Raw genomic sequence first — 144,179 nt, 5'->3', positions numbered from 1 at the left:
GCTGTCAATCCAATCCGTTTCACCTTTCCTAACTGTCTAGCTACCTGGTAGATCAAAGCCTATTCTAGAAGAATGGTAATAAATGATAGAAGCTCATCTCCTACTGAAAATAACCTGCACATTGTGTGCGGCCAGCATGGTAGAAAAATTGCAGAAAAAAGAAAGACTGACAACAGAGCATTTCAGGACACCGGAATGCAAAGAAAGAACCCTAGTGGCCTAATCTCAAAGACTAGTTGATAAAATGTTCATAACAATTATGTGAAATGTGCTAAATGAATGTTTCATAATGATGCCATTAGGCAGAGGAGGCACAAGATGACAAACAGACAATAGAGCTGCAGGTAGGCAGGAACAGACTGGCAGAGACAGGGGGTCTCTGGTAAGTATGTTGAGTCTCGTTTGTCAACATGATGGGTTCTCTTCTTTAGACTTGTAAAATAGGGACATAATTGGACAATTCCATGGATACCCCCACTCTACTTAGACTGGTGACTGAACCAACATTTGTTTGAGGCAATGGTTTTGTTGTTGTGATTGTGTAGTATTTGGTACTGGTAGTTAGAAGGATGGCAAACACCTTATGTCTTTTCTAGGAGACAGACTGTGAGTCAGTGAGGGTGGTGAAAGGGAAAGAGCCAGGGAGAGACTTCAGATGACAGTGTCACAGCCATGGCAGGACCGGGGGTCAACCTTTTTGCCAGCAGGAAACAGTGGCACAGTACTGTCTAGTCACCTCAGTGGTGGCACAGAACCATATCAGCCACACCCACAAAGTGTTGACACTTCAAGAGAAATGGTTTTGCAATTTTCCCCGACTTTATGATGGTTCAATTGAGATTATTATTTTGATTTTATTGAGACTGCACCATGCCCATTGTAATTATGATCAGTGACCTATGCTCTTTTGTAAAGCTCTCTCTTGGAAGTCGCTTTGGATAAAAGTGTCTGCTAAATGCATAAATGTAAATGTAATTACATAAAACTGCAACCATACAGTGTACAGTACATACTGGCCTTTCTTGGTATTGCTGGTTGTAAATACTGTACACCTGCATTCATACTTGACTGATAAGAAACACTACTCTAACTACATTTGAACAAGTTGAGACAACCCTTCAGTTACTAACTATAAATTATTCAGGAGTATTAATATGGTTCCTCAATATACATTTAACATATTACAATGTAGGCTGTATTACAGCAATCATTTAGAAATTGCTCTTGAGAAAATGTCATATAATTGTCCCCCCCAAGTTGATAGCAGATTTTCGCCACTCCTACGACCAACACTAAATTAACTATCTGTTGATCCAAAAATTAAGCATGAAGAGTGAAAATTGTTGCAATGCTGGCAAACTATAAATACTTTTTGAAACAGATTTCGAAACTATAAGCGTTTCAGTCAGCACTCTAGGCTCTCCACATACACACCCATGTAAATCTCAGAAAAAATTTGAAAAACTCATGGAACATAATCAGTGATATTGAAAAAAGTTGATTAACAAACGCGTTCGCAATTAAATTAAACTAAGCGCTCAACGCACCAACGTTGGTAGTAAAGAAAATAGGGAAATTATGTTTTGTTTTCTTGAAGCAAATTCACTTTTACAACCGATATGGCCAGTTTAGTGCTGACTGCTGGCATAACATTGAATCTCTGGTTTCAAAGGGGTTTCTTTATGGACTAGATGTTGTCTAGGTAACAGAAATACAATATAAAGTGGATATACTTAAAGTATAGATCAGTGAATTTTGTTACATAAATTAATGTGTTTACACATTAAACAGCAGACAAATGAAGGCTACATAATCATTTGCATGAATGTAGACTACCACAGCATTGTCAATTTGACTACAACAGATGATGTGGAGGTTGAACAAGTACTTCGGAGATGAGAGATTTTAGATGATGTGGAGGTTGAACAAGTACTTCAGAGATGACAGAGTTTTTAATTTGTTATCTGATAAATATAGGTACCAAAACCACTGACAAGAACTGTAATCACCAGCTGCATTACGGGCACTGCACCATCAATTTATAATTTCAGAAATCTGTGTGTGTCACCAACATCATCGCGGGCACTGTGCCCTATCTATAATTCCAGGAATCTGTGTGTGTGCTCCACCAATGGAATCTGTATAATGTGTATAGTTCAAGTAATCTGTGTGTGTTTCACTGACATTGTACTGGCACTGTGCATAGTTGTAACAAAGCACAAACCAAAAACAGGATTCCTCTGGCTGGTAGGAATTAGAGGTGGAATCATGCAAAACACTCTGTATTTGGCCTGACATGGCACCTGTACACACAAAGACCTTAAAGCACTGAATTATGACAAACCTGCAGTCGTGAACAATCCAGAATTCAGCAAAAATCTGTGGAGCTGTTTGATGCTGTGTGCTCTGTGTGAAGACAGAAAGGGGGGCTGATCAAGCTCTTTTGGTCCTGGAGCTGACATGGATGGGTGATGGTGAGTGGCAGTGGGAGGAGAGGGACTGGACTGCAGGCCCTCAGTAAGGACTCACTTGGTAATGCACGTCACATCGATGATCCTGAGCTGAAGGAAAAGTTGGGAACAGGGTCAAACTCCTAGCTAGCTCCTCATCCTGTCAGGGTTGCATGTCACCCTGCTAATAGGCGAAGCCTGCCTAGGGCTTGCGTCCAGGAATAGGCCAACTGAGATTACTCTCTTAAGTTTGTCTCTCTCTAACTGTCTCTTGCTCCCTTTCTCTCCCTTATGCACTCCTACAAAAATTCTCTCTCTTCCTTACTCTCTGTCTGTTTGTCAGTGTCTTTCTATTTATATCACATTAACACTTTTATCAGTTGGTTATCAGTTATGTCTCCTCCTAGTGCACACTTGTTCATATTCTCTGTATGGAATCCATTGATGAATGCAATGCCTGCAACCAGAAAGATAAGGCATCTGTTGTACCTATGGAACTTACAAACATTCACAATTCCAACAAATGCCATGAATGGAATGGAAATGACAGAGATGCCACAATGTCTTTCTTGGCAATCCCAAAAGTCAATTTGCAAAAGAGAGAAGGGACTCACCGCTACACAGGCCCACGGTTGGAAAACAGGAGCTTCACTGTGCCGTAATTATATACATGGGCACAAGACGAGACAGCAATTGAATAGAACAAGGGCACAAAAGCAGTGACTTGGTGTGGCCTTGGTGCTCCATCATCAGCGGGACATCAATAGCATCCCAAACAGGTCCACAAATTAGAGGGCCCCTGCATGGGAGAGGACATCTGGGGGCTCGTATAGCCACCAGAGGATTAGCAGCAGTTCAAAATCTGCCACAGAGGGGATATGTGTCAGGGGCAGAATAAAGAGCAAGAGGGGAATTAAAGAGTTTCCCGACACTCCACCGACACTTATGAAGGGCTTAACCAAGCTATGGATATCATTAATGAATGTATGGGCTCACTAGGGGTTGTCTTTTTTCCTTCTTGATAATCATGTATTCCGCAAACACACATTAAAACGCAATGGGCAACATCTGCATTCCTGTTTAAACATATCAACGGTAAACATGTTATGTTAAAATCAGTCTTTCTCTCTTAATCCAAGAGATGATGAATTATTCATATCTGGTTGTGTGGTAAAAATTCCAAGGATCTATTGGATATATTTTGTTCAGTGAACATGTAATTCATCCCACAGTGTGAGTGGATCACACCCTGCATTCAGATGGGCATGCTCCGTTGTTGGACGTCCTGCTGTCTGCCTGTCTGTCTGCTTTCTGGAAAGGAAGGATATGCATTCTCTCGGATAAACACTGCTTTCAGAGGGGAACCAAAGACCCACCAGAGAATGTAAATAACCAAGCAGTTCCAAAAGCAGAACAGCTCATAATCCAAGAAAAAGGTATCATTATAAGAATGCCTGGAAGCTAAGGGATTTCCTGGAAACTACGCCTGCCTCTGATAAAGACTTTTGTTTGTTTAGGAACATGGAGATATCATTCTCAGCACCAAAGAGCTTGAAGTACTGATGTGGACATTATCATTTAATAAAAGTGGTCTTCACTGTTGTTTGGTTTGAGCTGATAAAGTGTAAACTTCTAAATGTATTTCCGGGCTTACAGTTGTTGTTGATAGATAAAAGTACATGTTCAATGTTAAATGGGGAAATAAATGTGTTCCATTTATTTGAGGAGTCCACTAACAATTTTAATGTTGACCTACGTAATATGTTGCTTAGAAAATCTTTTTTAATTCAAATGTTCTTTAAAATGTTTATATCTTTTGGACACCTTATGGGGACTGCACCATCACCATCATTTGATCCCTCAACTTTGCTTGTCCAATAGTCATAATGTATTGGGTTGACTATAGTTTTATTTTATTTATTATTACCCCATGATGTTGGCTGAATCTTAGGCTGAAAACAGGGGCTTTGAAGATGTTTGTGTGTGTGTGTGTGTGTGTGTGTGTGTGTATTTCACTCCTGTGTCCAGCCCTGCTGTGTCTTTCTAGGCTGACTCCCTCTATTGTCTCTGTGCTCCCAAGGGACCAAGAGGAAGAAGGGAAAAGATGAGGGGGCTTATTTCTTGCAGACCGCTTATGAATAAGATATTGGGAAACTCCCATGTTGCAAGTGTTTCCTTGAGACAAAAACTCTGAAAAGATATTACCCCCAAAACTCAAGTTACATATTACTCATCAAAAGAGACAGACAAATCACATAAACCAAATATTGTGTTTCTGTTACAAGTCATGCTTTCATTCATTTACATATACACTCCACATCTACATTCCAATTTCTTTGAGCATATTGAGATTTGAATCAGACTACTGCACAAGGGTTTCTGTTTGCTGTGGGGTGGGGTGAGTAGGGGAAGATACATTGGTGTAATTAGTCTCATAATTAAAGGCAATAAACAGTAGCACAAGGGAGATACATTTTCCATAAGCAGTTGTAATCACGCATCTTTGATAAGTGTGTCCATTTTCCCAGAGCTCTAGTGTGTACTGCACCATATTGGGCATTGAGAAGCTACTTCATATGTGTTGTATGAAGGTATGAAACATTACAAATATTAAAATCATGACCAAAAACAAAAGCAACAAAAAATATATACAATAAATAAAAATTGTTGTTTGAGTTCTTAGTTCTCTACCTTATCATTCAAATATTAAGATAAAAATAAGATGGACCTTCATTATATATATATTTGTGCTGCACTGGAGTGCAACTACTTGATTTGGTTATTCAAATTATTCAAACATTGATGTGCAACGGCTCAGAAAATGCAGGCCACAGTGTGAAGTATATCAGATGAGTTTGTATTAGTTAGCTCTTTTGTTATCTTCGGGTTATTCTGACCCATCAGTCATTGTGACCCACCGTCGTATTGCTACCACTTTACTGCATTCAAAAACAAAGTGAAGCATTTTATTTTAACCGTTGGGCTGTGTCAGACCCCCCACATCACGAAGGTTAAAAGAAAATGCTTTTTATTTGTTTTTGTATTGGGTAAAGTTGTCGCAACACAACGATGGTTCATGTGACACGAAGGCAGCACAAGGGTTAGGTCATTATCACTGTCCGGCATCTTACCCCCAGGGCCTCTCAAATGCCCAAAATTTCCATAGCTTTGATAGGCCCAGCAAGAGTTCTTGTGGCTGCTGTATATACCTGTCTCTGCAATGGAGGCCCAGAATAGATTATTTAATTTAAAAAGTTCACAAACAAGCTCTTCTCATTCCCCTTTGGAAGGATTTTACAGTTGTGACTGAAGGAACCTGATTTTGTTAAAAGAGGATGTAAAGCCAAGGAGATCCTTGTTAATTGACTTTACATGTCACTATGCTGCTGAACCAGATGGCTGTTGTCTGCCTCCCACTCATTACTGGTGTGTGTGTCTTATCTTCCCTCTGGGCTGTGACTCAGACCTCCTGTTTACCCAGTGGTAAAACATCCACAAGGTAGCAATCACCAATGCCATGGCACTATTTTTTACATAATTCCCAATACTCTTCTGTTTGGCATCAGCCTTGGTTTGTCAGAACACTGTTTGCCCCCAAGCCAACCGCCAACAGGCCATGTTTGGGTCACATTAGTCATAAAAGGAGACTTTTCTCTTCAATGCCAAATCTAGAGACAGACTATTGGGAATCATTGAAAACAGGCTCTAAAATTGACATTCCAATGACCCTTGCAGTGGAATCATGGAGTAAGACAGAAGGAAATAAAAAAGGGCTCGAAAAATTGATTCACGACTGTGTGAGATCTTGATGTTTGTTTTAATGACAGATATATATAGTTTTTGAAGGGCTTATCTGCAATGGAATGAGAAGAAATAAAGGGAGAGAAAGGGGGAGAGACAAAGAGACATTATGCAATTGCCAGGCTACAATATCTCCTCTCATGTAACATTTACTAGAAAAGAGAACCTACTTTTGCTAAATTGAAATAGTTGCACCTGCTCTTTTTTACAGTCAGTATTAAATCACACCCATAATTAGTCAAATACACTGGCCAGAAGAACCAAAGATGAGTCAGTCAAAGGAATCCATTGGTAGCTATTGAATCCATGAGCCAGAAATAATTTGAGTGACAAACAGAGCTGTTAAATTTGCTACAACATTCATGGTCACATCAGAGTTCACGTTGAAAATCACACAACACCACAAATTTCACAGTGCCTTTCCCAGGGTCTATATCCATCTTTCACTTTGATAGCTTGGCTGTGTCCCTCCTGCTCTCTTCCCTTCCCTCTCGCTGTTTGTCTTTCTTTCAATGTCATAATCCTATCTCCAAGAGTCTGAGAAAGTCCAGTTGGGGGAAGAATATTCAGAGTAGTTTCATTACATCCTTTTTATGTATGTGTGACCCAGACCAACCCTGGACATCGGGACTCAGTAGTTCAAACAAGTTATGTGACTCCATGGGGCTTGAGAAAGGAGGGGTACCTGACCAGACTATTGTGTGACTAAGAAAACAAGACCATGCTGAGACAAGCAAGGATTGGACTGGAAAGACGTTCGAAAATACAGAGCACAGGCAACAGAGCTGTGTCCAAATCAAACCTTCACCATTAAATTCCACTTGTTGTCTATTCTTTTCTGACCAGTAGCCAACTACAATACATGACATGAACATGCTTAAATTACTGTAAGTTTCTTAGATGACTGTGTAACGAAATATAATTTCCCATGTTAAATGAGCCAAGATGTTTATAGATTCATGGTGAAGGAACACAACCCTCTAAGGCAGGGGTGTCGAACTCCGGTCCTCGAGGGCCGCTGTCCTGCATGTTTTAGATTTTTCCCTGCTCCAACACACCTGATTCAATTAAATGGTTTGTTATAACGACCCTTCATTCAAATCAGGTGAGCTGGATCAGGGAAACATCTAAAACATGCAGGACAGCGGCCCTCGAGGACCGGACTTCGACACCCCTGCTCTAAGGTGATTAGAGGCATGGCCTTATTTCAAAGGGTATGGGGTATAATGTATTGCAGAGAATGTTGTCAAATTAGGATTTAAATTATATTTAAACTTTCAGATAGCAACACTAATCAAAAGCTGGGCTAATCAGCAGTCCCATCTATCTGAACATCTCTTATCTTATGAACACAGTCAGTTCTCCCAGCGTTCATGAAAAAAATGTAATTGCTCGGTTAATCTATTGGTTGATCTTCACTTCCCAATGGGAAAATGTGTCCAAAACTTTTGACTGGTACTATAGGAATATATTGGAAAAAACATATCATGTTTTAAATGAGGATGGAATTTAGTCACAGAATGGTTTTAGGATAATATTAAGCAACCCATCAACCATAACCTAGCGCTTTGAGTGCAAGAAAGGTAGATTACAAATAAAAAGTATTATCTTTGTTAACCCCTTAAAATATTGCAATCCTACACACAAGAGTGATTTCCAGTATAGAAATGCCTGCATGACACAATACTGGAGCTAAACATTTTTTGTTGAACCACCTAAGATGTTAGCCAAAATGTTTTCCAATGTTTCTGGATTGAGGTCAGAGATGTATCCATCAGTGCATGGGTATACATCTAGAGGGGGAGGGACTGCAGCATTCTCCATTGTAAATGTGGTATGGAATGAGACATAAAAAAACGTCAATAACGTTCCAATCTAAGGTTTCCCCTAAAGGCAGAAGGAGTCCCGCTATTGTCATCGCTACTGAAATGTAAAGATAAAGACTGAGGCCCTGTTTCAGTAGTTTCATAATAGCATAAGTAATTATTTGACAATTGGGAGATATACAACGTCATTAATTTGTTTGCCATCCATGAAAGATTACCTACTATGCTTAAAGCTTGAATTAATTGGCTACTGGTTCAATAGATCACTAACAAAAAACTAGTTTCAAAGTTATTTGGATGTTAGTCAGGAATTGCATACTCTTATTCAAACATACATTCTTTCTCTGAAAAGGAACAGATAAAAAGTTGGCAGCTGATCACCTCAATCCCCATTTTGAGGTGGAAGTTCAACCCCTCAAACCACATTCAATTGAATGGAAAAATGTGTCCAAAGTTTTGATAAATCAAACTCCCCTTTACAGTATGTGTGTTTGCGCAACACTCGTCACTTTGACCCTAGCTCCAAAATTCAAGAGGCGAAAACATAATGGCAGAGCCGCTTAGGACATCGTTTGAGGGATGGAAGTATGCACATTACTTAGTTTTAGTTGCGCAATAGGGCAAAAACTTAACTGTACAATGTACATTGTGCCCAGGCCAAAACACCTCTCTACTAACTTTTAATCTTTTAAAACATCTTCAACGGCAAAATGCCAACTCCAGATTGGCTAAAAATCAACGGAGTGACACTGATGCCGATGAAAGTTTTCCATTGCCAACACCAGCCAAGCAGCCACGACTGGACCTCCAACAGCAAGTTACCAATCTGAGTTAAAAAGGCTTGTAGGAGCTTAAATAGTTGAGTGTTATGAGTTATGATGTTGTATTGTAAAGAAATGTATTTTGATGATGCTAGTTGAATTGCTAATGCAGGAAATACATGGATGTTACCAGGATTTTATTTTCAGCTCAGTGGTTCCAGGATTTTACATTATATCATATAACAATCACAAGCCTCTTTAGGGAATTCATTTGATCAGAGTAAATAATACTGTTATTATTAGGTTCTTAATATTCCAAAAGGTTGACACTGAAATCAGCTCTTTTTTAAATTCATGACCAGATCTGTCAAATATCTGCCTCAAACACATCATTCTGTATGCTTTTGGTGTATAGTACTGTAGCCTTGTTATGCTTGACAACTTGATGTTCAAAACTGTCAGCATTGTTGTATTAAAAAGCATAAAAGAGATTGTGTGTATGTCCTCATTATAATAACAATTTGAGTTGATTTGGGCATATAACTTCGCAAGTAACTTATAGTGCATCTCAGGTGATGTTGGAGTAATCCAAAAGCAATGTAACTAGTAGTGTAACTAGTTACTTTCAACAGTGAGTAATCTAGTCAAGTAAAGCATTACTTTAAAAAAAGGTAACTAGCAATGTGTAATATATTACTTTTTGAGTAACTACCCCAACTAATATATATATATATATATATATATATAAAAACGTAATTCAAAAAATAAATCTTAAAAATCCATTAATCAATTAATTAATTAAAGTTCCAGTCATGGCTATGAAAACTGTATCAACATTGCCCTCAGGAAAGATAGCTTTATCCCTCCAATAATTTTTTACTTTAACTATTGAAAGAAATATTGTCTGATATCAATGTACAATAAGGTCTCCTTAATCAAACTCTTCATTAGTGTTCTATTACCCCTGAGTTCCAAATTTGTATTTTCACCTCTTATTAAGATTGGACACTGTTGAGACTTTTGCCAGACGTCGGAATAGCCTACAAGCAAGACATTTCTTTGGCTACTTCCAATTTTTTTTTAATGATTTTGGTTTAATCATCAGGTCAGTTCTACAGTCTCATGGTTTAGTAAAACCTTCAATTAACGCCGTGGTGATTCTTGATTTCATCCTTCGTATTAAGGTGGTTGGCCAGCTCCAAAATCACCGCATCTTTGCCTATCTGGTCGTTTCTTCTCTTCTCCATAATCAAGTCCTCCAAGCTCTGAAATTCCAGGACATGGATATTTTTTTCTGAAATTTGTAATTTCAACCTGTAAGGCTGCTTTCCTATACGAATCTCTCCACCGATTTTGAACTCGCGCTTGCCATACCTGCACCAGGCGGCAAAGCACTCAGAGTTTCTCCAGCACAGCTCTCTGTCTCGCACCCCAACATGCTCCATTGCGTGCTGCACCACCACCTCAGGAGGCAACGCACGGAATTTATAAAGGCCATTTACTATTCTGCCTCTTTTCCCTTGACTTGCGTCTGTCAGAAAGTTATTCTTTATTTCAGCCCGGTGCAAGTGGACTACTTGATAGCCCCCGACGTACACGGCCCAATGAGGATACTGGCCAGTGGCCAAAAACTCTACCAAGTCGCCAGGTTTGCATTTAATCAATAGGTTTTCCGGCGAATATGTGGTCATATCTGAGAGCTTCAGATTTTTCTCGTACACGCACTCCTCTCTGTAGTATACCAAGCATTCGGGTTCATTCCGGTTGTCATATTGCCTCTCTTCCTGGTTTAGTTGATCACTGTTGGGTCCATCAATATTGTCCTCCTGTTCGTCATCGTCGTTAGAGAATATGTAGGACACTCCGATCCGAGGACAGTCATCTTTGAGCTCGAACCCGTTTGGGTCAGCGGTCGGAACTTCAGCATAACTTAAGTGTGTCAACTTTTCAACCTGGTTCCCCATACCACTAACAGGTGGACGGTAAGAAACAACTATCCACCTGTTCCAGGCGGAAGTGTAGTAGGTACGTGCGCTCACGCTGTAAACCTTGGCCTGCCCGTATGTAGCCTACATTAGTAATTTCACCTGGAAATAACTCACAGGCGAGGAAGGATTTTAATCCATAACCACATTTAAACGTCGGAAATGTGTCAGGAGATCAAAGTGTTAACCTGTGAAGAGAAAAACATTTTAGAAGAGTTTGACAGAATTCGCCTCAAAATTGTGTTTCTCTAACAGGTGTAGGCTGTAGGATACACCTGTGCTTTTTGAGCTCAGCTAAGTGCATTAGTAATAGTCAGACTCACCCGCAGTTCTTGCCTGTAGGCTAACTCTAAATAATATTCCCGACAACGTTATTCCAATTGCAAATAAAGAGCTGTTACGTTTTGCGATGTGGTGTCAAGTGGACTCACAAACTGTATATGGACTACAGCCCTTATTGCAACGAGACTCACTTCCACGGATGTGGTCGTTTAAAGTGACGGTGTCCAATTTATTTCCACCAACAAGTTGAACCAGTGAGACCAATGTTGTCTTGTCGTTATGGTATCCTGTTTAAGACAACCCATGATAAGCCTAACGCAATTTAATTCAGATCAACACCTTTATAAAAAAAATCACTTTATTGTTCTGCTCTTATAGTTCTGCTGCTACTCGAAGTGGGGATTTATATAAGTGTTTAAAACGTCCAATGTTTGATGGTAACAACAATGTGTATGGTGCCTGTGTATAGCCTATGTCTTATTTATCTGTCTTTCATATAGGCTAAAGAAGGTTGTTACCCGATATCACATCACACCAACAGCTCATTAATGTTTTCATGTAGCCTGGCTGCCAGCCCAATTTAGCCCCGCCCACAAAAAAAATTGGTCGGGAAATTGGGTCTGGGGTTGCTAGTTTTGGGAAAAAGTATGTCCCAACAGGAGCTGTTCGGACCAATCAAATTGTCAGGGTGGGCTTTATATGATGATGGACAGATGATCAACAGTAACATAATCAACCACGCCACCAAAGAGCGCTTGGGTTGAATTTGTTTTCAACAAACAACATTTTACGTTGCTCTGATTGGTTGTAGGTCTATCCAATTTAGCCAAAAGAGGCATTTTTTTCCGGGTTCGGTTGAAACACGCCCCATACTCACAGCCCAACGAGCGATTTCAGTCTCATATTCTGACTAGAATTATGAGTATGACAACGTTAGGCTGGTTTTCATGTCAGTTTGACAGGGAAATGTATACTAAATGTCTAATATTCAGGGGCGTTTCTTGCCAATCTGGCACCCTAGGCGAGATAGCAAAAAAATATGAATGCCAGCTTCAGGGGAAATTCCACTTTGTATTTTGCTATTATTTACAACCATCTCTTGATTTGTAAACAAAAATCATCTCACCCATAACAAATAAACAAGAAATTACTTAATGTTTTATTAGTTTTACTTTTTACAATAATTAAAACAACATACAACATTTTATTTTTTAATGCTTATATATAGTATATATACTTTTATATACGCCCAATCAGGGCTTTTATTTTATTTTACGCCCAATCGGCGCTCAACTGCAGCTTGGTGCCATGGACGACCGCCTAGTTGCTTATACCTAAAAACGCCCTTGCTGTATGCCTGTACATTTAGAATGCTTGCACATTTACAATACAAGAACAGTATTTGTTCTGTGATAACTGACATTATAACTGACAATGCTTAGCGTTAAGAGCTTCTTAATGAATCTGGGAAACACGGCCAATGTCAGTTATCTGAGTCAACAGCTGATCTAATCTCACATTCAACAGGTCCTCAAGTAGACAGTGATTGCAATATTATTAAGTCTTTCTGAATTTTAACTGCCATTTCCACTGCATTCCGACACCTGACATTTCATCGTATGGCCCAGAACTCTGCTTAACTGCCAGCCAGCCATGGTAAAGCAGAAGAAAGTTAGTGCTGCTCTTCAAAGAACTAACTACAGGTTTCATCTCCAGAAAGCCACTGTAGGGACGAGTCCCCAGGTCTACCAGGCAGCTTTCTCCAGGATAGATGACAAATTAAAAACATTGGCTGCTGCAGGTGGAAATGCATTCTGCATTGCTGACCTACCAGGGCACTGTATCAGAGACATCAAGAGAGACCTGGCAGTCTGCCATTTCCACTGCATTCCGACACCTGACATTTCACCCGGAGGAAGGGCAGAGGGTCGGGGCAGGTCCGGGGGACGGCCTAGGGGCCGAAGCTCGGGCACGGGGGCGCTTGCGAGCGCGGGCGAGGGGGCGCCTGCGAGCGCGGGCGAGGGGGCGCCTGCGAGCGCGGGCGAGGGGGGCCTGGGAGCGCTGCGGCCAGGGGCCAGTTGAATAAAATTTGACCTACTCTTAGACTTAAATGCAACTTTAAGTCCGACTTGCCATAGACACTTCAATTTACCTGTTGCATAAAGCTTTAAGATCAGTGACTAACGTAAGACTGACTTAGATAGCCTGTTGCGCGTTGCGTTATGGGTAAAATAAGACACTTCGCGAATAAAGAAAAGATGGTGGACAAAACAGCGACACTTAACAGTGAAAGATCGATACATTTAAACCTGATGAAAACCTATATCTGTTGGAGGAATACAATATTGAAAAAGTTGTCTTATTAACAAATAGTTTATGCGTTTTTAAGCTTCTTAATTTAACCCCAACGCTACTTCCATTTATCAACAACTCTAACGCAGGTGGCTGGCGCTAGTGTCGATACAGTGAAATGTTGTCATCTACTCTCGTTTAATAAAATGACATTTAGCAAAAAGCAGAAGCCAGTCAACCTTTCCTGCAGTTACAACTAACGAACGTATTTAATTTTGTAATAAATTATGCTAAGATAATGGCGTAGCCTACTAACAGATCGTTGGTATTGCAACTCAGACCTTACCGCAAGGTTTAGCCAGGGGGGAGAGGTGGCTACCTCAAATTAAGTCAGTCTTACTATTTATGCAACAGACAGGCTTAATTAGACTAGTTTACCTGACAATTTAAGACAGTCTAAGGCTAAGACTAGTCTTAAACTAAGTTTATGCAACTGGCCCCAGGAGTCCTCGGGCAGAGGAGGCTGCGGCCAGGAGTCCTCCGGCGGAGGAGGTGGTGGCCAGAAGTGCTCTGGCGGAGGAAGCGGTGGCCTGGGCACAGGGCATGACCAAAGCTGGGGCACAGGGCAGGACCGAGGCTGGGGCACAGGGCAGGACCGCGGCTGGGGTACAGGGCAGGACCGCGGCTGGGGTACAGGGCACGACCGCGGCACAGGGTATGAATGAGGCTGGGGCACAGGGCAGGAACGAGGCTGGGGTACAGGGCAAGAACGAGGCTGGGGTACAGGGCAAGAACGAGGCTGGGGTACAGGGCACGACCGCGGCTGGGGCATGAATGAGGCTGGGGCACAGGGCAGGAACGAGGCTGGGGTACAGGGCAAGAACGAGGCTGGGGTACAGGGCAAGAACGAGGCTGGGGTACAGGGCAAGAACAAGGCTGGAGCTGGGGTGGGAGCCAGTGTAATGGTGATAGACCCTGAAATTTATGTTAGGATATGAGTTTGGTAATCAATTGCTTTGACCTTTCGCTAAAAAGAAATAAGATGCAAATATGTTAAAGGAAGATAATTTGTGTTCAAAAAGCAAAAGGTAATTTACCTATAATATTTGATGCATTTGAAATTACATTTTTGCAATCTTTCTTAATTTCCTAAGGTTTCCATTTGTTTTCTTTTTCGTATCTGTTTGATTGCTAATGCGTCGTTCAACCTGTAGGATAGTAGCGTGTAGCTTACAGTACGTTAGTCCATTGCAACATTGAACTTGACCAAGCTACATCGTGTCCGTTTTCTATAATTTCCCTTTGCAGGTATGAACGGAGGTTGAGATGTGTTTGACTTGTATGTTTGCAAAGATATTAAGGCGGGAACCATGGGCATCTTAATGCCCATATTTGAATGGTCCGGCAGGAAAGGGTTGAAAGGAAAGGCCCACTATGAATATTAAAATACGCCGAAACATGTGGCCTGTATCATAGCTACATGTATGACCTTTGCAGCAAAAAACAAAAGTGTGAAAATCAGTTCGGTATTCAGTGCGGTATGATTAATTAAATGCACTGACAGCTCATTGCCCCAACCAAACAGATTACACTGAGTGGAGCGATCGGACCTTTCCAAGATGGCGGCCCCATGTCTAGTCAGCGCCAGTAGGCAGTGTCAAGTTCTTTCTCAGTAATGCTGGTCCACTTGGCAAGACCCATAGACACGCGAGGCACAACTTGGCTTTAGTGCTTTTTATTGTAAGTTTACACCAGCACGATAACAGGTTGAAAACCTCAAAGAAAGAAACAGATTCTCAGTGCTCACAATAACAATTAGACCACAATCGGTCAACAACAGAAATACAAGTATGCAACTAACACATGGTTCAAAGCTACTTACCAGTGGCGTCTCAGTGGTTTTCCGCTGCATTGTTTGAGCATGGGCGCTTGCACCTGTTTATAATGCCCAATCATGCCCAATCAATGCAGAGGAAGTCACAATCTACCTAATGCGCCCTCTGGTGTACAGGCTGTTCAAAATAGAAAATACTACTAGAAACTGATAAACAAGAGAAGGGAGGCAAGAGGGTAGGGTTGCCTCTTTAGCGTTCGATGCGGCATCTATTCTTTATTATCTGTCTATGGGCTACTGCCTTCAATGCCACAGCTGAGCTATAGCTAAACCTTATTATGTCAAAAGAAACTTTCCAATTTCCGGCGCTTTCAAACAATCAGTGAAGTGTGGCTAGCAACAGCAGCTAGCTTGCCTCTACCAAACTTCTTTTGAATTAACCATGTCCCCCTAAATTAATGTCAAACTTATTTAAGTTTTGGGGGCCATATTTTCAGTTAGCAGACGGTACTGTTTGAATTGCATTTCCATCTGAAATACTGCCAGTGACAACGTTGTTACAGTCAGGGCCGGATTAAGACAATGGGCTTTAGGGGCTGCAGCCCCGGGCCTTGCCACCAGGGGGGCCTCAGGTTGCCCGATGTCGAGTGAGTCAACGGCACCGCGCATAACATTAGAAAAATTCAGAGTGAAAACAAAAATAATGTGCGAAAATGTCCGGTCAAGGAAAGCAGAGAGTGTGGCCAAAATCCGCGATGGGACTAAACTCGAATAGCTTCGGCAACTTTTCATAGTAAAAAATCGTTGTCAATCAAAAGGAGATGCAGTCTTTTGACACACCCTCCAATCATCAAGCAGAAGCCCAGCGTCCAGGTCAGCCCACTCCTCCATTCACTCCCAGAGACGCTGAGCGTCCAAAGAAGAATAAAATGGAAGGGAAAAAGATGCCAGGAGGAACTGAAAAAGCCAGGGAAAAAAAGAAAGATCTGTCAATTCATAAATCTAGGTTCCTGCAAGGATGGGAACAATATGTTTTCTCAAAAGCCCTGAATCTTTCATGTAAACATTTGGGTTGTAATTTCCGGAAAATATAGCTAAGAATATGACTCCAACGTAATGTTCATATTAGGCTACATAAAGCAAAAAAAAACAATTTTGCACTGAAATTAATCAAAAATTAAACTGAAATTAAACATTAAACAATTAAACATAAACATTTCCATGTTCCATTTTCCATGTTTGTGCCATGCGCGCTCGCATTTATGTGAAGTTCCAATTTAACCTCACATCAAAACCTTGACTTGTTAGGCTATTAGGTTCGGGATAAGCACCAAATGTAAATCAGTTTTTTGATATTTTAGGGGAAGCTGAGCTTCCATGGCAGTCTTAAAGAAATCGCCACTGCACCCAATTTTTTTTCTGCTTTTGAGTTCCATTTTCACTTTCTCTCAGCCTACTACCTTGAACGAACCACCTAGCTACGTAAACACATTCCCGAATTCAACGGCGGCGTCATTATTTCGATCAGCGTAACGGCGTAGTGCAAGCGTAGGGTTTGGGTTCGGTGGGAAAAAAATGTAAGGTTCAACCGAAACCGAATCCCGCCCAAAAGCCCAATATTTGACCGAATCCGAATCCTGGATTCGGTGCATCCCTACTCAATAGAGCATGACATACTGCACCAACTTCTTTCTTTTCTTTTAACTTGTTCTCTTCTTTGAAGAGCTCATTGATGAGTTTGCATTGAGAAAGAGCAGAAACTCTCTTGTCAAATGTTTAAACTGATCATATTTATAGAGTGGCTCTGTGGACTTTAAAGCACTGATGTGTCAGTGCACCTGGCGTGGGTTGGTGTGCGTGTCATAATGTGCGTTGAGGCGATATAGGGGCCTTATCCTGGTAATTAGCCCCAGGCCTCAAAATGTCTTAATCCGGCCCTGGTTACAGTACATTTATTCATTTAGCAGACGCTTTTATCCAAAGCAACTTCCAGTAGCTTGTTTCAAAGAGGGTTCGCTTGTTACAAAGGGGGTTTGCTTGTTTCAAAGGGGTTTTCCTAATCAATTATGCAATACGAGTAGGCTTAATGCTTGAAAATATCACTAGAAGGGAAAACGGACCCACCTGCAACTTACGCAAGCAAGCACACCCTACAATTTCCCCCGAAATTGTACACTCTCTAGTTGTTGCTTTTTTTTCTACAGGCACACTTGCACTTATAGCGGTTCATGTTGTTTAATTGTAACTTGTTTAACTACCTGCTCTTATGGTTCTTCCCTTTGGCAGTTATTTTGGTTGTTCACAATGTACACATGTGCTTCATGTTTTGGCTACTCGCAATGTGTTAGGGCTATCTTGATGTTATTATCAGTGACCTATGCACTTTTCCAAGCTCTCTCTTGTAAGTCGCTTTGGATAAAAGCGTCTGTTAAATGAATAAATGTAAATGTAAAAACAGGGGGGCACGGCTGTGGCCGTGACACTGTTCTTTACCAGAGGTTATTGGGAGACCTCTCTCTCTCTCCCCCTCTCTGTCTTTCTGTATAAAAGCACCCAATAAACTATAACAGAATTCTGGAGGCCCCAGGTAAACAACATTTATGTTACCACCACAAAGCGTTGTTTTGTTTCTGAGTGGCATGCGCCTTACTCACATAATAAGAATTTTAAGCAGCTAAACGTAAGCTCTTTATAACCCCCCAACCACAGGTTTCACTGTGGACGTTGCTCTCCATCAAAGGTGGATCAATGTTCTCAGTGTACATGTACTGTACCATGACATGTTTCTAATGTGTTTCCGCTGGATGAGAGAATACCACTTGTTAGACCAAAGAGGTTTGAGGTTAGTGATCTAAGGTTTCCCACTGGTGTTGTGATGGATTTTATGTGTTTTAAAAGAGGGATCATATGTATATGCAGATTTATGCAGATATTGATCTCATAAAGCATAAACTAAATTGTGTGAGAACCCTGTTTACCCTAACAACTAAACAGCTGTAATCGTGTGTAATCAGAACCAACGCTTAATCCATAAATTGTTTGTGGCTGTTACTATTTCTAGCTTAAGAATTTAGAATAACTGAACTTGATAACCTCACAACTATTACTGACCACAAGCTGTAGATTGGTACTCTTTGACTGCCATCTAGTGGCCATTTCACAATTGAAACCTGTAGGTTGTTGAAAACATTTGAATGTAGAGTGAGCTTTTGAATTCATTTAGAGAATGTGTCAAAATAAAGACATAAGTTTAATAAATCTTCAATTCCAAAAGAAAAAAACAATCCTACCTTCTGCCCCTAAAATGTACTAAAAGGAAAGTTCTTGAAGCACAAACATGGTAGAATCCAAGGTTTCTTGGAAGATTTGTTGTTGCCAGAAGACAAAAGTAGGTAATCGTAGAAAAATATTGTTCCCAGCATTCCTGATGGTTCAGTGAAGTGCATGATTCATTCTAAAATATACAGTAAAGTCTAAATAGAAGTGATAAACTTGTAAACTTGTTTTTGAATCAAACCTGAATGTATATATGGTCTGTTCACACGGACAAGGTGGTCAAAGCGGCCCGTAAGCGCCTCTTCTTCCTGGGGAGACTGAAGAAGTTTGGTATGGACTCAGTCATCCTCACTAACTTTTACAGATTCACTATAGAGAGCATTCTGACTGGTTGCATTACAGTGTGGTATGGGAGCTGCACAGACCGGGACCGCAAGGCCCTATGAAGTGTGGTCCGTTCTGCTGAGTTCATCATCGGCAGGAAGCTCCCAGCCCTACATGACACCTACCACACACGTTGCCTAAGGAAAGCCGGCAGGATTCTAAGAGACTGTTCCCACCCATCGTTCAGTCTCTTTACCCTGTTGCCTTCTGGCAGGCGTTACCTGGGTGCATCAGGTCGCGCACACGCAGACTGGACAACAGTTTCTACCCAAGGGCCATCAGCCTTCTGAATGGACACTGATATGGACATTGTTTTTTGCACACTACATTTACACTTACATTTATGCATTTAGCAGACGCTTTTATCCAAAGCGACTTCCAAGAGAGAGCTTTACAAAAGAGCATAGGTCACTGATCATAACAACGAGGTAGTCCCAAACATTGCAAGCAGCCAAAACATGAAGCATGCATTGTGAAAAAACTAAACAAGTGCCAAAAGGGAAGACCCATAAGAGCATGCAGTTATACAAGTTTACAAATTAAAACAACATGAACCACAAAAAGTGCAGGTACACTAGTCACTTATACACTGTCACTTTCAGCTACTGGTTGCTCTATCAGTAACTTGCACTACTGTACCTCACTGTACCTCGCCAACAGGCTCCTGTATGGTCATTGACATAGTCACTGATCTGCAAATTTGCACTATTGTACTGTACTCCACTTAGGTTAGAATAGGTTATAGGGTTGAAACAGGTTTTTTGTGCATTTAGGGTTAGTATAGTGTACTATCTAGTTATCTGTAATTTAGGAAGTTTTAGTATTAGAGTTAGTATAGTCGATATTTATTGGTAGAGATTGAGTTGGTTGTATTTTTATATATGTTCCGTTACACGGTTAAGCTTGGTGAAATGATCATTACCTGTGGTTTCAAACCAGTGTAGCTCAGTGCAACGCTGACAACGCAAAACACACTAGAAAGAAAAACAACTCCACAGCTGTTTAGGAAGCCAAACGGCAACAGAACATGTTCGGCATTCCCTTACTTAAATCAAACGTCTTTCAATAGGTGAAACAGACTACTAATCTAAACTTCATTGCCACAGACTAAAGGTTTTCAATTTCAGCCTAAACCGTACAACGTAACGTTATATCTAATTCAAGCAATGCAATCACTATCAAGACAAACACAGTAGTAGTCTAGTTAGTTAGTTACACTTTACCGGGGGTCAGCTTCTCCACGCAGGGCTGTAAACTGAGACCACATCGCATTTTGTGTTGTTACTGACAATGATTAGCCTGGTCCTAACCAGACTCTCGTACATTTCATTTGTACATAGGCTGTGTCTACTACCGCGCACTTTACAAAGTACACTGCAATACAGTGCACTGCAAAACAGTGCACTTACATATTCAGTGCACTCCGTCGCTGATAAGTGCTGTCTCAAATGGAACACTTAGGGTGCGTTCACTACGGTGGCCCTGAAGTGCAAACCACACCCCCTAATATGAGTACATCCCCCAAATGAAAATACTCCCCCCCAATACGAGTCAACTCCCCCCAAAACGGATGACTTGTTCACCTCCCCCCAATACAAAAACCTGCTCCCCCCCCCAATACGAGTCAACTCCCCCCAAAACGGATGACTTGTTCACCTCCCCCCAATACAAAAACCCCCAATGGAGTTGTAATCCTAAACGGAGAACTTGTTCGTATATGCATTGCCCTTTATTGTTTCGCTCAAAAAGGTTGACCGTGTGAACAAGTACTCTCCCTACCCTTAAATTAATTTTACAACACCGGCAAAAATCGTTTGTATTCATTCTTCAAGCATACTTCAAGTCTGCTTGTAGTTTAGTTCTGTTGACAACAACTATGCGGTGCTTAACATACGTCACATACTCTGTTGCTCTGATTGGTTGTAGATCTATCCAACTGAGCAAAGAGGCATTTGTTTTCCAGGCTCGTTTGAAACACGCCCTGTAGTCAAAGCCCAACGGAGAGTTCTCAGACTCATATTCTGACTAGAATTATGAGTATGACAACGTCAGGCTATATGCTACATGCTTCGATACCCAAAAAAATGTTCTGGTGCACGTAACTCTGTCAGGCTATTGCATTTTGTACTTCTGTCAATCAATTTATTATTTCTTGTCAGTTAGCCTACTGCATCCAATCAGCGCTAAAGTGTAGTACCTACCCTTTCCGTTCAGAGTTAATGTAATGTGTTTTTGAGTTAATGTAATGTCGTTTTCCATTTGGGGGAGCGCGTTTTTGTATTGGGGGGAGGTGAACAAGTCATCCGATTTGGGGGGAGTTGACTCGTATTGGGGGGGAGTATTTTCATTTGGGGGATGTACTCATATTAGGGGGTGTCATTTGCACTTCAGGGCCACCGTAGTTCACACTGCAGACTTTTTTACCGCTCAGCACCGCCGGCCTTCCCACAGTGCAACACGCTCGGGGGCGTGTCAGACAAATTCATTCAGAGCTGTATGTCTCTTAAATCACTGTTGTAGTTCGTATAATGTCATGGCAAATGTGCGGACAAAATACAACTTTTACACACATTAAGCAAAAATCCGACACGCATTCTAGATCTGATATGATCTTATCTACAGCACACAATAGGTTATCTTTTTCCACACTTTTTTTAGGCCGAGTGAAAGATTAAATGCCACCTGCACTCTATGGAACGGGTCTTGTTTCGGCTGGAAAAAAAGATGCATTAGACATAAACGTTGACATGTGTAACCTTTTATTATATTACTCAAAATCTCTGCAAATCAATCGCTAGATTATGACTTGCCACTACACATTCACTGTATGGATAGCGAGTGGCTGCCAGCCAGCATTTCAGCGTGGAATGTCAATCGTGTGCCGGGTGAGTTAGCTAGACTATGCAGTGTTGGAGCCTCGAAAGTGGTTCTTAGTGAAGCAAGAATTAACAGGCTTGGAGTCAGGAGATTGATTGCAAAGGCTTCGTCTTTATTTTGCCAGGTAGTTTGGAATCATACGCAGAGCTTCTCTAGCCAGAGAAGTCTGACATGTATTCAATAGACAAGAACTTTTATACAGTCTTACTACGTATAAACGTATAATATACGTACATCTGTTGGCAATTAGACACACACACAGTTTGTTCCAGATAAACAGATATCCTCCCTCACTTGGCCTATTCTTACACAACCCATGATTGTTCTTGCCCAACTCGTGGCTGTTATTTGCACAACCCGTGGTTGTTTTCTTACGACCCTACCAGGTCATTCTGATCTGATTTCCTCTCTGGAAAGAACATTCTAAGGGAGGGGGAAAGTGACTCTCCCAGCTCACTCTTTCCCCATTGAGTGTGGGGATAACCAATCTTCCTCTCCTCATCTGCCCTCGTCCTAGCTGACTCCTCTCTTGAGGTCACAAGGTCACAAAACCCCAACAGGAAATCCCCAACATACCCCCCTTTGTGGACATCCCTGTCCACACTACTTCCCCCAATATCTATCTTTTTGTGTAGCCCGTAAAACATTTAAACATTGAAAAAAACAAACCCTCTCAGAACCAATTTCCTTAAATTTATACTAGTAGGTGAGTATATAGTAGGAAAGTAAGCTAGTGTTTGTCTGTAATGAAGCTGTCCAGATTCATGTTGTGTAAACAAGGTCCCCAGTCTGAAGGAAACCTTGGCTCAGTCTACTCATATGGTTGTAAGCCTGCAATATGTGTGAGTATATAACCTTCCTTTGGCCAGATATGTACCCCCTGAACCTCAAACACAGTTTCACAAAAACACGATGGTATATGATCAAACATCAAGTCCACACATAAAGTTTACAACAACATATGCGGTTCTCAAATATCTGTTCAGAATTGCCTTTGTTCCTCTGTGTCATCAGATCCTGGAGTAAAACTCCCCCTGGCTTGTTAGGCCACGTTCTTTAAAAGGGGGGAGAAACCATGGATGATTTAACAGAAATGGGTTTGTGAGGGCAGTCCTCCACAAACCTACACTGATTAATGCACAAATCACTGAGTCACATATACATCACTCAATTATACCTAATAAAACAAAAATTAAACTCATAAAACAAACAAAATTATGTGCTTGGTATACTCATTGGGCGATGTTCCACGGCCTCGAAGCGGCTTGGTTGATTTGTCATCGCCCGGTGTGGCCTGGTTAGGAACATCACTCAGCCACTTTGACCCTCCTCTTCCTGCCCTCCCTTGCTCCCCGCCGGGGCAGGGTACAAGGCCGGGGCAGAAAGCCTGTTCTTAAACAGAGAAAAACCATTTGAGTCGTCCGACTCCTGCACCTTAACTACAACGGGGCAGGCATAGTGGGTTTTGACACGAGACCGGAAGATGGGTATGCAACAGCAGAGAATCAATACAATGGCCAATAAGGTCAGCAGCACTGCTATCCCTATTCTTACCCAGCTAAATCCCCAATCCCCCAAGCTCTCTCTCATCATCTCAAACCATTCAGTTTTGTGTCCAGCATTATCCTTCACCTCCTGCCTCAGTGCCTTTAAGTCAGTCATAGCTTGTGCAAATCTTCCTGTAGGGGCAGTGTTGTTCGGTATGAATGTGCAACATACCTGACCAATCAGAGTACAAACCCCCCCACGCTCCGCCAGCAGCCAGTCCAATACCTGTCGATTCTGCCAGGTCATTGCTGATGTTGCCGACAGCTGCTGGCCCAGGGCGGTGAGAGCCTCGTCTGTATAGTTAATGAAGCGCTACTGGTTATAGTACAGGTAATTAATCCATTCAGTGTTCTTATTTACCGTTATCCAGGGTAAGATGGACTCAAACCCCGACGCCACCTCATTCCTTGCTTTAAAATCATTGGGCACCCCCCTTGGCTGACCTATGGCATCGATCGTTACATCAGACTTGAAAGCCCGCCTCTTGCGGGGAGCCTCCTCGAGGTTTTCTGTGGTTTGGTTTAGTTTGAAATGGATAACCTGGGTGACAGCATGTACCCTCGCACACCTTCCTGCCCACCCAACTGGCAAAGTTGATCTTAAACCCTTAGCATAGTCACACAGCCAGAAAACATCTGCTACCACCTGGTTCTGATAATGGTAGGGGCATGCAGGGGCCCCGGACGCCTCTCTCTTACTCCCTTTATCTGTCTGGCCTTTCCATCAATTAACTTAGTACAGACTCCACCTACGTCCCATATGTAACTACAGTCCTCCTCAGGTACCCTACCCACCTCCTCACTGCCCTGCTTCTCGTAGCACTCAAATGACTTCTGTAACACCAGTGAGACTCCTGTTGGTACCGCTATTTCTTCCTTCAACAAAGGCAGCATGCCGTCAAGGTATTGACAATTGATTCGAATGTCCTCTCTAACCATCACTGATGTGTACTCACGAGACCCCAAGTAGGCCAGGCACGCGGCTTCACAGGCAGGGATGTTGTCCCCCACCATGTTCTTAGGCACACTCAACCACCTGTTGGTTTTCTCCTCGCACTCCTCCCAACCTAAATGTGTGGACGTAACATACAGCTCCTCTGGTCTAGGTTTGGAGCACACATAACAATCGGTTAACCCATTAGCCTGTGCTGTGAATTCTGTCCATAAATACCAGTGGTTGTGCAGCGCCTCTTTCAACAGCCCCCTGGTGTGTGGTCTCGTCCCTGGCCCTGCTCCCGTTCCCCAATCCAGAGGACCTAGCGCCGGGACCGGGGCTGCCTGCCTGATCTGTTGCGGGATCAGCACCTGTATCTCATACTCAACTCCCTGGTCCCGCGTCCACTGCGGTTCAAACCGAACTGCCACCTCCCAACCATTTACTGTCCTGGTGATGGTGATCCTGCATTCTGACTCACCCCACACCCGCAGGGTGTCCCTTGTTCCTGTTCTGGACAACCCACAGATGCTATCCTCTCCTGCCTTTACTGTCAACGGGTATGTGAATCGCGCCTCCCCTGGGGTGAGAAAAGGTACTTTAGTTGACAGCAGTAACCGTTGGACTGGTGGTGGTGGTGGTGGTGCGTTGGGATTCACCTGTCGCTTGCCTCTCCCGGCTGCCTCTCTGTGCGGTGGTAGCTCCAGATCACACCCATCATTCCTATCTACCTTCCCCACCCCCTCCTGGAGGGGGACAGGCCAGTAAAACCGGGCTAGACCTTCGGTCATCCATGGCATGTAGTCTCGATCAACCATACATTCGTGCTCAAAACATCCTATCCTTAAAGTCATATGTACGTGCCCGGTCCCGGGTAGCAGTACGCAAAACTGGGATTGCACCTCCGCTGCCCACCTCCATAACCCTGAAACCGTTTGTATTGATAGAAATGTTGTCCCTCTAGTCTGGGTAAAGGACCCTCTGACCTCACAGACCTCGTTCTCTCTTTGGTAGGGTAACAGCAATACCAACACGGCAGTGATACAATTCTCCATATTAAAACGGACAGTCTGTTCTGTCAATGGAAGTTGTACTGGGGCCGGGCTACCCCCAAACAGTCTATCTATTTCATACCTATTAGCTGGTCTCTCCTTCAGTTCTGTGGTCTTGTAGATTTTTGAGCCTTCCAGATTAGTGCGTCCATGGGGGAGCGCATTCCTATCGATCCACGCTCCTCCTTGGCGCACCGGGGCACACCTGCTCTGGACACATGCTACAGACATGTGGAGACGGAAACTGATGAAATTGCGAAGATGGCATGTCCCTGAATTGGATATTGCTGCTAGACGGTATGCTGGATGGTCAACAAAATATATCTCCCACCAGGTGTCATCCTCCTCTACCTTGACCGTGATCATCAACCGCCAGTGCATTATCACCGGCACATACCGAGGGGCCGCATTCATCCAAATCTGTAAAGCACAATCCCCCATGGCCCTTTGTGCCCAGTTAGTCATTGTCTCCTCTGTGGGGGCCTTAAACTCCCTTAGCCGGTACCTCTGGGTTCTACTTTCCTCCTCTGGCTCAACAACCCCCCCCCCCTGTTTTCATACGGCACGTAGGCGTGGTTACCACTCCTTGACTCAGTTCAAGTGACTCTGCCCACTCGGGATTCTGTCTTCCCTCAATGAGCAGCCCTGCTGGTTGGCTCAGCTGAGCGTGGCACCTGGTGTTCCAACAGCTAACCCTTCTGACAATCCTTTGGCTGGACCCTGTTATCAAACATCTTTCATCAGTTACATTCCGCATCTGCAGCCTCCACTCTCTGTTCTCCGCCACAATTTCAAGTTGTTTCATAGCTGGCAACCAAATCATTGTTAACGGACACAACTGTGTCCCTTCCTGGTTAGGCAAAGCTGTGCTCAACGCATTCACTGCACACAATATCAGGTTGTAAGTATCCTCCTGGCCCTCTGGTATTGGCCGGTGCCTTTTGTGGGGATAGTCACTTTCCATGGTCAGCTGGTCGAGGGGTCTAAGATCCCTCCCTATTATCTCAAACATGTTCTCTGGAGGTGTTCTCTTTGCTTCTCCTGTTCCTAGTTGCCACGGGGATCCCCACACTGAGCATGCACCCTCCCCACAATCTACCTGCCCTTTGACAGGTCTATCTTCCTCATTCATCCCACACTTCTTCCTTGTGGTAACCGCCCAGTCATCTTTTATACTAATGTATATGTGAGTTGGGACACCCCTGATGTTGATCTCAAAGCTCTCTAGTACCTTGATTGCTGGCATTGCCTGGGCGAGTACCTGGGCCATACATACTGCATCGAACTCTGCTTTGCCCTCCCCCGCTCCTAAAACATCTCGCGCCAACCCACTTACCTCTCCCTCACTGAGCGGCTTGCTCGGGTAGGGGGTTGTTGGATCTATGGGGTTTGGCAGGTTTGCCCCCTCCTCGCTCAGCTGCCCGCCTCTTGGCGGCTGCCCGAGTGGTGGCTCCGACTGGTTCACTGGCGGGGCCGCCAATGGTTTGCTTGCCTCCGTCAGCGCCCCCTCCTGGTGTTCCCCCTCTGGCACCCCCCTTGGATCTGGTTTGTGGTCCGGCCCGACTGTCTCCCCCTCTTGGGGAACCTCCGGCCGGGGGCTCCCCAACACCACAATTTGTCCTATGCTTAGGATCACACACAACAGAAGACTTTTTGTTATTATTTGGAACATTTTTACTTTGGCTTGACTGTGTTGACTGGTCATTCAATGCCGTGGTTGGCCCGGGCTGGGGTTCTTTCACGCAGTGATTCAAATGAAACCACGTGGTTGATCCCTCAACCTGCACTGCCGTTGCCGTTGCTTGGGTTACTGTATATGGGCCGTTCCGCCGAGGTGTGTTCCACTTCCTGCGGTAGGTTTTAATGAAGACCCGGTCACCAGGTTGGACTTTGATGACGTCCGGGGCCCGCTCCTGCCGCAACAGCCCCTCTCTTGTCTCCTCCTGCTGGTGTATGGCCTGGTGGATCTTAGAGACCTGTTTCACAAAGGCATGAACATCTGAGCTCAACACGTCAGGCTTTGTTCTGGACTCGTTCTGATGCCTGTACTCCGGTACTGGCATGTCGCGGCCCATCAGTATCTGATGGGGGGTAAGTTTAGTTATCCTATGCTCCTGACTACGGTACTTCATTAGTGCTATGGGAAGGGCCTCGACCCAGTTAAGTTTTGTTGCAGCGCAAATCTTGGCCAGCTTGGCTTTGAGGGTACCGTTTGCCCTTTCCACTATCCCCTGCGACTGTGGGTGATACACGCACCCCAGTCTCTGCTGAATCCCCAGCCTGTGGTAAAATCCTTTTACCGTTTTTTCCACAAATGCCTTGCCGTTATCAGAGCTGATTATTGAGGGAATCCCAAACCTAGGAATGATTTCCTTGGTCAGGAACTTTATCACTGTCTCAGCGCTCTGGTGTTTAGCTGGTGTGGCTTCTATCCATCTACTAAATTGATCAGTTAATACCAACATGTACCGTTTACCATGAACCGGAGTGATCTTATCAACAAAATCGACGCAGATGTGTTCAAAAGGTCCACTTGCCATTGGCGTGAACCCAGTGGCTGTCTCCACCCCCCTTTTTGAGTTATTTTTCAAACAGATGTCACATTTGTTTAAAACCGAAACTACTTGCGCTTTTAGATTCGGGGACCACAATCCCATTTTTCGGATTCGGTTGATGGTCTCGCCCCGCTCACAGTGGTCTACCGCATGTGCCTCTGAAATGACAGAAGGTAACAAGTCATATGTCACCATGATCAATCCCTCATGATTTCTCCACACTCTGTCTGGCCCTTTGACTCCACCTCTTTGTATCCACAATTCCTGTTCAGTCTGGCTGGCAGCAGCCTGGAGCTCTGCCATGTCTTTGTCAAACAGTTCTGGTGTTATCTGCACTACTGTCAACACCCCTCCCCTGCCTCCTGTTTTTTGTGCCGCCTGCTTGGCTGCCTCGTCTGCCTTCGTGTTCCCCATGGTTATTGCAGAACGGTCATTTTGATGTGCTTTACACTTTATTATCGCGATTCTTTTTGGCAACATCATGGCGGTAATTAAAGACACTACCTGGCCGTGATGTTGTATAGGGGATCCATCTGTTTTTCTGAACCCCCTAGCTTTCCAAATTGAACCAAAAAGATGACATACCCAATGCGCATACGACGAATCTGTGTAAATGTTTACCGTTTTGTCCTTGGCCAACCGGCAGGCCTCGGTCAGGGCCACTAGTTCAGCTTTTTGGGCCGAGCATGGTTGTTGACATACCTCAGCCTTTTGTGTAGCGAACCCCTCTTTTCCTGTCATTGCCACCACTGCATACCTGGCCTTTAACCCATCTGGTTCTCTGAAACAAGATCCATCCACAAATAAGGTTAAATCAGGCATTTCCAAGGGCCCAGAGGCTAAATCAGCCCTCAGCTTCACATACTCTGATGTTTCAGTCTCACAATCATGTGGAGTGCCCTCCTCAGGCAGAGGAATGGTGTTAGCCGGATTTACAGTGGTGCAGGTCTTAATGCTAACATCTGGGTATTGCAACATCGTAACGTAGCTTCTAATTCGTGACTCCGTCAGTAGAAATTTACCTCGTTCAACAAGATTTGCAATTTTGTGATGTGTGTAGATTGTAATTGGATAGCCCATGGTAAGTGTGGATGCTTTCTCATACATGTGGTGTATTGCAGCTAAACCTTGGTAGCAAGGTGGCAAAGCTGCCTCAACCGGTGTCAGTCCACAGGAGTAGTAAGCGATCGGTTGCTTATGCCCCTCTTCCGTGGCCTGTGTCAACATAGCTGTGGCGTGGTGTGTGCGGTTGGATACATACAGGAAGAAAGGTTTCTCGTGGTCTGGGAGGGCCAGCGCTGGTGCCTGTTGTAAACTCAGCTTGATTTGGGTGAATGCTCTCTCCCCCTCTTCCGTCCATTTTTCCTTGGCCTGTAGCGAGGTGACTCCTGCTTCCTTCATCATGGCTCGTAGCGGAGCCACTACTGCTGTGTACTCGTTCACCCATTCGGCACTGTACCCAGTCAGGCCAAGGAACGTCATCACATCCCCCACTGACTGCGGCTTTGGGGCTTGTGATATTCCCAACAGATGGCATGGTGAGATCCCCTTGGTACCTGCTCCCAGCGTCCGAGACAGGTACTGTACTTTTGGCTGACAGTACTGTAGCTTTTCCTGTGAGGCCTTGTGCCCCTTCTTCGCCAGTGCTGTTAGCAGTGTCATTGAGTCCAGATGGCATTCTTCCAATGAGTTCGAGCACAATGCCAGGTCATCTACATACATAAGCAGCGTGGATGTTATTTGCTCACCGATATCTGCCAGATCCCTTTTTAGGGCCTGGTTGAACCAATGCGGGGAGTGAATGTAGCCCTGGGGGACTCTGGTGTAAGTCAATTTTTGTCCTTTGTAAGTGAAGGCAAACAGGTCCCTCGATTCTTCTGCCAGAGGGACTGAAAAGAATGCCGATGTCAGAACGACTACTGTGTAGTACTTTGATGTTGCTGGCACATTGGTCAACAGGGTGTGTGGGTTTGGAACCACCGCCTCCAATTCTTGCACAACGTCATTCAGAGCTCGTAGGTCATGCACCAGTCTGTACTTTGATCTATCTGCTTTCCGCACTGGGCAAATAGGAGTGTTGGCAGGGGACCGACTGTGTATCAGCACACCGGCCAACAGCAGTCCTTTGATGATGGGCTCAATGCCCGCCTCTGTCTCTTTTTTCAAAGGGTACTGGCGTACCCTTGGAGGTCTGCACCCCGGCTTTAGAGTGACCTGAACGGGCTGTGCTGATTTGATCAACCCCACATCTGTTTCGTGGGCTGACCATAGCTCAGCAGGCACCCTTGAGAGCATTTGGGTCCATCTTTCCTCTGCAGTCATCTCTTTGGGTCTGGTCTCTGGCAGCCTGACGACCTGGGGGACAGAGAGGCCTTCAGTTCTTGCTCTGATTTTGTAATATTTCTTCCCCTGTGACTGCCAGACTTGAGGTTTGTCTGTCGGCTGCCATTTCAGTTTAGTAGCCTCTGCTACCATTGGACCCAAATCTCGGGCCTTGTGCCCTGGATTTATCAGCAAGGTAACATGCGGCAGAGAGTCTTTGATTGCGTGTTGTTTTTTCACATAGGGGGTCCCCTCTACCGCCACTGCTGCACCCTGGGGACCGATGAAGATGTCCCTCAGTGTTATTGGCACCGTCCTTGGCTGTTCCTTTAGCCATTTGTCATTCCTCTCACGGTCGACTGTGGGGAAATATTGCAAAGTGCAATGATAGTCCAAGGTTGGGGGATGGGCATACGGTATCAGGGACTCCAGTTCCTGAGTCCAGCCAGATGTCATGGACTCAAGAGTAGTTCTGATGTCCCCCAGCCAAAACACCGTTGCTTCATTGCTTGGTTGTTGCCGCTCCGGTGTCGATCATCATCTCTATAGGTCTTCCCCCAATTAAGACCTGTAAAAGGGGTTCAGCTTCAGTCATTTTTGATGTGACTGGTAGCTGATGTTCCCCCGTTGGATTCTCTAGGTCCCTTCAGTATTGCTTTATCGCCAGTCGGGGGCGCCCGTCGCCCCCTTCTTTCTGCCGGGGATTGGGGCAGTCCATTTTGTAATGTCCTTGTTGGCCACACCCCCAGCACAGTCGTCCTTTCATCCTATCGAATCCCCGCCTCCCATTGGCGCTCGTTCCCCTGTTTGGGGGCTTGGTTCTGGGGAGCTGATTCCAGAGCCAGCAGTTCTGGCTTCTTTCCCCACTGACTGCCTCTATAGTTGCCGCCAGGGGGCGCCATTAGTACTGCTTGCAGGCCACTCTTGAGTTGGAGCTTGTTCAATTTCCTCATATCCTCTCGATCACTCTGCAGTCTTTTTTCGTCGTATTTTCTTTCTCTCTCCACAGCGTGTGTGAGTTGCTCGCAGAACTGGGCAAAGGGCATGGAATAGAGACCCACTACCTCTGCCAACCGCTCCTGAACAGTCTCTGTCAGGCCTCGGACGACCCCTTGTCGAAACATGGCTTGTTGCAGAGTCTCATCTTCTGGGTTTTTTCCTAGTTCCGCTCTCCATTTCCCCAAAGTTTTGTGAATGAATGCCATTGGTGGCTCTGAAGGCCCTATTTTTTCTCCTGTGAGCATCTCCAGTTTCACCCGATCCGGAAAGAGGATTCTCAGGCTCTCCCAGACTTCTGTGCGGATTACATTGAAAAGGTCTCCGTCTCCCGCATGAGTTTCTAGGATGTCGGCCAGATGTTGAGAATGCATGACGTCACTCAAGCCTCCAGCACCGAGGGTGCGCCCCAGGATCATTTTGATGTCTCCGATGGCTATGTTGTGGCCTAGTGTCTCTTGCTCGAACGCCTTAATCCACCTACTCGCTCCCTCATATGGATTGGGGAGCCGAGTAATTAAACCAGTCATGTCCATTGTTGTCCAGGGCACATAATACATCTGAGTTCCCCTCACCAGGATGGGCGCTTGATAGTATAACGGAGGATTTCTACTCCGGACTGGCCTTCCCTGCTTCATTACAGGGTTTGGGATGGGGCCAACCGGTTTTTGGGCCATGATCTCTGCAGTTTCAGCTTGGGGCTGGAGGCTGAGAGAGGCCAAGTCTGGGGTTTGGCAACATGCAGCTTGTTCCTCATTGGCTCGATCCGGGACTGCGACTCCACTGACGACCGCCTCAGACAGAGACCTTGGTCGACCAGCCACGTCCTGTCTTGCTTCTTTCCTGGCCTCAGACACGATTGCTTTAAAAGCCTTCTTTCCGATTAGGTAGAGGTCCGTCTGGTCCTCTCCTATTGGCAGCTGAGTCCGTAGTTCATGAAGGAGTTGTTCAGTGGACTGAGCACAGCTTACTAGGGAGGTTATTGGAATTACCCCCCTCGCGAGTTGCTCTGAAACCAGGGGTTTTGGCTCCCCCTGGCGGTTGTCCATTTCCCTCTCTTTCTGGTGGCTGGAGCAGCCCTTTTTTTCAGATTCTCTCAACAGTTCTTTAATGTGCTGATACGCCCCCGTCAGTTCGATTTCCTCTGAAGCGGCCCCCTCCTTTCCGTCTAGCATCTTTTTAACGTGGCTATACGCCCCCTTGACTGGGACATATTCAGCTCCCATTGCTTTCTCGAGCGGGGCTATGATGGAGGATGAATATCTTGGGTTCTCTGCCTCACCCGTATACACAGTCTTTCTGGGTGGGGCAGAGCCGCTCTTCTCTTTAGCGTATGGGGGAGGGGAAGCCCTCCCCAAAGTTTCATGATCGGTTTTGGCCGCGAGCAAGCAAGCCTTAGCCGTATCACGATAGTTCTGTCCTTGTTCCTCGTACAGCTTCAGAACCTCAGTTTCCTCAGCGCGTTTTTTGAGTTTTTCCCCGACCGACCCAGAATGGCGATGGTTAACGATCAAGACTCTCATGTCGTCGCAGAGGCTTAGGTCAAATGTCCCGTGCTCTGGCCAGATTGTTGTCATCTTGGCCGTGCGCTTGGCCCACTTCCTGTTCATCCCGAGGAGGCGTTCTCGGAGAAGAGGGAATTTGAGGCTGAGCACTTCCTGTGCGGTCACGCGCAGAGGAGCAGCTGGGATGGTCTGGTCAGACGGTAGGATGGCTCCCGCTCCCCCTTCTTTCGGGCTCATTTGGTCTCTCATGATGTTTTTTGGACTGGGACAGGCAGATCTAGACTTAAAGATATGGGTGTTACTGGCCAGTTTTTATACATATGCCATTTGCCTACATTCTTTCTAGTATAGTCATTAACCCTTTACTGCCTAATACAAAATTCCGAACATTCCATATGCTGTTGAAATATGATATGCATATTAATATTCATATTTTATGGATTTTCATATAAAATCATACACCTTAACTGTTTATACCATCTTGAAGAGGAGAACTAGGGGATTTTTATCATGTAAATGAATATATGATTACTTAAGGCAAATCATATTTTATCAAAGTGGTTTCAGGTAGATATTTTTAACAAAAACTTCTCCATCCACCATACCTCATCAGACAACTGAATTTGTCACCACTTTAATTACAAGATAGAGAAAAACTTTGAGTAGGTGGAATATCCACAAGTCTGTGGGCAATGTAGAACAGAAGACAGATTATAAATACCTTATTTTGATTAAAAGTTATGACCATTCTTGTGACTAGTGGAGACATGGGGGAAACCGGAATTATCCTGTCCCAAAAGCAGCTAAAAGCAGCTAGCGCTATGGCTAGATACTCCTCTCGATAAGTAAAAAACGTTCGAGTTTCTTCCACAATCGACCGAATTGGCCAAACAAGGCATGTACATTTAGCTTAGAGTATACATAATCTACCTAGTTAATGTTGTTTTTCGAAGTTTTTTAGAAATCTGCTCAAATCGAAGCTAAACAGTGCTACTACCGTCATTGCTGCCTGTCACAAACGGCCAAGCCGGACACGTCATTCTTTCCTGAAAACACTCGCGTCACTCCCACAAACAAATTCTTCGTAAGTAAAAAGTTGAGACTTTTAATAGACAATATTGACAACACATATTAAGGAACTTGTCTTAACTCATAATATCGTCTCCGATTTCAATTCGAAGCTGTATATCTAACACTGTAGGCAATCTCCCATGGTCTCCGCTCTGGCTCCGCCTCAGAAAACAATGGCTGCCGTTGCAGACGATAGATTTATTTCCCCCTCCCACTAACCCCTTAACCAATGATATGTGCTTTGAGCTTAAGTTGTCATGAGTATCTGGCAGTTTTCAGAAATAAAATCGGTGATTGGATGGCAAAGTTATTAAGGCGGGTTCTATGGGTCTTTTTCGACCCATATTTGAATGGTCCGGCAGGAAAGGGTTTTAAACTATGTAAATGTAGATGTACATGTAAATGTAAATGAGTTGTTTGTTGAACGAGGCAAACATTCAGCCGACAGTAATGGAGACACACTCATTTTTTCTCTTGCTTTTATTTGTCATACATGGCACCAGTTTTTATTTTTTTTCTACTCCTCCCTGAGGAGTTTTTTCATACAACCGGGGTCCAAAATGCCCGGATCAGCGTCTGTAATGTTCAGAGAACAGCATGTAAGACACTTTCACCACATTTGATCTTGCCTGTTGTATTTTTCATTAACTTAATTTTATCGTTCTTTACCATTCCTTGTGCGTGATCAGCCATGTTCTTAGTCTAGGCTTGTCTGTTAATCTTATACCGGTAATTAGGCCGTTTTTTCTTAATCAGACTGAAAATCAGTGAGCCCACATATTCTCAGCCGCACACGCACATTAATAGTCCACAATTCTACCAGGTCCAGTACTTTAGTTATCTCCAAATAACTTAAGTCAGTTTACTGGCTTCCTTACATCATTATTCATCTCAACAGTTCTTATTTCTCCTTCTATTGCTGATTTACGATATTCACACATTGCTCAGGGCAACGCCCTTGTTTTTAACAAACCTGCTCACCCCCTCCCTTACAACTCGCCTTCTTGAAGCGAGTCTGAAACGATTGCGCAACAGCCGTAATCTCTCACTTTTTCAGACTCGTCTCACTGATTTTTGAGGGTTTTACATGTCAATATCAAAAACAGTCAATAGATTTATCACTTCGTTTTTTCCTGACTCCATTTTCCATATGTTTTTTAGCATTTTAACGGAGATTTTAGTCTTTTTTGGTTCCTCTCGCTCCCTCAACAGCCTTATTGACCACAGCTGTTTTGGGAACTTTCAGAACTCCTCAAGACTGCCATCTCACGGAATGTCATAAAAACATACATCTTTTCATACATTATACACATTATCTACGGATATCCGTCTAACCCAAGTTTTTTCAGCACGTCTTAAGATGAATCTTTTTTGACTGGCCTAGTCCTGACTCACTTTCGACTGAAGTAATAGGTGCACCTATACTTTGCTGTCACTTGTTGTTAATAGTGCAACTTTTTAGCCAGAACGGATATTTACAATAATAATTTGTTTGAGGTCTGTTGAAAACGCTAGTCACGCAGATGCCATCCCCGAATTGTTAACACCTTTGGCTAACCTGATCTTTTTCAACAGCCTTGTTTTGAAGCGCAACCATCTTACTATGATTACACACGCTTTAACCATTTGTTGGTTAATTTACGATTTCTCCAGACTTTTTGAATTTTACTGGTGCTTGATTCAAAAAAGCCCTAAAAAAAAAAAAAAGCCCCTTATGTCCTCTTGTTACCCAGATTTTGTTTTAACTGAGGTCCATAGCAAGTTTGTACCTAAACTTAACAGGTTATGAATAGGGGCCGCCGGAGACCCCCTTGCCTGAGCTTAATAGTACGACAGTAGAAAAGCTTTTAGCAAGAAACATTTATACATTCAATCTTTTTCTTACATTCAGGGAGACATACATCCTGGCAATTAAAACATTTGCAACCACTCCCCTTCTCCAAAGCCTTTTCACTTTCTCTTAGTTCAAGATTCGTATCTATGCATTCATTAGGTTCTTTACAAGTTTTTTTCATTGCCTACCTTATCAAATGTAGATGTAGCGAATCACGTTGGGGTCACCAATTGTTGGAGTCTCGAAAGTGGTTCTTAGTGAAGCAAGAATTAACAGGCTTGGAGTCAGGAGATTGATTGCAAAGGCTTCGTCTTTATTTTGCCAGGTAGTTTGGAATCATACGCAGAGCTTCTCTAGCCAGAGAAGTCTGACATGTATTCAATAGACAAGAACTTTTATACAGTCTTACTACGTCACACACATCTGTTGGCAATTAGACACACACACAGTTTGTTCCAGATAAACAGATATCCTCCCTCACTTGGCCTATTCTTACACAACCCATGATTGTTCTTGCCCAACTCGTGGCTGTTATTTGCACAACCCGTGGTTGTTTTCTTACGACCCTACCAGGTCATTCTGATCTGATTTCCTCTCTGGAAAGAACATTCTAAGGGAGGGGGAAAGTGACTCTCCCAGCTCACTCTTTCCCCATTGAGTGTGGGGATAACCAATCTTCCTCTCCTCATCTGCCCTCGTCCTAGCTGACTCCTCTCTTGAGGTCACAAGGTCACAAAACCCCAACAGGAAATCCCCAACAGCAGCTAGCACAGAAGAAAGTTACGTTATGTGAAGAAACTGAATTAAAGTACAAAATACAACACACCAGGGACGCCGACAACCTCAGCAACCCTGCGCCAGGCATCATTTTTTTTGTTTATGTCTCTGTAATCGAACATAGACGTATCATACAATACTGGGTGGGTATGAAGACACACATACGATGAGTTGCTCTTCCATCTTGAAATTGTCAAACCTAGAAATGTTTACCATGAGCAACAGTTGCTACGTTACAAGAAACAAGAAACCAACCCGATTGGCCATCGCTGGCGTTTTCACGCTCGTCATTTACATCAAGTTCAGAAAAATCCAACTTTCGCCGCCCCGCTCACCTTCCCACAATACCCTATGCGAGCGTCGACGCCCCGCTCGCCTTCCCACAATGCCCTACGCGGGCGTCAACGCCTGGTTACATTGAAAATGAATTGGAAGCCGACGCCCCGCTCTGCCCGCCCCGCTGCAGTGTGAACGCACCGTTACGTTAAACATTTGGTGGAAGTGACGGACGCAAATCTGCTCGCGACACCCGCCAAAATGAACGCGCTTCTCCACTCAAGTGGAAAAAGCTGCCGAAAGGGCTCCTTCTTTTCCGCTACGTAGCCAAGATGGCGCCCGTTTAGGGCGAGTAGTGTCCATCGTTGTACACTGTTTTTTTGGACCGTTTCCAGTGCGCCATCCGGGTACTTTCAGTGCACTGAATTCTGCAGGTTTTGTGAGTGAAGCGCCCTAAGCACTGAAAGTCAGTGCTCGAAGTGCTCGAAGTGCACAAGTGCGCGGTAGTAGACACAGCTATAGAGTCTGGCCTCGCTTCATTGACAAACGTTGACTTCCTTGTAGGCGGGTACTCTGTTGAAGTTTAAAACTATTGGATCTGCCTCGAGCCAGTGCTCGAAGTGGGCCGGTACTCACCGGTAGGCAGTTTACTCTTAAGCGTACCGGCACCTTTTCTTGCGTACCGGCACTTTTTATTGCGTGCCGGTGCGCTAGATTCGAAAACGTTATCTAGACAGCATCAACTGATGCCTCAGTAAAACAGATTTTTCACTGCTGCTTTCAAACCTAGGAACTAGACGACTTTCGCTTGTAAGTAATTATGTTAGCCTGGCTTCAGAAAGGCACTTAAAGAACGCATACAGCCAGACACGTCAACAGAGGTCCATGGCCCAACCAGAAACATCGGGTAAGCTACGAATCATGAGCTTCAAACTTGTTAAAAAAAATACATACATTTATGCGGGAACTAGAGGTGCTGAGGGTGCTCAGCACCCCCTGACATCACGAGAATTTAAAATATGACTTTAAATTCCGCCACCGCGGAATAGCCCTGCAGTAGTGGACTGGCCATCGGAAACACCGGGAGAAGAATAACGATGGAAAAAAACGAGGATAAGAAACGTAAGGGTGGGGCTGAAAAATAAAGAGAAAAAAAGACATAACTTTCACTAGACAAGGTTTTACCAGTTAAAAAAAGCCATTTAGATTTTACACAAGGCTCAAAAAACTATTTTGCGCTCAAATAAAGGCCAAAAAAGTTGGCCTTCAAGTATCAAACTCCCGAACTAGCATCACATCAAACACAGACTATGCATGCATTAGCAGGCAGCTGTGGTGGCGTAGCTTTATGGGGGCCGATTCTGGTAGGCTGGTCCCAGTCCGTCTCTGCCACCCCGCAACATTAAGCCTGATAAAATGTTCCAGAGGCTATGCATTTATGTTGTTAATAAATAGGCTAACAATAAATTGCTGTTGTACCAGCAATCCAAGTTTTGTTTTTCAATGTAGAAATGTCATAATGATTTGCCAATGCAAGAGAGTACCGGCACCTTTTTTTCTCCACTTCAAGCACTGCCTAGAGCCACTGTGATCTGCCATAACCAATCGCTAGCATTCGCCTTAGCCAATTCGTTCACCACTACTGTAACAGAGTTAGCTGCCGTAGCTGGAAAATAAAACTGTTCCCGAACCTCGGGGCGGGGGGGGGGGGGGGGGGCGGGGTGCACAACATCATGACCATCAACAAAACTCAGCAAAACTTGTTCTTGCTCAGGCTTTAGCATATGGATATTCCGCAGCGTTGCCGCAACAGACCGAATGTGGCTTCGCTCGCATCTTACTCCACCGCCATTACGGACCTACAACACAAACCAGCGCACCATCAACGTCATCGTCAGCTACTCCGTCTGTTCGCTGATTGGCCGGTTGAAAATCAACCTGAAAAATCGGACTTACGTACCGAATGGCCAGACATAGTACAGAAGCAAAATCAAAATTGAGCGGAAGTACGTAGGAAGACAGAGCCAGGCTAGACAATGATTGCTACCAGTGAACTTTTTTTTGAATGAGCAATTTCCCCCGAAATAAATGTCAAGCTTAATGACGTTTTTGGGGGCATATTTTCAGTTAGCAGATGGTACTGTTGCAATTCCATCTGACATACTGCCGGTGACAATGTTGTTAGAATAACCTTCAAAGGGGTTCTTAATGAATTATGCAATACGAGTAGGCTAAGCTTGAAAATATCACTACAAGGGAAAAACTTAAGGGGACGGACCCACCTGCAACTGACGCAAGCATTCACACCCTACAATTTCCCCAGAAATTGTACCCTCTCTAGTTTTGCTGATTCAATCCTACATTACTCCTTATTACAAACTTTTCCTAGCGTGTCATAGAATGGCTATAATGACTCTCTTACCTTTAACGACACAGGGGAAGTGTCTGATTCAACATTGTGGGAGTCACTTAAGGCAGTATTAAGGGGACGGGACACATTCTCATATGAATACATCTTGAAAAAACAATAGAGAGAATGCCTGCCGGTAGTAATTGAAGCTTGAAGTCTTACTTAACTACAACATTTACACGCAAACGCTGATGTGCTTAAAGATATTACAGTATTAAAACTAGAATATAACTCAATTCTCTCTAACCAAGTTAATAATATACTATTGACAATAAAACAAAAGCAATTTGGGCTAGGGGACAAATCGGACAGACTTCTCGCATGGCAGCTGAAGCATTCAAGTGAATAGAGCTGGCTATTCATTATCCTTAACGACAACATCCCTGAGACAATTAATGTTTCAAGGAATTCTATTAAGTTTTGTCTGAATACAAGACTTCCACTGCTCCTACAGCCCTTTCCCACTTTTTCCAATCACTATATTTCCCCAAATTAGATGATGCAGATTAAGATTCTCTTAACACAGACATTACATTGGTTGAAATACTCGAAGCCATCACATCTTTCCCTAGCGGTAAGGCCCCCGGACCTGGGGGCTTCGGAATAGAATTTTACAATAAATATTCTTGGAAACCTGCTCCCCTGTTGCTGGGATTATTCAACCATTCTATTGGCAACCAAGAATTGCCAAAATCGATGTACTATGACAACTTCTCTTCTTTAAAAAAAGGCTAATGGAAACAGATCCAGCATTGTACCGCCCCATAGCCCTTCTGAACTCAGATCTTAAATTTTGTTAACTTTTTGGGGGGGGTCGAAAAAGTGTTTAACCAAATTGAATGGGATTATATCAGTGCTCCAGGAGTTTGGCATAGGTGAATCCTTATCTCTACGATTTAAAATATGAAAATACGTAATGCTAAACCCAGGTTCTCTGTGCTCACTAGCTTTGACAAATCAGCACAATTTATACTGCATAGATAAACTAGACAAGGGTGTTCACTTTCACCCCTGCTCTTTGCCATCACTATCGAACCCCTCATGGCTGCTATTAGAAATAACCCACTTATTTTATCTCACAAGATAGGCCAATTAGACCCACCGCACATCTCTCTACGCCGACGACATTACTCTCTACCTTGTTGACCTAAAACGGTCCATCCTACCCCTATTAGATTTGCTGGATACTTTTGGGAAGTTCGCTGGTTACGCTGTAACTAACAATTTTGATTCAGGCTTCATACAAAACATACCTTTTAGAAATGCAGCGATAGTTTGAATAGAGTTTATTAAGGTCATAAATACATGTTCTATTAACTCAAGGCTCCAACTAATTCAATATAAGTAGTACATAGACTTCATTACTCCAGGACTAAGCTTAATAAATTCTACCCCTCCTTGCCCAAGACTGGTCATAACGAACATGATGTGTCTTGTTGTTGTGACCTGACAGCCTCACTACCCGTTTCAGTCATCTGCAGAAATCTGTTTACCATGCTGCCATGGTAACACAAGCCAGGTCCTTTTCTGAGCGGTTCATGGACAGAACCTCCACTAACATAGCTGTGGTGTCATCCCAGGCTCTGACTGTCTGTAAACACTTTGATGCATGGGACAGAAGAAGGAGGGAGGATGAAGGGGGGTGGGGGGGCGTTCTGAGAAAGATGTGGTTACTTGAGAGAGGGGGAAAAGGTGAATAGGAAGAGAGAGCAAACAAAAGAGAGAGAGAGACTCACGTGTGAGTATTGCTAAAGAGTGCTCCTATTTATAGGGAAGGAATGTACACAGAGGCCTCTTGGAAAGAGACCATAACAACAACACCCTGTAACATGTCTACAAACACACAGTCCTAAATTCATCGACATAAAGTACCGATACCAAAGAGTGAAGGGTGAAGTAAAATTTAAAAAGATTATTGTTGAATTATGCTGATTGCTGTGCCAAGAGACACTTTTGAAGCCATTGATAGCAGAAAGAAAAGGTAAGGAATACCATGCACTTCTGTATATACATACAGTATTTCTAATGATTTCTTTGGTCTAATTGTTTCTTTCAAAAGCAAAATACAATGTACATAATGTTCCTGAAGACGAAGCTAGAAATGATCAATATTTGAAGCAGAGACAACTTTTGATCTCATGAGTTAAAGAGACAACTGATGTTTTTTCGCTGTCATTGATGAAAAAGAAGACTCCTACATTCATCCAAACAAATTGGCACACACAGACACACATGCAGGGAGTGGCAACATGGAGCTGTACCTAATTCAGTTATTGTTACCACAATATCCTACTGTGTGACTTTTTAAAATTAAATTTTGTTAATGTAGCAGATGCTTTTATCCAGAGTGATGTACAAACAGTCAGTTATCTCAGACATGAACACTATTATTGGTTTGCCAACCAATCCATCTGACAACCATGATTTGATGTGTGCATCATACCAGTGCATTGTCCAGTATGTGCTTTGTAAAATAAAGTCGTTTTATATTGTCTGTCACTTGAAGCAGGCTGCATTGGTTCCACTGGGTGTTGAACACTAGGCTATACCCTACTAGCTTAGTTTATGCTTCTGCGGGTCTGCATTCTTAATGTCATGTGCGGAGCTCAGCATTTTTGAAACTTGAAACTTGGCACTTTGTAGTTGTGCACCCTTGTTGTGTAGATAGCCGGAATATGTTTTGCACTAGGTGGTACTGTTGAGCAAAATGGTGGTTTGCTTTGCCCAATTATTTTTGTTTTGCCAGAAATCTCTACTCTATGTAACCCCTCCCTCCGCCATCCAACCAATCATTGTCTGTGCGGCTCTGCGGTTGACATACGTGTACCTACGTGCCTTTAGATTTTTTGCTGGTGCACGTAGCCTATCCTGTATGGCTACCTGCAGTGACGCGTTTGACATTGTAGTATAAATTAATCTTAGGAAGTACGTAATGTGATGGTACATGAATAGCAGGTCACGTGTGCCTACTCAGTAATGATCCATTAAATATGCAGTTGTCTCCACGGTGACTGTATGATTATACAGACAAAAGCCGGGGTTGATAGTAACACAGTTGGATGGTGGCGTGAAACATCTGCTACTGTCAAGGTGGAAATTACTATCCCTGCGCTTAACTGAAACTGGACAGGGATGTGTCCATTCAGATAAGCTACAATATACAGCTTCATCAGGAACACCACCGAAAATACGTTTGATACATCTTATAATGTGTTCTTCTGTTTATAGAATCATGGAGTGCCCAGTTCAGGAGGTCTTCCATTATAAGGACCAGGACCATTTCCCTCAGCTGCTCCTGCAGCTCAACAGTTTGAGACAGGAGAGGGTCTTCATTGACTTGCTCCTTTGTTCTGACAACCAGGAGATCCCCTGCCACCGCAACATACTAGTCTCAAGCAGTCCCTACTTCAAGGCCATGTTCTGCAACAACTTCAGAGAGACCCAACAGAATAAAATCAACTTGAAGGGGGTCTCTGCCAACATCCTAAGCTCCATGGTGGACTATGTCTACACGGGCCAAATCACTATCACCATGGAGAACGTGCTGCCGTTGATGCAGTCAGCATCCATGCTGCAGTACGGCCACCTGTTTGAGGCCTGCTCCGTGTTCCTCCAGGGCCAGCTGAGCCCAGACAATTGCCTGAGCATGGTGTGTCTGTCTAAGATCCTCGATTGCACCAGCCTGAGGGAGAAGGCCAGGGAGATGGCCATGAGGAGCTTCTCTGATGTGGTGGAGTCGGAGGACCTGCGCGAGCTCTCGCTACCGGAGCTGATGGGCTACCTGGAGGACGACCGCCTCTGTGCCGAGGAGGAGCAGGTGTTCGAGACGCTCCTGGCTTGGATCCACCACGACCCCTTCTCACGGCACGGAGCCATACATGACCTCTTCAAGAAGGTGATGTATTGTTTCTCATGTGTGTTGCAACCAGTACCCGCAAATTGTTTGACAACTGAGGCGTTGTTAATTACCAACACGACTGATCTGATCATGATATACAGGTTCGTCTTCGCTACATCCACCCCACTTACCTGTTCCAGTTCATCGCCAGTGACCCTCTCATTCAGTCCTCCAGCTTATGCACTGAGGTCATCGAGTCCGTCCGCCGCCTTCTGTTCTCCGTCAGCTCCCTGGTTGCTGGCGACCTTAATGCCCTGTGGGGAGCTCCACGTCGTTACGCCTGCCGTGAGACGCTGGTCCTGGTGGGAGGAAGGAAGAACAACGAGCAGACCTCCAGGGAAGCCATCCTCTATGATGAGCATACTCAGCGATGGCAGTGGCTGGCTAAGCTGCCTGTCCGCCTCTACAAGGCCTCCTATGTCAGCATCCATAGCATTTTATATGTGCTGGGAGGCCTGCCCATAAACACGCAACCCAGCCAGGTCTGCACAACCGTATACACGCTCTCTCTTAAGACCAACCACTGGAGAGAGGCTGAGCCCTTGCTGGAGCCACGTTTCGCCCATCAGAGTGTTTCCTACCTACACTTCATCTTCGTTCTGGGGGGCATCGGTCCAGACAGGAGGGTGTGTGACTCAGTGCAGAGGTACAACAGCATGTTTAACCAATGGGAGGCCGTGGCGCCCATGCCTGAGGCTGTGCTCAACCCGGCTGTGGCTGCCCACAATCAGAGGATCTACATGTTTGGAGGAGAAGATGCCATGCAAAACCCTGTCAGGATGATACAGGTACTTCTAAGAATACTTGTAATGTTTTACAAAACTCTCGCCTGATATGGTCGATTTACTCTAGAATCTACTCCATAAACGATAATTAATCAGTGAGTCAACCAATCGAGGCAGGGAAATTGCAGAGCAAATACAGTTTTTAATTTAAAATGCAATTAATGACGTGCCATGTAAAACGTGTTTTTGTTTTCTCCAGGTGTACCATATTGCCAGAAATCTATGGTCTAATATCGAAACCAGAACAGTGAAGAATGTTTGTGCCCCTGCCACTGTTCTAAATGACAAAATCTACATTATTGGAGGTAGGTGGGATTAGGTGTACATTAGATTACATGTTTTTGAATGTATGTGTTGGTGGTAAATGAGATTCTACTGAGCCAAAGAATGACAACAAGGCATTGATCCTTAGACTGTGGCTCCACTACTAAACCAAATAAACTTAACAAGACAATAAATCTTTCCTCATAACGTTGTCCTGTTGCAGGTTACACCAGGAGAATGATGGCCTATGACACCAAAGCCAACCGGTTCATCAAGTGTGCCAACCTGAAGGAGCGAAGGATGCACCACTCTGCCGCTGCCCTCAACAACAAGCTCTACGTGACAGGGGGACGCTACATTAACGGACAGGATGTTATCGAGGACTCTGACAGTTTCGAGAGCTATGACCCAAAGACAGACACATGGACCTCAAAAGGGACACTCCCCTACAAACTATTTGACCATGGCTCCCTGTCCATGATATCTATCTCTGACAAATCAAACCCTTCTTGAAAGCTTCCTGTGTACTATACGTCACAATCCTGCTCCCATACATTCAACAGCCATATAGAAGTATTTGCATAGTATTGTGTATTTTCAGTATTTGCATAGTATTGTGTCTGGTGCAATGTGATTCAAGGCAATGTATAATGTCCAGCTGTTAAGCAACAAGCCTGAACAAGCCTGAGATCAATGCTAGTCTGAACATGTGAAAGAGCTAGATCTATCTTTAGAGCATGTGGCATAAATCATTGCCTGTTATTTGAGAATGCCCGTTATTATTTAAACATTCCTTATGTTGATGACATTGCTGATCTTACAGTTAGCATTTATAGCTTACTTGATCATTAATTTAAAAATGAAATCCACAAAACGGAAATAGCACAGGGATAGCATGAGCAGAAAATTTAATTGGTTATTACTGCATTGTTTGCTACCTTAGCAAACCTCTTTGTGTTGCCTCATAGATTTGGGGTGTTGTATTGATTCATTTATGTGATTTCGTATTTTTGTATGTATTTTCTTATTAATAAAAGCTAGTTTCACCCCTAAGACTGTGATGGTAAGATACTGTAAGCCTTTCAACTCTAGCTCTCACTGTGTTTTCTGACAGGCTCTTTGCAGTCAAGTGACACCAGAGGAAACTTGAGAGGCACATAGATCTCACATGTGAAGGCGAACCACTTGTGCTATTCATGCCCAGATGGGTTTAAGTGATATTGCAAAAAATCGAAATATCTATACTCAATAAGTATATGTGGAAAATGTAATACTATAACAAGTAGCAGATTATGTATTCATACAATAAACATGATACATGAATGGTCCAGCCCTTTTTATGATCAGGGACCAAGGATTTACAAGATACTCCCAATACTATTATGAATGTATACTTTACTTTTTTCAATACTTTATACAGTTTTAATTATTTTGCTGATTACTTTAGCTTAACTGAATTGAGTAGCTCCATGTTGACCAGATAACATTACACAACCCTGTAAACATGGCTTTCATATCAAATGGAATTTGTCTAAGGGAAATGACAATGTGTCAGATCACTAGTTATAAGTGAGAAGAGTTGACTTCTAGTTCTTTGGAACACAGAACATACTCTACCAAAGTTTGCCCTTCTGAAATACTGTAGAAGGCGAGTGACGATGTTGTGTGTGTATTAGGGGGTCACTGGAAACTATAGGTGATCCAATGTTATTTTGGGAAACAAACAAGGTATGAACATAACACCACATGAATCAAGTGTCCCCACCAGTTGCTGCGCTGGCTGTCAGATGCACGAAGCGGTGAGCCCCATAACCTGAGCCTTGTTTCACAAGACAACCTGTGATAATTATGAAATTGGCCTAGGGACTGACAGCAACAGGTGTGTGTGTGTAAGTGGCTGTGCTATATGTGTGTGTGTGTTTCTGTGTGTTTGTGTGTGTGTGTCTGTGTGTATGTGCACGCACATGAGTGGGGACTACAGCTGCCTTATGACAATCATAACAAAAACTCTAATATTATGACATCTGACCATTATGCTTCAGTTTGAAACTGAAATCTTTCCCACATTGTTACTGATTGCTTGTTGGGACTTTCCTAAAAGTACCTCCTGGAAATAATTTAAAATAGGCCCTAGGAGGTGCTGGACAAAGTACTCTCACATAACTCTCTTGCTATTTCACAGTATTGGTGCTCTAGTCCAATCTCATATGTGTTTACGTTTATCTTGACTGTGTAAGGCTGAATCCCAATACTCCCCCTTACCCCTTCCCCTTACCCCTTCCCCTTAACTTACCCCTACCCCTTGGCCCTCGAAAGTAAGGGGTAAGGGCTACATAGCCCTAGGAAATGGGACGCCACTTGGTTACGGGTACATCATCTAGCACGTATCGATATCTCCAAAGCAAGTAGCGTTATGCACTGATATTAAACGAAATTCGCTGCTAATGGAGTTTACTGTAGACATGCTAGTCAAAGAAATGCGGGACTGTTGTGCAATTCAGAACTGTAACATTAACGTACCAAACTAGCGATTTTTAGAAACGTTTCAATTAGGAAAATGGTTGCAAATATATATGTTCATGACTGTATATAACACAAAACAAGACTGTCATAATTTTTTTAGCAATTAATTAAGCCGATAATATTACATTTATCGGACTCTCTGGATGATTTGGTCGCCATTGTTGCCGGTCGCGCAGTTTTCACATAGCCCTAGGTTTCAAGTAAGCTCCCGATCTTACTTGGTTTTAAGGGGTGTATACCCCTTAGTCTTAGCCCTTTCCCTAGCTCCAAAAGAGTATTGGAACACCACTAGCTCTCACGGGAACGCGCAAAACTAAGGGGAAGGGGTATGGGGAAGGGGTAAGGGGGAGTATTGGGATTCGGCCTAAGTATGTGTGCATGTGACCTTTGACCTTTAATTTTGAACCAGAATAATCCATTGGCTGTCCATATACAAGGCGGTTAGTAAGGCACCTGCTCTGGGACTCCAGTTATGTAGCATCTGGCTGATGAGGCACTGACACTGCTCATCTGCTCCGCAGTCAGATACCAGTGGAGCCACTTAGAAGCACAACTTATAATACTTTCAATTAGGCTACGATGTCATAAACATCAGCAGTGAGACAACAACAACAAACCAACAGCACTACCTCAAAACTGTCTATATTTGACACTGTTTCGCCTGCTTTGTGTTAAAACTTGAATACGGTTGATCGACACTTGAAGACTGCACTGAGACACTCAGTGTAGAGTCAATTTGGTGTTTATTAGATAGGCTACATGATATTCTAGGATGATTTACATGAATTCAAAACATTTTGTATTATTATTTATCAGCTCAAAATCATATATCCAATAACACAATGTGACTGTGGCAGGTCATTCAGATATTATAGTGTAGGAGATACCTTAATGAAGGATTCTGACGTTCCACTCTCTTTTCCACATCCAGTGAGTAAACAGATACTAGTAAATGTCTTCATAACAAATGTGATACAACTTTGACATATGTGGTAGGCCCACAGTCCAGACAGGCTTTCTTATCAAGTATACAGTACTACCATAGTTAAAGTTTCCACTGTGAAACTCTGCTCTCTTGCTAAATCCTGAGAAGAGTTTGGACTTTATTTTAAACCTCAATGATGCAATGATTCAGGGGATTCTCAGAAACGAAGCCTTGACTGATATATTTTTGACTTTAGATGAGTTAGAAATAGATAGGAAATGCTTTACTTGGAGAACTGATCAAAAGACAGAATGAGCACTTTTAACTGGGTTAATGAATACGACAGAGAATGTTTGCCCTCAAACGGCATAGGGTGATAATATTCCTTCACTGGGCAGTTTTGCAATACTGAAAACGATAAACAAAGCCACGTGTTGAGGGATAGTTTCCAAAGAGGGCGGACCCAATGTATTTCCGGATTCTTCGCTGTAGGATATAAGAACAGCTGCGTATGCTGAGCATCAGACGAAACGTTCAAGACAACAGAGCAAAGGGATACATTTGAACAAAAAGCGGTCTGCGCTACTGTCATACCTGTAGAATTTTCTCAAGACTTTCAGCTTAAACATGCCTTTTCTTGGACAGGATTGGAGGTCGCCTGGACAGAGCTGGGTTAAAACAGGAGGAGGATGGAAAAAAACATCAAATGAAGAAAAAAACAACAACGTTTCAGACGAGAGGTCAGTAAAGAGAATACAATTTTGTGTTTCACGTACGCGTGCGTCATCACATTATTAAGGAGCAACTCGACATCGAAAGTTTCATATAACCACAACCATCCAAGATGCTTTTATCATACTTAAGGAAATCGTTCTGCCATTTCTGCCAAGACTGCTATGGTGTATTTATTTTAAAACCAAAAGTTACCAAGGGTTTCCACAACCCTGTGTGTGTGTGGAATCATCTGCATGGGAATCATTGTACTATTCATAACAATACAACAGTGATGCTAGTATTAACAGAATTGCAGCCATATTTAACATACCCGTACAAATAACAATCGATGTATACTTTTTCCCCCAATCAAGTTGAACATATTTCAATGTAATGTTAAACAAAAAATATTTACAAAAGCTTTATAGATGTTGAAAATGTAAACTTCCTCTCCAGCTACTGCAAAGTAGAGAAGGAGTGCTTCAAGGAGAATCTGCTGTTGACCATTAATTACGACATGGCAGCCAAGAAAAGAAAAAAGGATTTAATCAACAACAATTCCAAGGTTCCCTGTAAGTGTAGATGCATAACAATCCCACAACACAATTCAGCAGGGACCCTAATTAACATAATATAAATATGGAAATTATAATACAATAATTTTATAATGCATACAAATAATAAACTTTTATATGGAATATTCAATATGTTTTCAATGCCTCACTTTAGATTTCCACAGAGAAAAATGGATCTATGTTCACAAAGGAAGCACCAAAGAGGTAAGACGATTTTCCTATAAGATCTTTCTCAATATTTTATCTCTCTGGCCTGTACCCTGGACTACGGGCAATGATGAACTAACTCTCAATTATCACCTAGCGTCATGGATATTGTACGCTGGGAGAAGCCTTCAACCGCTTGGATTTCTGCAGCGCCATCAAAGACACCAGGCGATTTAATTACATTGTTCGGGTAAGTTCCCTCTTTTACCCCGTGTCAGGTGGCACATCCTCTGTGGGAGGGTTTAGTTAGCTTTATCAGTAAAACTGGGTGAGCAGAGGCAGCAGGAACAAGTTAAAGTGGAGCCTCAGGGTGGGTTGGCTTTTTGCAATGCCCTTATCACCTCACTACAGACTAGAGGAGATGTTCTGTCTCTGGTATTGGCTGAGTGTGTGTGTTTGTTTGTGTGTGATGCTGTGTTTGGTGGTTTGTTGATCTAAAGTTTCTAGAAACAATGTATCGGCTATCCAAAGGTTTGTTCATTTAAGCAAAGTTGTTCACCTCTCCTTATGTAAGATTGTAGCATCCCTTGTCAATACATTTCTGTTATCTTTAAAGGGGTGATTGACTTTTTTGGGAGTATTTCACACTGTTCCTTAAGGTCTCCAAATTGGGTATGTAACATTGGTTGGGCTGAAAATGGCTTGGGTGCTGTTCTATGCCCCCTGATACATCCAATGAAATTTTCCTGGGAAAAATCGCTAGTGTTTTTTCCTTTTATGGTATACTCATGAATATATAGATGAGCAGCGCACTGATTGGTTGGTTTTAAACAAGTAAAGCTGCAGAGCAAAGATGCAACATGGCCTACAGCACTCACTTAAACAACGAAGGTGGAGACTTTTTAAATAAAAACGTACAAATAAATCTATTGTGTCTACACAACACTGTTTTCAACAGATTGACTAGATATCATTTGAAATGATTACATTAGTTGTTTCCACTTCTGTTGTCGAAGCAAACGGGAGCGCCTTAGGTGGGTAACGTTAGCACTACAGCTTTGCAAACAAACTATCGTGATTCAACTCGGCTTCAGTTAGCTCTAACTATCTTGCTGAAAAATAGATCTGGCCAAACATGCATCTTGAATTGTAGATTTACATGACAACACAGGTTATTTATTTGAATGAAACAGTCAGGAACATGAAATAACGTTATCCCCATTGCCAATAAACTAAGCAAATCATCACACATTCTACCAATGCTATTGCGTAAGCAAGCTAAACTAGTTTACGTACCTACAGTCTAGGTGTTTTCGCTATCTAGCTGTTCTTGCATTCCTTGCAAATCAGCGTTAATAAAAAGCAGATGAGCTAGAGTCAAGCTATTGCCTCAACGGGCATGGCTGATGTTTTCCTATACCGTAGCGTAGAAGATCCCTGTGCGGTTCGACCCCCAACACATTTGCGCGAACCATTTCACCAAGGACGGTTTTGAAAACTTTGGACAATGTAAAGCAGAATTTGCTACAAAACTGTTGCTGAAAAGAGGTGCGTTCCAACCTTATGTTCAACAGAACCGCAACCTGTAGTATGATTTTTGTCGGTAACAGTTATTAGCAATGCTAACGTATCCTGTATCTAGCACCTGCCTTTCTCCAGTTCTTTCAAATAGATAATTTAGACAGGGGTTAGCAATAGGCTAGATTCGTTTCCTGGCAATTTTTTCGGAACCTTCAGTTCTAATGCCGACTACAGCTAGTCTAGCTAGTCATTTTCTAAGTAAGGTATGTTGATGTGTTTAGAAACTAATTTAGCGTTCTACCTAAGCTAGATACAGGAGATGTTAGCATTGCTAATAGGCTAACTGTTAGCGACAAAATCATACTTACAGCTTGCGTTTGTGATGAGCATACGTTTGGAACAACACCTCTTCAGCAACAGCGGCTTAGCAAATCCTTCTTTAAATTGTCCCAAGGTTTTCATTCCAAACCTGTCTTTGGTGAAATGGTTCGATCAAATTAATAAATGAGTGTCGAACTTCACAAGGATCTTCTCATAGAAAAACATCAGCCATGCTCGTCGAGTGGTTCCTTGGGAAGATTATGAAGTGTCAGCATTCCCAGTACAGCTTGGAACACTGCATTTACGATGGTCCAATTTCAATATACTTTAAAAACTTTCAAACTTTCTCCTTTGTTGTTAGTGTGGAAGTACACAGAGCAGCGCGCAGCTAAACTAGTGTCTAAGATCCTGGACCAGAACACCAGAGGGCTGGTCTGTATGTAAATGTTGGGGCGTGACAAAGGTGATGCGGAATTTGTGACATCACAAATTCCACTTTCTCGAAACCGATGGTTTTACAGCTGCAGTTTCAAGGCCCAGCCCTAATGAAACTAGACTTGAGTTTACTCAGTTTCTCTAAACACCTCTACCCATTAGGCTCCCTACACCCCCCCCCCCTTACTGGATGTGCAATGTTTGTAGCTGGGTCTCTGTGCCTGTGGAAGACTGAGACAGTGTTGTATCTCCATGCCTACATTGGGGCTGTTTCATTTGAAGAACAGCAAGGTGGGGATGTCAATTTTTAGGACTGTTAGGATTGTCCCTGTGTCCAAACAAAGCACTTTGGAATACATCAGCTCACTCGATATCCTTTACCAACCTTTAGCAACTTTGAATATTTCTGCACCAAATAATTTCTGCACAAAGTACCCCATAGAATGGTCATGGTTGAAGACTGGCTTTTTGTGTAGGAACAGAGCTGCAAATGCAGGGTGTCAGAGGTACAATGGCGACTGTAACATTAGACCTGGGTCTGGATGCATTGAACCCAAATTATTTATCCCTGTCCTGATTGCGTAGTTGAGGTTCTTCTCAGTTACACTGATTAGGTTTTCACTATTAGTCAGGGCAGAACATATACACCGTTACTGTGAGGACACGTTATAAAACTTGGTGTGGCGTCATACTGCGTCTACAGAGTTGGCCTTTGCAGTGTACTATTGGAAAGTGCATTACATTAGCCAAGTGGAAGTATAGTGCTTGCTCGATGGCTAAAAGTAGACACATGTCCTAGCCTGCTACTCCAGCTCAACAAAGGCACAGGCTCGCAGACTATGCCACTTGATGGGATGAGAGGGGCTTAAAAGAGGGGGAGGGCGAGAGGGTGGTGAAGGAGTGGAAAGGGGGCAGAGATGGGTGGGCCGGGGGTTTTCCAAAGGGTGCTGACAATATTTTGTCACATGATTGGGGTGGGGGCAGTGTTTCTCCATGACAACTTTGTTGTTACATGCCATGCATGCTTGCTAGGGCCCTGGGGGCTCATAGTTCACACACCCATGCACACTAGAAAGGCCCCCCCAAGCACCTCATGTTATCTACTTCAGGTGTTATACAGTATGTATAGTACGAAAACTAACCTGAGACCTACCGGGATCCTACATATATTTATATTGGTTTCTTTGTGAATAACAAGCAAATAAATGCATCTCTAGGCTGATGGTCTGATCAGGAATATTGTGCTTCCCACCCAGTGCATCTCCAGAGAGTTTTATCCAAATGGAGAGGTTCATGGGCGTATCTAGCCCTATTTTGGGGGGGCTGGCTCACAGGAAAAATAATAGTTTTATCTAGGGGCTTAGCCCCCCCAAAAGTGGGAACCAAGATTCGCCCCTGGAGAGGTTCCAACCAGCTACATGGCCATCGTTAAAGGCAGCTATTTGTTTAGAATGGAGCCTAGAAGAGAGAAGCATAACAAGTGGTAACAAATGGTGGAATGGAAAGTCTCAGGGTCTGACTGCTTGATATTTATGTCTCTGTTTCTCTCTCCTAGCTGCTGGAGCTCATAGCCAAATCCCAGCTCCCTTCCCTGAGTGGAGTAGCTCAGAAAAACTACATGAACATCCTGGAAAGAGTAGTGCAGAAAGGTATGCTTTCTCCATCTCTTTAAATTTCACTTGTCTCTCCTAGAGAAAGACTTAGCATCATACCGGCCATGTTTTCTCCAACTTTAAAGAGATGGTTTTATGTTAGATCCAGAATAGCTGCAATAGTTGCTGCAATGACAGAGAGATTATTACTTTTGTAACAGTCCTTTTTTAAATTGAGAAAAACAAACACATTTTATTTTTTATTACATTTTTCAAATAAAAGAAAAGTCAACTGGCCCCTGTCCCACACTGTGTATAATCTGACTAACGGTGCGTGTCCACTACAACGGAGCGGAGCGGCGCGGAGCGTCGGCTTCCAATCCATTTTCAGTGAAACCGGGCGTTGACGCTCGCATACGCTCCCACAATGCCCTACACCAGTGTCAACGCCCAGTTTCATTGAAAATTGATTGGAAGACGATGCTCCGCGCCGCTCCGCTGTAGTGGACACGCACGGTAAGGCTCGGACTTCAACAAGTGTTCCATCTCTCCTCCTTCCAGTACTAGATGACCAACAGAACGTGCGTCCCATCAAGGAGCTGCTCCAGAGCCTGTACATGTCGCTTTGCAGCCTGGTCCAAGACATGGGGAAGTCTGTTCTGGTGGGAAACATCAACATCTGGGTCCACCGCATGGAAAACATCCTGCAGTGGCAGCAACAACTGGACAACATCCAAATCAATAGGGTGAGGACACTGAGAGTAGCTGGATCCATATTTAGCTCTGAAAAGACCACTGCACCCTTTTCTTTAATTAAAAAGAAAGTTGTGAAGGACAATTTTGAGTGTAGAATAGAAGGGTAAAATTGGCAGCGGCCTCTTAAATTTTACCCATCAATTCTTCACTCAGAATTGTTCTTCTCAACTTTGAATTGGTGCAGTGGTCTCTCAATGTTTTTCCAGAGCTGTATGTCATCAGTGGAGAGGTATTCTAATGAATCCATATGAAATCCATGATTAATGTTAAACTATGTTGCTTCAGCTGGACAACATTCAGATGAATAAGAGGACACAGATGTACCTTAACATGTTGAAGGTTGCAGATGTGCAGATTGACTGCAAGATCAAAGGCTGATTTGCAAAAAATCTGAAAGGGTCCCTGTGTGACAAAAATTCATAGATCTAAAAAATCTATTTAATGGAATATAAGAAACACCCTACACCCATTAAAGCAGCTTTGTAGTTTTTTGTGACCCAGCACATTTGTGTGTTGGACCAGCCTGTGTCCTGTGGGATGAACTTGACTGACCTGCCCGCCAGCCTGCAGCTGAACATCATGCAGTGTCTGTCGGACGGACGGGACCTGGTGAGCCTGGGGCAGGTGTGTTCAGACCTGGGGACCCTCACTGAAGACCGGCTTCTCTGGAAGAGTCTCTGCCAGTACCACTTCACAGACAGACAGGTATGCTGATAGTGAGAGACTTTGATGACATCATCTTAGGGCCGGGCGATCAATTGATAAAAAATATTATCGAAGTAGACTGAACACTAATTCTTTTTCAATGATGTTGCTAATGTCAATAGAGAATAATTAGGAACAGCAATCCATTTAATTTCTGTGATGCAGCAGGAAGTTGCGGGGAAATGGTATACGTCCACTAAAATACACTGAGCACCTTGAGTGGAGTAGCTTATTTTAATCGCGGAGAATGAGTCTTGTTGCCGAAAACAGTGGCAGCGATAGCCATGGCGAGTGAGCAACTTCCAATGACTAAATGATTGATTAAAAGGTTAGTCTTCTTCAGTTATTTGGAAGTGGTTCGGCTTTTGAAATCCAACAAAGAGCAGAGCAATGTTCGGTGCAAATTGTGTCGTAAACAGGTGGCTACCAAGTCTGGTAATGGCCTACGACCAGTGACGTTCGGTGGTGTCAGTAAAAGGGTAGGCACTGAGTTATGAAAGCCAGATTACCTAATTCAGTGGTTCTCAACCCTGTCCTCAGGGACCCCCTGTCCTGCATGTTATTGTTTAGGCTAATAGGCTACGTCAAAACAGTACGCACAAGCACACATTTCCAATTTCCAATCAGGATGACATATCTAGTAGTACTATTCTGAAGGCCAATATATATATATATATATCACTCCTATTTCCAAAAAACGGACACATGGGAATGCCCTACGAGCTCTCGTCGAGTCCCGGAGAGCTTGACTTGCCCTACCTGAATATCCTAACTATCCGTCGTCATTTCGGATAGTTACGGATACCCCCTTGGCTGTGATTGGTATTAAGAAATGCTTGCGTCAGGGGCGGGGTTGCCGTGATCAACAAGACGAACGAGTCGGCATTAATTCAACCACATTTATCAATTCAAAATTAACCCCCATATAGTTTCTGACTCACCAATTGGTAGATTATTTGTACATAAAATCCATCCGCCGCTCTTTCTTCGTGAAGACGTCGATCACAGCGTTGTAAAATTTGTCTGTACGGGCCTTCAGTTTGCAGTCTCTGGCTCTCAATTGACAGAATGGCGAGGGCTGAAAGACGTGCTTGCCCGGTCCGGTTTAGACTGTGTTTTGATCCATTTCAGGGTGGAAAATGTGCGCTCCACCGAAGCTGTAGTAGCTGGTATTGTCAAGACCAGTTGCAGCAACTTTGTTCCTTCAGGAACTGTTGCTTCCAAGTCGTATTCTTTTAAAAAGTCAAAAAGCTGTGTCGGTGATTTGCCCCTTAGTTCTTTTGAGCCATACACCCCACAAGATCACTCTTCAACCTGACAAAGTTAAAGTACCTTGCATACTTTGACAGCTTCTCCAGTTTGCTGTCATCAAACTGTCGCAACATCTCTTCAAACCTTTTGCAATCTACCAGTCCAATGAAATCCAGATCGGAAAAGTTATCCACAAACCTGGTCTTCATCTGAACATTGACATTGTCCAGAATGCAGTAGCAGATGCGAGCGCGTTCTGTTTTGTTTGACAGCCCGTCTCGCGGTGAACAAGTTTCATCACATCTTTTCTCAAAATGTGCATGAAACCGGTCAAAATCATGTCGCTTGCTGTCCAACACTTTCATTGTGTCCTTGATGCTATTACAGCAGAATCCGATATCCATGGTTTTGGACTGAAGGATGCTAAAGAGAGCATCGTGAAATTGAAGATTCCTTCAAAAGCCATCATCAGGAAACGGGTTGACCGTTTTGAAAGCCACAACTCAAACCCAGCAGCCATTGCCAATGTTTCACCTCCCAGTTGTCGGGATTGTCGCCGATTACTTTGAACATGACACGTAGATCTGGAAGGTGAAATAAAATCCTTTGGACCAGCCTTGAGTTGGAGCTCCACCTGGTTGCTGCTGCTCTGGGGATGTGGTGTTTGACAGTCTCATCCAGGAGATGGGTGCGCTTGGATGATTTGCTTAAAAAAAGCAGAAAGTCCCTCAGCTGTCTTGAAAAAGGTTCTGCACTCGGGGATGCATTTCGCAGATTGGGCTAGAACCAAATTCAACTTGTGTTTGTAGCAATGCGTAGTTTCGGGCACCTTCTCTTTAACCTTTGCCTGCACCCCATTTAGCTCTGAGGCCATGACAGAGGCTCCATCGTATGTCTGTGCAACCAGTTCATCGTAGCAGTTGTATTTCTCAAATGTGCCCAATACGCGCTGCGAAATAGCTGCTGCTCTCCGGATGTTGCCAACATCATCAAAGCCAAGAAAGGCTTCTTTTACTTCACCTACACATACCTAAAGTACAACAACAGATATTTGGGCTTTCTTTGTCAATCAGTCGACTCGTCCACCTCCACAGCAACAAAGGGGGCTGCATTTATGTCACTCCTAATGTCAGCGAGGAGCACGTTTGCCACTGAGTCGATCAGATCATTTTGTATTCTGTTAGATGTTCCAGAAAATACAGTATATGTACATAGATGTCTAGCCAACCTCTCGTCTTTCTCAGCTAGCACATCCAGCAACTCGATGTAATTGCCCATATTGCTAGAGTAAGCGCTTTCATCATTGCCACTAAAAGCAAGCTCTTGCATTGCAAGGAAGCAGGTCGCATTGGTCAGATCCTTCAATACCTCTCGGTTTTCCTTAACCTTTTCATTGTGGGAGGTTATATTCAGCCTCCTTTGCTCAAGTGCAAGGTCGATCCGTGATTTACCAAAGGTTTTCAGCGAAATTTGACATTGGATGTGAGCTGATGACTTTGCATGCTTGGTTAAAACTGCGGGCAGGTTGTTCAAATCAGTATCCTGTTGAAGTCCAAACAGTCTGACTTGTTGAAAAAAGCAGGCAGGGATAGCAGTAAAGCCGTTGAGTTTTAGCACAGCCACGTAGACTATCTTTCTTTTCATATCAGTCCGTTTGAAATGATCTGACCATTTTTGGTCCCTTTTGCTGCAGCAGTGCATCTAAGGTTGGCGTATGCCTCACTCTTGTTAGTAACTCATTTTTTGCATTAAAATCGAGCTTTGAGAAATTTCTCAGTTCTATGATATCGGCAGATCTGTCATTTTTTGTCAGATGCTGTCATTTTGACTTTGAATTTCGCGGGGATTACGCTTAGCTGGTGTAATGATGTTAGCTGCGCAAATGTCCAGTAAAATCTCGATTTAAATTGGTCCATGTTTGATACGTAACGTAGATGACTACTGGCATAACATATTTTCGTGCAAAGGCGCAGAGTTGTGCCTTTCGACGTACAAGCAATTTTTTTTTGCTTGCCGTCCGCAATGAATGGACAGTAAAAGCAACGCTTATTCTACATTTATTATTATTATTTTTTTTATTATGCGTAACTGCTACATTTGTCATCGTAACGTATAAAAATTGGAATTACATACATATTACATATATATATATCACAAGAATGATCAGTACAAATACACGTTTTTATTAAATAAAATGATTTAATAAACATTTTTACGTTTTGAATTTTGGCAGGGTAGGCATTCCCTACCTTGCCTACCCTGACTGCACGTCACTGCCTACGACAAACCTTTTTTTACCACCTGAAGCAAAACCACTTGTTGGAACATGCAGAAAGTGTGTGTTTGCGCCAAGGTTTTGACAAAAAGCAAGGTTTTAAAAAGCGTAAGTTACTTGACCCCAGGTACGTGCTCCTTCGCCGCACATTTCTCTCACCCCGCGCTGCCTAAACTTTATGCAGAGTGTAGGGAAATTTGAGGAAGAGACTTGGATTACTACGGATCTGTGTTCTGTTGTTTTAATTATTGTTATCGAATGGAAATATAAATATCTATTGTGATAATCTTTTACCCATATTGCCCAGCCCCACACCATCTCTTTCACACACACACTCACACTCACACACCAAGTTGCTGGTATTTCTACTAGTCCTCAGCAGGGGCGGTTTTAGCTACTTGGAGACCCTGGGCAAAGAACAATTTTGAGGCCCCCCATAAGCCGCAAACCCCCAGAAAGAACCCTGTGTATATGTGAAGTGAAGTATATACTGCACTTTTAAGCTATGAGCATTACGTTGCGCCTGCCCAGACACACTTACGTGGCGGACAGCTTGGATACCGATCTAACTAGACAACATTTGCAATCTAGGTGAACACTCAAATTATTTAACCTATAGACCATAGCATTACACATATCAAAACAGAACAAACACAACAATAGAACTTCAAACAATTCTTATTTAACTAAACTAATGCCCTTAACTTAGTAGCTTTTCAGCTTGCATTAGGGCATTCTGGGTACCAACAGCAATGCATGAGTATAGGCAATCTTACAGCATTGTGTAACACACTTCGGTTGTGGATGGTATGTCCAGAAATAAAGCCAAGTCACAAATTTAGTGGCAGAATCCATTGTTATGTCTACAAAATTATTTTAGATACAGTTTAAGTTTAGCTAGCTTACAAATCCTGAGGATAGCCTACTGTAGCAGACCTTTCTATGTGACAACGGACAAGGGTGTTTTGTCCCTCCGGAGTTGCCGTAGGCTCGATGCAGAAATTATTACGTGAATTCAGTGAGGGCTGTTCGAAGGTGATGTCAAGAAAAGCAGTGGTAAAATACAAGTTATGAAAAGAGACCGCGTCCGTGTCTTATTGTCCACACGATCATATGTATCTAAAACAAACTTACAAAGAGCTCGGTTACACTACCAATGTTGAATTAGTAATGTTGTTAGCGATGCTAGCGTTATTTTGCTAACTAGCCTATAACATTTCACTGGGTTTTGCAGCTGTTTGATTAACTGAAATTATTATGAAATGTTATCTTCTACTAGCCATTTGCCTACTTTAGCAAGTCACTGTATTTCCAAGCCCTGATAATTTAACTAAGAGGACACAGTAAATAATTCCTCTTTCAAGTAATAAGCACCCGTTCAATCATAGACACTCCACCACATGACAAATTCTCCTGATAGAAACTTCATGACCTGAATCATATGTTCCATGCAGGATTTAAGATAAAGTTTAGCTATAAAGAATAGAATTGCGTTTTCATGCTTGATTTGAATTCTCATTCGTTTGCAATGACTAGTGTTTTATTTAATTAATAAAAATACTATGTGCCGAGGCCCCCCTGGTGGCCGAGGCCCCGGGCAACTACCCGACTTGCCCAATAGAGGGTTTTCACGGACGTCACATTCTGGGCAGTAACCCGGATGCGCGGCCATCTTGGAGGCACTCGATGTAAACAACTCAACGGAGTACAACGAAAATAACGTAAATTCTACACTCTTTGGTACAACTTTAGCCATGTCTAAACGACTGAAAAGGTCACCAAAACGTGTCCAAGATAATAACATGTAGGCTTATCTTATCTTATGAAACTAACTTAAATAGTGTACAGTGTACATAGCAAACTGGGGGTCTTTGAAATGAAAAGAAAAACACTATTGAGTGTCACTTGGCTACACCTTGAGTATTGCAATGATATCATACAGTTATGGTTAGGTTGATTTAAGACGCTATTGCATTACTTACTTTGGCCTTCCCAACACAACGGTCGTTGAGAACTTGATACTGCATCTCCCTCAACCATCTACAGACCATCTGATTGTAGGCCTCCAAACCTTTGTAAGCTTTAAGGTCTTCCGCTGTATATGGGCTCGGCGAGAAAACCAGGTAGTTCACAATATCTTGATATCCGACTGAAGGCAGAATCACAGGGTCGTCACAGATCCAAGAAGAGGGAGCTAACTGGTAGGGATCTGCACCGCCAATAAATCCAATTTTCTCAACATATCAACGGTTTTCTTCCGGTCCAAGGCCTTCCCTGTATGCCTTTGGATCTTGGACACATTTTGGTGACCTTGTCGGCCGTTTAGACATGGCTACAGTTGTATCAAAGAGTGTAGAATTTACGTTATTTTCGTTGTACTCCGTTGAGTTGTTTACATCGAGTGCCTCCAATATGGCCGCGCATCCGGGTTACTGCCCAGAATGTGACGTCCGTGAAAACCCTCTATGGGATGCACCGCCTACGGTGGCCCTGAAGTGCAAATGACACCCCCTAATATGAGTACATCCCCCAAATGAAAATACTCCCCCCCAATACGAGTCAACTCCCCCCAAATCGGATGACTTGTTCATCTCCCCCCAATACAAAAACGCGCTCCCCCCCAATACGAGTCAACTCCCCCCAAATCGGATGACTTTTTCACCTCCCCCCAATACAAAAACGCGCTCCCCCAAATGGAAAACGACATTACATTAACTCAAAAACACATTACATTAACTCTGAACGGAAAGGGTAGGTACTACACTTTAGTGCTGATTGGATGCAGTAGGCTAACTGACAAGAAATAAGACATTGATTGACAGAAGTACAAAATGCAATAGCCTGATAGAGTTACGTGCACCAGGACATTTATTTGGGTATCGAAGCATGTAGCATAGGCTACGTATGCAAAAGCATAAATTGCAGTGTTAAAGTAAACATCGATAGCCAAACAACTAGTCCACGTAACTCTGTCATTAGCATGAAATTAATCGTTTTGATTGGAAGGAAAGAGGAAACATTAATGTTGACAATTCAGAGTCATTACACTAGCCTACTCTTTATTTTAATCAGGGTCATTCCTATGAAATAATCCTAGATCTGCTGTTAACGTTTCACAATATAAGTAGCCTATGCACACGCTAAAAACGCAGTTGAAGGAAGCAGGACTTTTCAGAAGAGACTAGTCCACTACAGAAGAATGAAATGCCACAATGACAGAGTAACGTGGACCAGGATAGTTGTTTGGCTATCGATTTATACATTTAACACGAAATACTTTTGCCTAAGTAGCCTACTATTTGCTACATTCTTCGATAGCCAAACAAATGTTCTTAGGCTAATGGCTTAGGCTAATAGGCAAATGTACTTAGGCTACTCTGGTGCACTTAACCCTGCCAGGCTATTGCATTGTGTACTTCTGTCGATCAATTCTTCTTGTTAGTTAGCCTACTGCATCCAATCAGCGCTAAAGTGTAGTACCTACCCTTTCCGTTCAGAGTTAATGTAATGTGTTTTTGAGTTAATGTAATGTCGTTTTCCATTTTCAGATTGTGATATACTTGTTTCACAGGAGTCCATGTAAACCGGAGGGTCTGGCTCATCCTTTACCACTCCTCTGTCAACCTTTACAGATCCGCAAGCGCCTGATCATGTCAGACAAGGGCGGTCTTGAGTGGAAAAATATGTACTTCAAGCTGTGTAGGTGCTACCCACACAGAGAGCAGTACAGTGACACCTTGCACGTCTGCACACACTGCCACATCCTCTTCTGGAAGGTACAGACCCCAATCAGTTTTTTGATTTGTTTCATCACCATCTCCCTGGGTTAAAGGTATATTAAAAGGGCCCTACAATATGCGAGCCTTAACCACTGTTCCTCTCTGCCTGTCTCTCTTTTTCCTTCCATACCTGTTTCCAGGATACAAATCATCCCTGCACAGCCAACAACCCAGAGAGTTGCACCATCTCTATCTCTCCCCAAGAGTTCATCAACCTGTTCAAGTTCTGAGACATGAACAGCGGAACCTGACTGATGGATTGTACATACTGTACATACTATATTATTGTTGATTTCTCAAAGGATTCCTGGACTGACCGACTGTGGGGAGTGGGACAGGGGATGTAGTTAAGTACCTGCTCAAAGAGCGGAGCATTCTGGGAGCTTTTCAGCAAGAAATGAAATTAATATCGTAGAGAGTGTGAAAATAGAGATACAACATGGTAGCAAAAGAAAACAAAGGTACTGAAGTTGATAGTAGGTTAAAGAGTGGTTCATGACTGTTTGATTTGTATTTAATTAGAAATGTTTTTGGGATACATTTTTTAATTTCTTGGTGGAACATTAACTTGAAATTAAGCCAAAGGTATTTGATCAGTATTTCAAGAGTTGAGAATGTAATTATCGGGTGCTCTGAGAAACAGGATTGTGTAGATATTGAATAGATTAAATAGGTGATAGGAGTTACCATTTTGATACTCATTCATAGGATGACCTATCTGTTCTTAATGTCTTTTTTTGCTTTTTCACTTTTATACGTTTTGATATCTAAAAGATAGTTTATGAATGTGTTTACGTTTTCATAGCTGTAAGGAGTTACAACAGTATCACCAAAGATGGAATAGAAATACAAAATAATAATGCTGTGCCTTTTATATTATGACCGATGACAGTTAACTAATATAGGCAGTTTCACAGGTCACGATATTCGGTCACATTGTTTGATAATAACTTAATTGACAACCTAAGATGTTACTGTCTCTAATTCAAGTTCTGAGACAAGATGAAACTTTAATAGCTTGAATAATTTTAAGATGTTTATTTAGGGCCACCTGCATGACGGTAACTTTTTCACCCAAATTTTGTTCTGTGTTCTCATGTTCATGAGTATGACAGCGAGGAACTAGATCTTAAATGGTGTAATATTGACTCAAACCCTCCCTCTGCTTTCACGTTGAGAAGGCAAAGGACATGCTGTGCAATTGTTGTGTCATATCTGATAAATAAAACCTTTTAGAAAATACTATTAATGAGGAAATTGCTCCCAAAATCGCCAGTCCTTTACGGTCATATAAATTCATATTTTAGGTAAACTAAAATATGAAAAATAGTTAAATAGCAGAATAGCTATTTTATTAGGTACAGTACACCACCAAAAATGATCTCATCCAAGTATGAGAAATACTCCAAGACAAACACAATTTAAAAGACAAAAATCAATTTCATTATGAAAAAATAAATTATATTTCAAGTTCATATCTTAGAAATATTTGAAAGAAAACCAGCAGATGATATGGTTTAGAAAAAGTTAATGCCCTTCCCTCCTCCCACTGTCATGGCCAAGACACTTTAAAGTTGTGTGATTTACCTGACGTTTGCTTGCTCCTCAGTGTTAAAAACCCTCCACAAAAATATAAGCAGGATTGCTATTTTTTTTTTTACAAAATGTACTCAATTATTTCACAGTACAAAAGATGTTGTACATCACCTTAGATGCCATAATGTGGTAAATGTTGACTGATCATTCCATCAGTTACTCCTAATAAACCAAGATAAGTAAAACTCTAAACTTTACATACTTTTTCATGTCAGGACCAGGATAGCTCTCAGGTAGTTATCAGACCAAGAACATGCAGCCAACCAACCAACCACAGTCATGCTTAGTTGTGTCTGATGGCTCAATATTGGTGCCATGAAATGGTTTATCAAATAAACAATTGCAAAATAATTCCACATACTGACTAGGAGTCATAACTAAATAGATACAAAGTGATTTTCTATAGTAACTGTTTCCACATAATACTGGTAAATCAATTGAGGCAGCACATGGATTTCAAACTGCAGTATCTCATACTGTACCACCTTTATCGTCAGGGTTGGGGTCCTTCTCTGTGGTGAAACTCTGACACACATGTATGACCTTCAAAACCATTTTGATATCTGTGGCGTTCCTTACTACAAAGCTGCAGGGTTACATAGCGGCTTTTTCCCTTTAAATTAGTCTTTGAAAGTGTTTTCCTATCTACTTATTTTACTATCTACACTCAAATGAACACAGCCTGTTATGTAGACCTGTCTGGTAACTCAAGCTCAGATTCTGTTTCATTTAAAAGGGAAACAACATGAATGCAGGGGTCAGATGGCTGAGTGGTTAGGGAATCGTGCATTTAATCAGAAGGTTTCTGGTTCGATTCCGGGCAGTGCAAAATTACATTGTGTCCTTGGGGAAGGCAATTCACCCTCGGGGGGAATGCCCCTTTACTTACTGTAAGTCGCTCTGGATAAGAGCGTCTGCCAAGTGACTAAATGTAAATGTACTTGACCAGGATACATCTAAGGTTATACATTCATATATACCCTCAAGTTATTTACATGCAAACACGTATCTGGTGTGGAATGTTTCAATTAAAGCCTCTCTCTTGGTTCAATAAAAGGACAGAGCCATTTCTCATGATCAGGGAATGTCATGCTTCCAATAAGTGACCATGCTTCCAATAAGTGACCATACTTCAGAGACGCACAGTACCAAATGAGTAACGAAGAATAAAGATCTGTAATGGCTGTTGGTCTCTATGATACTGTTTAATCTTTTCAAAACACTGACTGTTTGTTTACCCATATTAACCGTTGCATGAAATCTGCAGTTTGGTGACTTGGTTGCAGATATTGTTTTGTGTATGATAACGCACAAAGAGTCCAGTACACATGTGGAGATAGAGACCCAGTTGTGCTGTACTCCAAGGTGGAGTTCAGAGCACATGGTCAAACTGAGTCCCAGCAAGTGGTTTGGTACAGTTGTCATCCATGATGTCTTGAGACCCTCTGAACAGGTGAGTGAAGATACCAAGTTGCTAGAAAGAGCTGTGGGTCTCTGATGGTGTTGTTGTCCTCATGGCAGCCTGATGTTTTAACAGATAAAACATGTGATTACATGTGACACAAACATACACTGAAGCCCCCACACACCTAATCCAGTGCACAGACACACACAGCAGCAAGGATGAAACTATCTGCTGAAATGAAGGATAACAGAAAGTGCAAGATAAGGCAGCAAAAATAGACTGAGGTAGTTACCAGAGTCAGTAGAGGTCACACATAGGTACGTTCTCCCTCTCAGAGTTGTTAATGATCCACTCAATAGCATCCCAACCCTACATTCACAATGCCAAAAAGAAGAGGAGGACCGGAGAAATAGCAGCTACTGTGTCATACATACACTATTAAGGTACAATTTTCCAAACACATCTCTTAAGTGGTGCAACCTATCTTCACGTAAGATGATCTCCCATATTCAAAAATAAGATCAGGATAAATTAATTTGTGGTCCACTATATTGTTGCATGTTCTAAAGAGAACATACTGAGAGAACATGCTCTCTGTGCAATATAAGGAAATGGTGTTCACTTTTCTTGCGTTGGCTGACATCCTCATGGCCATCATACCCTCCAGATAGCTGCTTAGACTGACACCCTTCACTGTAATAATGGCCTCCTGGGTCAATATGGTTCTGCAGACAGAAAGACATGCACAGTATTTAGTATGTGCAAGTGACGGAGATTGCTTAGTTATATGTAGTTTGTAAATATCTTATTTACACTTTCTGTTTTATTTTTGTAACAAAGCCATACTTACACTTCAGGATTGTCTGGGTGAGGTCTGTAAACTAGTCTCTCATCAACAGAAACCAGATTTGTCAGAGTTATCTGAAAAAAAGGATTCCTTAGTTGAATAGTAACTTAAAATAATAATGCATGAAAATTCCAATGTATAAGTTTGTGTCACTAACTCACATTAGTTGAGCAAAGCTCCATCTTTTTTTCCTCTGGGTCAACTATAGAATGTTCTTTCACATACGTGAGAGTCTGGCTGGTCCCCAGTATCTGTAGAGGAAATAAAGATGATGACTTACAGTGCGTTCACACTGCAGCGACGCGAATCGCTTGCTATCGTTTGCCTTCCCACAGTTCACCACGCTCGGGGGCGTTTCAAACAGATAAATGTAGAATGTAGTTCTCTAAAGTCACTGTTGTAGTTGTCATGGCCAAGTGTGCAGACTTGGGTTTACGTAGTTGCAACATCGATCAAAATACAACTTGACATGTGTAAAAAACGTTTTACTATATTCCTCAGTCTCTGCTAATCTGTCGATACGATAGGGAGTTCCAGCCGGGCTAGCTAGCTAGTTAGCCACAGAACGAAGTTACGTAATGTGACTAAACTGACAAGTACAAGCAAGCACCCACAACTTCGGCAAACCTTGCGCCATGCATTGTTTTTTTTTTATTAACATCTCTGTACAAATACAGTTATGTATCGTACAGGACTAGCTAAGCAGCCACACAAACGATTAGTTTCTCCTCCACCTTGAAACCTAGAAAGCTAGAAATGTTTGCCATGGTTGCTACGTTACGAGAAACAAGAAAACACTCCGATTGGCCATCGCTAGCGAAAATCCCACAATGCACCCACAATGCACCACGCAAGCGATTCGCCTGGCTTCATAGAAAATGAATGGAAAACATGTTGTCGCTCGCATCGTGTCGCTGCAGTGTGAACGCACTGTTAGCCTTCGGCAGCACAACCTATTGTAATCTCAAATACAATAGCGTAGGTTTGGTTTGAACATTGGTGGGGACAAAGTTTTACCAAATCCTTAACAAATCCCTTTACAAGTTTGCAGGTACTAGCTAGCTTCGACCGCAACTACGGCATAGTCTCCATTCAAGACAAATAAATGTCCGATAGCTAGCAGGCAGACAATTCCGTAGTTGTGTTCCAGAGCTAGCAAAGGCTTGTTAACTTTAGAAATACTATAGAGCTACATTTTCAACAATATTATACAGGAGTGTAATATAATTTGATTTTATCGTTTATTATTCACTCAATGTTAGGGTGGGTATCAAGAACCGGTTCCAAGTGAACCAATTCCTTCGGAATCGTCAGCCAAATTCTTTGACGATTCTGCTAACGGTTGTCTGTGACGTTGATAAACATCTGTGCCTTTTATAGTTTATTCAGTTCAATTATCACGGCAAACAATTACGCTGCACTGAACTGTAAGTGGAGTACAAAAAAGAAATTAAAATAACATAACCTGTAATTATTACTTGTGAACGAATATCATACACGTCTTACTAAACGTAGTCACGCGAAAGTGAACAAGGTAAACAAATCAATTTCTGTTTCCTCTTGCAAGTCACGTGAAAAACGATCCAAAGACTTGTACCCGGCAGATGAACGAATCGTTCACCTCCCGACCGTGTCTTCGGATCAATGTTTCGTTTAATGATGGGAAGTTTGGATAATTTTACTGATTCAGTTCTTTGAATCTCGTTCAGTAAAATGAACGAATTTTACGAGTCATTCGTTCATTTCAACGGGGGGGGCTATCCGTCCATTGTAAACACGTATCATATTCTCATATAGTTTAGTGCATGACGTGCACCAGCAGATACCATTTTAAAAGAAATTCCTGCATTAAAATAATGTATCATGGCAGTTTGTATGATTTGGTCTTTTATTATCACACTAGAATGTAATTATCGCAGCAAACAATTACACAGCACTAAACTGTACGTGTGAAAATAACAAAACCAGTCTGATGACTTGAGCGAATATCATTTACGTCTTACTAAAACAGCGGCCACGCGAAAGGGAATGAGGACAGTTTCCTATACTAAAAAATACAATGTGGGTCACGTGAAAAGAGGATCCAAAGACTCGTAGAAAGACCGAGTCGGGAAATGAACGAATCATTCACGAACGACACATCACTAATTCAGACTGCAGCAAACATGGCAACTAGGTAGAAGCGTTCTAAAGTTTGGTTGTAGCCTATTTCACATGACAAAATTACAACAACGCCACTTGGAACGCGTGTAGTGACATGGAGCAGAAAGGGGAAAAGGTAAGATGCTCTGCAGCGCTGAATCATGTGATGTAGGCCTACGGACAGGTAAGGAGGGCTGAAATGTTCTACAAAGCAGAAATTGGGTGAGTGATAGCTGTCAATCATCCCTATGTGCTCCTTTGTTCAGGGAAACAATATAACTTTTGCTTTGCATAGTATACCACTCACCTGTACACCTCATCATAAATAATCAAATTATTAGTAATTCACAAATCTGCTGCTGAAGCCATCTACAGCAACAATGTTTTGGGACTATGGTGATTTTGGCGAAAAATGTCCGCTGTCGCATTGCGGTGGGGGAAACCAAACTTGAAGTGAATTGATATGCCTTGATTTTCTGTTTTCCCTCTCCCCTGTGGTTTTGAAACAGAAAAAACTCTACAGAACTAGTGATTTCTGTTGTTCTTTTTCCCTGTTTTTCCGTTCTGGTTTGGTTTTTCCGATTTGGTTTTGAAACGGAAAAATGAAAGAACGAAGGGTACACGGATTCTCCTCAAAAGTGATCACAACCACTTGTCACTGTGTGAAGCAATTTGCCTTTATTGTGTGTAGTCGATCAAGTCATCTTCTGTCCAGTCGTTTGAAGTAGGCCTATACATTTTTGCTCCGACATTCGTCTCCCATTATTGATCACTCCACGTAAATTATTGGAGGGCGTACGCGGGCGCAGAATTCCGACGAAAACCCGCGGATTTTCAAGTAGAACGCATTGGTCTGAGGAAAAATGTAAATACACTTTTAAACTCATATTACGTCTCTATTATTAAAACTTTGATATTAAAACCATTATACACCAGAAACGTCAGGGAGGACTGCCTTATGTAGATACGAGCCTGATGAAGATAGCCAGCTTCTCGGATATCTTTAACCGAGCCCGTTTCGTCATTTGCCCAAGAAAACGACCTCCGTTGGCAAGGCTAGTTTTGCCCAATCACTTGGTCAGGCTATTAAAGGGTATCCGGGGTCAAGTGACTTTTGTGCATAGACAAGTGAAACGTAAATGTATTTGTCCAAAGGCCAAGGGCCTCAAAAAGTTAATATCAAGCCCTGCAATCCAGTGGCCAGAGATATATTATGACATGATCGACACTCCAAGTGTAGTAGACCGGGGAGAAGTTCGTATTTTGCAACCGACATGCGCAGTTGAGCCTGCTTGACACTTGTGACGTAGGGTGATAATTGGTCTGTACTTTTTGAGAGATTGCCTATCGTTTTTTTTGTGAGTGTGTCATTTACATCATAAATTTGTTGAAACCACATTATATGACATTAAAGATGATAAAAAAAGTATGAGAAAAAAACATAGGCTTGTAATAGGCAATAAAACATCTAACGTGGTCACTAGCCTACTATACATTTAATTTGGTCAGCTACTTTTTGCCAGCCGTCGTTCTTGGATTTTGCAGACTTTAAGTTGTTCCCTGGCGTTCTGATTAAATCTTCAAATTCGTAGTAACATTCCAGCAAGCTGTTGCTCTTATGCGGTAAAAACGGGGTGCTCCTTTTGGCCACGGTGAGCAGCCATAGACTTTTGTGAGCAGCCATTAGCAGCGTTGCTGATCAAGGTTTCTACATACCCCCTTTTAGACCAACGCATAACTCAATCCAGCTATACTAATTATAAACAACGTGGGTGTTCGAAGAACCGAATTAGCCAGATCATGATTAGCGAGATGATGTCATCTTGGATGTGTCATTTGATCTCGGATGTAATAAGCAACGTACGGAGAACGGGCCCCAGGCAAGCCCCCACCCCTCGCCCCTCGGCTTGAAGCAACAGCCCCGGCGGATATAGGTGGTATTGCATGTACGGTTAGGTTTCCGACTCTTCCGGTCGTTTTTATTCTATTAACTCCAGTCAACATTTACAAAACTATCTCCCCCAATAATTTTAGTTTGATTCTCGAACCTGGCTCATACTACTAGCTTTTTCATAGAATTTTTTTTCTCGATTTTTGCTAAGTTTGAGACCAATCCGAAATGGGTAAACTAGCACCCCATGTATTTGCTTACGTCAATAAAAGTTGCCTGCAAATGTGTTCGCGGATACTAACAGGGCACAAGCACAGAAGTTCACATTGGCCGATAGCCGATTTACATTGAGCTGAATGAGCCATAGACTTTAATTGAATGAGCACAGGGAGAAATGTCTTGAGTTGCCTGCCTTGTTGTAGCAAGTTTAGCAAATCGTTGTCACACATACATGACACACAATGTTGTTAATATAGTTTATTCCCGTTGATTTAAAACGGATTAGATTTTTCGTAAAAACGTTCATGACATGATGGCAAATATAAAATGTTAAGCACGAGCATAGATTGTTGACATGTCTATCTGGAGCAAAGACGAAGATTAATACTTTAACTGTTAACCACAATAGGAAATGATATATATTTAAATAATATTAGCCTTGCCTTCAGAAGCTTTTGTTAAACACACCCATTATTCCTTTTTTGATCGTGCCAGACTGCTTTTGTGGGACAATGAAGGTCCTCAGTGACTATGTTTCACCCCCACTTACATCTGATGGTAACGTCTTGTAGCCTATATGGTTCTATGAATATGCCCCTTTCAAAGGCAAATGTTCAAACAAGTATATTTTAGACACACCTCTCAAGCTTTTATTTATTACATTATTAACACGTCTTGTTATATCACGTTATATCCATTAATAGACGTTTGTTTTTCTAGGTTGAACATATAAATCACAGGTCGCATTTCGACACTGATGTGAAATTTAAGGCAGTGTGAATTTCGTGGCATTTCGTTTGAATATAAAGTTGACAGTAAGCTATGTGTAAGTCTGCATTATGGAAGAGAAGTTACCAAAATAACTAAGCTTTCTTTGCCTGGCGAGAACAACGACGGAGCTGTTCATGTTAACAGTTTATTTCATCCGATACAATACGTTGGAAATCATACTCATATCACAAAGAAAAAAAGCAACATATGTTATGAGTTCCATCTAGAATAGCCCTATATTTAGCCCTATAGCCTGTTTCTAAAAAACAAGTAGAAGGAATACTATACAGTGACAGAATACATTTCCGTTAAGTTTGCATCATGTCTCTGATTTTTATCGGACATTCTGCCCATAGATTCTGCCTTAGCTCACACGCTCGTAACCATTTAAATCTATGCTCGCGACTAGTTGTCGCAAAGTATGACGTGTACAGCTAGTTGCAAGCGTGCACAAGGTCTCGGAGCTAGGGAAAAAAAGAGCCACTGTTTAAAGCTAGACCGGAAGACACGGAAGTGGAAACATGGCCGCGCCCGGTCTCGCGCTCTCGCTTGCCTCACTGCGCCACTGAGCACTTTTCATAGAAATGAATGGGGGCGCCATCTTGGAAGACAAAAGTAGCTTACTCTAGTTATATTAACTCTATGGCCCCAGGGTGTGAATATGAACACCCATTTGTGTACGCCCTTCGACTGGTTAGATCCTGCGATTCCCACACAGCAGACCTCTAGTAGAGCTAGCTAGCTCTACAATTTACCGGGGCTAGGTCTGAATCTAGGAGCAAAATGGATGTATGATGCGCTTATCGATCAGTTCTCCTACACCACTCCACGATACTTGCTGAACAACAGCGCAAACTCAGGGATACAGTACCTCAGTGGTTTGCAACCTTTTTTTTCGGCGACCCACATTTTCAAAATGACAAACCATCGCGACCCAAATGATATGAAAAAGGGTGTTTGCAAATATACAATTTCCCTATTGTAAAGTTTTAACAGAATAATTTGTTCTAATTGTCATCAGTAATAATATACGCCACCATGGCTGTCCTGTTTGATGTGATGCTAGTTCGGGAGTTTGATACATAGCGCACGTCAACCTTTAGGGCCTTTATTTGAGCGCAAAATGATTTTTTGAGCTTCATGTAAACTAATTGGTAATATTGGTAAAACCTTGTCTAGTGAAGGTTATGTCTTTTTGTCTCTGAATTTTTCAGCCCTACCCTTACGTTTCTTAGCCTGGTTTTCTACCTTTTCTTCTCCCCCATGCTCCCGATGGCCAGTCCGTTACTGCGGGGCTGTGCCGCCTTGGTGGATTTTTAAGTCATATAATTTCAAATTCTCGTGCTGTCGGGGGGTGCTGCTAGCCTGGCTCTGCCCTCCTACGTACTACGTCAATTTTGATTTTGCTTCTGTACTAGGTCTGGGAGTTTGACTTTGAAGTCGGTTTTCAGAAACAAATTTTTTGTAGGTCCAATCAGCGAACAGAGGGAGTGGCTGAGAACGATGACGTTAATGTAGTGCACTAGTTTGAGTAGTTCAGTAATGGCGGCGGAGAAAGATGCGAGCGAAGCTATTCTGCGGTTGTGGCAACGCTGCCGAATATGTTAAAGCCGGAGCAAGAACATTCCTTGCTGAGTTTTGTTGGTGGCCATGATGTTATGGCCCTCCCCCCCAGTAGTGGAGCCAGGGGTGTCCAGTGCCACCCTGGACACCCCTGACATCTGATTGGCCACCCCGGGAAATATGAAGATGATTGACATCTCATTTGACCTCTTGTTGAAAGAAACATTTATTTTGCTGCGTTGCGGTGCATTTTTCAAATCGAAAAGACATGTTTGTTAGGAGATACAGAAGAATAAGAACAGACAGCAGAATAGAGAATATTTCCACTGCTCCACAAGTTCTCTTCACGATTGAAAAAGGCACAATATTTGAAGTAAGTATAAGGTTTGCATTGGGTTTAGGTTTCCTGATTTTTTTTTACGTAGGCTATGTTAATTAGCCTACAGTAGTTGTGTAAGTTAATGTTAAAACTTCGACTCCAATAATAGACAAGCTGAGACAGTCAGTAATTGTACTCCGATTTTACAGTTTTCTTGTGCGGTTTATATTTCGAAGCAGTTTATAATCCGGTTTTAGAACAAAAAAGTGGCTTTTTCTCAAGATCAGACCTTGCAGCTAATTTAATGCTCAACACTTGAACGGGGGCTTATTACTTGAAAGAGGAATTATTTAGGCTACTGTGTTGTCTCAGTTACTCTATCAGGGCTTGGAAATACAGTGACTTGCTAAGGTAGGCAAATGGCTTGTAGAACATAACATTTCATAATAATCTCAGTTAATCGAACAGCTGCAAGACCCAGTGAAATGTTATAGGCTAGCTATCTTTAGCAAAATAACGCTACGATCGCTAACAACATTACTAATTCAACTTTGGTAGTGTAACCAAGCTATTTGTAAGTTCGTTTTAGATCTAATTGTATATGATCCTGTGGACAAAAAGACACGGACGCGGTCTCTTTTCATAATTTGTATTTTACCACTGCTCTTCTTGACATCGCTATTCAAACAGCCCTCACTGATTTCACAAATGCGTTCTGGATCAAGCCTACGGCAACTCCCGAGGGACAAAACACCGTTTTCTGTTGTCACATAGAAAGGTCTGCTATAGTAGGTTATCTTCAGGAATTGCAAGTTAGCTAGACTTATAGTATATCTAAAATAATTTTGTAGACAACAATGGATTCTGCCACTAATGAGTGACTTGGCTTTATTGGCTTGGTTGGGCACCAAGTTATTTATATTTTTCAAGTCCATTTCTGCTTGATTTCTGCTACCTTTTGTTTTGGTGTGTAAATTCACTTTGTTTTGTAAATAAACTATGCACTTTGTTATATCTGTAACACAGAAATGCTATTATAAGTCCCTGGTGCTTGAGCTTTTTTTCCCAAAAATATTAAGGATGTTTCAGCACTTATAGACCCAGATTATACTGTAGATATTAATGAAAACAGTGACCCAAGACTCCGGACTATGGACCCCCTGAAGTAGCCTTGGTCACCCCTTGGCCACCCCATGTATAAAACTCTAGTTCCACCACTGTGAACAGGACTGGGTGTGCAGGCACGCATGATTAGTTTCTCCTCCGTCTTGAACCTGATACCTAAATTCTGTTTAGAAATGTTGCCAGTCTGCTGCCAATGACCAACGGTTGCTACGTTTTTCCAGCAAGTTCAAGTCATTCCAGTGTTGTCCTTTAACCTTCAAATTCGTTCACCCAGACTTCAGCAACTGATTTTCTGCTAAATTTTCACATTTTCCTGCAGCTCATCTTTCTGAAATGTTCCCCTTTTTGTTTTGCATTTTTCTTCTTCTTTCCTTCTGTTTTCTGCCTTCTTCTTTCTCCAGGGGTCTCATTTATAAAACTGTGCGTAGGATTCTTACTAAAAGTGTACGTACGCCCAAAAGCCTAAGATGTCGTACCCACACAAAAATTCAGATTTAGAAAACCGTGCGTACGCACACCTGTACGCAATGTTCTCTTTATAAATCACAGATTACCCACAAGTGTGCGTACGTGAATCAGCATTGTACCCTGCCCTAAACACGCCCATTTTTAACCATAAATAGTCCATGCAAAGCACCTCATGAATGCTAATCTCGTATCTCACCATGACCCTGGCATGCGATTGTTCTTTACGGTGAATCATAGCGCATGAAAACTTCTCAGACACTGTTAGCCTATTGGTGGAGCCCGAAAACTCCGAAAATTTGGTGGCCTGTAGATCACCAATAAAAACAAAACTGTACAGTGACGTCAACTGTGCCAGTGATACCGCGAGTCGAGATACAATTTGAAAACAAAAGCGCTTTGTTATGAACGGTAGATTAAAGTCTGGATGATAACGAGGACGTAGAGTGTAGCGATTCACGGGAGCTTAACGACTGTATTTCCAGTTTATGACACATGAGGATATATTTGTACAGTATTAAATAAATATATTTAGTTATACACTGTATTCTGCAGTTATTTAAAGGTAGGATATGTGATGTTATCTGCATTCCATGCAGTCGGGCATTTCTCCCTCCTGCACTCCGGTAGTGGACAATATGATGGTGAGACAGTGCTGAATTTTTATTTAAAGGTCGAGTTGATAGTAAGGTGCTTATGGAACAATTATCACTCAGTACAACCTAAAATAATACTGCTGGATTAAATCTTCATGATAATGATGAAATCGAGTGAAAAAAACGTGTGTGAGGAAAACAAAATATACAAATAAGTAATCGTTGTTCCCAAATGTACTTTCTGCAGTCTGACTACAGTACGGTCATCTGCGTCGCCAATTCCAACTGTTTCCAAAATGTGCGTAGGCCTAGGGGAGGGTCAGAGTTTGCGTGGAGGACCACACATTCTCCCGTCATGTTTGTTTTTTATAAATCACAACCTTTGCGTGGAAAGTGTTATACGCACATTTTCAGCACCGTTTTGTGCGTACGCGCGTGCGTTCCAACTGCCAGTACTTCAGCATTTTTTTCCTCTTTTTTGTACCTTTCTGCCTTCATCTTGCTGCAGGTCCTTTCTACCATACATTTCAGACCTTTTAAAACTCCAGCAAAAAAAATTCTGCTAAATTTTCAAATTTTTATGCATTGTTTCTCTTCTCTCTGATTTTTTTCACTTTTTGTTTCGCATTTTTCTTTTTTCTGTAGTTTCATGCCTTCGTCCAGCTCCAGCCCCTACTTAAAATACTTTTTGGGCGCTTTGAAGCTTCAGTTTATAACTAGGGAGTCAGATGGCTCAGCGGTGAGGGAGTCGGACTAGTAATCAGAAGGTTGCCGGATCGATTCTCCGCCGTGCCTAATGACGTTGTGTCCTTGGGCAAGGCACTTCACCCTACTTGCCTCGGGGGGAATGTCCCTGTACTTACTGTAAGTCGCTCTGGATAAGAGCGTCTGCTAAATGACTAAATGTAAATAAAAAAAAAAAAAAGCTTTTTAGCATGGTCAACTATCCCCATTCATGTTTTCAGCATTCTCACTGCTGTTTCGCAGGCACAGCCTTTTCCAGTTATATCAACTTCTTCCGCTGTTTTTTGGCCTTTTCTGGGAACCTTTTTTAAATGTGCCTAAAAACGCCTAAACAGCATGCCCAAAGTAAATTGAAAGCTGTTCTTGAACAATTTGGAGTACATGCATGCATTTCTCTTTTGAAAGCTGACACTCTGAAGTTATTTCCCCTGTTGTCAGGACCCCTGTCAGTCCTACTGATGTTCAGTAATAGAAGCTTGAACACAAGGAAAGTGAAAGTTTCTATTTCCGCCTAGATTTTGTTATGAAAACAGAGGCCTGAAGTGGCCTAGAGATGGAAGGTATTAGCTGGAAGACTTGGACGAAGAATTGGACTACAGGTTGAAGCCTTACCTAATTCAAATCAAAAGTCAAACATAATACCACAATATATTCATATTTGTCACATGTTTTTATAAGAAGACATCCAGGCGTTTTCTAAAAGGGCCTTTTGGATACTCCAGAATGACCCTAACCAAGGTAAAGTTCTTAGGATAAAAAGGTATAATTGATATCTCTAATGAAAGGTGGTACTTAGAACTATCATATATAATAGCTAAATCCCACATTAATATTACTGAAACACAAAAACTGAAGCATGAACACATTGGAGTGCTTTATATGATTCCCAGGATTGGCGCACAAAGATCACTGATTCTGTCAACCATATTGCGCAAGCGACTTTTATTTTGAAGGCTCCACAACACCTTGCAAATGGGGTATTGCCATTTACAGCTAGTGCTAAGCTACAAGGATAACTAGCTCATTTCAGAGCCAGTCGAAGCCAGTTAGAAAAAATCATGTAGAGGGGGCGGGGGGGCGGGACGCACAGACCTGGTTGGTTTTAGAGGGCTGTCACTGGGGCATGGAAGCCCCTATTGGGTGAAACAAGATGTCAATCGAAAGGGCAGAGTATAGCGGCCATTTTATGACTATACCCGCGTTTGTACTCGACCCACATCTCCTCCTATGAGCGATAGTGCGTAAGAGACTGAAATAAAAATAATTGGCGAAGGAAGAATGAAGCAACAAGATTGTGGCTATGTGTGGATATAATTCATTGTTTGGACAACTTCTCAACATGGTTAGATACTTTGGACCTTTGGGAATACGCAGATGAGGTTTTGATAGGTTTTGTGCATACCTGGAAGATTCTGAAGTAATCGTAGGTAAGTAGTAACTTTTTTCTCTGACTTTGCTGAAGGAACGGTCACCGGACAAAGACGTTGACGGTACTTGCTGTTGCGAGTTGATCTTGAATTGGTTTATTTCAATGGAAGCACAAGAATCGTAGCTTTCCAATTATGTATAATATGTGTAGCAGTCCAAAAAAAATATTTGTTGATACTTAGTGCGTAGTAACCCTTACAAAAAATAAGTATATTAAGTATACTAAAATATGGATAGTACACTTTTAGTTCACTTTTGATATACTTTTAAGAAGTATGCTTAGAAAATAGTTCACTGTTAATATACTTTTAAGAAGTATACTTAGAAAATAGGTTCACTTTTGATGTACTTTAAGAAGTATGCTTAGAAACAGAAAATGGTATACATTTCTTCTGGAGTAAGATGTACATTTTCTATTATTATACAGCAAAAGCAGTCAAAATAATTTAAAAGTACATTACAGGTTAAAGTTTTTAGATCCATCTCATTCTAATTATTCATGTCTATGAAAATCTATTATGCATTGCACATTGAATCTTTTTTTGTTACTGAAGCTGTAACCTTAATTACTGCCAAAACATTCTGAAGCCCTATACTCTTATACTAATGATTATCAATTGGAGTATTAATGGAAAAAAAACGAAAAAGCTACTTGAGAATTTGAAGGTTATACTGTCAAACTGACTGAAGAACTAAATAACGACGTGAAATAATGAAGATAGTGTAGCTCATTGGCTAGTCAATTCCCATGATGCAAGGCGGTAAATAGTGTAAAAAATTGCTGACAAGTTTGCAGTTTGTTCGAAATACAAATGTAAATTCATGAGTTTCGTTTTTTAAATGTGTCTGCTTAGAATGTAGTGTTTTGTTGCTAGTAATTATCATTGTTGTTCTGGGTTACCATTGTAACCATGAGTTAAATGACTGTTACGTTTCAAGAGAAGAGCTGGATTCGTATACAGTTGATTGACTATGCAGTAGGTAGCTTCTTTCAGAAGTGACTTTGTGAAGGCCCCCGTTCTCGCCATGTGATGCAAGATCTAAGGCGTCTGAGGGGCCCCTAAACATTTTTATGTATTAGTAAGTCTTAGTCAAATTACATTTATTAAGTTTACTTCTTGAGGTACTTACACCAACTGAAAGTGCACTTGAAAGTATTGCAAAGTGTACTATGAGGCTCTTTAGGAAGTATACTTCATGAACTGAAAGTGCACTACACAGCTTACTTTAGAGTATTCCAAAGTATACTTTGAAGTACTTTAGGAAGTATACTTGATGAACTGAAAGTGCACTACACAGGTTACTTTACAGTATTCAAAAGTAAACCTTAAAATACACTATAAGTGTACTTTAAAGCGTACTAAATGACCTAAAAAGTGGGCCAATTCAGTTTACTTACAAAAATAGTATATAAATAAGTACACTGCTAGTATACTTTAAGCAACATGATAATAGTATACTTTTTATACTAAGTATACTTACAAAATAAACGAAGTATTATTGATGTATACTTCTTTTTTGTAAGGGAACTGGGGGAGAAGGGGCAGTGTTTCGGGCCCGCGGGCGGCCCGGACGAAAAAGACTAGTCCTGCATACTTTCACAGATTCCTACAATTTTTGTATCAAAACGTTCAGCTCCTTCAGGGGATGTTGGCTATGACTTTTGGAATTTCTCACTTTTATACTTTTTAAGACATTAAAGTGGAACTGAACTGATTCACAAAGTACGGCTCATATAATTATTAAAATAAGATCACAAAACTTCATCTCACAACTAAAATAGCAAAATGTTCCATTTGTTAATAAAAACGTTTTAAACTTTACTATTTAACTACTGGGCGCAGCCATCTTTGAATCGTCATGTCTGTGACGTCACGAGAATAGTTGGGATCTGTGACTGACAGCTAGCAGTCATCAAGATTGACAGTGACAGATTGACAACAGAGGTAGAAATGGATTCAAACGAACCAGCAAAAAAAAGGTGCAAAGGGGGTTCTTATTGTATAGCCCCAGGTTGTACAAACAAATATTACAAGACAGAAGGCATTCATTATCATGTCCTACCCCTCAAGCGGTACTACGAAAATGGCTTATAGCTATGAAGCGCCAAAGCCCACCAGTTGCCCCCGGATTCAGAGTGTGCAGTGATCACTTCACAGAAGTAGGTTATTTTTATAAAACTGTTTTTAATGACAAAAGTCAAGACCAATTGTTTGATGACAGACGCTGTACCTTCAGTGTTCAATTTGTCAGGATACAGCGTCGGAAACACCGACAGACCCGCAACCAAGACAGGTCTCAGTTCTGAGGGAAGAGAGAGCGCGAAGACGCGCCAGCCGGCCAGTAGTGCCGGAGAAAGAGGTAGGCTATGGCCTGTAGATGCTAGGCAGTGTAGATGACGTGTCTACATATTGTTAGAATAACCACAATTTGTATGATTAGATCACATACTTATGTTATTGTTCAATAAATCCATATGTTTTCTACATCGCGATTCACAACTGCCTGATCTGACTGTATGAGGCTAGTGTAGTCACTTACCCACCTTGCTTGGAGCTATTGTGATCGTTGCGAGTGTGACCACTTTGCCCCCGAAGTTACTTGGAATAACCATCTTTCTGTGACTATCTTAGCACATGATATTGATTTGTTAAGGCTATTAAAAGGCTGTTACATATTCTGTTAAAAATAAAGACAGTTTTTAACTTTCCAATTAAGCTTTGTGACTTGATATTGTAATAGATTCCACCTTTGAGCTTTATTTTGGGGCTCATTTGCATAGTGTTATTTAAACCAATCACTTATTTTGTTTGAGTAATATATTTTGGGGAAAAGTGTTGGCATACTTGTTTCCTATATCCTACAATTTTAGGTATTAACATCATTATTTTGGACCAATATATAGGTATTTATTACATGGGGTGAGTGTAGTTACCTCTGGTAAAAAAAATTAAAACTATGGTAAAAAGCCTCTGTAGGCTGAATTCCAATCAACTACATTATATTAGCAAATAAAGAAATAACAACAACAAGCCATATTTGTTCTTATAGGTTACCCAAACAGGCAGGACAGAGAGACATGACCAAAGAGCATCAAAACAAGCCTTTAGCTTTGACATGCAGCTACATGAGGAAGAGCAGGGAGCATCAGAGCAGACAAACACAAATAGTAGTATGGTGTCTGTTGGCAGTCAGACTGACCCAATAGAACAGTGCCAATGTCTAGAGAATTTTGCTAAACATGACACAAAATCCACATTGATACATGATATTGCTAAGCATCTCAGTCGCTTCCACAAGTAAATGGCTACAGTTTGGTCTCTCGATCAATTATACTTCATTATTTTATTTTTTAAATAATTACTTACAGCCTATTTTAACAACAACAACAATCACAAAAAAAAAGCATATTCAAAGCCGTTGTAAGTCTCAGAGGGAAACTTGGACCGGATTGCTTGGACCACACAAGCTGGTATAGGCACTCTATTCCTTTTTCCAAAGTGCCCCCTGGCCCACAAGGTGAATTGCCAATAGGCAGTCAACCTGTAAAGACTAAAAAAGAATATTGATTAGTGTGGAACACTTGTTCATTTGTGATATGTTCAGTTGTGAAATTAGTCTTGACATGAACTAACAATAGAGAAACTAAAATTTGAATAAACTGAGATCCAGCCTTGATTCTAATACATGTCGTGGTATACTACCTACAGTTAGCCTATTTAACAGCACAATTACTCAAATCAAATGTAAAATAAATATTAACACACACACAGCAGCTAACGTTTCCAACTTTTCCAAAAACCTTGGCTTGAGATTTGGTACATTTTTATTCATTCATTTAGGCGACGCTTGGTAGCCCCCCCGGGCGAGCTTTTGCGAGCTTCACTCCCCCCAAAGGCGAGTTTACACGGCTGCATAGCTGCGGGAACATAATTTATCAGGGGGGTGCTGGCTTATCCCTTAACAGGGATAGGTGTGATAAGTCGGTCTTCTTCCATTTTCAATGCAGTTTGGCGGGTTGAAATTGAGCGCAACCATACTCGTGACGTTAGCTGCATACGTCATTTAAAGATGGCGGCGCCCAGTTATTTTTAAGTACATAATTTACACACTAGATATGTCGATTATTTATATAATATGGCATTACATTTCATGTTATATATGTTTTTGTGTGATTAAATGTATATACTATTATAATATCACTTTGTCTAATCGCAGTTCAGTTCCACTTTAAGGTTTTTGTGCAAATTATTCTCCCATTAAAAGTAATGGTAAATCCTTTCAAATCATAACGCTTCCTCCTCTTTCAACTACTTCAGCATACTTTCAGCTAGAGACACCATTCAACCTTTAAAATGTTCACAAGACATTCAGCTATTCCCAAATGATTAAGCTTTTTTCAAATATTAAGCCAATTTGGAATCATGACAGTTTTAAATGAAATATTTAGCTCCTTCTTGACTTTATGATTGACTTTATGATGACTTTTTCTGATATTCAACTAAATTGTCAAACAAATTCCTCTGACGTTCATATAGTTTAACTTACAGAATCCAGTTATACCTTAATGTATAAATGTAGGAAAACTTGTCTTCTTTACAGATTTTCAGCTATAAAACTCGTCAGAGAAGGCCGAAAGGAAGACGATTTTAAAACTGCCGGTAGAGTCGTATTTTTGACCGCACAGACATATAAAGGACATCTCTGGTTTCGGCAGTCTTGGAAAATATCCTAATTTTTTGGATTGGACGTATAGTTTTGCGTCTAGATTAACTTGTTTGAGGTGTGGATTCCAGCTAAATTTGTTATTCTCTCTGCCCAGCTCGTTAGCGATCACAGCTGTGCCATCACCGTGGCAACCAAACAGACACGCACCATGAAAGCAGAATAGGGCAACGTTTTAGAAACTGCCAAAAGAGTTGTATTTCTGACCGCACAGACACATAAAGGATATCGATGGTTTTGGTAGAGTCTTGGGTCTCGGAAAATATCCTTATTTTTGGGATTGGACGTACAGTTTTGCGTCTAGGTTAACTTGTTTGAGGTGTGGATGCTAGGTAAATGTTTGTTATTGTTTTATAATCTATGGAGTATTATAGGGGCCAAAACGAAATAAATAAATATTATAACACAAAGCTTAAATAAATGACATTATATAATGTAATGCCTAATTGACAGACAAAATATATCAATTACAAATTAAATGAGACACTAAATATTTAAATGTTACATGTATTTGTGTGTATATATATATATATATATATTTACTTTTTAATGTGTTCACATTTATTTATACTTACATTTATTTATTTATACTTACATTTATCCACGGTGTAACTTTATGCAGCAAAATAAATCCGTCGTCCCCCGTCACCAAGTCAAGGGGCGGGTTAAAGCCTCTGATTGGTGAATGAACAGTATTACACACCAGGCAGACTCCACCAGTCGATCAAGCTCTCTTCAATCTAGAGGGATCCTCTATCGCCTCACTCTAGAGCTGCTAGGGGTGTGTGACACTGCACAATGTGGTATAGATCCGATACCAAGGAGTAAATACAGGGCCAGTATTGCCAATACCGATACTTTTGGCTTAGAAAAGCAGTTTATCTACTTTCATGTCGGGGAAAGCAATGCCTCATAATTGTGAATGCGAATAAGTGAATGCATCATCAATATGAATATTTGAATGAACATTTAAAATGTTTCCTTTAATTAATTGTTCATGATTAGGATCATAATAAAACACAGGACAACAAGTTTTGTCAAAAAATACTGTTAATGTGTGCCGCTGAGTTGTGTTACTGCACGTACACGCCGGCAACAACTCAGCCTAGCAGGGGAGGGGCAAAGTGAGTTTGAGCGAAGTTAGACGGTGTTTGCACAACCACTATGATGTAAAGGGAGTTGTGTACTCAATGTGGAATGAAACTTAAGTATCGATCTTATCATGCTATCAATCAGGCTATAGACCAATTATTTGTTTGTAAACATTCGGGATGCGCGCGCAATGTGGCTGCAGAAAACCGGGAAAGGATAGCATTTTTAATGGCAAAAGGACCACACGGATAATACAAATAGTTAGATTTAAAAAGACCAAAAAGGTCGAAGAGGACAGCCTTTAAAGAGAAAGCGATTACCCATTAATCTGTCGCATCAGAATTTTGTTTTGGGTCACGAAGGTCTTGAAATTTGAGTGAGAATGTCGCCCGGTACATAGTCGAGCGGCAACCATGTCTTCATGTCATGTCACAAAGTTCATAATTTTACAGTTTTACAGTCAATTTTACATTTTAAAAAGTCGAGCAGGGCAGCTTTCAAGATATATGGGAATTCTGCTTTTAGCCAGCTGGTCCGATTGTTTTTCTGATTTGTTTAAACTGGCAATCTGAGTGAGACTGCATCCCGTTACACTGTTTTGACGTTAGCCTCAGGCCACGTTTACACATAGCTGGGTATTTACAGAAACAAATATTTCTGCCTCTCCGTTTTCAAAAATAACGTTGTACACACAAGTACGTTTTCAAAAATGTTTCTGTTTACATGAACTCGCATATACGCCCCCGAGCGCCATCATAACTACATAACCTGTAGGCGGCAGTGTAATGTGAAGGATAAAGCCATGCAAACCAATCAGAATTTTCCAAAATCAACAAACACAACCGACTTCCTTTACCTTTTAGGCGTGAGGTTCATTTGTTTGAATGTGATGCGATGCACACATGTATTTTGTGATTCATAAATGTAACGCAATTCAAAAATAAATGACCCCATTATCCTAGTTGTGTTCGACTTCATGCACCACCGGCAGTGCCGACAGCCGGCTGCGTTGAAGCTGAGAAAGCCATTGGCCGCTTCAAGTCAGCCGGGCTGCTGGCGACGCCGGCACTGCATGAAGTCGAATGCACCTGTTACTATAAACAGGACGCTCACAGGACGTGATGCTTTTTTAGTCCCATACTGTGAGGTTTGAGAACCTAAAACTCTGTTTAAGCTAGTGCACACGCAAACACAAAAACAGAGTTTTCAGAAATCTCCACTTTGAGTTTTTAGAAATGATCGTTTTCCGTGATAAAACCTCAGTTTTCGTGTAAATGAAAGGCCAAACCGCATGAAAATATATGCGTTTTTCTTCCGCGTAAACGGGGCCTCAGTCAGACTCGCTCACTGGCAGTGTGCACAATGTTGGATTTCTTTAACCGAGCCTGTTTAATTCGTCATTTGCCTGAGAAAGCGACCTCCGTTAGCCAGGCTAGTTTTGTCCGATCACTTGGTCAGGCTATTTAAGGGTATCGGGGTCAAGTGACTTTTGTGCATAGACAAGTGAAACGTAAATGTATTTGTCCAGAGGCCAAGAGCCTCAAAAAGTTAATATCAAGCCCTGCAATCCAGTAGCCAGAGATATATGATGACCTGATCGACACTCCAAGTGTAATAGACCGGGGAGAAGTTCGTCTTTTGCAACCGACATGCGCACTTGAGACTGCTTGACAATTGTGTGACGTAGGGTGATAATTGGTCTATTGATACCAACGTTAGTATCGATAGTTGCCGGGTTTCCTAACCCGGTCACTGTCGGTCTTGAGATCTATTTGCCCACCCCTATGCTGTATCATCTCTCTGAGGATTGTGAACACATTTTCATTGATGTCTGTGTCAGTTAGGGCCAATATCATTCCTATAATTTCAGCGAAGCTCTCAATATGATGTAAAAAAGAAGTGAATTGGCAGGTGCCTCCATCTCTTCAGCTACCGCCAACATTTCGACCACTGTAGCATTCAATACTTCATTCATTGAATCCGCACAAGGTGCTGCCATCTTGGATTAGTCAAAAGCAGTCGATTCAAGTTGAACCACCAATCAGAGGCTTTAACCCGCCCCCTTACTTGGTGACGTGGGACGACGGATTTATTTTGCTGAAGCAAGTTACACGTAAGTAAGGATAAATAAATAAATGTAAGGAAAAATAAATACATGTAAGGATAAGTATATAAATGTAAGGATAAATAAATAAATGTGAACACATTAAAATGTAAATATATATATATGTACATACAAATACATGTAAGATTTATATATTTAGTGTCTCATTTAATTAGTAATTTAAATATTTTGTATATCAATTAGGCATTACATTATATAATTAGTCATTTATTTAAGCTTTGTGTTATAGTATTTATTTATTTAGTTTTGGCCCCTATAATCCTCCATAATAATCGAGCTAGCGAGATGGCTCTCCATGACTAAAAACGATTAGACTTTTTCTTCCACTATCGACCAAATTGGCCAAACAAGGTATGTACATTGAGCTTAAAGTTTACATAATCTAGCTAGATCGTCTTTATTTTAGCAAGTTTTACAGAAATCTGCAAAAATCGAGGCTCGACTGTCATAGCTGACCGTCATGAACAGCCAAACCAGGGCTGGGGTAAGTGTTTGCTGCAGCTGGCGTTAATCCTACGAACAAACGCTTCGTAACTGGAATTTTTTTTTCTTTTAATTGACGATATTGAACACGGATGTAAAGTAACTTGTCTTTACTTTAAATATCGTCTCCGTTTTCAATTTTAAGTGGTAGATCTACTTATGTAGGAAATATTCCATTGCATCCTCTCTAGCTTCACGCCTTCGGTTATTATTCAAACCTACGGTGTTAATACATACCACTTTGACACACTTGCAAGAAATGATCCGCTGGTTAGATGTAGCATGATCTTATTTTTTACGTATAAAAAAACTCACCTGGGACAACGACAACATCGACAACCCTGCTCTATGAATTATTATTTTGATGTCATCTTAAATTAAGTGTCTGAACAGGACTGAGTGTGCAGGCACGCATGATTAGTTTCTCCTCCGTCTTGAACGTGAAACCAAGATTGTAGGTTAGAAATGTTGCCAATGACCAACGGTTACTACGTTTTTCCAGTAAGTTAAAGTCATTCCAGTGTTGTCGTTTTACCTTCAAATTCGTTCAACCCAGACTTCAGCAACTGGTTTTCTGCAAACTTTTCACATTTTCCTGCAGCTCATCTTTCTGAAATGTTCCACTTTTTGTTTTGAATTTTTCTTCCTATTTTCTTCTGTTTTCTGCCTTCATCTTGCTCCTGGTCCTTTCAAAAATACCTTTCACAGCAGTATTTCCAACTGCCAGTACTTTAGCATTTTGTTTCTCTTTTCAATAATTTTCTGCCTTCATCTTGCTGAAGGTCCTTTCTAACATATATTTCAGGCCTTTTAAAACTCCAGCTAATAATTTTCTGCCAAATGCATTGTTTCTCTTCTTTCAGATTTTTTTTAATCATTTTTCTTATCTATTCTGTATTTTTATGCCTTCGTCCAGCTCCAGCCCCTATTTAAAATACCTTTCGGGTGTTTTGAAGCTTCAGCTTATATTTTCAGCTTTTTTAGCATGGTCAGCTATCCCCATTCAGGTTTTCAGCATTCTCACTGCTGTTTCGCAGGAACAGCCTTTCTAGTTATTATTCTTTTCCCACACCTAAAAAACGGGACTATTTGCACTACATTGATAACACTGGTGTCAAAATGTTCATCTTAGTCCCGATTGAGTTACTTGTATTTTTATTTACGTTTTGTTGCATAGATTAGGAGGTTACATCGTTTTTGTGGCAAAAAAGTGTCTTTTGTCAACGAAGGGTACTCTGCCACACGTTAGCAACGACGCATGGATACAATGTGATAGAGACGTTCTAGCACGCAAATTAGAGCTTGGATTATGAGTGAAAAATACCACTCACAAAAATTCTCAACCATTGGACTTTGTTGAGAAAGCGATTTCGATTGGAACTGCAATGTCGGATTTTTGAGTTAGGTCGTCTTTGTAATTTGAGCGAGTGCGGGTTGCCCGTTAGACCGCCTAGTCTTTTAGGCAGCAGCCATAGTAGAAAGCGTCATAGTAGTATAGAGGGTTTTCACCAACGTCACGTTCTGGGCGCTAACCCGGATGTGCGGCCATTGTGGAGGCACTCGATGTAAACAACTGAAAGGAGTGCAATGGAGTATTGTGCGCTTTGGATACCTTTAGTGAATGTATCAATGGCTAAACAACCAAAAAGCTCATCAAAACGCTTCCAAGATGCAAAGGCATATAGGGAAGGACTTGGACCACAGGAAAAGGTGCGATATTTCAAGAAATTACGATTTATTGGCGGTGCAGATCCATACGAGTTAGCTCCCTCTTCTTGGATCCGTGACGACCTGGTGATTCTTCCTTCAGTTGCAGATCCCGATATAGTCAACTACCTGGTTGATTTGAATTGGGTAAGGCTTCAACCTGTGGTCCAATTCTGTCTTCCAGCTAAAACCTACCACCTCTAGGCCTCTTCAGGCCTCTGTTTTCAAAACAAAATCTAGGCGGAAATAGACTTTCCTTGTGTTCAAGCTTCTATTACTCAACACCAGTAGGACTGACCGGGGTCCTGACAACAAGAAACATGACTTCAGAGTGTCAGCTTTCAAAAGAGCCATTTACATGCATGTACTCCAAATGGTTCATGAACAGCAGTCAATTTACTTTGGGTTTGCTGTTCAGGCGTTTTTAGGCACATTTAACAGGTTTCACAAGAGGTTAAATTAATATTAAACTTATTTACGTTTTGGGCGGGCATTTTTTCAGTTAGCAGACGGTACTATTTGAATTGCATTTTCATCTGAAATACTACCAGTGACGCTGTAACTTTGTTACAGTAGCTTGTTTCAAAGGGGGTTCGCTTGTTTGAAAGGGTGTTCGCTTGTTTGAAAGGGTGTTCTTAATGATTTATGCAATATGAGTAGGCTAAATGCTTGAAAATATCACTAGAAGGGAAAACAGACCCACCTGAAACCAGTGGCGACTTCTTTTCTTGTTCAGAATCAGCTACATATATTAGCAGGTGGACTGACTGATTTCCGTCTCATACTTTCCCGTAGCGCCACAGTGCATTTCCTTGTGGAAGTTCAGCTTCCATGGACTTCAATGGGCCTGCTGTGAACAGTTGTTTTCAGTGCTTCAAAACTATACGGTCATGGATAAATGCTGCGATTATGTCCTGCCCTGGACGCTCAGCGTCTCTGGGGGTGCTTGGCGAAATTGCTAGCCAATTTTCATCATACATTTCATACAATTATACATCACATTCCTTGTTTCAGTTTAACCTAATTCCCACATTTTCTTCAGGCTTAATATTTTTTCTTTAGTTCGTTCATTCATTCATACAGTAGGCTAGGCTAGTGTCTTAGGGGTGAATCAGAGCCATAGAAAAAGAGAGTTGCGACACTTCGACTCCCATTGTTATCGAGGAATGCGGAAGTAAGCGTGTCTCACGCGACCTATAGTTCCAAACATTGTATTTCCCACCGTTGAACCCCATTCATTTTCAGTGTCTCCGAAGTAAGTTAGCTGGTAAATTAATAAAAATCATGCATTTTTTCATATTTCAACCACCACATATCAATTTTTATGAGTAGTATTTCATATGGCCAACTTAAGATAAACATTTTCGTAAGATCATAGCTTGTTAGATTCTAAATGCAGTTAGAGGTAGACTGTAAGTCTAGTATCTTACGTACAGCTAAGCAACACTTTTACTGTAGCTAGCTAAAGAGCATTTGTATCAGAACCAGAAGTTCGTTGGTTTATAGTCTGTCAAATTAATTCTAGTTATTGGTGTTCGTTGGCATACAAAGTTTGTCTTCTCTTATTTGCCTAATTAGTAGAGCTAGCAACAATGAATGGCAGATTATGGGGTCCGAAGCAAGTGAGCTGGTAAATTGATGAAAATCCTGCATTTTGTCATATTTCAACCACCACATATCAATTGTTATTAGTAGTATTTCATATAGCCAACTGTAGAGAAAATGTATCGTAAGATTATAGCTTGTTAGATTCTAAATGCAGTTTGCGCTAGACTATGGGTCTAGTATCTAGAGCTAAGCAACACTTTTACTGTAGCTAGCTAGAGAGCATGTGTATCATAACCAGAAGTTCGTTGGTTTATAGTCTGTCAAATTAGTTCTAGTTATTGGTGTTCTTTGGTATCCAGTTTACAGAATCTGCTCCTATTAGCCTATAGTACATTTGATTAGAGCTAGCAACAATGAATTGCAGATTAAAGCCTTGGGTCCCCTATCGTCCAGCAACGCTCGGCAGGAATTTCACTCAATAGCTAGCTAGTTAGCTCAACTAGATGCATCTACTACTGCGGTCTAAGGTTTAAAGCTGACAGCAGACATTTAGATCACCTGCTCACTACAAACAAAAGGAGTGGAAGAATACTGGACATATTGTACAATAAAATGTTTTATTGAATTGCAGTTGGTTGCCTTGTATATTCTGTTCAATTTTTTTGCTGGTGATCATGGTTAGGTTCAACTTGCATCAAGTACTACAAACGTAAGTGTTGTTAATGTGGTAAATTGTAAATGGGCTGATGAAGAAAAAAAAAGTTGAACAAATCCCATTTACTTACAACAGTCAAAAGTTAAATGTTAAGTGGAACAATATAGGCTACTGCTAGCATAGCCATTTCTACCTCTGCTTCACAAAATTGCGTTATGTATTATAAGTTAATGTTATACATACATATTAATAAAGTAGCATACATACATGATACAACACACCAGTAACCAATTGACATTGTGTTAATATACCGAAAATATCCGTGAATCGAGATGGTGCTGCTGTCTGTCCCGCCGAAAACCATTCAAACAGGTTGACAGCACTGGGGTTTTTTTTTAACAACAGCGAGCTACCGGAACCACATGACAAAAAAGCTCTAGCTTTTTTCCTGCGTTTCACTGCCAGTGAGTGTTCATGTTGTAGTTCACTCCATTTTACACCAAAAACGTCAGGGAGGACTGCCTTATGTAGATACGAGTCAGCTGAAGATAGCCAGAATATCGGATTTCTTCAACCGAGCCTGTTTAATTTGTCATTTGCCTGAGAAAGCGAATCGGTTGGCCAGCTCCATTGAAAACCATAAAAAAAAGTTGACAGCAGTGGGGTTTTTTGGAACTACAGTGAGCTACATGAACCACGTGATCACGTCGGCGTGATCAAAGCGTGTCACAACTCTCTTTTTCTATGGCTCTGGGGTGAACTAGCCAGTGAACTCAAAATGTATATGATGTAAGCCGAAAATGAGCTTCCCCTATTTGAAAGACCAGCAGCCGCCACTGCCTGAAACCGACGCAAGCAAGCACACCCCTACAATTTCCCCAGAAATTGAACCCTCTCTAGTTCTTTGTGTTTTTTGGCTATCCTGAGCACAGCCAGTTAAGTCTCCAGGTCAGTGAGTGCCCAACAGTTTTAATCACTGCCATGGATTTAAAACATGAAGTAAATAAGGTAAATTAAAGACAGACAGTGACACGGAAAGCATATATTTAATTAAAATCTCACTGAGCTATCATTGTGGTGCCGACACTTGTAGGCTTACTAGGCTAGCTACTTGACGCATGGTCACCTGGGTTGTTTTTACTATCAGCTGATCCTGTTACGAACCATTCGATTAGCTAAAAAGATGATACACAAGTTCTGGTTGGTTGAAGACTTAGGTAGTTGAGACGATTGCCTGATAAAGTTGCTAACTTTGAACTAAGCCACAGAAAAAAATTGCAATAATTGGACGTGCCAACAAACTAAAATGTTTTAACAAAAAAAAAGACGATGGTGATATCATAAATCCAGCTCCTCCATCGACGGGGACAGGTCATTTAAAAAACTAAAGCAGATACACGGGCTCGGCCCACCACCTAGTAGAGTTTCTGAGTTTGTAAGTCGTTATGTTAGACTGGCTTCAGAAAGGTAGCTACTAAAAGAACGCGTGTGCCAGAGCCAGACATGTCAACAGAGGTCCAGGTCCAAACAGAAACATCGGGTACGAATCATGAGCTTTAAATTTGTTTAAATAAATACATACATTTGCATGGCTGCGGGAACTAGGGGTGCTGCAGCACCCTAGCCTGGTCTTAACCAGACCCTCGTACATTTCATTTGTACAGAGGGTCTGGGATCGCTCCATTGACGAGCGTTAACTTCCTTTAAGGCTGTTGAACTTCTCTGTTGAAGTTTAAAACTATTGGATCTGCCCAGAGCCACTCTGATCTGCCATAACCAATCGGAAGCGTTCGCCTTAGCCAACTCCTTCACTACTACTGTAACGGAGCTAGCTGCCGTAGCTGGGAAATCAAACTTTTCCCGAACCCCGTTGGGAGGAGGCAGTGGCGGAACTAGAGTTTTATACATGGGGTAGCCAAGGGGTGACCAAGGCTACTTCAGGGGGTCCATAGTCCGGAGTCTTGGGTCACTGTTTTCATTGATATCTACAGTATAATCTGGGTCTATAAGTGCTGGAACATCCTAAATATTTTTTTGAAAAAAAGCTCAAGCACCAGGGACTTATAAAAGCATTTCTGTGTTACAGAAATAACAGAGTATTTACAAAACAAAGTGAATGTACCCACCCAAACAAAAGGTAACAGAAATCAAGCAGAAATGGACTTGAAAAATATAAATAACTTGGTGCCCAACCAAGCCAATAAAGCCAAGTCACTCATTTAGTGGCAGAATCCATTGTTATTTCTACAAAATTATTTTATGTGACAACGGTGTTTTGTCCCTCGGGAGTTGCCGTAGGCTTGATGCTGAACGCATTTGTAAAATCAGTGAGGGCTGTTCAAATAGCGATGTCAAGAAGAGCATTGGTAAAATACAAGTTGTGAAAAGAGACCGCGTCCGTGTCTTTTTGTCCACAGGATCATATACAATTAGATCTAAAACAAACTTACAAAGAGCTTGGTTACACTACCAAAGTTGAATTAGTAATGTTGTTAGCGATCCTAGCGTTATTTTGCTTAAGATAGCTAGCCTATAACATTTCACTGGGTCTTGCAGCTGTTCGATTAACTGAGATTATTATGAAATGTTATGTTCTACTAGCCATTTGCCTACTTTAGCAAGTCACTGTATTTCCAAGCCCTGATAGAGTAACTGAGACAACACAGTAGCCTAAATAATTCCTCTTTCAAGTAATAAGCCCCCGTTCAAGTGTCGAGCATTAAATTAGCTGCACGGTCTGATCTTGAGACAAAGCCACTGCGCTTCGCGTCGGGGTGTTGTTTGCCCTGTCGGGGCTTATTTTACCGATAATGATCGGCGTTCTATACATTATCCCTTACGTATCTCGCAACAAACGTGTCTCTTCGATTTGAAAAACGCACCGCAACGCAGCAAAATAAATGCTTCTTTCCACAAGAGGTCAAATGAGATGTCAATCATCATCATATTTCCGGTAGCAAATTCCATTTTGGGGTGGCAGCCGGGGTGGCCAATCAGATGTCAGGGGTGTCCAGTGCCACCCCGGACACCCCTCTGGCTCCGCTACTGCCTGTTCAGAGACTTAATTTAAGATGACATCAAAATAATAATTCATAGTGCAGGGTTGCCGATGTTGTCGTTGTCCCTGGTGAGTTTTTTTTTGTTAATAACAAGATCATGCTACATCTAACCAGCGGATCATTTCTTGCAAGTGTGTCAAAGTGGTATGTATTAACACCGTAGGCTTGAATAACAACCGAAGGCGTGAAGCTAGAGAGAGGATGCAATGGAAGATATCCTACAGAAGCTGGATCTACTACTTCTAATTGAAAACGGAGAAGATATTTAGAGTAAAGACAAGTTACTTTACGTCTGTGTTCAATATCGTCAATTAAAAGTAAAAACTTTCCAGTTACGAAGCGTTTGTTCGTAGGATTAACGCCAGCTGCAGCAAACACTTACCCCAGCCCTGGTTTGGCTGTTCGTGACGGTCAGCTATGACAGTCGAGCCTTGATTTTTGCAGATTTCTGTAAAACTTGCTAAAATTAAAACAATCTAGCTAGATTATGTACACTTTAAGCTCAATGTACATACCTTGTTTGGCTAATTTGGTCGATTGTGGAAAAAAAGTCGAACCGTTTTTAGTTATGGAGAGCCATAGCGCTAGCTCGATTATGAGAAATGTAGCTAGAATCCACACCTCAAACAAGTTAACCTAGACGCAAAACTGTACGTCCGATCCACAAAATGTGGATATTTTCCAAGACCCAAGACTTTGCCGAAACCAGAGATGTCCTTTATATGTCTGTGCGGTCAGAAACACGACTCTACCGGCAGTTTTAAAATCGTCTTCCTTTCGGCCTTCTCTGACGAATTTTACCCACCTCTCCATTGAAGTTAGTGAGAGAATTTGAAAGGCTGCTCTCGCTTCAAAAAAAAGAATTTCAGCTCAAAGCTGAAATTCTGTAAATGTGAGCTCTTTAGTAGTTACATTGGCTGAAAGAGGACATGTTTTCCTACATTTTAACATATAACTTGTTTCTGTAAGTTAAACTGTATGAACGTCAGAGGAATTTGTTTGACAATTTCGTTGAATATCAGAAAAAGAGCAGCCAGCAGAGTGCCACTCTAAAAATCAAGAAGGAGCTAAATTTGTCATGTATTTAAAACGGTTACAATTCAAAATTGGCAGTTAACGCAGTTAAGAAGAATTTAAGAAGGAATTTCTTCTGAATTGGATTTTGGAAAATATTTGGCATTCATAAAAGTTTTCTCATCTGGGATTGGTTCTGAACTTCAGAAGACTTTCCGAACTCGAAATAGCAGTCGTAAATCGGCCAGAGTAGTCTCAAGTGCGATTCCTTAAAAAACCACAAGGATCAAAGGAATCGCATTTAAGAAAACTCTGTGTTTGAAGTGTTAACGAAGTTAGTGGTCGTTGGTGATTGCGTTCAACTATACAGACTATGGCAAGCCGTTTTATCATTTAACCAATGAATTCTTGATATCCAGAATTGGATTTTGGATATCAATTCGAATTTTGGATATCAAGAATTCAATTCTAGATATCAACAATTCAAATTCTTGATATCAACAATTTGAATTCTTGATATCAACAAGTCATTGGTTAAATGATAAAACGGCTTGTCATACTTAGTAAAAAAGCTTAGAATTGTATTTTCTATATCAAGAATTCGAATTTGGGATATCAAGAATTTATTGCTTAAATGATAAAACGGCTTGCCATAACAGACATCCTCGGATTTAAATAATTATAATAGTTAACCTTGCTTAGTGTGCACACTGTTAAAACCAGTGGAGAACAATTCCACTGCTCATCTTACTGGTATGATGTTGCACCGATGCACCTGTGCACCGGTTGCTTTTCGCTTGGACATAACTTGCGTTCCTGTTGCTTTCCTAATTGTGTCAATTCTGACTGCACACGTCACTGCTGTTGCGTGCCCTTATAAGGAGCTTTCGGGGCGTGTATGTATGCAAATTCAGGAGCACGAGGATGCGCTTTCAACTTAAGAAAACTCTTCCCGGGGAGCACAGCTCAGAAAACTTCTGCTGCGTAAGAACACATTTTCAAGCGTTCATGAATTTGGCAGATGTCTTTTTCTTACGTTGTTTTTCCGAAGCCTGTAAGAAACATTTCAGAAGAAACTTTAGAAAATGTTCGAGAATGAGGCCCAATGATGGTGCACTTCTACTCAGCCATCATTGAGTCCATCCTCACCTCCTCCATCACCGTTTGGTATACTGCTGCCACTGCCAAGGACAAGATCATCAGCGTCAGCGCTCTTGGGTACCCAGCATGCAGTGCGGCATGTCAAAAAACGCCAAGACTTGTGGAAAATGGTTTGGTTACAACAGCTATGCAAGGGATTTCAGTTGTTGCGTTCGTTCAGTTAGATGTTTGTAATATTGGTGTTTGTTAGTTAAAATAATCTTGTTGGTCACCCTGATAGTGCATGTTGTGTGGTTTAATCGTAAATGAGAGTCGGCCTTCATACATTTATGTTAGCAAGAAGATCATCATGGATTGTGTCATAGACCATTTGCCAATGATGCTATTCTTCATTGTAAGATCTTGCGCTGGGAGGGAGGTAAACGGCATGGATTGGGGGATAGTGTGCGGGCAGGTGTGTTTTTATATAGGGCGAAATGGAATGAGAAATGTAATACAAAATGTCTGAAAAGGGGGTATTTATGTAAATCTACACATTGCCTCTACATCTTTGTGTCAATAAATCAAATATAATTTTGACTGATGGTTTTCAAACCTTATTGGGTTCAAGATGACATCACTCTGAGGTACCATCAACAATTAAAAATATGATTGAATTTGAGTAGTTTAAACTTTGGCTGAATCTAACAACTCTTACCACAGAAGAAACAGTTACTTTTTTATACAGTAACTGAACATAAAATATTCAACACTGAGAATAGCTCAATGGACTGGGACAGTGACCTGCAAAGTATAAGGTTGTAGGTTTGAATCCAGCTGCAGTCTTTAAGCCTGTCTTAAATTTGAATATCTGTTTAGTTAAACAGGATGACATCATTATGAAATACCATGCGCAGTTTCATGCAATTCCACTTTGAAATGTCAACCGTTTCTTAACCTTTGTCCCAAAGCTGACCAAAGCTAATAGTATGGCCTTTATACTCATCCATTCTCAACAGTTAGTGTGTAGTAGAGAGGATAGAGAGGCTGCCTTGTAACCTTATGCTCATGAGTTCAAATCCCCATTCAGCCTATTGTAGTTGGCCCAACATAAAGTCGTTTTGCTCTCTTGTTGTCAACTCTTGACCTTCTACAATGTACATTTTTATAATATTTTGCCATTTTGCGGAGGACCCGCATCGTTGTACCTGCAGGTATATGCAAAATGTGTCCTCCAGACTGTTCATCTCCAGCCAGTAAGAAGAAAGGCATCTTGCATAGTTGACCTTATCGTATGAAGAAAAAAAACATGGGAGCAGACACTTGGACGACTAGAGGGGCATGGTATTCCACATCAGATTATAGGTTTTCTTTGTCCTGCCCATCCTCTCCTCTGCCCTGCCCGTCCTGTCTGTGCTTTTAATAAGCATGCAATGTCTGTCAACTCATTTTCAAATAAAATGTGGTGCACTTAGATTGTAACAGCAAAATAGATTTTGCAGTAGGTTATTTGTATACACTGACCCCACTGTACATCTTGTCATACAGAAATCCTTCTCCAGAGCTGGATTTTCACTCTTACGTGCGTTCCCAACCGTGGCCCTCAAGGCACCCCTGTCTTAACGGTTGAGTGCAGAATGAATGGAGGTCTATGGAGCTATACCCCTCAAAATCCAATAGTATAAACCTGCAGAGCCGGAGACCCCGGAGGCCCCGGAGAGCCGGAGAGCTGCAGTTTCAGGACCGCAGTTCTAGGACCCTGACAGCGCCACCTAGCGAATTGAAAGGCAGTGTCATTAGATCGCAACAAGATATTTGAATGGTTTGCGAGGCAAGAAACGTGATGTTTGATGACACAATTATATAGAAAGGTATAATATTTGAAAATATGTTCTAATAATATAGAAAGGTATAATATTTGAAAACATGTTCGATTAATAAATATTGGATAATTAAAGAAATTAAAATCACATACAATTTGAAAAAATGCATATTTCATAGATGTCAAGATCCAGTGTGATTTGATCAAATTAAGTACGCAAATTAAGGAAGATAAAATAGTCTAAAGAAAAGGTGGAAAATATATCAATGTAGACAGATGTGTGATGTCTAGAGTGGCCTTAAAAGTTTTCTGGGACTACAAAGAACCAATGTACACCCATGTTGCAGGGTGTACATTGGTCCTGATAACGTCAGTAATAACAAGCTCCTGGAGACCTGCTACAAGCAACTGGCCCTGTCTTCTGTGAACTGTTCCAACTGGTCCTTGGAGGAGCTGGAACACACAGTTCTAGCTCTTTGGAAGACCTCTGCCATCTGCCTTGTTCCAAAGAAGAGCAGACCCAGGCTTCCCAATTACTCCCAACATGTTGCTCTTACATAAGTGGTGATGAAGAGTTTTGAATGTCTGATAATTTTGTAACTACAAGAGACAATCCAGAACCTGGCAGATCAACTCCAGTTTGCCTACATGAAGTGTAGAAATCTCGATGATGCTGCCCTTACTTTCCTGCATCATGCACTCCCATCTGGAAAAACTAAAAGCACATGTTAGGCTTGTGTTTGTGGGATATCTTTAGTGCCTTTAACAGAATGTAACCACATCTGTTGGGAATACAACTACTAAAAATGATTAAATCCTTGATTCATACTGCAGATAATTAAATTCCACACACACAGGGTTCTGTCAAAATACTTATCTAATGTATGTATTCTGTGATTCGTTTCATCATTTTATTTTTATGCTCTACTATACATAAATATCAAAGCTATCTGAGGAAATTCAAGTTTAACTCTAATCTGTTATACTTAAATTTATTTAATGTCATCATCACAAAAAAAAACGTTTTCTTTGAGTAATGTGGGATGGTGGTGCTGCGGAGGATCCACCGTTTCCTTCTCTGCTGCTGGTGGTGAACCTCTATGGTGGATGGGCTGCATGAGGATGCTTCCTTTGGTGGGGATGGGCATGCTAGATGATGTTTTGTATTGGACATGACTGAAAACATTGATCACATCAGTGGATCAGATCATCTTTCATATTCCTGTAAATACTGCACATGCCTGTGTGCATGCTACATTTTGGATGTGTCTGACACCACAAAGTTCTGGAAAAGTGAAGTTCTATTCTATTCGCTATGGCTTTTGCAGTCACTCAATCTCAACCACAAATGTGTAATGTTAGAGAGGCAAGACACAAAGTTGACTCTCAGGGCAGATTTAAGATATACTTTATTTTGAATAATTATCAAACAATGACAATCACCTCTCCATATCACTCCATCCCCTCCATATCACTCCATCTAGACCTCCATTCAACTTCATCCTTCAATGAGAGATAGAAGCAAGAAAAACAAATATAAAAAACATTATGGATATTAGATTTTTCCTGACCTTTCAATATTCAAACCCCATATTGTGAAGTCGGTAACAGCACGAGTTACTAGTTGAATGGTCTCCCTTCTGTAAACTGGTCCAGAGATGAAGACCTTTTCTGCATCCTGCAGGGACAGATTCCTCAGCATACTCAGGCCGTAGCCTATGTGATGGCCTACAAAAATTATTTGATTTATTAGACAGTAGGCTGCAGATTTCGTTTAACTGACAGATCGAATCCACTTGCTTTCAACCTATCATTTTTTTGAAGTTGTATTAATGTGCTGGCTTTATCATAAGACACCTACAGGAGTTGGGCTTGCCAAAATCGCACTATGGTGTCAATAAAACAAAACAAATAGGCTAAAAGTTCGTATTTCATAAAATTATCATAAGTGAACAGATAATTGTACAATAATTGTTTTGAACGTTTAGTTAAATATGTTTAACAATACTTGATTTACATAAGCTACGTTGCGCTACTCTTTCATTAAACAAATAAACTGAGTTACAATTTACAGTTCGTTTTTAAGGAAGCTATGTGTGTAGAACTAGCTAGCTAGTGCTATAACTTCTGAATGTTAGCTCTGGCTAATCAAGTAGTTTGTTTGACGTTATAAACCACTCCAGTGTCTTGAAGTGATTTCTACAGCAAAGTTGATGTTAGCTTGTTAACGTTGTCCAATTCAAGACACCAGAATTGTTTTATAACCATACGCGATTCACATTAGCTAGCTACTTACACTCTGATTCTAGACCATCTTGTTCTGAGCCGTAATCCTACAATTTTCACTACTGCAGGAAACTAATATCTTGTTCCGATCCATGTTTATCCCATTCGCTACGTGGCGCTGTCAGATAAAACGAGGGTCCTAGAACTGCGGTCCTGAAACTGTAGCTCTCCGGCCCTCCGGGGTCTCCGGAGAAAGTAGCAGTGAGGATGGACTCCTGGTCTCCGGGGTCTCCGGCTCTGCAGGTACCCCCTACTCCAAAATCCACTTTTCTCAGGATAACATTTTTTGTCTAGTAATTTGAATTCTGAATTCGAAAGGGGAGGCAAAAAAATACACACCACTGGGTGTTTAAAAAAATAAAAAATGTAAGTCGCCTTTCTGTTCTAAAAATCCTTTGAAAATGTCATTGACGTCATACACATCGTACGACTAGAGCTACTGCTTGATGGCAAGCTCTGGTTACTTCCACTTTTCTTCTAGGCATCAACAACACAGCTGACAGGTTGGGCTCTCCCTGTCAATACACATGCTAAAAAGTTTTTGGCTTGCTAATGTTGTTGCTAATGTTGCTAATGCTCTGACATTCTGGTTCTGCTTCGGATGCCATCTAGCGGGATCTCTGGTCGTAGTCAGTCCTCCACCAACCAATCAGCATTCGTTAGCAGAATGCTAGCGTGTTATGGGCAACAACGACTTACCCTGTAAGAAATCGAAAGGACATAAGTACTCGTTCATTCAACTTTTGACCTGTAATGCATGTTGAACATGCAAAAACTTCCATCAAATCTGAGATTTATCAACGACAATCAGGCGAAAGAGACACATTTAGCTGTTTAGCTCCATAGACTCCCATTCATTTTGCACTCAACCGCGATCTCTCCCAGTGGAACTCTGGTGGAACTGCAACAAAATTCGGTACAATGGGGCTTAATAGGGAGTGGGCAGGCTTAAACAGGCTCTGAGAGAACTTCTGATAGGGTGGGCCGACTGCTTGCCTTTACGTGAATCATCAAGATCTGAGGTAGCCTTAGACTATGGCGTGAAGTTAGTGCCAGGAGAGCGAGCTCTGTAAAAACGATTTGTAACTTGCAAAAAAGATTTATGTACTTGTAAAAAAAAGATTTGTGTCTCCGTACAAGAAAAAGATTTGTGTACTTTAAAAAAAAAGTTTTGTGTCTAACCTACATATCACAAATGTTAAGAAAAAATCTGTGTTGACTAGTTTAATTGATATAAAGACTATATCGTATACACTCCGTCCACCCGCATCAACAATTAACAGCTTTTTCGGTGATGTAGTTGGTAAAAGCATTGTACGACAACATATTGTTAATGCGAATCTGGGATCCAGAGTTTGCGCCCCAGTGCAGGTACCCTCGTACGATATTCTTTAACTTTTACTGTGAGAAAATGACATAATTCTAAGTTATGGTAGAGACAACTCTCGACGGTAGTCTCTAGCTCAGCTTCCCCTGCAATAATTTTTTTTACGGTCAAATATTTACTATTGTGTTAACATTTTAAATGCGTTAGAACACTTTCATTTCCAAGACGAGTTCTTTCAGAATCAGCTACATATATTAGCAGGTCGACTGACAGATTTCCTTCTCATACATTCCCGTAGCGTCACAGTGCATTTCCCTGTTGACGCTCAGCTTCCATGGACTTCAATGGGGCTGCTTTGAACAGTTTTTTTCAGTGCTTCGAAACTATACGGTCATTGGTAAATGCTGAGATTATGTCCCGCCTCGGACGCTCAGCGTCTCTGGGGGTGAATGGAGGGGTGGTCTGGCCTGGACGCTGGGCTTCCGCGTGATGATTGGAGGGTCTGTCGAAAGACGGCATCTCCTTTTGATTGACAGTAATTTTGTACTACAAAAAGTCACCGGAGGTATTCAAGCTCAGTCCCATCACGGATTTTGCAACTGTAGTTGAAAGACAAACAGCAGCAACCTATTTCTTGGTATTTGCTTGGCGAAATTGCTAACCAATCTTCATCATAGGATTTCATACAATTATACACCCCATTCCTTGTTTCAGTTTAACCTAATTTCCAAATTTCCTCCTTGATTAATATTGTTTTGTTAGATCGTTCGTTCATTCATTAATTCATTCAGTTGGCTAGGCTTGTCGTAGGGGTGAACTAGCCAAATAAAAAACTACTTTTTAGGATGTAGGCCAAAAATGAGCTTCCACTCTTTGAAAGACCAGCAGCCGCCACTGATTACAATGCATCACATACTGATATTTTTTCTCTGTCATAATTTAATGACCAATCCCTCTCTCTCTCTCTAATATATATTGATAAAAATAATAGTGATAATATATATCGGGGAGGCTTCTACCCTGGGCCGCAGATGACCTTAACCTGGCCCTGATCACAACCGCAAGCTGTAGTATGATTTTGTCGGTAACAGTTATTAGCAATGCTAACGTATCCTGTATCTAGCACCTGCCTTTCTCTAGTTCTTTCAAATAGATTATCTAGACAGGCGTTAGCAATAGGCTAGACTGCTATTCGTTTTCTGGCAATTTTTTTCAGAAGCTTTCTTTCTAATGCCGACCAGCTAGTCTAGCTAGAGTCATTTGCTAAGTAAGGTATGTTGATGTGTTTAGAAACAGCATTCTACCTATGCTAGATACAGAAGACATTAGCATTGCTATTAGGCTAACTGTTAGCGACAAAATCATACTTACAGCTTGCGTTTGTAATGAGCATACGGTTGGAGCAGCACCTCTTTACAGCAACAGCAGCTGAGCAAATCTTTCTTTAAATTGTCGAAGGTTTTCATTCAAAACTGTCTTTGGTGAAATGGTTCGAGCAAATGAATAAATGAGTGTTGAACGAGTGCCGCAGTGGTGGATTTTCAAGTCATATTTTAAATTATTGTGCTGTCAGCAGGGGGTGCTGCAGCACCCTCAGCACCCCTAATTCCTGCTGCCATGTGTATGATGCGCTTGTCAATCAGTCCTACACCACGGCACGATACTTGCTGAGCAACAGCGCAAACACAGCCAGGGATACAGTAGCTAACAACGCTAGTGCTAAATAACCATTTAGCTGGTCTTCTCCATGACGCTGGGTAAGTACAGCTCGTGAGGTTGCTCACCAAAAGAACATTGTTACACCGTTTCCTAACTGGAGCGGGACGGGACTGCGCGAGCGGGACGGGACTGCGCGAGCGGGACGGGACTGCGCGAGCGGGACGGGACTGCGCGAGCGGGACGGGACTGCGCGAGCAACACATTAAAAGCAGTTCGATTGCCTTGTTTTCTGTTGGAATGTTCTAACTGGGTCGCCGCAATGCTGTGCGACGCAGCGCAACATTTTGGCTGAACTTTTTGTTGGACGCCCTGTTTCTATGTATTTTTTGTCGCTCGCGTTGAAAGCTCTGTGGCACATGAAGTCATAGTAACATGATTAGTGTACATGATGTAACACCCAGCACCCCCCTGATAAAATATGTTCCCGCGGCTATGATCATACATTTAAGCATAGGCGTAAATTTTGGGTGGGACGATAGGGACATGTCCCCACCAATGTTAGGAAACATGTAATTGTCCCCAGCAATAATTGCGGGTCGCAACATATTTTTTTCATTCTTTTAACATTAAGCATTAAAATATTAAACAACATAAAAAAATGTAATCCGATGCAATTACAGATTACTTGTTCAAAATTGTAATCAGTAACCTAATCCAAGTATCACAATATTAAAATAATGTAATCTGATGAACACAAGCTCTTCTCCTGCCTGGCCCCCCAATGGTGGAACCAGCTCCCCACCTCCATCAGGGACATTGACTGTCTCCCCACCTTCAAGAAAAGGCTCAAGACGCACTTGTTCCGGGAGTACAACGGCACTTAGGAATGCTTGGCTGGACCTGATGTTTGCTCCAGGATCACAATGACTCTTATTGAGTGACTTGTTGCTCTTGTAGGTCAGTTATAACGAAGCTAAGTCTTGTACTCGCTGTGAAATATTTTACTGTTGATTGTTTTTCTACAGGTACAGTCCTGCACATTTTTGTGGTTCATGTCGTTTTAATTTGTAACTTGTATAACTGCATGCTCTTATGGGTCTTCCCTTTTGGCACTTGTTTCGTTTTTTCACAATGTATGCTTCATGTTTTGGCTGCTTGCAATGTTTGGGACTACCTCGTTGTTATGATCAGTAACCTATGCTCTTTTGTAAAGCTCTCTCTTGGAAGTCGCTTTGGATAAAAGCGTCTGCTAAATGCATAAATGTAAATGATTATTTTCCGTTACTTTTGGATTACTTCAATGCCCCATGTAAAAATGAAGAACACAGAAAAGAGACGTCAATAAAATTGCTTTAATTTAAGTGTATTCTGTAAGTCAACAGCACAATGTAACCTTAGAAAAGAAAGAGGAAACCAAGTTTTAAGAATCAAACGTGCCCTCTGCTCAGTGTTTTTTTAATGCTTATTTACATGAAAGAAAATGTAGAACATCCACTGTATTTTTACTCAAAAGGGCCAAAGCCATGTGCCTCCATACTGAAGGCTTAAAGTCAATCAAAATGTAGCTTTGGGCAAAACATTCTGTTGTAACGAAGGAGGAGGACTTGCTCCATGTGTTCACCTGTCATTCTGCTACGAAATGAGGTAAGTACATTTCCTCCGTAACTGAACAGACGTTCAACTGGGGCACTAGAAGGCAGAGTAGTGTTATATTTTATGAACAGCTGCTTAACCAAGGGAAATGTATGCAGGGAATCCATGGTCTTCACTGTATCATCGAGGAACCGCCGAACCTCTTCCTCCGCTGTCCCTCTATCAGCCCTGTTACTCTTCCCAAACACAAAGAACTCCTCACTGATTCATCACTCTCAGAGATGGTTTTCATTTCAGCTGCAGGAGGTCCCCTGGATTCCAAAGATGCCGCTTCCTGAATCACAATTTTGCACATATCCTTTTTTTCCGGAGAGAGCCAACACAAACGAAATTTTTGCATGGTGGTTGTTGACATTTTTGCATCATGCTACTCAGCATGGCACCAAAGCGATTACCAAGAGCCTCAATGACTGCAGTGAGGATGTTTGCTGTGTAGGCAACATGGGGCAATTTTTCAGAGAGCTTGGACTTGAGGCTTAAGATGGTTGGAATAAGATAGCACTTTTTCTCCCCCTGTAGAAGATCAATTGATTAAGCAAGTGGCTATAACACAGACACATATTCAATGCGAAAAGTAATCTCATGAATGAGTAACCTGGGCACACCAAGCCTTCCGCAGATGTCGCACAGCTGATCCTCTGTAAGGCTAATCAGTTTAGAAATGGCCAAATATCCAGAGCTCTATCTTGTGACACATGGTGTCAGGGTTGTGACCCTTTGTTGGCCACCAGAGGCCCTCGTTGTGTTCTTGTTTTTGGTTCTGTTAATCTGTTCTCATTATGACATATTGGTTTTCACCTGTGCCTTGTTTGTACTGTGCTTTTTAAGTGGCTTGGATTTTTAGTTCTGTGCTTAGTTTTTCTCTGACCTGCCACAGAGTGAGAGTCATGCTTTTGGATCTACTTTTGTATGCTATTTTCTGCTTCCAATAAAAGGAGGAAACAAACATCTTTTGGAGTCTGCTTTTGGGTCCACGTTTGCATTCCTGACAGAAAAACTAAGCCACTATGGACCCAGCAGCTTCAGCTAGAGCACAGGAGCTGTTTGGAGCGGTTGCTCGTCAGGAGGCTGCCTTATCCCAGCATGAGGTTCTGATGAACAAACACGACGGTCTGCTGTCTGACATTCTCGTATCCCTGCAGGAGATTTTCCAGCGATTGCCAGCTACTCCAGTTGGGCCTCCAGCCCAAGCCACCCAGCCAGCGTCCCCTAACCTGGGGCCTGCCTCTAACCCTGTGACTTAACCCCGGCTGCCTCCACCGCAGCACTTCTTAGGAGACCCCAGTACCTGCAGTGGTTTCCTGACGCAATGTGGCCTGACTTTCGAATTACAACCCTCGTCCTTCCCCTCTGACAGGGCCAGGATTGCCTACATTATCACCCTCCTATCTGGGAGAGCCCTGTCCTGGGCAACAGCCATCTGGGAGGCCCACAGCCCCTTCTGTGCCAGCTACTCGGCCTTTGTGGAGGAGTTCAGACGGGTCTTCGATCATCCCCTCCGAGGAAGGGAGGCCTCCAAGAGACTTTTGTCCATCCGCCAAGGCAGACGCAGTGTGGCGGATTGCGCTATACACTTCCGCACCATTGCAGCCTCTAGCGGATGAGCTTGCCACCAAAGATCCCACTGGCACCCTCGAGGCTCTTATTGACGTGGCGACCCGCTTGGACAATAGACTGAGAGAGAGTGGGGCCGTAGGTCTGCCATCCCTATGCCTGTATCCCCGGTTTTGCCTGTACCCGAAGACCGATCAGAGCCCATGCAGTTGGGCAGGACCAAGCTTTCACTTGCCGAACGTGACCGCCGCATGAAGGAGCGGTGCTGCCTGTACTGTGGTTTGCCTGGACACTTTCGAGCTGCCTGTCCCGAGCTTCCGGGGAACGCTCTGACCCGTCCAGACAGGGGTGGTCTGTGACGGGCATCCCCCAAACCTCTCCTCTCACCGACACAGGTTTACTTCTGCCAGTCACACTCTCCTGGGGCCACGTTACACATGGCTTGGGTTTATTCCGGTGCAGCTGGGAATTTCATTGACGTCTCCCTAGCCAGGAGGCTTAACCTCCCCTCTGAGCCCCTTTCTTCTCCCCTGGTCGTTACCGCTCTGGATGGGCGTCCTCTGGGACATGGTGAGGTCACCCATCAAACACCCCCTCTACGCCTCTCAATACTACAACACCAGGAGGAGACATCATTCTACCTCATTCAGTCTCCAGCGTTTCCTATAGTCCTAGGCTACCCCTGGCTTCTTCGGCATAACCCCCATATTGACTGGTCCACGAACACTATCCTTGAGTGGGGACCCACCTGCCACGCCACGTGCATCTTCCCCTGTTCCTCAGAAGTCTCTCTCGAGTCCCAAGAGCCCCTTGACCTCTCCCGAGTTCCCCCCATGTATCATCCACTGAAGGAGGTCTTCAGTAGACACAAGGCCACCATGTTACCACCACATCAGTCCTATGACTGTTCTATTGACTTGCTCCCAGGCTCTGTTCCCCCTAGAGGCTGCATTTTTTCACTGTCCCTTCCAGAGCGCGTGGCTATGGATAGTTACATCAAGGAGGCCCTTGCCTCAGGCTTTATCAAAGCCTCTACCTCTCCTGCCGGAGCGGGGTTCTTTTTTGTGGGCAAAAAGGACGGCAGCCTCTGCCCATGCATTGACTACAGGGGCCTCATGTCCACGGCCTTCGAGCTGCTTCAAGGGGCCTCGCTGTTCACCAAACTTGATCTGCGCAGCGCTTACCACCTGGTGCGCATAAGGCAGGGGGAGGAATGGAAAACGGCGTTCAACACTCCAACAGGACATTATGAGTATCAGGTCATGCCCTTCGGCCTTACCAACGCCACGGCTGTTTTTCAGGCCTTGATCAATGATGTCCTCCGGGACATGCTGAACCAGTTCGTCTTTGTTTATCTGGATGACATACTGATTTTCTCCAGGTCTTTGCAAGAACACATCAAGCATGTCCAGAGAGTCCTTCGTCGTCTCCTGGATAACCACTTATATGTAAAGGCAGAGAAGTGCGAATTCCATGTTTCTGAGGTGAAGTTCCTAGGGTTCGTCATTAGTCCAGGTAACATCCAGATAGATCCAAGGAAAGTCCAGGCCGTTGCCAGCTGGCCTACCCCCACCACTGTGAAGGATGTTCTACGTTTTTTGGGGTTTGCAAACTTTTACCGCAAGTTTGTGAGAAACTTTAGCACAACGGCAGCACCTTTCACAGCCCTCACGAAGGGTAGAGGCTCCAAAGTCATGTGGGGCACGGATGCCGAGGGGGCCTTTCGGGAACTAAAACACTGTTTCACCTCTGCTCCTGTCCTTATCCTCCCTGACCCTGACAAGCCATTCATCGTCGAAGTGGATGCCTCGGACGTAGGAGTGGGAGCTGTTCTCTCTCAGCGAGGGGTGGATGACAGGCTTCATCCTTGCGCCTACATGTCACATCACTTGACACCTGCTGAGAGAAGATATGATGTAGGGGACCGGGAGCTGTTAGCAGTGAAACTCGCATTGGAGGAATGGAGACACTGGCTTGAGGGAGCGCCACACCAATTCCTGGTTCTTACAGACCATAAGAATCTGGAATATATCCAACAGGCTAAGCGGCTGAACCCTCGCCAGGCCCGGTGGTCGCTGTTTTTCAGCCGCTTTCAGTTCATGTGTCTTACCGGCCGGGGTCCAGGAACGCTAAACCTGACTCCCTGTCTCGGGTTTTCTCACCTCCTGGTCATGAGGAACCAGTAGGACCCATCATACCAAGCATGAAAGTGGTGGCCCTGGTTAGATGGGAGATCGAGGCCACCATAAGGAGGGCCCGAGCTCAGGAACCGGACCCAGGAGGGGGTCCTGCTAACCGTCTCTTTGTTCCAACCACTGTCCGGTCTCAAGTTCTGCAATGGGGTCATAGTTCTCGCCTTACCTGCCACCCTGGAGTAACTCTGACCCTTGACTTTCTCCAAAGAAGGTTTTGGTGGCCCTCCTTGAAGGAGGAAACTCGGTCGTTTGTGGCAGCGTGCCCTACATGTAACCAGGGAAAGGTCCCCCATCGACCACCTCAGGGGCTGCTACTACCGCTCCCCATCCCTCAACGGCCCTGGTCTCACCTCTCGATGGACTTCGTTACAGGGCTTCCACCATCCCAAGGACACACTACTATTCTTGTAGTGGTTGACCGGTTTTCCAAAGCATGCAGATGTATACCCTTGCCAAAGCTACCATCTGCCAAGGAGAATGCGGGAAAAGTAATAGAGCATGTGTTCAGAGTCTTTGGAATCCCACAGGACATCATCACGGACAGAGGTCCTCAGTTTACGTCCCGCTTCTGGCGTGCCTTCTGTCGACTGCTAGGAACGACGGTCAGTCTGTCGTCTGGTTTCCACCCTGAGTCCAACGGACAAACTGAGAGACTGAACCAGGAACTGGAAGCCACACTGAGATGTATGGCAGCAAACAACACTTGCTGGACGTCTTTTCTTATGTGGGCAGAAAACGCCCATAACACTCTGCATTCCTCAGCCACCGGCATGTCCCCTTTTGAGTGCCAGTTTGGGTATACACCTCCACTGTTTCCTGACCAGGAGGCGGAGGTCGCGGTCCCTTCTGCTCTACGTTTTGTTCGAAGGTGCCGCCTTACCTGGAGGAAGGCTAGGCACAAGCTTCTCCAGACCACTCGGCAGTATCAGATCCAGGCCAACCGTCGTCGTCGAGCTGCGCCTGCTCTACGTCCTGGTCAACGAGTGTGGCTCTCGACTAGGAGCCTGCCTTTGCATATGGAGTCTCGCAAGCTTGCTCAACGTTTTATCGGCCCTTTCCGCATTGCCAGACGAGTGAACCCAGTCACCTATTGTTTGTACCTACCCAGGTCTCTAAGGATAAATCCTACCTTCCATGTTTCCTCGTTGAAGCCTGTAGTCACATCGCCGTTTACTCCTGCTGTCAGACCGCCTCGCCCGCCTCGGTGCATTGGAGGTCGGCCTGCATACACGGTGCATCGGCTTCTGGATTCCCGCAGAGTGAGGGGTTCTGTTCAGTATCTGGTGGACTGGGAAGGTTACGGTCCGGAGGAGCGTGCCTGGGTCTCTTTCCGGGACATCTTGGATCCTACCTTGATTCATGACTTTCACAAACGTTACCCCGACCGTCCTAGGAGGAACGTCAGGAGCCGTTCCTAGACGGGGGGGTCTTGTCAGGGTTGTGACCCTTTGTTGGCCACCAGAGGCCCTCGTTGTGTTCTTGTTTTTGGTTCTGTTAATCTGTTCTCATTATGACATATTGGTTTTCACCTGTGCCTTGTTTGTACTGTGCTTTTTAAATGGCTTGGATTTTTTGTTCTGTGCTTAGTTTTTCTCTGACCTGCCACAGAGTGAGAGTCATGCTTTTGTATCTACTTTTGTATGCTATTTTCTGCTTCCAATAAAAGGAGGAAATAAACATATTTTGGAGTCTGCTTTTGGGTCCACGTTTGCATTCCTGACACATGGAACAGAAACCCTCATATTGGCAATATCTTGCACTGCTTCTGCAGCTGCTGATGACCGATGTGCCTTATTCCAGATGGAAACACACTTTCCCATTGCGCTTCGGTACATTTTCCGGGATGACCATGTTGATGCGGCTTTATCCACCCCATTGGTGGCAATCAGGTTGAGTGTGTGCGCTGCACATCTTTGATGAGAGGGAAGAGAAAAATAAAGCTCCTCATCTATCTCCATCTCCAGAACTGTATCCATATCTAAGAACCTTATTCCATCATCCAATTAATCTACTGCTGCCTCCTCAGTTGATTCAAATTCACGGAAAGCTTTAACAAAGTTACTCCCGTTGTCTGTAATTGTGGCCCTTACTTTGCGTTGTATTTTGTATTCATCATGTATTTCACAGATTTTTGCAGCAATGACAAAGTATGACGTCCCTTCACTTGTGCACAGGCCAATGATGCAGACTTCCTCTCCATTGTATCCTCCTCAATCCAGTGGAATGTCACGCCAAAAAAACCTATATGATGTGCACTCCACATGTCTGCTGTTGTGCACACATTTGTCTCTCTCTGCAGTTTTGCAGTCAATATGTCTGTCATGACAGCAAATTCCCTCCCAATACGCTGTACTAATACGCTGTACTAACAGTAATGTTCTTTCTGAACATTACTGTTTTGCCACCACTGATTCCCTCTACAAGTCTTTTGAAAGAGGCCTGCTCAACCAAGGAGAAAGGCTGAACATCATCAATTACAAATTCAAATATAGTTGCAAGCAGCGATGCGGGTTCCTCCGCAAAATGGCAAAATATTATAAAAATGTACATTGTAGAACAGTTTCCCAAACTTTTTTTCTGGGGACCCATATTTTAAGTCACAAGCCTTCTCGACCCAAGCCAATAGACATTATTCGTAAATCACAAAATGAAGGTGGATTTGACCATTATTGAACAATAATAAGGATATTCTATTGTTATTTTATTGTTATTTCAGAACTTGTAGGCCTATTGCCATTGTTAATAAGATATCTCAGACTGAGTAATCACTTCTCGCTAAATAATTGAACCAGCAATATTTAAAGAAGTTATCCAAGTGCCTAATTGGACATTAAATAAAGGCTATAAAAAAAATAACATATAGCCCATTTCTTCTTATTTTCAACATTCAGTTGAACCAGAAATATTGGAACAAAATATGTAATAATTACAAAAAGATTACAAATGATAGAAAACATGTTGTACCATTCAGCGGCGTAACAATGACTTGGCGGGCCTGAGTGCAGATCTCACCAACGGGCCCCTTATCGACCTATCGTCAGGCGAAATTATTGAGTGTTGAGCTTAGCGATGCGCAAGGAAATGTAGGCTACTTATGATGTACAATTAAGGGTAACGACTGCTCCTTCTATGTGAAGATAGATGACGGTTTAAAAAGTGAACAGCTCTGACTCGCGAGTCTCTGGCTCTAGATTATGCTTGCTACAACACGGAATGAGCATAATGGAACAGTCAGTCATGAGCCGAAGTATCTGCGACGTTTGAAATAGAGCACAGAGATGAGAAGAAAATCTGATCATTTACCGAGGCTTATCCAACGTTATGAATGACGTTTCGATCTGTCATGTGTGCTATCTGGGTACTAGTAAAAAAAAACAGTCACTTCGATGGTGAATATTAGATTTTATGTTCGTTAGATATGCTAGTTTACATTTAGTCTATCTAGCTTTAGCTATTTTACGACTATTTCCTGCACATAGTTTGCTATATCTAACCTGGCTGCTGCCTGGTATAGCCTAGGCCTATATGTGCTTTTTTTATGACGTTTAATAGCCATGTCAACTGCATACACCAGACAGTAAACGTTATGTAATTATTAGTCTACAGTACCCTGTTGGCTGAGTTTCACACTCATTGCTGTTGCCTGGCTGGGGTTCAGACGTAGCGTCCTCTTCAACACGCTTCGCCACAAATCCAAATGAGGATAGTTTTGACAGCTTTGCCACCCTTACATCTTGCTCTTTTCGTTCCTTGCGCTTTCTGGAGCAACTTTTATGTTTAAAGGGCATGGCATGGGGTAGCCTAATTCGCTTCAAAACGCTAATGCAACACAACTGTAGTATCCCAACAACAACTGTCTGTGGTATTTAGTGATGTGTCGTTCGTGAACGATTTGTTCATTTTGAACGAATCCTTATAAGGACTCGGGAGTAACGAGTCCTCTCAACGAGTGTTTCGTTCATTTCCCGACTCGGTCTTTCTACGAGTCTTTGGATCATTTTTCACGTGACCTGCATAGGCTCTGTAGCTAGAGGAAACGAACGATTCGTTCCTTTCCCGACTCGGTCTTTCTACGAGTCTTTGGATCTTTTTTTCACGTGACCCGCATTGTATTTTTTAGTAGAGGAAACAGTTTCCTTATTCCCTTTCGCGTGGCCGCTGTTTTAGTAAGACGTGAATGAATGATATTCGCTCAAGTCATCATACTGACTGTATGCCCCCCCCCCCCCCCCCCTGAAATGAACAAATGACTCGAAAAAAGATTCGTTCATTTTACTGAACGAGATTCAAAGAACCGAATCAATAAAAATAACCGAACTTCCCATCACTAATGGTATTCCAACAACTGGATGGGAACAATCGTGTGTGGGTGGGCGGGAATCTTTGAAAACAATATTACCCAGAAATCCTTGCTATTTTTCGAGGGCAATATTACTTAATAAAAACGAGATTTGTTTCATTCAGCAAAAGGCAAATGAGGAAAAATGAATTATTTGCTGTTGTTAACACTGACTGTTTTTAAAATGTTTATTGGGCAGGTGATAGCTCATAATTCTGAATAACTGACACCATAATTGAGAAATGTTTGCGAATTGATCGGACTGGATCATATGTTAACTACAACTTGTGGATTTACAGCGGTGCAAGGGGCCCGGTCAGATTGCCTTAAGGGGCCCGGTCAGGTTGTCTCACTTTAAAGGTGAGATCGAGGACGGCCCCCTTTCGCCATGGGCCCTAGTGCAGCTGCACTCCTTGCACTCCCTATAGTTACGCCACTGGTACCATTTCAACATAGGCCTGTCTTCGTTTTTGTAGCGCGTTCCATTCCGGGGTGCAGGAGAGTGCAACACGCATATCAGGCGCAGCATTCAGTCTGTTTTTGTGCATTGTCTTAATTTTTGGGAGCACAGAAAAGCCTAATTCGCACATGTACGTGGTAGTGAAAGGAATAGGCATAGAAATACTGGCCCTACTGAGGACAGGATATTCTGACGAAATGCTCATCCAGAATGACGATAAGGTCACAGATCCAAAGGGTCAGTGCGATCGCAGCTGAGCTGCAACAACTCGGTTTCTTCTGCAGGACTAGGCGTCAACTCAAGCAAAGTAGGCCTATCAGGACTCTCAAATTCGAAGGGATTTTGCATCCTACTTTCATCATACAGAATGGCATACCTCTCTGTTGGAAAATAGCGAAAGTTCTCAATACGCGCAACGACATGAGTTTGAATAAGCGCAGACGGCTGCTGGTCTTGCAAATTGGGGAAGCTCATTTTCGGCCTAAATCAAATATATTTTACATTAATTTTCCAGTTCACTGGCTAGTTCACCCCTACGACACTAGCCTAGCCTACTGTATATTTAGCCTACATGTATTCATTTAGCAGACGCTTTTATCCAAAGCGACTTAAAAGAGAGAGCTTTACAAAGTGCATAATTAAGCAATAAGCCCCAAGAGGCCGTGGTTTACGCTGATTTTAGAACAGGTAAGGGGAGTTGTTAGGCACGACGCGAAACCACGGACTCGCGGGGCTTATTGCTTTTCTAAAACTGTTACTACAAATATTTGAAATGGTTTCATCAATAAAAACAATTATAAACTAAATAGTTTAATAATAAACCCTCATTCTTCCGCTACTACAAAGTATAGTTCCTACATTAATCGTTGCCACGCAACAGCCAGATGGACATTTTTGCCGTCTTTTCAATTTGAAATATTCGATGCGCAGTAATAGCTATGCTATAGCTATGCTATAGGAATGTTAAAGAATGTTATGAGGACAACCTGTGAGGTTATGCTGGATTTAACAACGGCATGGAATGCAATATAGCCAATCACAATCAAGGATGGGAACAACCAGTTTTAGAATACTGATAATAACGAGATAGCCCCAAAACATTGCGGGTAGCCAAGACATGAAGCACACATTGTGTAGGCCTACAACCGAAATGTGTGCCAAAGGGAAGAACCATAAGAGCATGTAGTTAAACAAGTTACAATTAAACAACATGAATCGCTATAAATGAAGGAAGGAACGATCAACGAAACAAGATTAAACTCGAAGAAAATGTGGGAATTAGGTTAGGTTAAACTGAAACAAGGCATGTGGTGTGGCTATAACTGTATGAAACGTATGATGAAAATTTGCTAGCAACTTCGCCAAGCAAATACCAAGAAATAGGTTGCCGCAGTTTGTCTTTTGACTACACTTACAGAATCCGCAATGGGACTGAACTTGAATAGCTTCGGTGACTTTTTATAGTACAAAATTACTGTCAATCAAAAGGAGATGCAGTCTTTCGACAGACCCTCCAATAATCACGCGGAAGCCCAGCGTCCAGGCCAGCCCACTCCTCCATTCACCCCCAGAGACGCTGAGCGTCCATGGGCGGGATATAATCACAGTTTCGAAGCACTGAAAACAACTGTTCAAAACTGCCCCATTGAAGTCCATGGAAGCTGAGCTTCAACATGGAAATCGACTGTGGCGCTACGGGAATGAATGAGAAGGAAATCAGTCAGTCGACCTTTTAATATATGTAGCTGATTCTGAATGAACTCGTCTTCGATATGAACGTGTTCTAACGCATTTAAAATGTTAACAAAATAGTAATTATTTGACCATTAATTTGTTTAAGAAATTGCCACTGGCAGAGATGCAGATCGTGACAAGGCGACCCCCAAAAAATCTCTTGCGACCCACCTGAGGGTGGTGACCATAGAGTTAATATATCTAGAGTAAGCTACTTTTGTCTTCCAAGATGGCGTCCCCATTCATTTCTATGAAAAGTGCTCAGTGGCGCAGTGAGGCAAGCGAGAGCGCGAGACCGGGCGCGGCCATATTTCCACTTCCGTGTCTTCCGGTCTATCTTTAAACAGTGGCTCTTTTTTTAGGTGCGTTCGACATGGACTGCGGCTGCAGGAGACGACCGGCGAGAGTAGCCGCTTGCAGTCGGGGAGGAGTTGAAAACGGCTCTGTGAAGTCGGACATTCCAGCTTCTCAAGGTTTGCTGCGTTGATGTCAGTCATGGCCAATCAAGCGCTGTTTGCTTACTTTACTTTATTTATAATTTAACTTAGTCTTTCCGTTAGTGAAGAGGCTGACTAAAACCCTTTCTTCAACACATTTTTTATTCAATTAAACTCTTTCAGCGTTGGCGAAACTGAAGGTGTACGAATATTCCAAAACACGCGTCAAAGTTGTCGTGTGTGAGTCTGGCCAATCATGAAATTGCTGTGTCGTCACTTGAACCCGTGCAGTTGCTCTTGAGAAAATGCGCTCGGCTACACAGCCGGCAGTTCTCAAATCGATCTCACGGTACTTTGATGGCGACGTCACAGTGACGTGTCCTCGGCGCCGTCTCAAGTCGGACAAAAAGTCTAACCAGAATGCACTTTTTCAAGTCAGCCGCCTGCAGCCGGCTGCGGCGCCGCATGAAGTCAGGTCATGTCGAACGCACCTTTTTTTTCCCTAGCTCCGAGACCTTGTGCACGCTTGCAACTAGGTGTACACGTCATACTTTGCGACAACCAGTTGCGAGCATAGATTTATATGATTACGAGCGTGTGAGCTAAGGCAGAATCTATGGGCAGAAAGTCCGATAAGAATCAGAGACATGATGCAAACTTAATGGAAATGTATTCTGTCACTGTATAGTATTCCTTCTAGCCTACTTGTTTTTTAGAAATAGGCTATAGGGCTAAATATTGGGCTATTCTAGATGGAACTCATCACATATGTTGCTTTTTTTCTTCGTGATTTCCAACGCATTTTATCGGATGAAATAAACTGTTAACATGAACAGCTCCGTCGTTGTTCTCGCCAGGCAAAGAAAGCTTAGTTATTTTGATAACCGAAATCTTCCATAATGCAGACTTATCAAAGCTTACTGTCAACTTTATATTCAAACGAAATGCCACGAAATTCACACTGCCTTCAATTTCACATCAGTGTCGAAATGCGACCTGTGTTTTATATGTTCAACCTAGAAAACCAAACGTCTATTAATGGATATAACGTGATCTAACAAGACGTGTTAATAATGTAATAAATAAAAGCTCGAGAAGTGTGTCTAAAATATACTTGTTTGAACATTTGCCTTTGAAAGGGACATATTTATAGAACCATATATGCTACAAGACGTTACCATCAGATGTGGCTTAAGTGGGGGTGTAACATAGTCACTGAGGACCTTCATTGTCCCACAAAAGCAGTCTGGCACGATCAAAAAAAGAATAATGGGTGTGTTTAAGCCTCTGAAGGCAAGACTAATATTATTTAAATATATATAATTTCCTATTGTGATTAACAGTTAAAGTATTAATCTTCGTCTTTGCTCCAGATAGACATGTCAACAATCTATGCTCGCGCTTAACATAATATATTTGCCATCATGTCATGAACGTTTTTACGAAAAATCTAATCCGTTTTAAAATAACGGGAATAAACTATATCAACAACATTTCATGTATGTGTGACAACGATTTGTTAAACTTGCTACAACAAGGCAGGCAACTCAAGCCATTTCTCCCTGTGCTCATTCAATATAAGTCTATGGCTCATTCAGCTCCATGTAAATCGGTTTTGGCCAATGTGAACTTTTGTGCTCGTGCCCTGTTAGTATCCGCCAGCACATTTGCAGGCAACTTTTATTGACGTAAGCAAATAAATGGGGTGCTAGTTTACCCATTTCGGATTGGTCTCAAACTTAGCAAAAATCGGGAGAAATTATTCTATGAAAAAGCTAGTAGTATGAGCCAGGTTCGAGAATCCAACAAAAATTATTGGGGGAGATAGTTTTGTAAATGTTGACTGGAGTTAATAGAATAAAAACGACCGGAAGAGTCGGAAACCTAACCGTAATGCAATACTACCTACATCCACCGGGGCCGTTGCTTCAAGCCAAGGGGCGAGGCTCTATCCTCTCGACTACACACCAACTGTTGACAATGTATGAGTAGAAAGGGCACAGTTTTAGCTTTGGTCAGCTTTGGGACAAAGGTTAATAAGCGGTTGACATATCAAAGTGAAATTGCATGACATTGCACATGGTATTTCATAATGATGTCATCCTGTTTAACTAAACAGATATTCAAATTTACGACAGGCCAAAAGGCTGCTGCTGGATTCAAACCTACAACCTTTTACTTTGCCGGTCACTGTCCCAGTCCACTGAGCTATTCTCAGTGTTGTATGTTGTCATATTCAGTTACTGTATAAAAAAAGTAAGCTGTTTCTTCTGTAGTAAGAGATGTTAGATTCAGCCAAAGTTTAAACTACTCAAATTCAATCATATTTTTAATTGTTGATGGTACTTCAGAGTGATGTCATCTTGAAAACAATAAGGTTTGAAAACCATCAATCAAAATGGTATTTGATTTATTGACACAAAGATATTGAGGCAATGTGGACATTTACATAAATACTCCCCTTTCAGACATTTTGTATTACATTTCACATTCCATTTCGCCCTATATAAAAACACACCTGCCCGCATCCATGCCGTTTACCTCCCTCCCAGTACAAGTCACGCCAAAGCAGAAATGCTGTAGCGGCCGCATGAATTTAGACGTCGACCAGAAATTGGGCCCCCCAGTCAAAACACATTGCTCGCAATACTGTTCCCAGAATTTCTCTAAGATGGCTTGGACCTCTTTCCAGAACCATAGTTATCTTACAATAAAGATTAGCCTCGTTGGCAAAAGGCCTATGGCACAGCCCACGTTGGTCTATTTACCCATTAATCTTAAATGAAGTCCGACTCTCACTTCCGTTTAAACCACACAACTTGCACTCTCAGGGTGACCAACAAGATTATTTTAACTAACAAACAACATTACAAACATCTAACTGAACGAACGCAACAAATGAAATCCCTTGCATAGCTGTTGTAACCAAACCATTTTCCACAAGTCTTGGCGTTTTTTGACATGCCGCACTGCATGCTGGGTACCCAAGAGCGCTGACGCTATGATCTAGCTGTGCTCCGACTATGTGATATGACGAGATGCTACTGACGCGCTAAGGTCCCGGCGTCTCCTGAAATGGAACGCGTCTTTCTGCTTTGAAGCTGCGTGCGCATCATCATCAAGACCCCATGTATATGTCAAGATAACATCCAAGCTAACAATTTCGCCAAATCTGACTGCAGCTTTGTATACCATATGTAGCCTACTGTGTTATGGTTGTTTGAGTTTAACAACTTGCTTAATGAATTTAATGGCTGTTAAATGTCAAATCCAACTATACATTTATAAAAGAGAGAGATCCAATCAAATCTGAATTATTTTAAACCTAGAGGTTTAAAAGACAACCTTTGCCTAAACTGACATGCACCAACTCAGAGAATTGAGTTTCAACATCCATTAACACATTTAGTCTCTATTTTTTACTCTACTCTTATGGCATAACTATGTTTAACTTAATGTCTGCACCTCTATGTAACCAACTGTCTCTGGAGTGGGGGGAGGGGGGCTTCACAGGGTGTCTACAGGTGTAAACAAGTTCAATTTAAGACCTTTTAATACCCCTTCCAATTGAAATTAAAGACCAAATTTACGATGGAAATACAGATCAAAAGTGGAAATATACAGTAATCTTCCCAAACACTGATGTCTGTTCAATACGAACAGTATGGTAAAATGACAATCGGTTGAGTTCAAGTACATTGACTAAAAGTGTGTAATGCGAAAGGATAACACAAAAATGGAATTGCTGTCCTAAATTATATTTTTTATTACACAATGGTGGAGCAGAAACTAGCAATTCCATGAATCCCATGGAAACAAAGCCAAATGTGTGAGTTGTACTGATGTGGAACACAAATCATCCAACTCTTGAGTGGTTTTTATTCAGATGAGTAATCATTGGTGTAGCTCCCTCCAGTTAACAGACACGGACTCAAGGCGTTCTTGTCTACGGGCATTTATTACTCCAATCATGTCATCCTCGATGTCATCAAACATGCCATGAGAACTAAATAAAACATAAAATGATCACATAAGTCACAGAAATAAGAATATTCTCACAGAGAATAGCACATTAATAATTAAGAAACACGTTAGATTGACTGTTTATAAACCGTCACACAGTTATGCTTTACATTGATAATTACACATTGAAAAACTATGCATACCTCATTGGCCGCGTTAACTCCAGGGGAGTAAAAACAAACAGGTAACAAAGGCAACTTCTCTTCCGTGTGCCTTTCGGTGAACTTACAAATGTAATGATATTACCAAAAACTTCACAAGCCGAAGTTAGCTCGACATGCGCTACATGACATTCTCTGATGCTACGATACTGATGTAACATCAGTAAACGTCTGAACCAACCGAACCTCAGAACAATAGTTATGTTATACAAGCCTACATAAAACAAGTCCGCTTGTAAATATATTTCAAAGTAAAAGAAATGCATATAAATATATGATGATATATTTAAACGTGGTTACTTTAAACTATTCTTTTATGGAACTTAAATTATGCAACTGTCTCTGCTGGCAACTACAATTGGATTCAGGTCAAAAGTCTATAACTTGAACTGGTTTCATTACTTGAGACACAAAGTCAGCAGCTTGGCATGCTGGGACATGGAAAGGATTAAACATTTAGACTTTCATCAAAGTAAAAAATGCTGGTTTGTCCTTCATCAATATCCTCAAAAAAGCAGTCTGCAGAGCTACTGTGTCTGTGGGGTGACTGTCTGTCTCTGGAGGGGCAAGCAGGGCCTGCAGGCAGGGGCAAGCAGGGCCTGCAGGCAGGGGCAAGCAGGGCCTGCAGGCAGGGGCAAGCAGGGCCTGCAGGCAGGGGCAAGCAGGGCCTGCAGGCAGGGGCAAGCAGGGCCTGCAGGCAGGGGCAAGCAGGGCCTGCAGGCAGGGGCAAGCAGGGCCTGCAGGCAGGGGCAAGCAGGACCTGCAGGCAGGGGCAAGCAGTCAGGGCAGGCCAGTTGGATTAAGCTGTCCTGGGGTCAGGGCTGAAGAGAAGCTGTCCTGATTCAGTCCAGCTAGAAGGGGGGTAGTCCAGCAAGGGATCAGTGTTTCTCTCAGCATCCTCTGTTGAACTCTGTTGAGCAGGCCTCTGCATGACCCTCCAGACCTGTAAAAGTGAAGAAAGGATCCATGTCAGTTGTGAAACATGAAGCTTTTTACATCTACACTTGACATAAACTACAGTTTTGAGTGTAAAATGCAGTGGCATTACTTGAACTTGAATCCAAATGTGTTGAACTGATGGAGACCCGGCCATGCAGTCATTCCAAACATTTGGCTCGATTCCAGGCTCTGGCAAGAGTATTTAGCTTTAAACTGGTCATTATACACATCTGACCAATGTGAATTACGATATCGTTTACACAGCCAGTGAGTGAGTGAGCCGAGTCTGTCATTGTGGCTAAGTCAAAACTATGTACCCTCGGGACGCAGTCTCACTCCACTTGCAAGTTGTCCACAAATCACAAAAATAATCAGAACATCTGGCTACAAGCACAATTCCTATATCTCCTAATGGCTTCCCTCCTCGAGGTTTGGTAACAAACACATTTTTGGTGTCGACCGAACGGTAAAATGGTGAACTTATCATAAGTCTTATGAACATGACGCGACCAAAACATGGCTGCCGCCTAAGCCTATGCGGTCTCCCTGGCACATAGGCTTATTACAAAGACTTTCTCGACCCAAATCAAAATTCTGAGCCGACAGGTCTGTGGGGAATTGCTTGTTCTCCTACAAGCTGCCCTCCTCTACCTGCTACATGATTCAGTAATTACACATAGGGAAAAAGCTAGCTACTTTTCGAGTTCGGTTTTCCGTCACTTCAAACTCACAATCTAAAGGTCTCAAAGTGCTCAAACCTTCACCATAATTCAAGAGTAGTGTACTTTCACGAACCCAATCATTGATTCTAGCTTAAAATGTGCAAAAATAGGACTTACCGAACGTGGCTGCCTCCAACATCCTCTGGTGATTCCAGTTGAAAACAACAATGGCCGCCAAAAAATAATTTATATTCGTAACAGCGAGCTGCGATTGGAAGCGAAATGAGGGTGAGGGTGGGGCTTGGTCAGCACATCATTTCCAGAAAGGATGTCCGTGCGTCTCGCCAAGCTCGCGCTGTGTCAGTAGGTTGACCACCTGTTCCTCTTGGCGCTGTATAGCACAGCATTTTCAATATGCGACTTGCGGAACAAGGGGTGAAAATGCTGTACGACACAACGCAAAGCGGGACAGGTGGTCACCTTAGTGTCAAGGGGCAGGATGAGTCTGTGAGAATTTGGAGCGTGCGCGCACTGTGGAGCAATTCAATTGAATTCAATCATATATTGACATACCAAGGTGAAATTGTTTATGGTACTAGAGATTGGTGTCGTCTTGACCCCTATTAGGTTTGAAAAACAATCAGTCAAAATTATATTTGATTTATTAGCAAAAAAAGTATTGAGGTAATTTGGACATTTACATAAATACACTTCTTTCAGCCATTTTGTATTGCATTTCTTATTCCATGTCACCCTATGTAAAGACATGTATTCTACACATCTGTAACTCATTTCAAGTCGATTGGGTCTATAGTTTGTGAGTAGACGGGTTTTAAAGGTTGTACCAAATTTGGAGAGTATAAGAAAATTCATAAGTCTGACAATATGGGTCCTTGAGGCTTTTTTGTTCCCCATGAGAAATAAGGCATGTATACCAATTTTCAGGCATTTTGGAGTAATGGGCCGCTGGGGAAATCACGTAGACTTTGGACATGTTTTATAGCGCCACCTATGGGCGCATATGGGCCACTAGCCGTCTGGGAGTAATGAATGACCTGTTGTATCATTGGGCCAAATTGGAAAAAATCGTGTCCAGGACTTTTTGAGCTATTGGGCCATTTAGCGGAGGAATATAATAATAAGAATAAGAATACTAACAAAAACAATAGGTTTCCTCCTACCGGAGGAACCCTAATAATAAGAATACTAACAAAAACAATAGGTTTCCTCCTACCCGAGGAACCCTAATAAGAAGAATACTAACATAAAGAATAGGTTTCCTCCTACCGGAGGAACCCTAATCAGAATACTAACAAAAACAATAGGTTTCCTCCTACCGGAGGAATCCTAAATATGAGTGTACTGACTGTACTTTGGGATGTGCTACTGTGCCCATATGTAGGTTTGGATTGTTTGAAGGGAAGATGTTAGGCCTCTTGTCCATCCTGTTCAGTGATTCCAGATCCACTTGGCTTGTCATTGGTCGGCAGTAAGTGATTTGTATGCTTCCTCTGAAAAAAAAGCAAAACCAAAAACGTTGATCAAACATCAAGCAACGTTCCATCATCACATATATATATTTTTTGGTTGTATAGCCTTTTTCACTCTGGCAGGGAGACTGCCAATGGAAACTAGTCTTTTGGCTATAATTGGGTGCATTTACATTTTAATGTTCATGAATGTACACTGTCCTTCTTGATTAAATAAACAAATTGATTGATTGATAGCCGATAGCGTTGTTCTATTCACCAAACCATATTTGTCGTTTCCTTTTGTAAGCTGGAAACTCCAAGTTAAATATGTTCCTCCTTAATATACAGGGCCGGTCCTTCCTACAGGCAACATAGGGGGTGGCAAATACCGGCCCAGCAAAAAAGAATAGTTAGGCTATAATTGCCATAGACATATACATATCAGAAATGGCCAACAGAAAAGCTAATTATTCTGAGACGGCTCCTGTAATTGTTGGAAACAATAAAATAGCTATCTTATGTAGCTGCTGCATATCAGTAGCTAATGGCTAATAGAAACGCTTTGTGAAATTACTGTTTTTTGAAATTACTGTTTTTTGAAAAAGAAGTGCAGTACTTTGCTGTAGAACTGTTATGAAGTTGTACAGTCCGGCGGTCATTATCTTAAAATAAATACCCACGGGACAAACGGTACAGGTTAGCAAAATAATTTTTTACTTAGCTAACTGACGTTAGTTCTGGTATTTATCTCCAAATACAAGTTAGTTAAGAAAAGTGAACTGTTGTTTATGATCATCTAGAAAATGTACATTGTAACTGTACACAAAATGTACTGTAAACATAATCTGCTATTTAAAAAGATCAAGGCTAATGTTCGACATCCTACTGTCATAACTACAGTATCAGCTAACTGTCAGTTATCGTGTAGAAATTAGTTTAGAAATGTTGGTCTTACCTGTAAATGCTTCTTTAATTGGACGTGGATTCCTTGGATAAGGACAGCATGTTCACTGCGGGAAGGCATAAACTGCATTGTCCTATAATATTATTTTTTTCCAAAAAAGAGGCAATATTTCCAGCCATTTAACGCATTTTTTGTAAAGCTGCTCATCATATTGACTTCACTGCTGTCTTCTGGGTTGTCTTCTCGTGGAATTTTGTGAAGTGCGCGTGTCTATGATAATGTTTTTAATTTTTAAATCTAAAATGTGTATTTTATATGTGTAGCCCTGTTTGTAATCCCAATTTTTCCTAAAAGGTATCTGTAATCTGATAACGTCTATTTTATTTTTAACTGTACCGGAATACATTTACCTTTTTTTTGTATCCCAATTACGTACCGCCATTACATGTATTCCGTTACTCCCCAAGCCTGGGTATACGTTAAGATTGAGTAAATAATAAATGATAAAATCGAATTATATTACACTTGTTAAGTATAGTTTTGGTATAGTTTGGTAAAACTGTGTCCCACCAATGGTTGCATTGCTGTATCGTTGCACGGTCTAGGACAGTGTTTCTCAAACCTTTTCAGAGCAAGGACCACTTGGCCAAAAAATTAAAACTTGCGGACCATCTAACTAAATAGTATGCTATATCCCCGGAACAACAGGCCTCCAGACCTGGCACCATACAATTGTTAGCGGCACATGATTTTTCAACGGATAATGTATGCTATTCCGCTAATTATAATTTCCGCTAAGAAAAAAACTAAACAAGTTTTGAGACTGCTTAATGATCCGAGTGTAAATCAAGCACGGAGCCAGACGCTGTAAATATTCTAGCCCAAACCTAGGACATATGGGTTTGATGTGATGCAGATAGGGATTTCCACACAAACTGTTTGGCCATTATTTGAGCGCAAAATAGTTTTGGGAGATTTATGTAAAATAAACAGCCGTTTTTCAATTCGTAAAACCTTATCTAGTGATGCCATCACTCCGGCCCTGCTCCCATCCATCCTCCCTGACGCGTATTGTTACGGTTGGGCCACCTGGCCCAGCAATCGGTAGCCTATCTGAGAAAACCTTTTAGAAAAGACGGCTATGGACCCAACCAACTCTATTTGGGAGGGGAGAACTCCCTCACATGGTATAATCAGAGAGGCTCTGGTACAACCCATGCAGAGGCTGCAATGTCAGGATGCGAAACGTGTGTAGCCCATTTTAACAGGCTACTTCTGACTGTGTTTTATTCGTTCTGAGATGTATGTTAGAAATGTATCAATAATTTACTTGTGGCCGTCACGGACCACTACGGGGGCAGTGGCGGGTCCGCGGACCACACTTTGAGAACGACTGGTCTAGGATTATATTACTAGTATATATAATATAATACTATTATATTACTAGGTTCACTAGATAAGTGAGGTGAACACCATTTTGCTACCTGGGAGTCAGATGGCTGAGCGGTGAGGGAGTTGGACTAGTAATCAGAAGGTTGCTGGATTGATTCCCCGCCCCGCCAAAATGACGTTGTGTCCTTGGGCAAGGCACTTTACCCTACTTGCCTTGGGGGTAATGTCCCTGTACTTACTGTAAGTCGCTCTGGACAAATGCGTCTGCTAAATGACTAAATGTAAATGTAATATACCTACAGCTGGCAGCTGTGCTCTGTATTGCTCCTATATTCAGACCTAACCCCGGTAAATTGTAGAGCTAGGTAACTACTAAACTTCTGCTGTGTGGGAATCGCAGTAGAAAACCAGTTGAAGGGCGTACAAAAATACAGGGTGTTCATATTCACAGCTTGGAAACATACCCATCTGCAACCAACGCAATCACACCCCACAATTTCCCCAGAAATTGTACCCAGTCTAGTTATTATTTATTTTCCCACTCCTGAGGATCCCTCAATATTTGGACTACATAGACAACGTCGGTGTCAAAATGTTCGTCTTGGTCACGATTGCGTTGCTTGTATTGGAATATACGTTCCGTTGCACCCTTTAGTAGAATACAAGGTTTTTGTGGCAAAAAGTGCCTTGAATGGTAGCTAGTTTGCTAGCCACTTCAGTCACAACGTCACCAAACGTTAGCAATGACGCATATATACAACGTGCTAGTAAGACAGACAGCTATATCAGCAAGTCCTCAGGATTAGTACCGTAGCTAAAAGTCTAGGAAAGTTGAGGCTACTTTTCGGCAGGTACATAGAAACCTAGGAAACTTGGTTAAAATGCGATGAAAACAACGTTTGCTTTCACAAATGATGAATAACAACCAAGTAACGCCAGGGTAACGACTGACTAACAATAGCCAAACATGTGCAACATTACTCAAACGTTCCACAAACGTTCTTTAGCGTTATCCAGCGTTTAAAATAAAATGTTGAAGAACGCTGGTCTCCATGAGAACTTTTGTGCATGTTAAAAACTTTATGGGGGGGATCAGCGTTCTCCGACGATTACCAGCGTCACCAGCGTCCACACAACGCTCTTCTGGCGCTCTACCAGCGCTATACCAGCGACCATGGACGATTACCAACGTTTCCTCTAACGTCATAGAACGTTAACCAGAACATTATGGTGTGACGGGGCCTTTAGCTCCTGTGATTCCCACACAGCAGTAGTCTAGTAGTTGGCTAGTGTGAAGGAAAATTCTAGCGGCAATTTGTTTCAATACAATTTATTTAGTTTGTACAAACTTAACAGAGTGCTCTGGACCCGTCATAGCAAAGGACATGCAAGCTGTAAACTACAGATCGTTCGAAAGAGAGGTGAAGAACCATCACACATGCACTGCCTTATATGAGGGAGTCAGATGGCTGAGCGGTGAGGGAGTTGGGCTGGTAATCAGAAGGTTACCGGATCGATTCCCCCCATGCCAAATGACGTTGTGTCCTTGGGCAAGGCACTTCACCCTACCTGCCTCGGGGGGAATGTCCCTTACAGTACTTACTGTAAGTCACTCTGGATAAGAGCGTCTGCTAAATGACTAAATATAAATATGAACTTGGAACAAAGGATCTACTAGATGTGTGATTGGCCAACTCTACTCACTGACAATTTAGGATAAACTCAAGCCAGTGTCCCACAGTCCTTTGATGTAGCAGCTCTCTCTCTAAAAGAAGGAGATGGTTAATGATACACAAACAGGATGTCTGACCTGGCCATCTCCTTGGCCAAAAGGTTAGAGCAGCTGGGTCAACTACATAATCCCTAGGTCACGAAAACCCAAGCTGACGTCCTCTTTCTCCATGCCCCTGGCTCTTAGTTAGGTATCATAAATACCTTAAGACCATCTGACTTCCCTGACTTTCCCTACAAGCAAAGCATCCAACAGAGCTTCAGCCTCTTACACTTCACTGTCTATAACAAAGGAACTTATAGATCACTGCTTATTAAACACATACATACATTGTAACTATGTCCTAAAATTCCATTACACTAGCTTGCTCATCGTACAATTTACCAGGGTCATCTTTATCCACACAGGGCTCTAGACTGCGACCAAATGGTTGCATTTTTCATTTGTTACGCTTCCAGTAAATGTCTTTTGAATTACCCATTTTCCCCAAAATAAATGTCAAGCTTATTTATGTTTTTGGGGGCATATTTTCAGTCAGCAGATGGTACTGCTTAAATCGCAATTCCATCTGAGATAACAGTGACGTTGTTAGATAAGCTTGTTTCAACAGGGGTTCTTTAATAATTAATTAATGCAATATGAGTAGGTTAAATGCTCGGAAATATCACTAGAAGGGAAAAACTTAAGGGACGTATAAGTCATAGAAGTTAGGACCATTTTGTTTTACAACAGATTGCCCAATTTCTTCATTTTGATGCAACTTTTCAACTGAGGCTGTTATCCTATATCACAATTCCCTCTCGCATGAAATGACATGAATTTATGCAATCTTCATAAATAATAAGTACCCATTTTTATATAAAATATACAGAAATATTAGTTGTAAAAATGTCAGTAAAAAAACGGGCCCTCCTGCAACCGACGCAATCACACCCCACAATTTCCCCAGAAATTGTACCATCACTAGTTTAACTTTGTAATGCGTGTGTTGCAGTTCAGAGTGTAAAACAGTCAGAGACCAAGGTCTGTTCCGTAGGTCAGAGTGTAGAACAGTACTGTGGGCCAGGGAAAATCTAAGTGGTGATTCCTGTTCCGTGTAGTTCATAGGTGTGGGTTTAGGGGCGGACAAAATTAACATGTCTCTACCAATATCATGCACAAGATGCGCAAAGCCTCACACAGAACAGAACTATGCCCAGAGCAGGCCAGATTGTATACAGGACTGGAGGTTGGACTGATCTGTCGGTACATCTAAACTGTATAGCCCACAGGGACACATCTCAAACAGAACAGGTCTGCCTATAGAATAAGGTTCTAACCGTTCTCACAATCCCTGGGATGCCCCACTCGGTGCTGAGTAGCCTGTGGCTATGCAGGCGTCCCTCCTGATCCAGTTTCCTGTCCAGTACGTCAACGCCCACCACACTGGGGTTCATGGGATTGGGGTACTTCCTCATCGCCGCCTTGATCACTGTCTCCCATGGATAGCTGATAGTGGACAAATCATGCAAAAGAATGAGCAATTGTCGTATCTGGACATGATTAGGGTGCAATTAACTAATAGACAATGGCTATTTGGCTAGCCTCTCTGACAGCCTAGAGGGAAATGCAACATTGTACCATTCCTCTCTCGCTCTCCTCTCAGACTCAGTGACAGTTGTTATCATACAATGCAGCATCACCAAAAAAGAAGACGAGTCTTCTATGACATTCAGTAAATTAAAATAAAGTAAAATCACGTTTTACTATCGATCTATAAAAGAGACAGTAGTGCAGGTCAAGCATCCCTGCTAAAATGAAAAGTGGCCTTCAGCTAAATGACAATATTATAATTATTATTTAAAACAACTTTACAAGAAACCGTTCTGATAACATTCATGAGGCAATTTTGAATACTTTACACTGTAAAAACGATGCTGATCTAACTAAGTGCCCATGGCAGCTAACCTGAAAACATGTTCCGTGCTCCAGATCTTCATCTTGAATATACAGTAGGCATATACTGTTGATCCTTCAATAATGTAGCATCCAAAAGATCTTTCACTTTAACATCCAGTTTACTGACAGAAAGGGTTAGGGACTTATTTTACACAGCCTATTGCGCGACGGAGTAAATCAATGGAATTATATCAATCGATCATCCGAGGGATTACGGCCTTGTATCCAAATGTGTTCCCGCATAGCAATTCTACGTAAGACTGCGCAAAATAATACAGCCCAAAGGGCCATGTAGATAGAGAGTATAAGCCATCGGCAGGGTGCAATGTATGGAACACTAAAATTTCTAGTACAAATGCCGGTAACAGCGTAGTAACCTTGCTGCATCTGTCGACTTCAGTGCGCATGCGTACACTCACCACATATCCAGGCATCCATCAAGTGTCTCAAGCACCATAGGACGCAGTGAAGAGGGTTGCACGGTCCCTCTGTAAGGGATTTATGAAATCGTGGGATATAAAATTGATAATCTGTTTGAGTCCATAAAGTTGCGTAATAAAGCAGTTCTATATACTTCACTATACTCAACACTAAGGAATATTTTATCCGCATGACCTTGCACTGAATGTCATTATAGAAGGATTGTTATCTGTGGACACGGTAAGATGAACCGCATCTTCATTCAATGAATGTAGGTTAAGCTATTAGTACGCAAAAGTCTTTCCAGTCTTTTATTTCTCTTGTGTGAATTTGCTTGATTGTTTCATTTCGAAGCCTTAATTTCAAGTATATTCTCCATTCTAATAGGATCGAATGATTTATCATCGAGGCATACGGGCCATATGAGCAATGCTATGTTGCGAAATGTAAATCAGTCACCATCAGAGTATATGAAATAAATTTGACAAAAATAATAAAGGAAATTATGATTTTTATTTGTTATGCATCCTCTTTATCATAATTACGTGGAAGGCTTTATTCATCGAATATTATCCAGCGCTTGCTATGGCAGATGCTGGTGCATCGCTTATCATGGGCAAAAAGAGGAGGCGTCATTTTTTAGGATGATTAAATCACGTTGTATTATCTCGGCCTATATGCGTTGGAGGGTTTATGCATCTGTCTGGCACCTAATATACAAGGACCTGTTATGATGTGAAGTTGAAAAAGCCCTGTACCTCTGAATGACGGTTACTGTTTCGTCAGCTTTGGCCAAAAACCTGCTGACACATGCTCCTTCTCTTCATGTGTAGCGTACAAGGACCTTTCCTCGGGGCTCCTCGGAATCTTTCCTTGTCTGTTGGCCTAAATTTAAAAGCTATTGTCCTGCACTGGCCTAATACAAAATGCTCAATACATTTTATCCAATATTTTCCATATCCCAGTAATGCCATTAATTGGTAAATTAGTTAATTACATAATATAGGCCTAACAGTTGATTTAAGGGTTAGGCAGACATTATTCACACAATACACAACCCTACCCCTCATCTAAACGTTATTCCAATTAAAACATTTAAAATGTACCTCAGCAATGGAGAAAAACTGTCACAGAGAAAAGAAGACAGATAATCTACTCGGCTGTCATCTGCATTTGATTGACTTCCCTTATAATATCTATCTGTAGGATACTGGCCACAAACATGGAGATTGTCACACATCTCATAAATGACACCATTGAATTCTACAAATGGGGCCTAACCATAGCAGGTGAGATTTGTCAGAAGGATGTGTCTGTGTGTGTGTGTGTTTTTGCATGCTTGTATACATGCATGAACTTGAATGAGAAAGAATGAGAATGAGAAATAGAAGTGTAAAACAGAGTTCCTAATGTGGACATGTTCTATGTTCAACAGACAAGCGGGTAGAAAAATGGCCGCTTATGGACTCTCCTCTGCCCACGCTGGCAATCAGTTCATCCTATCTGCTCTTCCTGTGGTTGGGGCCCAAATACATGAGGAACCGCGAGCCTTTGCAGCTCAAGAAGACCCTCATTGCCTACAACTTCAGCATGGTCTTCTTTAACTTCTTCATCTGTAAAGAGGTAGGCTTATCATTGTCCTCAAGGCCAGAATTCACAAAATAAGCATCTCAATAAGCGTCCACCTCTTGTCCATGTATCTTTTTCAAAAGGTTTAATCAAGGTAAATTAGTTCAATACATTTGTTATTCACACAAACTCTCTTTTTTGCAGTTTATATCAGTTGTTATTGTGTTCTATTTGCAGCTCTTCATGGCAGCACGGGCAGCCAGCTACAGTTACATCTGTCAGCCAGTAAACTATTCAGACGACCCCAACGAAGTCAGGGTGAGTATTTGTAAAAGAGGTTGTTTGGTGACTATGTCTGTTTCACTGAAATAAATACAGATGATGTATCTCTTACACTTCATAAATGGTAGTTTAAGAACTGAGTGAGATAGTGTTGCCAGTGCCCAGTGCCTTTAACTGTAATTGGATGCAGGGTGACCAAAATGTTGACCTGGATTGGATAATAACTGGGTCATGCAAGCCAGCTGGTCAAATCAGAGGCTGCGAGGATGTAATTAGAAACAAGTTAGTTTGGAAAAGACATGGAGAAACATGATCAGACGCTATTTGTCTAAACCAACCCTGCTATGAGATCCAGGTGGGGTGGGGTGTGGGTCGGTCATTTTATCTTCACTTCATGACGTTAACCCCCGACACATCGTCTGTTTTGAATGAAGGCTAAGAGGTGAGAGATACTAATAATTGAGTCTACAGACAGTTAAGATGTACTGTAATCCCAAATCAACAGCTCTCAAGTAGCAGATTTAGATTTTCTTTTTTTTGTTGGTACAAGTCACTGAACAGGTTCTCAAATACTGCAAAGTACCAACATATTTCTTTACGGTTCAGTTTTGGTATCAAATCACTGATTTTCATCAATATGGACCAACATAGAGGCCAGAATCTTGAAGGGTTTGTCAACTTTTCCCATACCTTTTAACTTTTGCTCTTTCTTTCTTGAAACAGATAGCAGCGGCGCTGTGGTGGTACTTTGTGTCTAAGGGGGTGGAGTACCTGGACACAGTGTTCTTCATCCTCAGAAAGAAGTTCAACCAGGTCAGCTTCCTACATGTTTACCATCACTGCACCATGTTTACCCTCTGGTGGATTGGTATCAAGTGGGTTGCAGGAGGGCAGTGTGAGTACATCACTTTTTAATCTTTTCCTGTGAGGGTTTACTGTACCGTTGATGGTATGACACCTAATAAACACTGGAATTCAAAATAAAACATATTAAAAAAACGTTTTTAAATTTTATGGGATTGGATATAAAAAATAACACTAAAATGTGTCCCTACTGTACATGTTTATAAAGCATAATTTAACAATAATTTAATTTCATTAAATGTCGTTTTTACTCCATCTTCTTTGCTTATATTATTGTCTTTGTTGCTCCGATAGCATTCTTTGGGGCACACATGAATGCCGCCATCCACGTGCTGATGTACCTGTATTACGGTCTTGCCTCGTGTGGGCCGAAGATCCAGAAGTTTCTGTGGTGGAAGAAGTACCTCACCATTATCCAGATGGTATGAGATCTGTAGTTTGCAGAATCTTACTGAGTCTGATACGTTCACAAACCTCCAACCTGCTATAAATGCTTCGTTGTTTTTTTTAGCAACACAATGACGCCTGTAATGTTTACACAAACCCTGCTGAAGTTCATCATTCATGAGTCATGCAGAATAACTGCTGGTAATTACAGCATTACTGTAAAATAGCCTATGTTTCTGATACTGGGTTCCAATTATTGACTGCAATTTTCACTGTATTATTTTCTGCCGAGTAATGCGTGTATGTGTGCTTCAGATCCAATTCCACGTAACTATTGGACACACGGCCCTGTCTCTCTACATGGACTGTGACTTCCCCCACTGGATGCATTACGCCCTCATCTGCTATGCCGTCACCTTTATTGTCCTCTTTGGAAACTTTTACTACCAGACCTACCGCCGGCTGCCTCGTCGCGACCGTGACAGCTCCAAGGCTGCCAAGGCCCTTGCTAATGGGGCTATTAACGGGCTGAGCAAGGTGGCCAATGTAGCGCAGATGGCAGGCAAGGTGGATGAGAAGCTGGAGAAACAAGAGAACGGGAGGAGGAAGAGGAAAGGGAGGGCCAAGCGTGACTAGAGAGATGAGAGAGGTAGAGAGAAAGGGAGAGACAGAGAGAGAAAGACAGAGGAGAGAGAGAGAAAAAGATTGTGGTTAATGCAGGCTGGCTCTGACTGGTCTGGCTGTTAAGAGAGCTGGGGAGTATGGGACCCTGTAATGTGTTGGGAATTGAAGACACATGGTTGTTGCTGTGTGTGAGAGAGATGTCTGTGTCAGTTATCTGTTTCAAAATTATCATAACATAGTGTACAGCTATTACAGTTACTCTCTGGTATGGGAAACATGGTTCCTGTCTGTGCAGTGGTACTTGGTGGTGGTACTGCAGACCGGAATGTTTATTTTATTTTATGTCTAATACACTTTGGGTGTGTTTATTGAGATTGTTCAATGTGCAAGACATCAAACTGAATAAACTCTACAATGGAAAACCATGTCAGATAAACTAAATTAAAGACACCGAATATTGCTGAAAGGAAACTTAATTTGAACTTCAGATGAGAACTGCTGTGGAGAAAGGAACACCACAGACACACATACAGTTATGACAGTTTGTCTTTGGGCTTTATGTGACGTGTCAGTGTCATATGTCTTTTTTTACAGAAAATGTCTTACAATAATGTGGATAATTTTTTGTCCTTGATCAGGTTTTTGTCCATGTTACATTTTGCCTATTCTATGCGATGCCATGAACTGAGAAACAGAGAGAGAGAGAGAGAGCGAGAGAGTGAGAGAGAAAGAGACAGACAGAGTGGACAGATAAGAGAGAAGGAGCAGAAACATGCCCGTCAGTTACCTTGTGAAAATACTGGAAAAATAATACAGTTTTATTAGAAAATGTCTGTGACCAGTTATTTTCTAATTACTCAGTAATTAAGTCAATCACGCTGAAGATTTAACCTCTTTTTATTAAAACAAAACAATTACTTCTTAAACAAACTTCTCAAACTCTTCTAAAATTAATCTGTGAAAGATTAGATTGGAATAGAAAATCATAGAATATGATCTCTTTTCGGAGTTAAATATTTTTACATAGTTTCTTCCTTGAGACGTGTCCCTGTCACTGATGAGCAGTGACAATCAGTGATGTTAAGGCTTTGTTTCTGGAAGTTTCAACAAATTTAAGTTATCTAACAAACAGTGTTATCCAACAAATATATATAGAGGTTTCTTCCATGTACTTTAATTTGGGGACATGAAGGTACAATTGCAAATGAAAGCTTTCGTGGAATAGCAATGTATCCATAGCTACAACAGAGAATGGTTATGCTCAACCCATAAATAGTACAGAACAGCTGAACAGTCCTTTGCTCAGTCTGCTGCATATCACTCAATTATCTATCAGACAACGTCATGGAATGTTATTAGATTTATTTTGTATTTTGGTTGTTTAACTTTAAATAAATACTATAAGTGTTAGTTATGTGTGATGTCCTTCAACATTCTTAGTTTTTATTTGATTTGAGAATTGTACATACAGGATAACAAATGCTGTGAATATGCTATGACATTTTGTACATTGGGCTTTTGGGGAAGCATACTTGTCTTAGGGAGACAGCGCATTTCTCTGTAAAACGTATTTTTTAGATGATCATAACTTCTTCAGACTCCAATAACAAATTAAATCCAATGCCTGTCCTTTTGTCATTGTGTTGACTCTGTTTTACACACATGATGTGATTGTAACTAAGACAGTTTAATGTAATGTGTATCATTGTATTTGTTGGAGTTAGAGAGGAGCACAGCTCCTCCCAATCTTCCAATCCCAGTTGCATCACACATCCAGATCCCCATCCATAGATGACCATATGAATCTCCTGCTTCTCTATGATACTTGTTTGTTTCAGCTCTTGCATCTCATCCTCTATCCTCCTCCCTCCCCCATCTCCTGCTCTCCTTTCAGCTATCCAGGAAGCTCTCTGGTTTTGTTTTGGATGATTGATAAAAGGGTCCAGAGGCTAAATGTAAAGACAAAAAACACATAAACCATCTAAACTATTTTGCAGCTGGTCATTGCTATACTTCTAGTGAACACTTGATGGCATGATGGTCACGCGTTATTCTCTATTCCAAATACATGTAGATCTTTGAAAACCTTTATTTTATTTTAAAATACCTGATACTTGCAGTAAATTGTAATTTTTTCACATTGTATAACCCCAGTCAATCAGACTAACTCTTATAATAATAAGTTTATTACATGATAAAATTGATAATCAGCATAACAAATCTATAATTTAGGCCTACAAAATGTTTTCTGTGGTCTAGAGAGGGAATCACTCTCTCTCCACCCACTCTTTCATTTCTCTGGCCAGCTTTCAGCAATCAGGAGCCTTCTTCTTATCCCTCTCTCCATCCATCCGATTAGCGCAGACAAAGGTTTCCATGGTAACTGTACACAGCTGCTGTGAGTCTAATGAGGCTAGGCGCCTCCCTGCACCAGGATCAGCTGGCCTCCACGGGGCAAGAGAAAGAGTGTGTGTGTGTTTGTACACTTGTGTATGAGGATCTGTGTATGTGTGCTTTTGTGTGGTCACACAGAACAGTTAATGAGTGGGTGTATTCTTTAATGTTTTTATCCAAAGCAACACATTCCTAATCCAAAACAAAATAGCAGAAATAACATGCACCCATTGTTTATTTACACATGTTTGATACTGTAATTTTCAAGACACAAATTGGTATCTGGACAGATTTCTTTGCTCTTTTAATCGCAATTAATCATATGAAATAATGTGATTAATCGCGACTAAATATTTTAATCGTATGACAGCCCTACAAAAAGTCAATTTCATTTAATGTGTTTAGAGGGTGTCTGTTTTTTCAATCAATGAAGTAAAGGTCTATAAAAAAAGGACCTCGACCTACGTAGCCTGTCCTTTACTTCAATCATGGCGTGTCATTTTATTTTGATGAAGTGGTGGATGAGGGAGCTGCTTACAGTTTTTCTCAGTTGTTAACACGCAAACAGCCCAAATTCGGCACAATTTGCAAAACCTTCACTTCATGTATAATTGTTCAACCCAATTTGGCATTACTTCACACTCTTATCTCCATTAGACTCTGACTTTCCTTCTTTACACTCTGATGTCAATTACACATCACCTTGTTGTCAAAACACCACACACAATGTTCAGTTGCAGGGTTTTTCCTGCATAGAGAACATGTTGGCGCGCACCAAAGCCGTTTTCCCGAGCGCCAATGACAAAGCCCGAGTGCCAAAGGCCAAAAAAAAGTCTGCATGAAAAAAATTAAGGTGTGGTCATCACGTGTGCAATGCATGTCAGCGAATATGTTCTCTATAGTATGTTTCAAGTAGGCTACAGCCAAACCATCATTCTGTTTGATCAATAGTAATCGAGTGGATAAGCGTGTCTGGCTGATCAATACGCAACTGTGAGGTACGCGAGTGGCCACTAAACTGTCATTCCGCTGCGAAGGACCAGCCCGACGTGCACGAATACACCTGTACAAATGCAAATGAAATTTCCACTCAAAATGCCGAGAAAGTATAGCCTGGCTGCCAGCCCAACAAAAATGTGGTCGGGAAGTTGGGTCTTTGGAACCTCGGATGGGGAAAAACAGGAGCTGTTCGGACCAATCAAATTGTCAGGGCGGGCTTAATACGATGATGGACAAATGATCAACAGTAACGTAATCAACCACGTCCAGTGGCGGATCTAAGGGGTAGAAAAATACTGCCACCCCAAGTTTTTATTTATTTTTTTATCCCAAGATATTTTTTTCCTCAACTTTTTCCCAACACTCGGCATAAAGTTTAGGCAGAGCGGTGTGAGAGAAATGCTTGCACCCAGGGAACACGTACCTGGGGTCAAGTGACTTAAAGGCCATATGGCGGGTTAACCACCACTGTCGATTGATGGGTACATAAAGCACTCAAGATATGTATATTATACAAGAAATCTCAAAATGGTGTGTAAGACCATTTTTTGACATTCTTTGTGTTAGCATTAGCATATTAGCGCAATTCGACAATTACATCACGTTGGGGAGTCGTGGAGCAGAGTAGCCTCAGTCTAGTACTAGAACTACGGCGACTGACCTGGATGAAGAAGAGGTGGCAAGAACCACTAATGTATATGATGGCCCGCAGCCGGCCGTCAAAGCCAATTAAATGATTCATTTATTAAACGGTTCATTGTAACCGAGGAGAATGAGTAGGAGAATGAGGAGAGTTGATGAAGTGTCCTCCCGGTGAGTTGCTATCATTTAGCAATGCAGCAACGACCTCTGGAGCGCGTCTACGAACAGCAGTGCACATATACAATTTATTTTTACTGTTAGTGAATAGCACCGAGTGGAAGTCAACGTTTTCTTTATATCTAGTGATCATTCAGTGCCTGACATTACTTTTTGAGGCACTACACTAGCCTACATTTACGTTTCACTTTCCCTTACAAAAATGTTTTGGGGCCCCTCAAACGCCTCAAATCTCAAGTCACTTGGCAAGAACTGGGCCCTCGCATCATTTCACTGCAGAATGATAGCTGAAAGAAGCTATTTGCTGCATTGACATCAGTAACACAAGAATCCAGCTTTTATTATCAAATGTAACAGTCATTTAACTCATGGTTACAATGGTGAACCAGCATAACAATGACAATTACCACGCAACAAAACACTACATTCTAAGCAGACACATAAAAAAAACGAAATTCATGAAGTTACATTTGTATTTCGAACAAACGGCAAACTTATCAGCAAATTTTAATACTATTTACCGCCTTGCATCATGGGAATTGACCAGCCAAAGTGCCACACTATCTTCATTATTTCACGTCGTTGTTTCGTTCTTCAGTCAGTTTTACAGTATAACCTTCAAATGCATAATGCAACCCTTCTGTCTGCTTCTTTCTCAAGTAGCTTTTTAGTTTTTGTCCATTAATACTCCAATTGATAATTATTAGTATAAGATTATAGAGCTTCAGAATGTTTTGGCAGTAACTAAGATTACAGCTTCAATACCAAAAAAGATTCAATGTGCAATGAATAATATATTTTCATAGACATTAATAATTAGAATGAGATGGATCCAAAAAAAATAACCTGTAATTATTTGGACTGTTTTTGCTGTATAATAGTAGAAAACGTACATCCTACTCCAGAAGAAATGTACACCAGTTTCTAAGCATACTTCTTAAAAGTATATCAAAAGTTAACTATTTTTAAAGCATACTTAAAAGTACATAAAAAGTGAACTATTTTCAAAGCATACTTAAAAGTACATCAAAAGTGAACTATTTTCTAAGTATACTTCCTACAAAAGTGAATTATTTTCAAAGCACACTTAAAAGTATATCAAAAGTGAACTTTTTTTTAAGTATACTTCTTACAAAAGTGAACTATTTTCAAAGCATACTTAAAAGTATAACAAAAGTAAACTATTTTTTAAGCATACTTCTTAAAAGTATATCAAAAGTGAACTAAAAGTGTACTATGCATATTTTAGTATACTTATAGTATACTTTAATATACTTATTTTTTGTAAGGGTTTCCATGCACTAAAGTCACGTCCGGGTAAACATTGTGCCTTTGACCAACGAAGATGAGCTGTAATATTATACAAATGATAACAATTGAGGTGTTATAAAAAACAGTATTTGTTACATTAAACATTTACACAATTTCTGCAGAATGAAACACTTTCTGTTATGTACTGTATTGCAGCTTCGTCCCAATATCTCTACAGACCGTGCAGCTAATTTGACTTGAACGGGGGCTTACTACTTTTATTTATTTACTTTAATTATTTACTGAGTCTTCTCAGTTACATTATCATGGCTTTGAAATACTGTGACTTGCTAAAGTAGGCAAATGGCTAGTAGAACAAAACATTTGATAATAATTGCAGTCAATCAAACAGTTGCAAGACCCAGTGAAATGTTATATACAGCTAGCAAACTAACGTTAGCTAGCAGCAATCATCATTGCTAATCACAAAAATACCAAAGAAAATAAGAACTTATTCATTTCATTGAATAGTTTTTCGATAGTTTCTATAGTACATGTAGGATAAGCATTAGCCTGACGTTGTCATACTCATAATTTTCTGGTCAGAATATGAGTCTGAGAAACCTCCGTTGGGCTGTGAGTATGGGGTGTGTTTCAACCGAACTAGTAAAACAAACGCCTCTTCACTCAATTGACCGTTCCCGAAACTCCTCCCTAGAACGGTCCTCGTCCAATCGTACCTTAGCAACCGCTACTAAGAGAAGAAGGTCCGTCAAGCTTTGACTCAGAAGCAACATGGTTAAACGGTGTGCCTATGGCACGTGTCGATCTGACACCTGATATCCCAAAAGTTTAGAGGGGGGTGTGGTATTTTTTCCATTAGCAAAGCCGAAGACTCAAGAGGGAAGGTGCCGGCGGTGGATAAAACAGTGTGGGATTAATGGGTTATGTTAACGTCTGTAAAAAAAAGAGTCAGGTGGCTGAGCGGTTGGGGAATCGGGCTAGTGATCTGAAGGTTGCCATTTCGATTCCCGGCCGAGCCACATGACGTTGTGTCGTGGGGCAAGGCACTTCACCCTACTTGCCCCGGGGAAATGTCCCTGTACTTACTGTAAGTCGCTCTGGATAAGAGCGTCTGCTAAATGACTAAATGTAATTTAATGTAAAATTGCAAGCTAAGCTAGCCAACGAACGCCAGCAAGTTGCCAGGAGCTTAAAATACTGTATCAATTTCGAACAAAATGTCCCAACAGGCCATTATACAAGTATTTTATTTTAATCTTCGTAGAATTTTTTGAGTGGGCGACCTATTCCTGAGTATCCCAACCCTGTGCTTGCTGTTCAAGTGACGGGCCAGACAAGGCTACTTGAGACCTGTATGCTTTGGCTTCGATTTTTGTTTTGTTTCCCCTTCGTTGCTAATTTAATTATTTTGAATATATCCCTCCACTGCATATTGCAGTCCCTTCTGCCTGGATCTGGAAGATATCGCAGAGGTATTACTCAAAAAATCCTCACTCACACAGATAGCTATAGCGCATATCTCCGTACTCGCCATGGCTTTTGGGTTGACAGTTCTGGGAATCATGTCGGACGTACCAACAGTAACTAAGGGGGCGTGGCCCTGGGGAACGGTCAATTGGATAGACCTACAACCCATCAGAGCAACGTAATATGTTGTTTGTTGAAAACGAATTCAACCCAAGCGCTCTGTGGTGACGTGGTTGATTACGTTACTGTCGAATATCTGTCCATCATCGTATAAAGCCCGCCCTGACAATTTGATTGGTCCGAACAGCTCCTGTTCGGACGTAGTTTTTCCCCAACCGAGGTTCTCCCAAGCCCCCACCCCTCGCACCCCGGCTTGAAGCGACGGCCCCGGTGGATGTATTTGGTATTGCATTTCGTGTTTGACTTCTGATTCTTCCGGTCGTTTTTAATTCTATTAACTCCAGTTAACACGCACTTGTTCCGGGAGTACAATGGTACTTAGGAATGGTTTGCTGAGCCCAACGCTAGTTTCCTCAAGGTTCACAATGACTCTTGCTTAGACTGTTGCTCTTGTTGGTTAGTGGTAGCTGATTTAAACTGTTGTATTCTTTTTTTTAGTTAATCCTATTTTTATTGCTTTCCTACAGGTACACCTGCACTTAGAGATTAATGTTGTGTAATTTTAACTTGTTTAACTACATGCTCTTATGGTTTCTTCCCTTTAGCACTATTTTTTGGTTGTTCACAATATGTACTTTTTGTTTTTGACTACCCGCAATGCTGTGGGGCTATCTTGTTGTTATTATCAGTGACCTATGCACTTTGTGAAGCTCTCTCTTGGAAGTCGCTTTGGATAAAAGCATCTGCTAAATGAATAAATGTAAATGTAATGTAAATGTTAACATTTACAAAACTATCTCCCCCAATAATTTTTGTTCGATTCTCGAACCTGGCTCATACTACTAGCTTTTTAATATAATTGTTTTTGCTAAGTTTGAAACCAATCCGAAATGGGTAAACTAGCACCCCATTTATTTGCCTAAGTCATTAAAAGTTGCCTGCAAATGTGCTTGCGGATACTAACAGGGCACGAGCACAAAAGTTCACATTGGCCGATAGCCGATTTACATTGAGCTGAATGAGCCTTAGACTTGTATCAAATGAGCACAGGGAGAAATGGCTTGAGTTGCCTGCCCTGTTGTAGCAAGTTTAGCAAATGGTTGTCACACATACATGAAATGTTGTTAATATAGTTTATTCCCGTTATTTTAAAACAGATTTGATTTTTCGTAAAAACGTTCATGACATGATGGGAAATATATTATGTTGAGCGCGAGCATAGATTGTTGACATGTTTATCTGGAGCAAAGACGAAGATTAATACATAAACTGTTAACCACAATAGGAAAGGATATATATTTAAATAATATTGGTCTTGCCTTCTTGCTTTTGTTAAACACACCCAGTATTCTTTTTTTGATCGTGTCATCAAGCAAGACTGCTTTTGTGGGACAATGAAGGTCCTCGGTGACTATGTTTCACCCCCACTTACATCTGATGGAAACGTCTTGTAGCCTATATGGTTCTGTGAATTTGTCCCTTTCAAAGGCAAATGTTCAATAAAGTATGTTTTAGACACAGTTCTCAAGCTTTTATTTATTACATTATTACCAAGTCTTTTTAGATCACGTTATATCCATTAATAGGCGTTTGGTTTTGTAGGATGAACATATAGCTTAAAACACAGGCCACATTTCTATACTGATGTTAAATTGCAGGCAGTGTTAATGTTGTGCTATTTCGTTTGAATATAAAGTTATAAGCTATGGTAAGTCTTGTGGAAGATTTCGGTTACCAAAATAACGATTAAGCTTTCTTTCCCTGGCGACGGAGCTGTTCATGTTAACAGTTTATTTCATCCGATTCAATGCGTTCATATGAAATCATACTCATATCACAAAGAAAAAAAGCAGTGATGAGTTCCATCTACAATAGCCCTATATTTAGCCCTACATACTATACAGTGACAGCATACATTTCCGTAAAGTTTGCATCATGTCTCTGATTCTTATCGGACTTGTACCCCATTCTGCCACTGCTATGCCTTAGCTCACACGCTGGCGACATCTATGCTCGCAACTGGTTGTCGCTAAGGGTGCACCGATCCGATACTAAGATCGGATATCGGCCCCGATATTGACAAAATAGCTGGATCGGGGATCGGAAAATTTAGCCAATCCACTGGCCGATCCATCCTTTATTTTACAGGACATTCTATGACATTTTTCAGCAGCATGAGTCAAGCGAACCTTTAGATGCGTGAATTCTAAATATTTCCGACGGTGCCCACAGCAAGCATAACAGGCTACTCGAAGCAATGCTACTAGCATGCTAGTGTTACCTGTAATACAGAGGTCGCCAACCTGTCGATCGCGATCGACGTGTCGATCTCGGAGACTTTCCCTGTCGATCTCCAAAATAATTTCAGAAATACTGATCTCCGACTAATTCATGAACGCGGAGGATTCTTAAACTGAACGCGCGTTCTCTTGTACCTGGATTTGCATATTGGCCTGTGCGTGTTGCAAAGCAATTCACCGACAGAATAAATGGGCGTTTTTTCCCGAAGACGACCTTTGAGAGACCTGCTATCCCAGGATACCTGTGGGCGTGGTTGCCGTTGGTTTGTTTATTTACCCGGCCGTGTTGTCCACATAGTGTTAGCAAGCATGGCAGAGGCACCACGAAAGAGGGCGAAAAACTACAGTTTCCATCATGAATGGGAGGAGGAATTCATCTTTACCTTGGTAAAAGACAAGAGTGTGTGTATGTTGTGCCACCAGCCACAGGCACTGTCTAAGCGAGGGAATTTGGAGCGGCACCACAACACTAACCATCCGAAATTCAAAGACTGCTATCCACCAAAGAGCGCAATCCGCGCCAAAAAAGTTCAGGAGCTGAAAGTGGAGTTGAAGGCTCAACAGTCGCTTTTCTCACAACCTACGTCTCAAAGTAAGGCTGCAACTGAGGCGTCATTTCGTATTAGCCACATTTTGGCTAAACACAAGAGACCTTTTACAGATGGGGATTTGTTTAAGGAACTATTGACCGTCACCGCAGAGACTGTTTGCAGCACCTTCAAAAACAAAGAGGACATAAAAGCTGCATTCCGTGCTGTGCCTCTTGGTCCTACAACAGTGACACGAAGGATCGAGTTACTGTCGGATAACGTTGGTCAACAGGTGTTGGAGGACTTGTCACTCTGTGAATATTTTTCACTGCAGTTTGATGAATCGCTGGATGTAATGGACACGGCTCAGCTTGTTGTATTTGTCAGAATGGCTTTCCAGGACTTTACAACAAAGGAGGACTTCCTCACTCTTCTCCAATTAAAAGAGAGAACGAGAGGTGAGGATATTTACAACGTTTTTAAAAGCTATGTCCGTGAAAAGAACATCCCCATTCAGAAACTGGTGGCAATCACTACCGATGGGGCACCGGCAATGTGCGGTGTGCACGCTGGTTTTATAGCACTGTGCCGTAATGATCCGGATTTCCCCGACTTCATGAAGTATCACTGTGTGATTCATCAGCAAGCCTTGGCTGGGAAAGTTGTGGACTTTTCTCATGTCATGTCACTGGTGGTCAAAGTGGTAAACTCGATTCGAGCAAAAGCGCTTCAGCATCGCTTATTCAAGGCGTTATTGGATGAGCTCGATTCGGCGTATGGAGACCTGCTTCTGCATGCTGATGTCAGGTGGTTGAGTCGCGGAAAAGTGCTGCAGCGATTTGTTGACTTGCTGCCTGAGATTAAGACGTTTCTGTCGAAAAGGAACGAGGAGCACGAGGAACTTTCAACGGATGCGTGGCTACTGGACCTGGGGTTTCTGACGGACCTAACCGGAAAACTGAACTCGCTCAACCACGAACTCTGGCACGACCGGCACCTCCTCCACATGATCAGCGCAGTGAATGCGTTCAAGGCCAAACTCTGTGTCTGGACCACGAATCTGAGGAAAGGGACGCTGACACACTTTACAAACCTGGAAAAAATGTCACAGTCCATCAAAGACTCTTCTGACTTTCACCCTGAGCAGTACTGTGTGCACCTGGACAAACTGGCAGCGGAGTTCAGTCGACGTTTTGGTGAGTTAGAAATCATGAAGGATATTGCTGCATTTCTTTCAAACCCATTCCTGCCTATTAATACAGAGGAGGTTGCAGACCAATTCGAGAAAGCATTTGCTTTGCCAAGTGGAGTGGACATGGAGATGCTTGATTTGCAAAATGACATTGAGCTGAAAGCCAGGTCAAGGGACAGTGACTTTTGGGGACTTGTCAGCCGAGAGAAGTTTCCTCTCCTCAGTGCATGTGCACTAAAAGTGAGTGCCTACTTTGGATCGACCTACCTCTGTGAAATGGCATTTTCACAGATGAAAATCACCAAATCCAAGTACAGGAGCCGGCTTACTGACAGACACCTCACAGACTGCCTCAGACTGGCTGTCTCTGCTTATGAGCCAAACTACAAGGCACTCACAGACAGTGTTCAGTCACAGCCATCACACTGACTTGTCACATGAGAAATTTGTCAGTGTTGTGTTGTAACTTCAGTTTATAAATAAAACCGTTCATATCCAGCCTGCTCATTGCAAAAGTGTTTTTTCTTGTTCATATTGTTCACAAAGTGTTTGATTTCATTCAATTACAATAAGGCCAAATATAAAGTTAAGTTGTAAGTTCAGTCTGGAGTCTGTTCTGTCTCTCAACGCCTCAATAGGTAGATCTTCGGGTCACCAAGGCAAAGGTCGGTGATCTTTGGCCTAAAAAGGTTGGTGACCACTGCTGTAATACATGCTGTCGAGCCTTCAGCTCCTCCAGTAGGTGGCCAGGCAGCAGCTGCTTCTGATAGACAATCAATGCCAATTAATGAAGGACAAGTCCCTTAAAAGGGGCATGTTGGCACAGCAAGCGAGGGAGGACATTGGTGGGCATTTGTAGGGGGGACACTGGTAAGCGGACACTGGTAAGCGGACATTTGTACGGTGACATAGTGGAGCGAACAGCGGAGCGATTAATATGGACTGGTGAAGTTGCGACCCTTGTTCTATTGGTACCTTTTAAACTTTTGTATTACTTTTTGTTTTAATCGTAGATGTATGGTCAGTGTATTTATCAGTGTTTTATCTGTAGTTATCCACACTTACACCATGGCTTGCCGTGTAACCTCACTGCCGTTTGGAGTGCGTGTGCCTGTGTTTTGTGTGCGTGTTAACACGTTGATGGGTGTTTTGCAGTGCTTATTTTACCATGTGTGAATTGGCTTATGGAGCATATGCTGTATTAGGACACTAAAACCAACGATCTGCTGTTTCTTTAGATGTATGTAATTTGTGATACTGAAGTTTGTGGATTTTACCGGTGGTCACTGAAGTCCCATTCCAGATGGACACTAAAACCAACGATCTGCTGTTTCTTTAGATGTTTGTGGATTTTACCGGTGGTCACTGAAGTCCCATTCCAGATCCATAAATTAGAGCAAGCAATCGAACCATTACCCGTTAGCCTTTTCATTAGTAGCTACATATTGAAGCCATACAGCGTTTGTCGCATAGTTTTTCTCTATCGGAAAATATTCAGTTGAAATCTTCGAAATCGCATATGCAAGCTGTGAGACCCGAATTCGAACGATCACATATGTGCGACGCTACTCGTTCTACACTGTAGACTCTACAGTAGGCTATAGTAGAGTCGTTGAGCTGCAGCCTGCAGGAATTTGGCGTGCTCCTAGCATTGTGCTTTTGGATGTGCTTGATTAAATTGGTAGTCTACCACCACCCCTCTAAACATTTACTTTGTAGACATTGCAAACAGCCGACGAACTAGTTGGCGTTGCAAGCGTGAAATATCTCCACACAGCCAACTCTTTGGCTCGCTCCATGTTGCTTTTAAGTTTCACTGGTTGGACACGAGCTGTACACCGCACGGTGCGCTTCAAGCTAAAAACTTCCATGGTTCACACACCAGCGACAACAAATAAATAAAAATTCAAATATTTGTACATGTTCACAATGTTTAGTATCTGTTTGATTACTATTTTATGTTTGACCAATACACTTGTTTTCTACTGCTACATCTTATTTATTTTAATAGGCCCTACGTTTGATTACATTCTATTTTTGCATTTTGAATGCACAATTGTTGGCGAAATTGAAGATGTAACACATTTATCCTGTATAAGAATGATTCTGTGTTCAGAATTCCTTGTGTGTAGAGAG

General features: G+C 42.0%; 6 protein-coding genes across 10 annotated transcripts; 3 read left to right on the top strand and 3 right to left on the bottom strand.

The window, feature by feature from the left end:
- Positions 1–9,020: 9,020 nt before the first annotated feature.
- lratd2b (LRAT domain containing 2b) lies at positions 9,021–11,339 on the bottom strand. The gene is made up of 2 exons (XM_047041197.1): positions 11,147–11,339; positions 9,021–11,011 (listed from the first exon to the last, which is right to left on the bottom strand). The coding sequence occupies exon 2, from the start codon at positions 10,800–10,802 to the stop codon at positions 9,978–9,980; it is 825 nt and encodes a 274-aa protein (XP_046897153.1). The 5' UTR covers positions 10,803–11,011; positions 11,147–11,339; the 3' UTR covers positions 9,021–9,977.
- A 19,603-nt stretch (positions 11,340–30,942) lies between these two features.
- On the bottom strand, positions 30,943–36,337 carry LOC124478831. Of its 3 annotated transcripts, none has more exons than XM_047037308.1 (2): positions 35,773–36,337; positions 30,943–32,956 (listed from the first exon to the last, which is right to left on the bottom strand). In XM_047037308.1, exon 2 carries the CDS (start codon positions 32,926–32,928, stop codon positions 30,946–30,948), a length of 1,983 nt encoding a protein of 660 aa, XP_046893264.1. In that variant the 5' UTR covers positions 32,929–32,956; positions 35,773–36,337; the 3' UTR covers positions 30,943–30,945. The 3 variants fall into 3 exon arrangements, with proteins under 3 accessions (XP_046893264.1, XP_046893271.1, XP_046893256.1); XM_047037315.1 differs by lacking the exon at positions 35,773–36,337 and adding an exon at positions 33,401–33,431; XM_047037300.1 differs by lacking the exon at positions 35,773–36,337 and adding an exon at positions 33,401–33,429 and having other exon boundaries at positions 30,943–32,961.
- Positions 32,809–45,039, top strand: klhl38b (kelch-like family member 38b). 2 transcript variants are annotated; one of them, XM_047037328.1, is made up of 5 exons: positions 32,809–32,879; positions 42,276–42,942; positions 43,047–43,733; positions 43,930–44,035; positions 44,218–45,039. In XM_047037328.1, the coding sequence occupies exons 2-5, from the start codon at positions 42,280–42,282 to the stop codon at positions 44,505–44,507; spliced, it is 1,746 nt and encodes a 581-aa protein (XP_046893284.1). In that variant the 5' UTR covers positions 32,809–32,879; positions 42,276–42,279; the 3' UTR covers positions 44,508–45,039. The 2 variants fall into 2 exon arrangements, with proteins under 2 accessions (XP_046893284.1, XP_046893279.1); XM_047037323.1 differs by lacking the exon at positions 32,809–32,879 and adding an exon at positions 40,728–41,028.
- Positions 45,040–47,927: 2,888 nt separating this feature from the next.
- On the top strand, positions 47,928–62,809 carry fbxo32 (F-box protein 32). Of its 2 annotated transcripts, XM_047036411.1 has the most exons (9): positions 47,931–48,182; positions 48,613–48,728; positions 48,886–48,935; positions 49,036–49,128; positions 52,711–52,804; positions 53,309–53,493; positions 54,026–54,208; positions 61,367–61,510; positions 61,654–62,809. In XM_047036411.1, the coding sequence occupies exons 1-9, from the start codon at positions 48,070–48,072 to the stop codon at positions 61,741–61,743; spliced, it is 1,068 nt and encodes a 355-aa protein (XP_046892367.1). In that variant the 5' UTR covers positions 47,931–48,069; the 3' UTR covers positions 61,744–62,809. The 2 variants fall into 2 exon arrangements, with proteins under 2 accessions (XP_046892375.1, XP_046892367.1); XM_047036419.1 differs by lacking the exon at positions 61,654–62,809 and having other exon boundaries at positions 47,928–48,182; positions 61,306–61,510.
- prelid3a (PRELI domain containing 3A) lies at positions 62,117–127,168 on the bottom strand. The gene is made up of 7 exons (XM_047036431.1): positions 126,811–127,168; positions 126,183–126,351; positions 65,523–65,612; positions 65,365–65,435; positions 65,137–65,239; positions 64,807–64,883; positions 62,117–64,631 (listed from the first exon to the last, which is right to left on the bottom strand). Exons 1-6 carry the CDS (start codon positions 126,840–126,842, stop codon positions 64,812–64,814), a joined length of 537 nt encoding a protein of 178 aa, XP_046892387.1. The 5' UTR covers positions 126,843–127,168; the 3' UTR covers positions 62,117–64,631; positions 64,807–64,811.
- Positions 127,169–127,274: 106 nt separating this feature from the next.
- On the top strand, positions 127,275–132,315 carry LOC124477698 (elongation of very long chain fatty acids protein 4-like). The gene is made up of 7 exons (XM_047035668.1): positions 127,275–127,461; positions 128,428–128,510; positions 128,657–128,844; positions 129,028–129,108; positions 129,796–129,967; positions 130,231–130,358; positions 130,639–132,315. Exons 2-7 carry the CDS (start codon positions 128,444–128,446, stop codon positions 130,957–130,959), a joined length of 957 nt encoding a protein of 318 aa, XP_046891624.1. The 5' UTR covers positions 127,275–127,461; positions 128,428–128,443; the 3' UTR covers positions 130,960–132,315.
- Positions 132,316–144,179: the final 11,864 nt, after the last annotated feature.

The sequence above is a fragment of the Hypomesus transpacificus genome, chromosome 2 (genome assembly GCF_021917145.1).
Source record: "Hypomesus transpacificus isolate Combined female chromosome 2, fHypTra1, whole genome shotgun sequence".
NCBI classification, from domain to species: domain Eukaryota; kingdom Metazoa; phylum Chordata; class Actinopteri; order Osmeriformes; family Osmeridae; genus Hypomesus; species Hypomesus transpacificus.
This window is presented reverse-complemented; position numbering and strand designations above follow the sequence as displayed.

Coding starts and splice junctions, on each gene's coding strand:
- klhl38b (XM_047037323.1), top strand. CDS start 40,973: ATGCTGATTGCTGTGCCAAGAGACACTTTTGAAGCCATTGATAGCAGA. Junction 42,943..43,046: donor TACATGACCTCTTCAAGAAG/GTGATGTATTGT, acceptor CATGATATACAG/GTTCGTCTTCGCTACATCCA. Junction 43,734..43,929: donor ACCCTGTCAGGATGATACAG/GTACTTCTAAGA, acceptor TGTTTTCTCCAG/GTGTACCATATTGCCAGAAA.
- LOC124478831 (XM_047037300.1), bottom strand. CDS start 33,427: ATGGTCATAACTTTTAATCAAAATAAG. Junction 32,962..33,400: donor TAACTTTTAATCAAAATAAG/GTATTTATAATC, acceptor CATATCTTTAAG/TCTAGATCTGCCTGTCCCAG.
- lratd2b (XM_047041197.1), bottom strand. CDS start 10,802: ATGGGGAACCAGGTTGAAAAGTTGACACACTTAAGTTATGCTGAAGTT.
- LOC124477698 (XM_047035668.1), top strand. CDS start 128,444: ATGGAGATTGTCACACATCTCATAAATGACACCATTGAATTCTACAAA. Junction 128,845..129,027: donor ACTTCTTCATCTGTAAAGAG/GTAGGCTTATCA, acceptor TTCTATTTGCAG/CTCTTCATGGCAGCACGGGC. Junction 129,109..129,795: donor ACGACCCCAACGAAGTCAGG/GTGAGTATTTGT, acceptor TTCTTGAAACAG/ATAGCAGCGGCGCTGTGGTG.
- fbxo32 (XM_047036411.1), top strand. CDS start 48,070: ATGCCTTTTCTTGGACAGGATTGGAGGTCGCCTGGACAGAGCTGGGTT. Junction 48,183..48,612: donor AACAACGTTTCAGACGAGAG/GTCAGTAAAGAG, acceptor CTTCCTCTCCAG/CTACTGCAAAGTAGAGAAGG. Junction 53,494..54,025: donor ACAACATCCAAATCAATAGG/GTGAGGACACTG, acceptor GTGTTGGACCAG/CCTGTGTCCTGTGGGATGAA.
- prelid3a (XM_047036431.1), bottom strand. CDS start 126,842: ATGAAGATCTGGAGCACGGAACATGTTTTCAG. Junction 126,352..126,810: donor AGCACGGAACATGTTTTCAG/GTTAGCTGCCAT, acceptor GTCCACTATCAG/CTATCCATGGGAGACAGTGA. Junction 65,240..65,364: donor CACCCAGACAATCCTGAAGT/GTAAGTATGGCT, acceptor TTCTGTCTGCAG/AACCATATTGACCCAGGAGG.